Source organism: Myodes glareolus, chromosome 22, assembly GCF_982192425.1.
Source record: "Myodes glareolus chromosome 22, mMyoGla1.1, whole genome shotgun sequence".
Lineage (NCBI taxonomy): Eukaryota > Metazoa > Chordata > Mammalia > Rodentia > Cricetidae > Myodes > Myodes glareolus.
Window position 1 is genome coordinate 13,700,858 of NC_142047.1, and position 139,039 is coordinate 13,839,896.

Consider the following 139,039-nt stretch of genomic DNA (forward strand, 5'->3'; position numbering starts at 1 on the left):
GAGCATCCTGAAGACCTGAGTTCAGTCCCTAGGACCCATGTAGTGAAAACCAGCTGTGCAAGTTATCAAACAAGCCATTTGAACACAAACACATTTTTAAAAAGTATTAATCTCCATTCCATACTTGCTCCACATGGCCTCTACCTGGAGTCAATGCCCATGTTTGATCAAACATTTCACCCCCCACTCAAAAAAAAAAATGATGAAAAAAAATTTCCAAAAACTAATCCGGGATGGGGCCTTCCAACTCAGAACTGTGAGGGAGCAGCCCGGCACCGCGAGTAAACCGTGTTTGGCGTCCTGAACGCAAGGCACCTTGGGACTTGTAGTTTCAAGGGTCACGGATGTGTATAAGTAGTGGCGGGATGAGAGGAAGCTCTGCGCATGTGTATGCGGATTGCTGCACGTGTCTTTTAAGGAGGGTTTCTGTTTATAGTGGGAGTTTTCCATTAATTCTCTCACCCGAGCCTAGTAAAAGAGGCTCCAATTCTTGCTTTTCATTAGTGAACACTGTCGGGACTGATTGTGCTAAATTGTTTCTCTTTTCCAGTTGAGGCATACCTAGACCTGTCCCTCACCTGAAGGTCAATGAAAAGGACAGAGCTCGGTTGTCCTTTGAGATTAGAGTCCTGCTTGTTTTAGTAAATATTGGTTTAGGCTTTGTGCGAAGACAACGAAGGGCAGTTTCGAGCTGTGCTAAAAGCCAAAATTTCAAAGACTAATTTACGATCTGTCAGCTAAATTTATCTTGGATTATCTCTAATGTAACAAAGTATACACAATTCCCTGAAATGGAGGAGGCTAGTCGCAGGAGAACAAGCGCTTTAATCGGCGACAGGGCTAGGAGGGGAAGTTAGAGGAACCACCGGGGCCTCCAATTCTAGAGTACTATGTTCTGCTGTTGAAAAACTACTCTAATGGATTCTGTTGGCAGAAGCACTGATGATCCTGCCCTTGCCTAAATTCTCTGGGCAAGGGTTCTCATCTCACTTTTATCTTCAGGTAGGGAAAGGGATTAGGTCTTGTGTTCGAATTTACTAGACCATTTTATTTAAAAAGTCTCCAGCCAGGTGCTGGAGAGTTGACCCAGCGGTTAAGAGAATGTTTACTCTTCCATAGGACCATGGTTCAAGTGCTATCGCTGCTCCTAACTAAGTATCTGGTAGCTCTAGTTCCAGAAGATTCAACTCTTTTGACTTTTACTGCCACCAGACACACATGCAGACAAAACCTCCACGTGCATAAAATTCAAAAAGTTAAATAGCCTGTAGTATTTTCAGTTCCATGTAAAAGTATTGAACAATAACAAAGATCAGAGAATTGCTTGTGTCTCAGGTATAAAATCAACCCCAAACTGTGTGTCCTGCTTTTTATTCACATGTGGGTCAGATGTTGCTTAGGGGAGAAAGAGAAACAGCCATTTCAATGTTTATTTTTTCAAGACTTTGTTTTTTGATGAAAGGGTTTCATGATGTAGCCCAGGCTTTCCCGGTACCAGTGGATATACTGTTGTTGCCTTACTTCCTATTTCCGCCCTCCTCCTCCCCCAAATCCTGAGATTACAGTTTTATGGGTCGCCACACGGACTGAGAACAGTTTAATTCTTGAATGTAGTAAGAGCGAAGTTAGTTGTGGCTGAGGGATTCCTAGGTCCATTACATACCCGGAGCACCCATGCACTTGCAAATTTCAAGCTCCAGCAACAAGATGCAGTCAGGAGGTCTGGAGGGAAAGTCCAATGGTTAAGAGTACTGGCTACTCTTGCAGAGGACCCAGGTTTGATTTCAATATCCATATGGCGGCTCACAAATATCTGTAACTCCCGTTCCAGGGAGGAGCCCAATGCCTTCTGGTCCCCACGGTACTGCACGCACATGGTTCAGGTAAAACACCAATACACATTTAAAAAGAAAGGAAGAAGAAAGCGGCAGTGAGAAAAAGGAGACGAGATGCTGGGAGGACCAGACGGCTAGAGAGGCTTAGGGGGGGGGGGCGGTACTTATTCCGTCACGTGACCGAACATGGCCGAGCTTGCTCTTCCAGATCACGTGTGAGAGCTGCGCCTTCCGATTGGCTTGGCCAAGTCAGTTTGAACGGCCTACGGAAGCCGAAGCTATTCATTTCGGCCGCGTTTATTTTATTTTATTTTTTATTCCCAGCCTTTGGCTCCCTCCTTCCGCGCGAGCCTCTGGAGAAGCTGCAGCACTTAGGCGCCGCCGCTGCCTCCCGGGGCCTGGTAGGTGGGCCTCGCTCGACCGGGGCCCCTTGGCTTCAGCTCTCCTCGAACCTTTGTGGGTTCTGGGCCTGCGCCGCGCGCCGCCCAGTCGTCGGGGTCGCGCCCGGCTGAGAGGCGGGGAACCGGGTTGGGCCAGCTCGCGAGGCCGGCAGAACGGGCCGGGCGGGGGAGGGGGAGCTGAGCCGATCTCAGGGGGTGGGGCCTCGGCGCCCGGGCAGGTTTGGGTGCCACGAGATGCGGGCCAGTGGGGCGACTGGGGTCGGGCTGGAGGGGCCCTGATTGGGGGAAATCGTCGGGGGACGTCTCGAGGATCGGGTGTGTGTGGGGATCTGTTTCGGCGGGGTTTGGTTGGGTCTGATTGGGAGAGACAGCCTTGAAAGTTGGGGGGTGGGGGGACTTGTTAGGTCCTAATAGGGAGGGGCGTCAGACTTAAACCCAGAGGGCTTTGCTGGGTCTGACTGTGAAGCGGTGATGGGGATCCGTTGAGAGTAGAGCTCCGGGCGAGTGTTTGTGCGGGACTCTTTAGGGGAAGCTTAGGGATCGGACGGATGGGGTCTCCGACACGAAGTGGTCGGGGAGGGGGTGCTTAAGGGAACTTGACTGGGGGAGCTGCCAGAGATCCGTCAGCAGGAATTACTGCTGACTGGGGCGGAGGGTGAGAGCTAGAGAGGCTTGGCCAGACCTGATTGGGGCAGGCAGCGTGCACAGGTTCTGGGGGCTTGGGACGGGTTGCGTGGTTTTGACTGGCTCTCGTTCAGAGACCTGTCGGGCACTGCTGGTATTCTGGTTAAGGGGAGTCACTGGGTCGCGTCTAGACAAAAAATGGGGGGCCATGTACGTTTGCGGAGCTTGTAGGGCCGGTTTAGGGGAGGTAACAGGAATGAGAAGGATCTAGGCGCTTAGGGACCTAGAGGACCTCTGGAACCTAGGAGGCGGCTGGGATCTAGCGGAGCTTGAAGGTTGGATTTTGGGGGAAGGAATCCTCGTGGACTGAACCTTTACCTGGAAGACCGCTGGGGCAGGGCCCTCGCACTCGAGTGAGGCGGAAGCCGTAGGGCCCATAACCGGGGGCGGCGGCGGCGGCGCCATGGGAAGAGGGTTCCACGTTAGGCTCGCTGTGGATCCGACGCGCCCCCGCCACCGGCCCTGATGGCCCGCTTTTATATTATCCCCACTCGCACTCTCGAGCCCGCGAGTGCGTGGCCGAGGATGGCTTAGCTGGCGGGGACCCCGCACTTGGACAGGCGCGGAACCGAGGCCTCTGCTTCTCCGCGGAGAGCGCTTGCGTCTGCATGCAGCGGCCTCTGCCTTGGGGACTCAAGTTGGGTCTCACACAGAACCCCAGCGACCCAGCGCTGACCCAGGCCCCTACCCCTGCAGTTCGCCTTGCGCCATGGACTGGCAGCCAGACGAGCAGGGCCTGCAGCAGGTCTTGCAGCTTCTCAAAGACTCGCAGTCGCCCAACACAGCTACTCAGCGCATTGTGCAGGATGTATCCTTCTTTCCTTCCGGGGCTGATGGAACAGGGCTGATGTCTGCACCTCGTGTAGCTAGAGAGGGAGGGACCACTTCTTGATCCTCAGACTCGACTGCAAGAAAGAACATGATGTGAGAATGAGAATTAAAGGCTTAGATCCCTGGGTTCCATTTCCAGAGGTGCATAAAATGCTGGGAATGCCTAGTCAGTTCACTGAGCACTTAATCCTGTTAAAAATGATGCTGTTAACTCTCGTTTTATAGATGGGGACCTGGAGGCTTAGAAAGGAAAAATGCCTTGTCTAAGCTTCAGCTAGGAACCAGGGTGAGAAGCCCAGCCATTTCAGATTTAGTCCAATTTGCCTTGTCAGAATGAGGCTAGATGGGGAGGGACGCTGGAGTTGCAACATGAGTGTGGTTGAAAACTTTTTGTTTGCTGCTTGTTTAACTATATAAGTATCTTGGTTAGTTTTGTTGTCAATTTGATACACCTTATGAAGGGGGATCTTCGATTGAAGAATTAACTATCAGAAGGGTCTGTGGGAATGGATGTGGGGCACTTTCTTGATTGATGCAGGCGGACCTGCTGGTCTAGCCCAGCGCTTGTGGACCTGGGCTGTATAAGAAAGGATCGTGAGTTTGGGAAGGAGCCAGTAAGCAACTTTGCACAATGGTTTCTGCTTTGGGACTTCTCTCTCCATGATGAACTAAAACAAACCCTTTACTCCCTGCCTTGGCTCTTGGTCAGTGTTTTATTGCAGCATCAGAGAAGAAGATTAGAACAATGAGTTCAGAGTTAAATGAAATGGTCATGGGGGCATGCACCTTTAATCACAGTGTTCAGGAGCAGAGGCAAGCGAGTCTCAGAGTTTGAGGGCAGTCTGGTCTTATGTAGACCTGTGAACGAACGGTATCAAGTTTCACTTGAAAATGGGGCAAGTCCCCCATCTTTTTCTGCAGTGTTGAGGCTGGAACATAAGGGCCTGGGGCATGCTGGCCACTTGCTTTGTCTTAGCTGCATCCCTGAGTCTTGCTCCCTGGATTCCCAATCATTCTCTCCCAAGGCTAGAAACTGAATAGCCTCCCATGTGCAAGGCGTGTGCTTTGCTATTGAGATCTATCCCTGGACTACTTTTCTGAGTCAGTGTCTCTCTATATAACAGAATAAGAACTGAATATGTAGCTCAGGTTGGCCTTCAACTTAGGGTGATCTTCCTGTCTCAGCCCTAGTGCTAGGATTATAGGCATGCCCCACACCCAGGTAGCCTTCCATTCTGATTGAGAGAAACAGATCAGTGGAGTGCCGAAGTCAGAAATGAGTAGCAGCTCTCAGTTCAAGAGGAGTAGTCTTTTTGAACTCACTCCTGCTCTGGTAAGGACATGAGGGTGGTCAGGAAAGCTCAGACATGTGTCTAATCCATGTGTGAATTTGGTCTCCTGAAAAGGTCCTTTAGTGCTGTAGCGATGGTGTCATCCCAGGAGTTGGCTGCCTAATTGGCTGCCTAGTTGCATTGGTCACTCACATTCTGAACTATATAGCACTGAGGGAATATTGCCAAGGAAAGGTTCCTGTCTCTCAAGTTCTTTTTTTGTTTGTTTGTTAGTTGTTTTTATTTTTATTTTTTTTAATTTTTTTATTTTGAGTCAAGATCTTGGGCTATGGTCCAGGCTGGCCTGGAATTCAAGACCTTCCTCAGCTTCCTTAGTGTGGGATCACAGGGGTGCCTCAATACAAGTAGCTTTCCAAGTCCCTTAACAGCTTGGCAGAAACTTAAACAACTCAACCAGTTTCCCGACTTCAACAACTATCTGATCTTCGTTCTGACCAGACTCAAATCAGAAGGTATGTTCTCTGTCTCTCCATGCCATGCGTGTCTTGCTTCTACTCACTTCCACAGCCTTCTGACCTTAGCACTTTCCCACAGATGAGCCAACCCGCTCTCTCAGTGGCCTCATCCTCAAGAATAATGTGAAGGCGCATTACCAGAGCTTCCCGCCTCCTGTGGCTGACTTCATCAAACAAGAGTGTCTCAACAACATTGGCGATGCCTCCTCTCTCATCCGAGCCACCATTGGTGAGGGGGCTTTGGGGGTCGTCATCAAGGATACACTAAGGGCTTGCTCTGGGACAAGAAGCTATTCAGTGTGTTCAGGGTGTTGCTAACTGAATACTTCAGCACCCTCTGCGATAGCACTGTTACTACTGCCATCTGACTGGAGAGGAAACTGAGGCACAGAGATGCTAAAGAGACTTGCCTGGCAAGTAACAGCTTGGGAACAAGCCAGGCAGTGCAGGTCAGTCTTTTTTTTTTTTTTTCTCCTTTTTTACTTTTTGAGACAAGGTAGTCCAAGCTGGCCTCAAACTTTCTAGTCTTCATTCTCCTGAGTGCCTCAGTAACTCGGTGTCTACGGTTTTGTGACTTAGTCTCAAAGTATGTGCCTAAGACGCAGCAGTCGCAATGCTTGCTTCTCTGTCCACACAGTCAGTAGTAGCACCCCTCACATGACTCGTGCACTGTGGGAATTAGTTAATGGAGGCACCTTGCTGAATCCAGGAAGAAATACCTGAGGATATTGGAACAGGAGGACTAAGATTTACTTAGGCCATTTTTTTTCCCTTAAGGCTTTTCACTAAGAAGATCAATAGGTGATTTCTTAGCAGTGTTTTAAAGTTTTTAGTTATTTTGTGTGAGTGAGGACACACATTCGCCATTCTTGAATCTGGAGGTCAGAGAACACTGGAGAGTCACTTTCCCCTTCCACCTTATTGAGATGATCTCGTTTTTGCTGCACAGTGTATTGGAGGCTGTATTGGCCCAGTAGCTTCCTGTCCTTTCTTCCATCTCCTCCCGTCTCAGAGTAGAAATGATGGGATTACAGATGCGTACCACTGCATCCAGGTCATGTGGGTTCTGGGGATCAAGTCTGGGTCATCAGACTTGGATAGTGGGCGTTTTTTTTACCTGCCGAGTTGTTTTCCTGGCTTCCAATTTTTTCTTCTTTCTTCCTTCCTTCCTTTCTTTCTTTCTTTCTTTCTTCCTTTCTTTCTGCTATTATCTTTTTGAAATCTGTCTTCTTTCTTACTTGTTGTGTGATGTGCCTGGTGATGAGAGGACAACTTTGGAGGATGTTTTTCGGTTATGTGAACTTACGTTGTCAGGGTGGTAGCATGTGCCTTTAACTACTAAGCCAGCTTGTTGACTTCCTATAGACTGTTTTAAGGAAAAGACAGCTATTTATTTATATCTCAGGTAAGGAAGCCTTAAAAAAATAAAGGCTGGGCATGGTAGCACACGCCTGCAGTTTCAGCACTTACTGGGAGTTTTAGGCCAGCTGGAAGGTGAGATCCTGTCTCAAAAGAAGGAAGCAAACAAACAAAATAAATAAATAAAATGGCTAGGTATGGTGGCCCATGCCTTTAATTTCAGCACTTGGGAGGTAGTAGCAGATGGGTCTCTGAGTTTGCGGCAAGCCTGATCTGCATAGAGAGTTCCAGACCTGCAAAGTCTATACTTGTCAAGATTTTGTTTCTTGTTATTTTTTCTTTAGCAATACAGCCCTTCCTTCCTTCCTTCCTTCCTTCCTTCCTTCCTTCCTTCCTTCCTTCCTTCCTTCCTTTCTTCCTTCCTTCTTTGTGTGGAGGTTGGAGTGGGGTGTATAGTGCCACTGCCACTACTCATGTGTGAAGGTCTGAGGACAGCTTTGGAGAGTTGCTTTCTCTTACCATATGGGGCCCAGGGATCTCCAAGTCAGGTTGTCAGGCTTGGTGGCAAGCACCTTTATGTGCTCAGCTCTCTCTCTCTCTCTCTGGCCCTACAATGTATTTATATAACTATGTACTATTGACATTGTTACAGGAATTTAAGTCACGTAGAGGTAATCTAAAGTCAGTGAGAGGTTGGGACTTAACTCAGTTGATGGAATATGCCTGTTCTACAGGGGGATGTGCTTAAGTTCTATGTTAGTACTGTGCCAGTTCCTGTAATGCACTAGATTTTGGCATCTGACGACCTGGAACTGATCCCCCACGGAATAGCTGTACTTGGAAGAGCTTTAGGGTTCTGGTGCTTTTTTTGAAACAGGGTTTCTACTCAGCTTGAGGTTTCAAACTTGGCGTCTCCTTGCCTCAGCCTCCCAGGAGCTAGCATTACAGTTCTCCACTGTAGCACCTGACCAGCGCTGGTACTCTTACTGCTTCCATTGAAGGCTGGGATCCATGTGGAACAAGAGAGGCTTTAGGGTGTGGCCAACACAGTGGATGGGGCTGTTCCATTATGGGGTGGCATCCTCATAGTCTATCCAATTACTTCAGAGAGACCTTTCAATTTTAGGGGTTGGCATCCTTGAGAGTTGGCAGTGGCAATTTCTGCCCTTGTGAAACACTGCCATCTTGTGTTGATGAGTGGTGTGTGCGTTGGCCACTGTATCCACTGGTGGGTCCATTGCCCTCAGACCTCTGATGAAGCCATTTGCTTAGTACCCGTGAATTTCATTATTCTAAATCAGTTTATTGTAATGTGAGCATTAACAGGTCTGTGTGTGCGTACATGCTCACAAGCATGTGGACAGGAGGGGCCAGAGGACATCAGATACTTGTTTTTTTCACTCTGGAATCTGGAACTAGGCTGGTAGACCCTCTGTCTCCACTGATTACTGCATTTGGGATTACAGGTGTGTCACCACTCCTGGCTTTTTACCTGGCTGCTGAGAACTGAACTCAGGTCCTTTATGCTTGCCCGGCAAGCACTTTTGCCCCACTGAGCCATCTCCACAGTCCCCATGCGTGGATTTCTACTAGTCAGCAGAGCCCTTTCTTCAGATAAAAGAGCTTTCATGACTTGACTGTTTGGTCCCACCATCTTCCTGCCCACATTCTCTCTTTCTTCACCTTGGTCTTTCTTCTGTTACTACACCAGGCCTGCCATACTCTAGCCAAGACACCTTTGCCTCAGGTGACTGGAGGCTGCCTCCTGTTCATCTGTTTTAACTTCCTTCAGGTCTTTGCATATATGTCAAGATGTCACCTGACCACCATTTTAAAATGGCTACTCTCTAGCTGCACCTGTTGACACAGGCCTGTAACCAGCTACTCAAGTGGAGGCAAGGGGATTTGCAATTTCAGGTCTTGCCTTGGCAACTGGTAACCTTAACTCAAAAAGTTAAAATAAAAAATTAAAAAAGTAGGGTTGAGTATTTAATTCAACAACAAAATGCTTGCACAATGTTCACAGGGCCCTGGGTTCAGTCCTCAGAACTATGAAATAAAAATAATTGAAAAACAAGTTTGCACTCTTCTCAGCCCTTGGCTTGTGGCCACCTAGATCTTTGGCTTATGTACCTTCACCTCACACCTTCCCTCCATTTCTAAGAGTGGTAGTTTTGGGAAGATCCTCCAACCTAGAACAGAGCTGGCTCAGAGGATGTGTGCTGAATCATCAAGCACTGCCTGAAGGGCTGCCACTCTGCAGTAGAGTGCTTACTTGGTATTCATGGGGTACCCTAAAGGATCAGGCTGCTATGCAGGACTTGCATGGGAGAGAAGGGAGCTAGTGAGCCTGTTCCTTGGTGGGGAGGTTGGGGGGGACCGCTCGGCCCTTGCCCAGCCTGAGCAGCCTCCTTTCCCTGGCTGCCCCAGGCATTCTCATCACCACCATCGCTTCCAAGGGTGAGCTGCAGATGTGGCCCGAGCTGCTGCCCCAGCTGTGTAACCTGCTCAACTCAGAGGATTATAATACCTGTGAGGTAGGCTACAAGCAGGCCATGGCCTGGCCCAACCAGGGGCTGGAGCTTGGAGTAGGACCCACAGCCATCTCTGCCTCTCTGCCTAGGGAGCCTTTGGAGCCCTGCAGAAGATCTGTGAAGACTCCTCTGAGCTTTTGGATAGTGATGCTCTTAACAGGCCCCTGAATATTATGATCCCTAAGTTCCTGCAGTTTTTCAAGCACTGCAGCCCCAAGATCCGGTATGTGAAGTTCCCCAGGGCAAAGGGGTCTTAGAGTTGGCAGACAGGTGTAGTTTAGAAGTGATTCGTGCCTTTACTGACTACCAGGTCCCATGCTATTGCCTGTGTGAACCAGTTCATCATGGATCGGGCCCAGGCATTAATGGACAACATCGACACCTTCATCGAGGTGGGTCACTAGACTGGGGTGGATAGGGAGAGGCTGAGGGCCCTCTGGCAGCTGACCTTGTTCTTTCTCACAGCACCTGTTTGCCTTGGCTGTGGATGACGACCCTGAGGTGAGGAAGAATGTGTGCCGTGCCCTGGTGATGCTTCTGGAAGTGCGGATTGACAGGCTCATCCCTCACATGCACAGCATCATTCAGGTACGCATGGCTGCCACAGGGTGGGTGGGCGGCTGGAGGAGTCGGGGACGCCCCGCAGTCGGGCTGGGTCTCAGCCTCTCCCTATTGCCCCAGTACATGCTGCAGAGGACCCAAGACCATGATGAGAACGTGGCCCTGGAGGCCTGTGAGTTTTGGCTGACGCTGGCCGAGCAGCCCATCTGCAAGGAAGTCCTGGCCTCCCATCTGGTCCAGTGAGTGCTCTAGCCCCATGCCAGCAACTGCAGCCCTCCCCTAACTGCTCCCCTAACCTCCCCTAACTGCTTCTGCTTACCGTAGTTTACGCGGTCGGTGTCAGTTTACTTTGTTTGTTTTTGAGTTTTGATTTTTCGAGACTGGGTTTCTCTGTAGCTTTGGAGCCTGTCCTGGAACTAGCTCTTGTAGACCGGGCTGGCCTCAAACTCACCGGGATCTGCTTGCCTCTGCCTCCTGAGTTCTGGGATTAAAGGTGTGCGCTGCTACTGCCTGTCAGTTTACTTTGAATCTTGTGTATATTGATTTTTTTTTTTTGAGACTGTAACTTAAATGGCTTAAAAAATTAAGTAACAGAAACCACCAGCTCATACCCATCATTTGGGAGGCTAAGGTAGGATATTAGCACAAATTTTTGAGGCTGGATAGGGCTACATAATAAGTTTTAGACCAGTTCTGGGTTACATAATGAGACCTTCCCTCAAACAAAACAAAACAGAAAAAACCAAAACCAAAACCAAACCAAAACAAAAAACAACAAAGCTAGTAGGCAAAAAGATGAGAAGACAATTCTCCAGGAAATCAAGGCCTCAGCCTGGCCAGACCCACCCAGGTGCTCAGGATGAGAAAGGTGTCCACTTCTGCTGTCCTGGTTTCCCTTTCTGGCATGACCTTCCTGCATACGTAATGCTGTGGTGCTGTTATTTTTGTGTGTTGTTGTTTTTGGAGACAGTGTTCTCTGTGTATGTGTCCTGGAACTTGTTCTGTAGACCAGGCTGGCCTCAAACTTAGAGATCTGCCTGCCTTGTGCTGGAATTAAAGGTGTGTGCCACACCGCTTGGCAAGCTCTGGCGTTCTTCAATTTAGGAGTTCAGAGACTTGAGTGATATTTAAGTAACAGAGGAGCTTAATTACCTTTTTGGGGTTTTGAGACAAGTGGGCATGGGACTTGAGTTCTAACTCCCTCAGACTCTGAAGTCCTAGTGGTAGAGGCATGTGGAACCATGGCTGTTTTGAACCTTTTTTTTTTTTTGGTCAGTCTGGATCACTTGCCTATGAAATTATTGATAACAAGTAGGTGTTGTGGCTGGAGTGACAAGAGGACTTTCAGCAGAGAGGGGCAGGACAGCTGGATCTGTCTTTATGCCTAAGGTTATTGTGCTCCAGAGTGTGTAGCTATTTTCCTTGCTTGTTCCTGCCATGGGCCCAGCAGCTTCGTCTCTGCAGTGCCCAGATATTGGGTCAGATGTTTGTGCTTTGTGTAGTGCTGGGGTACAGCATTTTCAAGATTTTCAGGATTCTGGCATTCATTGTGTTTGGGTCAAGGGCTGTTTGGTGGTACTTGCCACTAAGATGGAGCAGCTGCATGTGGCTGTAAACACTTGTAATCTCAGTGTTTGGCGTTGAGGCAAAAAGTTCATGATGTCCTTTAATGCGTATTGGTGTTCTGCCTGCATGTTTGTCTGTGCATCTATGTGTGTGATGCTCATGGAAGCCAGAATGTTTGATTCCCTGGGGCTAGAGTTAGGAGAGCTGATGATCTTAGCAACTGAGCGCTCTCTAGTCCCAGTGGCTACATAGACCCTGTTTCAAAAGGAGAGGGGGGAAATTATGTCTCTTCATGATGGTGACTGAAAATATGTTGTTAATTCCCTGAAGGGGAATGAACAAATAGGACACAGGCATGGGGTGTGCTGAACAAAGTCTGTCCCCTGCTCAGCCCTCCACCCATCCCTCTGCTTCCTCTGCAGGATGGGCAACTCGGCCAGAGTCCCTGCATTCTTTTTAGTTTTTCGAGACAGGGTTTCACTGTAGCTTTGGAGCCTGTCCTGGAACTAACTCTTGTAGACCAAGCTGGCCTCAAGCTCACAGAGATTCACCTGCCTCTGCCTCCCAAGTGCTAGAATTAAAGGCGTGTGCTACCACTGCCTGGCCCTGGCATTCTTACCCACAGTCTCTCTCCCTGCAGGTTGATCCCTATCCTCGTGAATGGGATGAAGTACTCTGAAATTGACATCATCCTACTTAAGGTCAGCTGGGAGTGGCCACAGTTGACTGTGGGTGGCCAAGAGCATGGGTGTTGGGTTGGAGTCTCCAGCCAGTGCTGAGAAATCTTCCTGGGCTGGTCCCTAGGGGGACGTGGAGGAGGACGAGGCAGTACCTGACAGCGAGCAGGATATCAAGCCCCGTTTCCACAAGTCACGCACAGTGACACTGCCCCACGAGGCTGAGCGGCCTGATGGCTCTGAGGATGCGGAGGATGATGATGATGACGATGCTTTGTCGGACTGGAATCTGAGTAGGTAGTAGGCCAGCTCTGCAGGGAGAGGGTGAGAAGCTGGTGCAGAGCAGTTTGTGAAGAACTGGCGGTGACATTTGGTCCCAGGACTGAGATAAAAGGAATGAATACCTACTCCACAGGCCTTTCAACCTGAGTCCCATTGTCCCCCTTCAGGAAAATGCTCAGCAGCTGCGCTCGACGTCCTTGCTAACGTCTTCCGGGAGGAACTGCTGCCCCACTTACTTCCCCTGCTCAAGGGCCTCCTGTTCCACCCGGAGTGGGTGGTCAAGGAGTCAGGGATCCTGGTGCTGGGTGCCATTGCTGAGGGTGAGTCCCCAACACGTGATCGGCATCTACCTGGGCTGACCTGGTCAATGCTAATGATGAATGCAACTCCACAACACAGGCTGGGCCTCTTCATCATTTCCATTCTTAACATTTTATTTATTTATTGGTTTTCAGAGCAAGGTTTCTCTGTGTGGACCAATCTGGCCACCAGCTCAGAGATCTGTCTACTTCCTCGTTCTTTCCAAAGAGCACTGTTATTTGTCTTCTCCTTGCTTGACCTGAAAGACATACCCTCATCCCACCCACCACCACTGCCCATCCCCAGCAAATTCTCAACACAGCAGCCCTCTTCCTGGTTCTCACAAGCAAGTGATTGTGATGCTCCAAGCATTGGGCAGCAGCTGTAGTGCCCACTGGTTCTTCCTCGATACCCATACCACTGGGGTACCCTTTGCATCAGAGTCTGTGCAGGGGAACTTCATCCATGTAGTCAGGGCCAGGCCTAGGCTTCATACACGGGCAAATTGAGCTACACAAGCTGACGCTACTTTCCTTGTGTTCAGTTTATGTCTGGACTCAAACCTTACTCTTGCTGTGTGCTAGGCTGCCCCCTAGAATTAGAAGTGCCTCGTTTTGGAGACCCCTTAAATTTAACCCAGTGTAGACGAGCACAGTGGTGTGGCCACAGACTGGAGGAGCATGACTGCCAGTGTGGTCTACACAGGGAGTCGGGCAGGCTGGGGAGACATCCAAACAATGCATAGTGTGCCTGCGAGTTGGCCCAGCTCTGGACTTTCCTTCCACAAGACAGAAGGTGTGGACTGTGGCCATTTTTTTGGCACACGTGTGACCATCTCACCACCCAGAATTGTCACCCAAATTCCAGCCATTAGGCAGTAAGAGGTTTCAATCTGGAGATCCTTTAATACCTATGAGTGGGACCTGGGGTTGTAATGGGATGTAGTCTATCAGTACGACTTGTCTGGATTTTGAAAGACTCGAGGGTCCATCTAAAAATGGTTTCCTGACTTCTGCTTACTAGGTGACTAAGACATCTTAGATACTGTGCAACATGTGTGCATGGTTATTTTGTTTGTTTATCTTTTGGTTTTTTAAGACAGTGTTTCTCTGTGTGTATCTCTGGCTATCCTGAAACTCACTCTGTAGACTTTGTAGACCAGGTTGGCCTCAAACTCAGAGATCTGTCTCCCTCTGCTTCCCTGAGAGCTGGGGTTAAAAGTGTGGGTCACCACCACCTGGCTTATGTTTTGTTGTTTGAGATAGTCTTGTTATGCTATGATTGTCCTGCTTCAGACTTCCTAGTGTCGGGATTGCAGGTATGTTTCATCACACCTGACTGAAGCAGATCTCTTATACATGTCAAGCAAGTCTTGAACATGTGGCAGTCCTGCCTCAGCTTTCAGAGTACAGGGAGTATCACCTGTGACTATGTTGAGACAACCTTGTTAGGTGTATTGTGTTCTGTAGACCAGTGAGGGCAATCGAGAGAAGTTGATCCCAACACTCAAAGCTGGTCAGACAGACACCTGTAATCCCACTCAGAGGCAGGCAGATCTCTTGAGTTCAAGGCCAGCTGTTCTAAACATCGAGTTTCAGTAAAGTCAGGACAAAAAAGTGGGGGAAGGGAGACTAGTGCTTGAGGCCCAAGGTTTTTTTCTGTTTCTTTGTTTTGTTTTTGTGGGTTTTTTTGTTTTTCAGTTTTTTGGAACAGGGTTTCTCTGTAGCTTTGGAGCCTATCCTGGAACTAGCTCTTTTAGACTAGGCTGACCTCGAACTCACAGAGATCTGCCTGCCTCTGCCTCCCAAGTGCTGGGATTAAAGGCGTGTGCCACCACCGCCCAGTAGGGCAGGGTTTTTCTGAGTAGCTTTGGAGCCTGTCATGGAGAAAAAAGAATGAGGGCTGGAGAGATGGACGGCTCAATGGTTAAGAGTGCTTAAGACCTTCCAGAGGACCTGAGATTCATTCCTAGCACCCACCTGGCCTCTCACAGTTGCTTGTAACTCCAGCCCCTGAGCCACTGGCACACTCTTCTGACCTTGTGGGTGCCTCACACCAACACACCCCTCACACAAAAGTAAATTGAAAGAGAAAGGAGTAAGAGAAACACAAAGGAGGAAGGTTCCGAGTTGGGAATCACTGTCCATCTGGGTCTTTGCTGTCCCATGAAGATTAATTCACTAAATAATCCTGCACATTTTGATTAGTCTTGTGTTTTTTTGAATACTAGGATTGGGGGTGCTTTCTCCATGATGTACTAGTCTTGTGGCATGCCTCCTGCCTTGTTCTTAGTACTGGCATTATTGATTTGAGCTACTGCTTAGTTAGAATTTGAAACACCTTCAGCTCCGGTATATCTGCTATGTCTCCTCTAACTCCTATCTTTCATGGGGTCTGAAACACTACCAAGCCTCAGTTTTCCCACCTATTATGTTTTGTTAGTATGCCTAAACCCCAGCCTTCTCTTACTGCAGGCTGCATGCAGGGAATGGTGCCCTATCTACCTGAGCTGATCCCACACCTCATCCAGTGCCTGTCAGACAAGAAGGCCCTGGTACGCTCCATTGCCTGCTGGACACTGAGCCGCTATGCCCACTGGGTAGTCAGCCAGCCACCGGACATGCACCTTAAGCCTCTGATGACAGAACTGCTCAAGCGTATTCTGGATGGCAACAAGAGGGTGCAAGAGGCAGCCTGCAGGTAAGCCTTGACCCTTGACCCCTGTCCCTCCAGTGACTCTTCACCCTGGGAAATGATGAAGCCTGTGACTGCTGACAAGACTCTGATCTCTGTCGTATTCGTACTGGCTGATCCCATGAACATTCTCCCCGGCTGCCTGTGGTGCAGTTCTGTCTGCCAAGTCCATTAAGCTTTTTCCTTCCTCTTTCATTCACCAGTGCCTTTGCTACTTTGGAGGAGGAGGCATGCACGGAACTGGTCCCCTACCTCAGCTATATCCTAGACACTCTCGTTTTTGCCTTTGGCAAATACCAGCATAAGAACCTGCTCATCCTCTATGATGCCATTGGCACCCTGGCCGACTCTGTGGGCCACCACCTTAATCAGCCGGTGAGTCCCTAGAGACCCTCTGTGTCCTATCCTTGTGTCCCTTGGCATCTGGTGTCTTGTTTTTTTACCCTATGATATATGTCACATATCATGGACATGATCGTGACCTTGACAGACAGACTGGAGCACTTTAATTAACCCCACCCTTACCCTGCCTCTAGTCTAGTGTGAGAGATGGACAGTAATGAGGCAGCATGGCCAGTGCTGTGATCTGGGACTGCATGGGCTGTGGGAAACAGGAGACTCCACCCAAGTTTCTGGGAGTGGGAGGAAGGGAAGGATGTACTAGGGACAGATGAGAAACATCAGAGGGGCTTACAGATTTTAAACTATGGCCAGGAGCCTGGATGTCATCCTTTAAGGGACAGCATTGACTGAGTTAGACTGCCACACCTATCCAGAAAACCCAACTTCCTACTCCTTCTCCAGGAATATATTCAGAAGCTGATGCCTCCACTGATCCAGAAGTGGAATGAGCTCAAGGATGAAGACAAGGACCTTTTCCCCCTGCTGGAGGTGAGTGGGCTTAGGTCCTTCTGCAGAGCCCTTCCATCTGGCCAGAGCTCACCCTTGCCCTTTTCCCTGCCAGTGTCTGTCGTCTGTGGCCACTGCCCTGCAGAGTGGCTTCCTGCCCTACTGTGAGCCTGTCTACCAGCGCTGTGTTACTCTGGTGCAGAAGACACTGGCCCAGGCCATGGTGAGCACCCTGGGCCCCCTGCACACTTGCTCTACTGCCCAGGCTCTAGCCTACCTCTCTCACCTGCCCCGTTTGTATCCAGATGTACACACAACACCCTGAACAATACGAGGCCCCTGACAAGGACTTCATGATTGTTGCCTTGGACCTGCTTAGTGGTTTGGCTGAGGGCCTGGGCGGCCATGTGGAACAGCTGGTAGCCCGAAGTAACATCATGACATTGCTCTTCCAATGTATGCAGGTGAGTGGATACCCTACTTAGGCCACACCTAAAAGGCCAAGGGAACTTTTATAGGCCATAACAGCTTACATAACAGGTGCCTTAGTTGACCCTTGGGGGGCGGGGTCAGGATCCTGATTGTGCCCAGGGAACGTCAAAGAAAAGGAGCCCTTAAATAAAATGTCATGGGCTAGAGAAATGACTCCACAGTTGAAAACACTTGTTTCTCTTGCAGAGGTCCTGGGGTTGGTTCCTAGCACCTATATGGTGGCTCACAACCATGTTACCCTCTTCTAGTCTTTGTGGACACTAGGTGCACACATGGTGCACAGGCAAAACTAATCATCCACTTAAGATGAAAGTAAACACTTTTTCCTTTTAAAGACTAGGCATGGTATTACATGGTATTACTTGAAATCGAGTGCTTAGGAATCAGAGGCTTGTGGGTCTCTGAATTTTAGGCCAGTTAGGGCTACATAGTGAAACCTTGTCTCCAAAATAAAATAATCAGTTCTATGCTGTTGAAATAGCTCAGCAGGTAGGGATGTCTACCACCACGTCTTATGACAACCTGGCCAGAGAACTCCAGGACCCACATGAATTAAAGAGTGAACCAACTCCTGCAAGTTGACCTCTGACCTCCACATGTCTGTCATCTCACTTGTACCTACTCATGCATACACACAAAAATTAAATAAATACAAATTTTAAGACTGTGTAAATATGATGAGCTCCACGAACTCTCACAGAAAACAAAGTGGAAGGCTTGGGATAGTTGGTGGTAGAACTCTAGCCTACTATGTGTAAAGCTCTAGCAACCTCCAGCACTAACATAAATAAAAACAATAAATGTTGGGTGGTTCCTCAGGAATGACATCTGGTTTATGCCCATCCTTCCATGTATAGGTGCTCACTCGTACTCTGTTCACACAGAAATAGAATAAAATTCTTGTCAGGAAATGTAGTGCAGGCTGATCTCAAAAATAAAGTTTGACCATTGGGCAGTGATGGTGCACCCCTTTAATCCCAACACTTTAGAGGCAGAGGTAGATGGGTCTCTGCATTCAGGGCTAACCAGAGCTATGTAGTGAGACCATGTCTCCAAAATATGTATGTATGGGCTAGAGAAATGGCTTAGTCAGTAAAGTGCTTGTTAGACAAGAAGAGGAACCTGTGTTTGATTTCCATCACCCATGGGGGCAGGGGCTGAAGTGGTGGCTTAGGTTAAGGGTACTTGCTGCTCTTTCAGAGAACCTAAGTTTGGTTCCACCTCCCAAATCAGGTAGCTGACAATGACAAGTGCCTGTAACTCCAGCTCTTCAGGGATCTGGAGTCCCACGTTAGCCTCCAAGGACACTTGTTCAGCTCTCTTCCCCCAGTATACACACAAAGATAAAATAATGAGTGCAGCTGCACAGGGGACCTGTAATTCCATCTGGGAAAATGGAGACAGAAGGATCCCTGACGTTCTCTGGCCAGCTTGTCTACTTTAGTTTTAGTGAGCTTAGGTTTGGAAAGAAATTGTTTCGAAAATAAGGTTGGGTAGCAATGGAGGAAGATGACCCCATGTACGTGGACACTGGTGCCACATCCAGTAGTCAGCCTGGTTTGTGCAACAGACCCTGTCTCAAGAAAGGGTCTATTTAATATATCTGTTAATTTGTGATTTGAGAGCTGGGGATGGAACAGGGTTTTTGAGCATTTTAAGGAAGTGCTTACCAATGAACTTCACTGCCAGGTCCTGGCAACAGGCCATAGTAGGAGAGGGCTAACAGGGTAAGGGACAGACCTGCACCTCTGCCAGTGTTTATGGTCAGGATGTGCTCTAGGGACTGTGCCACCTCAGCTGGCTTGGATGGAAGGAGTGGGAGCCCTGTCATTTTGCCACCTCTCCCAACTCCAGGATTCCATGCCTGAGGTCCGGCAGAGCTCCTTCGCCCTTCTGGGAGACCTTACCAAAGCCTGCTTTATCCACGTCAAGCCCTGTATCGGTAGGCTACCCCCATTGCCCTATCCTATGGCCCCAGTCTTGGTGTCCAGTGATGGAGGTATGCCCTGGGACGCCAATGACTGGACTGGGATGTATTCATGCTGTCTCATGGGCTGCTCAGCCAGTTCTGGGAATGTGACCTCATTGGCCTTTCTGCTCAGTCTTTTATTTTCCTGCTCTTCTCTTCCGTTAGCTGAGTTCATGCCTATCCTGGGCACCAACCTGAACCCTGAGTTCATCTCTGTCTGCAACAATGCCACCTGGGCCATTGGAGAGATCTGCATGCAGATGGGTGAGTGCCCTGAAAGTAGCAGACTGCCTCTTCATTGCTCTGTTTCTATCTTGGGGGCCAGACCTTGATTCAGATAGGCCCCCTAAAGGAATGCCTCTGATTGGCCAGGGACAAGAACATATTTTGATTTCCCTGACAGGTGAAATCAAAGAACTAAAACACCATTTATGAGGTGGGGTAAATGGTCTGTTCCTGCTGGACCTTCTCATGTAATTGTCTCCTGAAAAGCCCAGTGGGATCAGTTAGGTGACTTGGGCCTCACCTGTGGGTAGTGACCTGAGAGAGTCCTTTGGGTGGGTCTGTTGTGGCTGTGGACTTGACTGGGAGCATCCCGAGGAGGTTCTTTGTGCTCTTGGGCTTTGTGGTACACCAGTCTGCATGGAACTGGGGACATGGGCTGAAGTCAGCAATACCCAGCTGACCTTCTGTGGGTGGAGTGGGCCATGCAGGGCTCTAAATGACTGGTCCCTAGGGGCAGAGATGCAGCCCTATGTGCAGATGGTCCTCAACAATCTGGTGGAGATCATTAACAGGCCCAACACGCCCAAGACACTACTGGAAAACACAGGTGAGTACCAGGCTTGTGCTGAGAGGGGAGAGTTCCAGGAAGGGTGTCGGCACCTGGAATGGGATTCTGGGAGGAACCCAAGAAAGAATACTGGCTTTAGACTATATGGGACTAGGCTGGGTGGGGAGGACACCCAAATGGGCCAAACTCAAAGGCCCAGGATAACCACAGGGTCGTTCATTTGGGGCCTGTGGGGCGGGGCTCGGTGCCTCCTGTCAGAGGCCCCGCCACGTACCGTCCCGGGGCCACTCGGGGTTGCAGGTCGCCTGACGAGTCCCTCTGCCATTCCAGCCATCACCATCGGCCGCCTGGGCTACGTGTGCCCACAGGAGGTGGCACCCATGCTGCAGCAGTTCATCCGGCCTTGGTGTGTGCCTGCCTGGGTGGGGCCTGCTGGGGGTGGGCAGAACAGCTGTGCTCCCCAGCGCCACCCCCATGGATGCATGTGGGAGACCTCTACCTACGGATACCCCCCTCCCTGTTCCCTCCAGCCATCCTTCATCTATGCTTGTCTAGCCCCAAGTCCATCCACTGACCTGCTGCCCTCCTCCATGGCCAGGTGCACGTCCCTTAGGAACATCCGGGACAACGAGGAGAAGGATTCTGCCTTCCGAGGCATCTGCATGATGATTGGTGTCAATCCTGGGGGTGTTGTGCAGGTCCGCGCAGCGGGGCACAGAGGGCAGGGCGGGGGCTGGCTTGGGCGGCCCCTCACATGGGATCCGTCATATTTCAGGACTTTATTTTCTTCTGCGATGCTGTAGCCTCCTGGGTGAGCCCGAAGGATGACCTTCGGGACATGTTTTATAAGGTAAGGCTCCTGCTGGTTCATGGGAGTCTTGGGGAGTAGACACCATCGGCTTGTTCCAGCCCATTGTCAACCTTGCCTCTGCAGATCCTCCATGGCTTCAAAGACCAAGTCGGGGAGGAGAACTGGCAACAGTTCTCAGAGCAGTTCCCACCACTGCTCAAGGAGAGGCTGGCAGCCTTCTATGGGGTCTAGGTGAACGTGGAGACCACCAGGTGAGTGGGTCTTTCAGTATTCAGGCTTATCACAAAATGAAGAGGATGAAGATCCTGACCCTCCCTCTCCCCTGCAGGTTTCTGTCTGCGTCATCGTCGGAGGGTGTGCTGGGGAATGTGCTGCTTCCAGAAGTCACTGTGCCCTGGTCCAGGGGGGTTAGGGAGGAGTGAGTGGGACCTAAATCCAGATGCTGCCTAGCTGTGCATCTGTCCATCTGTCGGTCCACTTGCCCCACCGGGCCTGACGAGTGGGCAGGTGGTGGGGTCTCCATGCTCATCCTACAAATAGGGAGGGGGGTGGGACTTCTTGGTGGGCAAGAGTTCTCTGGGCTCTAATCTGGGTCATCTCAGGCAGCCCGTTTGGGTCAGCCATGTGGGAGGGAGGAATCCTAAGGCCTACCGAATCCGGTGTCAGATAAGGCAAGGGAATTACAGGTGGGGAGGGGGGTTCCTTGTAGAGAAGCATACACTCACATGTACACATGTGGACACTCGCATGTGCGGGCACCGCAGCCAGCTAGGCTGGGCCAGCCGCCCCACCATTTCCTCGACTGCATGGAGACAGTAGAATTAGTGAACCCCCAAATTATGCCTATGGCCTTCTGTGTACCTTGCATCTAGAGTATAAGAAGCTTCTGCTGTTTTGCCGGAATTGGCGGTGATTGGGAGGGCTGGGAGGTTTGGGGGACCTCAGCTGGGCCCCCAGGGCCAAGGGAGGAGGGCGGTCACTTTGGGACTGACCTCTCAGCACTTGCACACTTTGAACCTGCTCCATACACTTCCTGCCAGCTTCACGGCAGCCTCAGTTAGTGTGTCCCCATCTTTGTGACATCCTAGCCAGCAGTAGAGTGGGGACCATTGGAGCAGCTGGGACTGGCTTGAGGCTACCCTATACACTTTTCCTGTGCTCCAAAGGTGTTGAAAGCACGCATGGGCCTGGACTAGTTTTCCTTAAGAGAGCTTAAGGGCAGCCAGAGCTGCCAGCATGATTACCTGGGTCTCCTTTGAAACAGCTTCAAGGATAGTCCAGTTCCCTGCTCCTGAGAACTCCCTTCTCAAGAGCTGGGGCAACAGCGTGTGATTGGTGAGGACAAAGGACAAAGGTTTACTGGGTCCAGGGAGATTTGAAGGCTTGGGGGAGCAGGGTATACCCAGGGCCTCCAACTTTGTCCCTTTTGGGACTTAATGCTCATCACAGTGTCCACTGGACTCAGAATTCCCCCCACTAGATTGGTATACTGACTCCAAAAATCCTTGAAGAAATTGGTGGGGGAATGCCTTCAAGATGGGAGGGGCTTTCTGAGAGGAGGGGGGCATGAATATTTCCAAATTGGCGGTGGAAATCAGCCTTGCAAGATCCCTGAATGTTTTTCCTCCACCCCCTTCCTTGCTTCATACTACTTTGGGAGCCCATTATATTTTGGGCCTTGACCAGAGTTCCGCATCTTAGGGCCTGCTCCATCATCCCGCTAAGGATCTGTTATCCATCCAGGCCATGTGTCTTCTCTTAAGCAGGGTCAGGCCCTGCCTCTATTCCCAGGGACACTCAGTGCACATTCCATAACTCAGCTAGTGGTCCCCCTCCCCTCCAGCCTCAAACTTGAGCAGGTCTCTGGAAGCCATTTGTAGGGAAAAAATTTTTTTAAAGAAAAATACCATTAGCTTTCTGGTAATTCCACTTCTTTGGAGCATCCTCTGCTGGGTCTTGGGGTGTATTGATGGATTGACTATCTGATGGAGTTGTGACCCCTCTGCCCAAGGTGGGAGTTCCAACTATTTTCAGGAGAGGGGAGCCCAATTCTTGTATTTTCATTTTTTTTAATTTTATTATTTTTTTAAAAAATTATTTAATTTTTTAATTTATTTTTTAGTTGGTTTTTGCACAATGAATTTTCAGTTTCTTAACCTTCCTTGCCCAGGGCTGCAGACACAGACTGACCTTGATCTGCAGCTCCTTCCCCCACCCCCCATTTTCCTGAGTCTTTCATTATTACCATTACCCTGTGGGCTCCCAGGTCTATCCATCTGCCATCTGTTACTGTGCTGTGCTGGGGACTGGCGCCTAGGTGGCGTGAGATTCCACTTGTGTAGAACTTTGTTGAGTAAAGGTCAGTTTCTTGTGAAAGCCTTGGTGTCTGGTTTCCTGGTCCTTGACTTTGGTGGTAGAGTGGTGTGGAGGTGGGCTTTTCTGTGGCTCCAGTGCTGTGGGAGTGCTGACAGAATCCCCCAGCTCTGAGGAGTGAGGCAGAGAAGAATAGAGCAGGAGCAGGACATCTGGTGTTCTCTCCAGCAGGGTGAGCTGAGATGCACAGCTGCTCCTGATGGGCTGCCTGATTGAGGCAGGAGGATAGCAAATTTGAAATCAATCTGGGTTGATTGAGACCTTGTTTCAAAAAAAGGGAGCTAGAATTCCATTCATGAAATCAATGAATGAGAGGGCTAGTAGCTAGCTTAAATAGATACATAAAGTTTTACCTTTAATTCTCAGGACTTGAAAAGTAAAATTGACGGTCCAAGGAAACCTATTTTCATCTTTGTTGTGTGGGAAGGTGAGTGTGAAAGAGGTGTGCACAGAAATCGTGCAAGCTGTTTTCCATGATTAATGTATGGCAGCCTTTCATTGGTTTGTTGAACATAATTGTAATGCCTTATAACAGACACAACGTTAAGTCACTGGGCAGGCTAGAAATTCTTGGAGGTATTAAATAGAAATAGCTGTCTGGGTGGTTGTGGAGCATGCTTTTAATGCCAGCACTTGGGATGCAGAGGCAGAAGGATCTCTGAGTTCAAGGCCAACCTGGTCTATAGGGTGAGTTTCAGGACAGCCAGAGCTGCTTAGAGAGACCCTGTCTCAAACAAAGAGCTGATGTGACAGTGTACACTTGTCATCAGCTACTTGGAAGACTGAAGCAGGACTGTAAATGGAGACCAGTGTGAAGTTCTCAGAAGAAAAACCTTTTATGCAGATATGTTGGCTCACATCTTAAATGCCAGCGTTTGGAAGTCAGAAGCAGACAGATCTCTTGAGTTGGAGGCTAGCCTGGTCTATATAATGTGAGACCAGATGGGGATCCATAAGTGAGGTCCTTAAAATTTAAAGAAAAAAAAAAACCCATATGTGTTAGGTTCTACGTGGCCAATTAGGAATTGTGTTTGTGGGGAACTATATACTGTAGATGCAAAATTATTCTGGCCTACCATTAGACCTTAATAACCATTTATTGCTCCACCTGTGTCTGACCTCATGCTATTTGGAGCAACCTGAGTTCCTGGGCCATGGTCATTCAACCCAAAATAAACTCTATCTCTTGTAGCTTAATTGATGAAGTGCTTGCTGTGCATGGTTGGGAACCTAAGCTAGGATTCCCAACACCCACATAGATGTTGGGGGCAGGAGGAACGGAGGAGCAGAAACTGATGGGTTCCTAAAGTTCATTGGTTGGCCAAGGCAGCTTAGCTGAAATGATCAGCAGTGAAAGACCTGTTTCAAGATACATGATGGGGCTGAGAGAATCGACTCAGCACATAAAGGCATTTGCTGCCTGGTGGCTAAGTTTGATTCCCTCCAGACCCACCTACAGGTGAAGGGGAACTGATTCCACAGAGTTGCTGTCTGACCAGTTTATGTATGCTGTGGCACATAGAAACACACACCTTCCACAATAAAATTCAGGATAATAAAATTAAGAGGTAGATCATCGAAGAAGTGACACCCCCCCCCACACCATCTCGACCTCAGATGGATACAAAGCATCTCCTGTGCTGGGCTGGAGTGGTTAAGAGCACTTTAGGCTAGGTGTGGCGTACGCCTTTAACCGCAGCACTCGGGAAGCAGAGACAGACGGATCACCGAATTCGAGGCCATCCTGGGTTACATGAGACCATGTCTAAAACAAAGTGGGTGTTTTCAGCACCTGCACCACACGATTGCTGTCCTTAACTCTAGCTTCAAGGGATCCCGAAAACATAAAAGTAAAAATAAATCCTTAAAAACAACAAATGAAATGACAGTCGCGATTGGTTAAAAAAAGAAGTGACCAGCTTGCGGTTTAGACATCAGGTTTATTCGCTAGTAACTCGCTTCCAGTGGTTTTGACGTCATCTAAAAACGCCGGAAATGATCTCGCGCTGCCTAGGAAACAGGACGCGGCCCAGTAGTAGCTAAACCTGGGGCAGCCGCACCCACCCGGTCGCCATGGAGCTCCCCTCGGGGCAGTGTGGGGATCCTCGCTCCTGTGACGATGAGTCGGACCCCGAGCCAGACCCGGACCCTGACGCTCAGGCTGAGGCCTACGTAGCCCGCGTGCTCACCCCACCCAAACCTGGCCTGACCCCGCGGCGCTCGTCGCTGAAGTCCACGCTCTCCGCGTCCCTGGGAGCGCCGGAGCGAAAGGCTGCCCCCAGAGTCCCGGCCGTGCGCCTGCCGGGCCTACTGAGCCTTCCCCCGGAGCTGCTACTGGAGATCTGTGCCTACCTGGATGCACGGGTCGTGCTCCACGTCCTGCCGTGCGTGTGCCAAGCACTCAACGACCTTGTGCGTGATCATGTCACCTGGAGGCTACGCGCTCAGCGCCGCGTACGCGCACCCTACCCAGTGGTGGAAGGTACGCACACCCGGGGGAACAGAAACTTCTGCCCAGGTCAGGCTTGAGTGAAAGAAAGAGGGTGGTACCTGGTCTGCGGGTGCATACTGCTTCTGGGGCAGCCATCCAGGTTGTCCCGGCTCTGACTGGAGGCAAAGGAAATTTCTAGGTGTTGTCTAATCCTTAATCGACCACAAGGCAGATACTTGACTTCCTCAGGCAGAGCTCTGAACCTGGGATCTCTAAACTTAGAATTCAGAGATTTCCCGGTTTGGGCTTTTTTAAGGCCCTAGCCCTGATGTGGATAACTCTAAGACTTTTTAGATTGTACCTGGAGTGAAAATAGGTTCCCCCCCAAACAAACAAACAAACAAACAAACAAAAAACAAAACAAAAAAAAACTCAGGCTCTGGATACAGTCAGAAGCAATCGGCACTGCCTTAACAAAGCTCCTGACCCCTGGAGTGTTGATCCAGGATAGGTGAAACAGAGGTTCTGAATCTCTAGTCTCCTAAACCTGAACTGGCCTTGGGACTTAGGAGCTGGGATCATTGATACCAGCAATGGTTGATACCTGAGTCTAGCCTGTCATCTTTTCTGTTTTATTTTTTTTTTATTTTGAGACAGGCTTTTAAGTAGCCCAGGGTTGCCTCGTCCTCCCTTCTTTCTTTGGTCTTAGATGGGCCGAGCCAGCCTGTCACCTTTGCAGAGCAGGTGTTATTCATTCTGACCTTGAGTTCATTGGTCTGTGGAGGAAAAGAAAACTTGAAATTGATGGTTTTGAGTTTTTGTTGTTTTGTTTTTTTAAGGTTGTACGTATGGATCCAAGAACTTTGGGTGTGCTAGGCAAATGCTTTCTTTTTACCACGTTACATCCTCAGCACGACTTTGAGAGACTGTTAATCCTTCTGTTCCTGGATCCTTAGGCTCTTGAGTTAAGACATGGAAAGCTGACTAGTTGATTCCCCTTACCTGAAAGAGTTTGATTCTGGGTTAGGGAATTGACCTCCTACCCCCAGGAATTGAACTCCAACCTCCAGTCAAATTTCCAGACAGCTTTGATAAAAACATGTGCTTGAACCTCATCCAAACAATTGAATGGGTGACCTGGGGTTTAGATTTTGTCTTGGGAGGGAGGGGAAGTGACTAGGGATAAAGCCAAGGCCCCGTGCTTTCTAGGTAAGTTCTTGACTACCAAGCCACACTTTCCACTCCTTGGCTTCTGTGTCTTGATGTGACTTCCTGATTTACAGTTAGAAATTTAAGAACTGTGACCTTAGGTCTGGGTTAGGGGCTAAGGCCAGAATGCTTGGTTAGTCGTGAGGCCCTAGAGAGGACTGAGGGTGAGACTATTGTCACCTGGGTTGTGAGATGAAGGGTGGAAAGTATAGTTTCAGTTTCTTAGAGTTGGGAGTATTCCTGGTCCTGCATGGGAGATGGGTGGTCAGATATCCTGAAGCAAGGCCAGAGTCTGTGCCTGCTTAGGGTGGGGGGTGACGTTTTATCCAGGTCTGTCTGGTGAAGGTTGGGCTCCCTGGCAGCCAGGGCTGGACTCTCTCAGCTGATGCCCACTGACTATCCCGCTCATGGTACCCCATAGAGGAGGACTTTGACTGGCCAGCTGCCTGCATCGAGCTGGAACAGCACCTGTCCCGCTGGGCAGAGGATGGACAGAGAGCTGAGTACTTCTGCCTAGCTGATGGTCACTTTGCTTCCATTGATGCAGTGTTGCTGCTCCAGGTGAGGGGGGCTAGATGGGAGGCTAGGCAAGGGAAAGGTTGGGGAACCTCAACACCAGCTCCATGCTCTCCTTCCAGGGTGGGGCACTGTGTCTGTCAGGCTCCCGAGATCGCAATGTCAACCTGTGGGACCTACGACATCTAGGGAAGGAGCCTAGCCGAGTTCTGGTGAAGGCCTTGGGCACTCAGGGCAATAGCACACACAAGGTGAGCAGTCTTGGGGGGCATGAAAGAAGCTGGGAGGGCGCTGCGACTCAGGGCCTGGGCTTTGTTAACAGGCTGCACAGACTTGACTCTACCTCTGCTGCTGGTGAGTTCGGTTTTCACTGTCCAGTGGGCGGTAAGATGAAGGTTTGAGGCCTCAAACCTCCATTAGTGCAGGCTTCTGAAGGCCTTGATGTAGACCTTGACGGCTCAGGCCTGTATTAGCAACACTCTCAGGGAGCTAAAGGCAGAGGATTCTGATTTTGAAGCTAGCCTGAGCTACATAATGAGTTCCAGGCCAGCCTGAACTATAGAGTCAGACTGTTTCAAAGAGCAGAACGAAAATGAGCTATTGGAAACTGTGAGTGTCGCTCAGTGATAGAGACCATGCTTAGATTGTGTTGAGGCTCTGGGTTCTAGTCTAGCACAAAAAGAGGAAGTGGTCTCCTGGATACCGCTGGGCTGTGTTCTTGCCCCCAGGCTCTGACAGGCTGCAGAGCAGACCCTACTCCCACACGTTGGGATTACTGTGTTTTTCAGTTGTCCCTCCTCCTTCTGACCCTCGTTTGTCGTCTGTGGGAAGAGTGGGAGTTATGTGTGTTACTGAAGTGTCTGTGGAAGTGGGCATGAGAGAGGAAAAGCTGTTTGGCTTTGAGTGGATCTGTTCATCTCTTGGATCCTTCTCTGCAAAAGCAGGAAGGTCCAGACTTCTTCTTGGGTTTTGGGGAGGGGAGAGACCTGAGCTGTTGTACAGCTCCTGAAGTAAGTTGTCTTATGTGACTGTTGTGCCTGCTCCCACAGGGCTGGGTGTGGTCGCTAGCAGCACAGGACCACCGTGTGTGCTCCGGCTCTTGGGACAGCACTGTGAAGCTGTGGGACATGGCGGCTGATGGGCAGCAGTTTGGCGAGATCAAGTGTGAGGGGGCCTGGGCAGGGGGCCTGGGTGGGTAGGGCCCTGCCCAAGCCATCACCCAGCCTTGTGTGCCGTGTGTCCCCAGGGGCAAGGCGGCAGTGCTGTGCCTCTCCTACCAACCTGACATCCTCGTGACTGGTACCTATGACAAGAAGGTGACCACCTATGATCCCAGAGGTGAGATTCCAATTCTGATGCTTAGAAGGCAAAGGGAAGCAGATCTCTGTGAGTTCAAGACCATTGTGGTCCACACAGTAAATTCCAGGCCAACTAGGGCTACATAGTGAGACCCTGGCTCAGAAACAAATAAAAGAAACACAAAACAACAGGAAAGAACACTGAGGTTGAGGGGGGGCAGGGGCTGGAGAGATGACTCAGCAATTAAGAGCACGGGCTGCTCTTCCAGAGAACTTGGATTGGGTTGGGAGGCACCCACATGGTAGCTAGCAACCACCTGTAATTCCAACTTAAGAGGATCCATTGCCGCCTTCTGGCCTCCATGGGCAATGTGTGCATGCCATGCACAGATGTATGTATGCAAAACACCTATATACGTAAGATAAAAAAAGGAATCTCGAAAATTAAAACAAACAGACATTGAATCACGTGAACAGAGAACAGTGGTGGATGACACAAGCCTGTCTCACTGCGAGTCTTTCCTGTGCTTCTGTCTACGCTGTTGTCGTGGAGACTGAACCTAGTGCCTCTCTCCCGCTGGACAGATGCTTTGTCCCTGAACTGTGTTCCCTCTTACTTTGCTCATTTTGAGATAGACTCTCACTATGTTGCCCAGGCTACTCTCAAACTCACTCTATATCTTAGGCTGGCCTCCACCTAGATTCAGCTTCCTGCCTCAGCCTGTGGGCTCCTGAGTAGTTGGAATTACAGGATTGCACCATGAGGCCTGGCTGATGATTAATCTGCCCCTTCCCCCATCCTGGAATGGAAGCCATTGCCTTGTGCTTAGGCTATTGCTTAGCCGCTGAGCTCTAGCCCCACCCCAGCCGTGACTGAGTCATCTTACTCCATTAAACTGAAGGGATCCTGAGGTGGACTTAGGTTTGGGTGGAATGAAGTGCTTGCCTATGTGTTGGGAGATACTGGTGGGGTAGGAAGAGAAGGTGGCGTGGAGGTAGGGACCAGGAAAGGACAAAAGCCTGTGGGTCCTGGATCCAGATGGGGTAGGAGGGGAGGGGAGTAGTCAAGTGAGAAGCTGAGCTGTTGGAAGTTTTCCTAGGTGAGACAGTAGCCCCGACCCTCAGGTGGGCCTGGGTCTCTGCAGGGCTCTGATACCCTCCGTCCTCCCTGGCCCGTTATCCCACTCCAGCTGGCTTGGCTCTGGTGAAGAGCCGGAGGCTGCATTCGAGTGCTGTGTTAGCGGTGCTGGCAGATGACAGGCATATCATCTCAGGCAGTGAGGACCATAGTCTTGTGGTATTTGATCGCCGAGCCAATAGAGTCCTGCAGCGGCTGCAGGTGGGTTGCCCTTCCCAGTGACTCTGAGGAGGGCGGTAGCCCAGCTTACCATTCCTGAGCTGCTCTATGCCTTGTCCTTCCCACAGCTGGACTCCTATCTGCTCTGCATGTCCTACCAGGAGCCCCAGCTCTGGGCGGGTGACAACCAGGGCCTGCTGCACGTCTTCGCCAACCGAGATGGTTGCTTCCAGCTTGTCCGGGTCTGCTAGGACTCCTGTCTGTACCTCCCCTGTGACTTCTTGGGTGTGGAGGGCTAATCACGGGGAAACTCTGCCTGAGTGTCACCCATCCTTTCTTCCCTAGTCCTTTGATGTGGGTCACCAATCTCAGATCACAGGGATCAAGCACTCACTGGGGACTTTGTATACAACATCTACTGACAAGACCATTCGGGTGAGGACACTGACCCATGCAGACCCCAGTACTCGCCAGGGCACATATCCTGACCTCTGCCCCTTACCCTTCTCAGGTTCACGTGCCCACAGACCCACCTAGGACCATCTGTACCAGAAGCCACCACAATGTGTTGAATGGGGTAAGGTCCTGCCCCATATAGCCTGTTGGCCTGCCAAGAGCCCACACCATCCCCTAATTCCACTATCACTGCTCCCCAGATCTGTGCTGAGGGCAACGTGGTGGTGGCTGCCTCTGGTGGCCTGTCACTGGAGGTCTGGAGGCTGCTGGCCTAAACAGCTGGACGTGGCTGTGGATGGATGTTGGAATACACTGCCTGCTGAGGCTGCCCTAGGCCTCAGCTCTGGAGGACCTTCCTGCAATTGGTGCTGCTTCTGCCCTGCTCCACAGGCCTTGGGCACAGGAAGCCTTAGGGCTGGGCCCACACCTATGCCTGTGGAAGTGACATTCTAATTTTAGCCATTCCCTACCTTCCACCCTTGATTGTTTTGTTTGTTGAGGCGGTCTCCATGGAATCCAGGCTGGCCTCACATTTACTATGTATTTGAGGCAAGCTTTGAATGCCTGGTCCTCCTGCTCCAGTCTCTAAGTGTTGGGACAATGGATGCACCGTTACCCTGGGTGATCCCTGTTTTGCTAGGATTGGGTGCCTCTTTCCCACGGGAGAGTGAAGAAGGAATAAACGACCTACTGTGCAATTGTTGGGAACTGGAGTGTGAGCTTTCTGTGACCACATGTCTGTGACTGTTTGCGTTGTACATGTGACTGAGGGGGAAGGGTAGCATGCGAGGGCTGGGGCGCCTACTGCTCTGTGTATGCACTCGAGGACCACGGACACTTGGTCTGACATAGCTTAGTGAGGTGATTGTGGGCTGTGTGGCATGTAGACTCTGACTCAGATTCCCAGTATAGGTCTGTGTGGAGGAAGCAGACAGACGCCTGCCACAGACGCCTGCCGCAGTCATCCTGTAGGTATGTGGTACAGGGCCACAGTGCAGGTCTCTTCATGCAGCGCTGTAGGCGTGAGGTATGTGTGGCTGTGACTGTGGAAATGGGCATAGAAGAAAGCCTGAGAGGTGTGCACCGATCCCCAAAAGCTGTGGCACCCCTCAGCCTCCCACAGCAGCGCACACAAGTTGTAACACAGGAGCAGTCATGTTTATTGAGGCCTTCCCGTGGTATCCAGGCTCATAGGGGTAGCATTATTGTGGGTTCATAGGATAGCACAAGGCTTCTTTTCCTTGAAGGGGTTGGTGGCAGCGGGGATGCCCACAAGGAAGGGGTCGCTCTTGGCCTGCTCCGTGCAGAACTGCAGCAGATCTGTGGCTGCCTTAGACACCTGCAAACCAACCACGTCAGCCACATCTGGGTGTCCTCTTGCTCCCTTGCCCAGCTGTGCCCACTGCATGCCTGCCCGACCCTCACCTTTATGCGGTTGATGCCTGCCTCCATCCGTAGCTGCTCCACTGCCCGGCGGGCCTGTCCGATGTCACTGCCAGTGGCCACCTTGCTGGACATCTGGGAGAAGGTGAGCAGTGCTCTGCAAGCCTGAGTTTCCAAGCTTCTGCAGCTCCTCCTGGGTCTCCCACGTTCAGCTACCTCAGCTGAAGACTCCCGAACAGGCTTGGCTGCCTGCTCCAGCCTCAGCTACCCCACTCTGGCTCTCTCAATACTGGCCTCAATACTTCAACCCCCCACCTTCCCAGTCCCCGCAGAGACTTTGAAGCCAGGACCCAGTGAAATGTCACCAGCAACAGCAGCAGCTGCTGCTGTGACAGAAGGGGTCCCTTCCCCAGGAGGCCCAGTGGCTGCTTTGGTGTCATATGTTTCTTGGATCCCCTGGGGGACTAGGCAGCTTGGCTGCAGGCCCGAAGGATGTGGGACTCCGGTTTGCTGAATATCTGTGTGCTGTTCCCAGCAGACCTCCCTCCCTGCTTCTGCCACCTCCTGCAGGCTCTGTGTACCTGAACTCCAAATTGTCTTTTTAATAACTCCCCCACCCCGTTTTAATTTTTTTTTTTTTATTATTTTGATGGGATTTTGAGCCTAGGCTGACTTCAAATTGACTGTGGTAGCCCAGGCTGACCTTGCCTTCACGCATGACATCACTCTGTGTTATACCTCTTAACATGTTCATCCCCAGACCTGCATCCCAGCTGCTCAGGCACACATCTCCAAGGCTTTCATCCCTCTCCTTCAGGCGCCTCCATATCTAACTGCCTCAGGTACTATCAGATAAGCCTTTTGTTTTTGTTTGTATTTTCATTCTTTTGTTTTTTGAGACAGGACTTCTCTGTGTAGTCCTGGCCACCCTGGAACCCACTCTCTAGCCCAGGCTGGCCTTGAACTCAGAGATCCACTTGCCCTACCTCCCTGGGCTTAAAAGGTGTGCACCACCACCTCCTAGCCATATCAGCTAGGACAGTGAAGTTCTGTCTGGTTCCTGCTCTTATTGTTCACGCCACCTGTCTTCCTCCCCCTGACCCACTGCCTGAGCCAAATAGTCTCCCATGTCATTTGCCAGTTCTTCTCTACCCTGCCCGGGCTGTTTTGGGCATGGTGATGCACACCTGTGATCCTGCCACTGAGCTTGGCTACATAGTAAGACCCCATCTCAAACAAAACCAATTGGGGGTGAGGGTCGGGGTGGCTGGCACCACGTATATTCCAAGCTACTCTAGGGCTGAGGTGGGAAGATTGCTTACTCGGAGCCAGGAGCTAGAAAGCAGCCTGGGCCATTGAAGGACCCTGCCAAGAAGATCAAGAAACTGCTCTCCACCTGCTTTGCAGCTCTTGCAGTAACCGTCCTCCGCACGGTCCACAGGGTGCTGCTGTCCGCCTTCTCTTGCTGTTTATGTGACTGACACCATCATTGTCATTCAGACGGGGGCTGGCTATGTATCATTTTTCTCTCCTAGGCTGAGGCTCCCTTTGCCTCATCCCCTTGAGTAACTGGGACTCTAAACACTCCCACCACACCCAGCCTCGTATTCTTGCCCCTTATCCCTCAGGGATCACCCTGACATTGCTGTGTTGATTCCTTTGTTGCCTTAGCCTTGAGCTGCTATAACAAATGTCATAGACTGAACTGGATAAACAACGGCAATTGCTAACTGGGTAGCTGGAGGTCAGATGCTGCTTCTGGTGTCTCTAGAGACTGTTTCATCAACATCTCTTTAAAAATTATTTTCAAATTGCATTCATTGTCCCAGCCCTCAGGAGGTAGAAGCAGGCTGGTCTGAGTTGAGGCCAGCGAGGTCTACATGGTAAGTTCCAGGCCCGTCAGAGTTACATGGTGAGACTGTCACAGAAGTATTTATTTTGTGTGTGTTGGGGGAAGGGGAGGTGCATGTGGAGTTCACAGGACAGCTTTCTGGAGTTCATTTTCTTCTACCATGTCGGTCCTGTCTGGGTCAGCTTCTTGCTGCGTCCTCACCTGCTCTTTCCTCTGCATGCGAATCACTGGGGCCTCTGTTTATCTGAGCATTAACATCTGAGGTTGTGTGTGTGCGCGCGCTGTCGGCTAGAGGACAACCTCAGCTATCATTCTTCAGGACACATCCACCCGGCCCCTAACCTTTTATTTTGTGCATGTATGAGCATGTGCATATATGAGCATGTGCATGTATGAGGTGTGCATGCATGGCATGCTTGTGGATGGAGGTCAGAAGATAATTTACTGGAGTCTGAGGCTCATTCCTTTTACCCTGTGCCTTTGGTCACTGAGCCCGAACCATCCTGCAAGCCCAGGGATCTGCCTGTCTACTTCTCCAGAGCTGGAATTACTGCTACTGACCTCTCAGACATTTTATCTGTCTTTTTAAATTTGGATTCTAGGAATTGAACACATACTAATCCATACTCTTGCAAAGCAAGGGCTTCAAAGACAGTGATTTCCCTAGCCACACCATCCCTTTTGTTGAGACAGGGTCTCTACAGTTCAGGCTGGCCTGAAACTTGAGATTCTCCTGCTTCCACCTCCTATCTGCAGGCTGGTGTGTACCCTGAGCCTGGCTTAATCACAGTTTTCTGTTTCTTCGTTCAGACTACGAACATCAGGAGGGCAGAGGTCTTGTTCAGTGCTGAATCTCAGTGCCCAGCAGAGAGCACTATTTAGTGTAGATTACACAAATTGTAGAATTAATAATAGGTGCTTCTGTTGCTTCTTGGAGTAAAAAGATGGCAGTCATCCTTGCCTCCCATAGAGTGGAGGGTGACAACTGTGCTGGGAGGGAAGAAGAGGCAAGGAAGTTTGTGGAGACTGTGGGAGGCACCAAAAGGAATCACTGTTCTATTTGACATGAGGCTGCAACTAACTCATTTTGCCTGATGCCCTAAATCCTGTCCAAGGGCTCCATCCATCTTAGGAACAATCATCTCGCTCACAGAGGGCAGGAATATTTAGACAGACAACTTTCAAACTAGGCACTTTCATCCGCTTGAAGCTGAGTCCAACGACAGGAAAAACTGCTCCCGGAGCCGGTGTACGGAACACATGAGTAAAATGGCCTCTACCAGGACTGCAGGCGCTATCCTGGGTCATGTGACCAAATAGCTTCCGGTTCCAACCCCGCCCGCCCCCACCCGGGCTCTCTAGTCCCATTTCCTGGGCTCAGGCCGACCACGCGGAGAGTTTCTGCGCTTCCTAGCACTCAGAGAGGCTGTGTGATCTGAGGGCAGCCGCGGGCGCATGGAGGGGACCTCGCAGGGGGTGGCGCCCGCCGCGGCGCTGGCCGCCGTGCTCAAGCACAGCTCGGCCTTGCCTCCCGAGAGCGCCAAGGTGCAAGGTTACGACTTCAACCGCGGCGTAGATTACCAGGCACTTCTGGAGGCCTTCGGCACCACCGGCTTCCAGGCTACCAACTTTGGACGCGCGGTGCAGCAAGTCAACGCCATGGTGAGGTGCAGGGGCGGCCCCGAAGCGGGACGGGAGGGCGGGACCGCGCCACGCGGATGCGCTTGTGAGTGGCTGGGCGGGGCGGAGTCCTAGTAAATTCGACGTTCTGGGATGGGGGGAATTTGGGGTTAAAAGAAAGACATTGTAGGAGAAGCTTAAGGTCGGGAGAGCCTTGGAGTCTCTTCTCCCAGTGGAAGGGGATTTGAAAAGAAGATGTTGTATGATTCCTAAAAGGGGACAAACCCTAAGTGACAGACCTGGACCAGGAAAGCGGGGAGTAGGGTCTGCGCAGGGGTTGTGTTTTGTTTTCGAAATAGTCCAGTATCCCCGAGTACAATCAAACTCCGGAGTCCAGTCAACCTGGGTTTCCTCGACTGAGGGTTGGAGTCAGTGCAACTTTCCGGTGCCCTCATGCGCAGATTGAGAAGAAGCTGGAGCCGCTACCAGAAGATGAAGACCATCACGAAGATCTGACGCAGAGCCGCCGCCCACTCACTGGCTGCACCATTTTCTTAGGCTACACATCCAATCTCATCAGTTCGGGCATCCGGGAGACCATTCGCTACCTCGTGCAGCACAACATGGTATGGGTCGATGTTAGGTCTGTGGCCTCAACCTCCCTGGGCAAGTGGATAATAAAACTGCTGTTCATTTAAGAGACGTGAAGAGGGTTCTGAAGAGGCTCAGAAGTTAAGAGTATTTGCTGCTCTTGTGGAAGACCTGGGTTTGGTTCCCAGCACCCATGTGGTGGTTCACAGATGTCTGTAACTCCATTTCCAGGGATGCATGCAAAACACTGGTACACATAAAAAATAATAATTTTAAAAAAGGATGCGAGGAGATGGATTTTGTTTTTGAACATGCTGGCAGTTCTTATTCCTTAGCCTCTTGAGTGCTGGGATCACAGGAGTGTGCCACATTTTCTGGCTACAGGTCTGCTTTAAGCAGAGGAACAGACTTGTTTTGTTGCATGCTTGTGTCTGAATGAGCACAGGCTGAAGTCAGGAGTGCGGCTTAGAAGGAGGTGAGCCTTGTTTTCTGTGCCTGTAGGTGGATGTGTTGGTGACGACTGCTGGAGGCGTGGAAGAAGATATCATCAAGTGCCTGGCACCCACTTACCTTGGCGAGTTCAGCCTCAGTGGGAAGGAGCTCCGGGAGAATGGTATCAACAGGTGGGGCCCTGAGTAGCCGTGGGGCAGGGGACCTGGGCCGAGGGTCTTGGTGACTGATGCCCATGTGCTTCCCATCCCCAGGATTGGGAACCTGCTGGTGCCCAACGATAATTATTGCAAGTTTGAGGACTGGCTCATGCCCATTCTGGACCAGATGGTGCTGGAACAGAACACAGAGGTAGGGCTGGAAGGGTTCAGGAGGACCTGGTTAGTGGAGTCAGAAGACGTCTGGGGCTAATACTGATGTTCTTCCTTTAGGGTGTGAAGTGGACACCGTCCAAGATGATCTCCCGACTTGGAAAGGAGATCAACAACCCAGAGTCTGTGTATTATTGGGCTTATAAGGTGGGTTGCTGGGGACGAATTTCCTAGGCTTTGGCATGCGCTGACTTGTTTTGTCTTTGCAGCTACCTGGGAGTCTCTATAATTATTATTCTTAGTCTTCCCAGACTTAGATGAGGCATGTCAAACCCCGAGAGGCTAGGTAATCTGTTGAATGAAGGGCTCTAGTTCCTAGCCATGCCCTACACTATTGGGGCTACTTAGCTGTAGTGCCTAAGAACTCAGTGGGGCCGGACCCAGGGTACTATGATGCTCCTAGAGACAGTGGCACTTACGAGTCCGGAAAATGATGAACCACTGCTCGGTGTGCCAGACACCTACTTAGAGATGTGTATGGTTTCCCTCTCATCTGCTTCATGTTCGCCAGAGAAATAAGCAGCCTGTTCAGGGAGGGAGGGAGGATGCCACTGGCTTGGGGACCAGAGTTTTTCTGGGCTCTGAGCTGTAGCTGCTAACTGGACCTGTCTCCACACCAGAACCACATTCCTGTGCTGAGCCCTGCGCTCACAGATGGCTCATTGGGTGACATGATCTTCTTCCATTCCTACAAAAACCCAGGCTTAGTTTTGGACATCGTTGAAGGTGAGGTGCACAGGCCCTGGGAGAAGAGGGAGGAGGGCGCACTGAGGCCAGTGCCTGACCTCAGCCCTCCCTCTCAGACCTACGACTCATCAACATGCAGGCCATTTTCGCCAAGCGCTCCGGAATGATCATCCTGGGTGGAGGTATGGTCAAGCACCACATCGCCAATGCTAACCTCATGGTGAGTGGGGTGGCCCTTGACAGGTGTCTCTGTTGTAGACATAAATGTGCCAGGTGTGGACTACAGCAGTGGACTGCATGGATTGGAATCCCTTCCTCTGTGGAGTTAGGTTGGAGTGAAACAGTCAGACAGCAAGAAGTGACGTGCATCTTATGTGTGGCAATAAGTAACGTCAGTCAGGCAAGGTGACTGTAGTCCCAGCTACTTGGTAGACTGAGGCAGGGAGATGGCTTGTACACAGTTGAGGGCTAACCTGGAATACTATAATGTGAAAGGAATGCTGTTTAATAAAGGGAGGGTTGGAAGAGGCTTCTGGGAAATGTGACCGTGAGCAGATATTTTCTAGAGGTGCTTCCCACAGGCCTTATGGTTATGCTATGGGAAGAACATTCCCATTGGGTGACTAGCCAGTGCAAAGGCCCTGAGGCACCTGAAGTAGCCAAGTAACAATTGATAGTGGAGCGGCAAAGACCTGGAGGTTACACCGCAGAACTAGCAGGGCCTGTGAACCGTGTTATGTGAGGCTGGTGACACCAGGACTCAGGAGTGTGCAGAGACCTCTGGTGGTTCTGAGGCAGAGCAGTGCTGTGGGAACAGGTTTGCTTTTCTGTAGATGGTTGGTTGCAGCAGTAGCTACTGCTGAGCGTAGTGTGTTGACTACAACTTGGCGGTCCTCTGTGTTTTTTCTTTGAGACTGGCCTCCTTGTTGCCTAGGCGGTCTTGACTCCCTTGGATCAAGGATCCTCTTGCCTTGCCCTGCCTAGTAGCTGGAACCACAAGCCCATGTCAGTACAGCTGGCTTGAATGTCCTTAACCAAAATGCTTGGTAACACCAGTGTATTGGATTAGTGTTTTGTTTTTTATATTTAAAATTTGAGATATTTACATTCATATTGTGGAGCAGAAACCTAGAAAGAAATCATGTCCAGAATTTAAATGTGAATGAATATAACTTGAAGGTAATTTCATACTCTATTTTTAAAAATGGTGTTATTTTTAATTATGTGTATACATGTGTGCCTATGTGCACCTATGAGTAAAGTGTAGGTGCCCATGAGAGTCCACAGGAGGGACTGGATCATCTGGAGCTGAGTTACTTATGGTTGTGAGCCACCAGGCATGAATATGGGAATTGAATTCAGGTCCTGTCAGAGCATGAAATGCCCTACTTGCTGAGCCATCTCTCCAGCCCTGTACAGACAGTATTCTTACTTTGCCTGTAGCTAACTGACACATGGGTCTCAGAAGTGGTACATTTTGGCTTTGGGGGAAGAGCTTGTATGCATGCAGAGGTGGTTGTGTTGTGAACATGGACCATCTCACCTGCACAGTCACTTCAGGCACTGATGATGGCCCTTCCTAGAAGCTCTCAAGGCCTTCCTGTGTCATACCCCAGCCTTCTCCCTGGCTCTGCCTTCTGACCAGGCTCTCCTCTGCCCACAGCGGAATGGGGCTGACTATGCTGTCTATATCAACACAGCCCAGGAGTTTGATGGTTCAGACTCAGGAGCCCGGCCAGACGAGGCTGTCTCTTGGGGCAAGATCCGGATGGATGCTCAGCCAGTAAAGGTAGAAGCTGGCTGCCTAGGGGGGGTCCATGGGCTGTGGCCATGGATCCGATGGCTCACACAGGTTCTCTGCAGGTCTATGCTGATGCTTCTCTGGTCTTCCCCCTGCTGGTCGCTAAGACATTTGCCCAAAAGGCAGATGCCTTCATAACTGAGAAGAATGAGGACTAAGAAGATTGGTGAAGATTGGGGGTATTTGCTATTCCTTTATTTATTAACTTTATAAACCAGCCCCTCCCTGAGCCCACCCACTCCTTGATCAGCAGCATCTCCAGAATAAACAGTCTTTGTTAGGTCTTGTGACTTGGTCTGGGTCCTTTGGCTTGGTGTCAGATCCCCAAGCCTCAGCCTGCTCCACCCTCTGCCTCAAAGGTCTCTTCTCGCCAGTATTGGATGCTGCCCCCCATGGCTGTCAGCAGGCAGGGTTCCGTGGGATGGTAAGCCAATGATTGTACCACACTAGAACCCACGGGCAGGGCCAGTGCCAGGGCACCCTAAGGAATGAATGTTGGGGAGCAATTACTAGTGATCAGGCTGTCTCCTTGAGATCTAGCCTGAAGTCTTCAGTCACCTTTTCCCTGACTTCTTTTGGTGGTGCTGAGAATGCTAGGCAAATCTTGCCACTGAGCCACACTCTTAGTCTGGAGGCTCCTAACCTTGGACATAGAAAGGCCCTGGCCTTGTGACCCCCACTTTACTGTTTGTTCCTAGTCTGAGTGTTCCTGGTACCTTGGGGGGTGCTAGAGATTTGAGGCTTGCACATGCTAGGCAAGTGCTTAACATTGTTCCACCACCGGCCTATAATGGCTTCTCAAACACTGTAGATGTCAGCTGGACGGTGGTGGCGCACGCCTTTTAATACCAGCACTCAGGAAGCATAGGCAGGTGGATCTCCTGAGTTTGAGGCCAGCCTGGTCTACAGAGCTAGTTCCAGGACAGCTAGGGCTGTTACACAGAGAAACCTTGTCTCAAAAAACAAAAACAAAACAGTACAGATGTCGGGCCAAAGTGTACCATTCTGGAGCTCCACTCCAAGTGCTAAGTATCTTGGAAGTCTCTTTTACCACGCTCACTTACCTTCCTTTAAATTTTTTTCTTTTTTTTTCTTTTCTTTTTTTTTTTTTTGCTGGGCAATGGTGGCACACACCTTTAATTCCAGCCCTTGGGAGGCAGAGGCAGGCAGATCTTTGTGAGTTCGAGGCCAGCCTGATCTACAGAGTGAGCTCCAGGACTGGCTCTATAGCTCCTGAGAAACCCTGTCTTGAAAACCAAGACAAAATTGTTATTATTTTTACAAAAGGCTCTATAATCCAGGCTGACCTCAAACTTTCAGCAACCCCCCCCCCCCCCCAGGGTTTCTCTGTATAACAGTTTTGGCTATACTTTGTAGACCAGGCTGACCTTGAACTCAGAGATCCCTCTGCCTCTGGCTCCTGAGTGCAGGAATTAAAGGCATGTGCCACCACCGCCTGGCTCAGCAAACTCCTTCTTTATTTGCAATACAGTGCTGAGATAATAGGCTTGGAACTCAGTGTCTTCCTGCCATAGCTGCCCCACTGACTGGGATAACACACGTACTACATGCCCAACCTTCACTTTCCTTTCAGGGGACGCTCGGCACATGTTCTACTCTCATAGCCACCACTTGCTTCAGGCACGTCTTGTTCTGAGTTTCACTGTTCCCTGACATTCTGGGTACTAACAGGCCTACTTGGCAGACCCAGCGATTGTCGTTTCTCTTGCCACCCCGTAGTTATGATACTATAGCTTGTAACCTAGTACTTTGTACCTTAACAATATTCTTTTGTGTGCCTTTCAAGGTGAATTTTCATCAAGAGAAGTTGACAGACCATCCTTAGTTCCCAAAGCAAGAGCTGGTCCCAAGGATCCCCTAGTTTATCCAGTCCTTTTACCGAGCTTAATTCTGTTGGCTGGCCCCAGCACTGACACCTCCTTTCTGAAGGCCCTAGAAGCTTGACCTCATTAAGCCAGTGGTCCATCTCCCACCTGGGACATGCCAGGATCTGGGGTTTAAAGCCTTATGGAACCCACATGCAGACAAGGGTTTCTGGGTGATGTAAGCCCAGGTTCGGTGGCTGGCACTGGCTCCTCGCACTTGGGTTTGCTTTAGTAGCTCAGCCTGGCGTTTACAGCCCTGTCTGACCTGGAACCAGCTACTGCCACCACCTTCTCCAGGTCCTTTAGCATATGCTGTTTCCCTTCTTAAAATATGCTTCCTGCTTTTCCTTCCTTCCAGTTCCAGCTTGGGAAGCTGAGGCAGGATGAATCAGAATCAGTCACACTCCCACGTCTACCCCCCTCCCACAGGTCCCAGCTCAAATACCCAACATTATTGCTCTTTTTAGGCCTGGAAGTGGTTGAGGTAAACACACAGCTGATACCCTGGCAAGGAGTGAAAGGGAAGGCTTACCTCTACCAGGTCCCAGAAGAACACCTTCCCATCCTCAGAGCAGCTGACCACGTGTGTGTCACGCTCACTCAGGCAGCAGTCCAGCTTGTACTGCTGGTTCTTATGGCCAACATACCTAGCAGTGAGGGTGGGTAGAATCAGGCTTGTTCCTCTTAGCCTCAGAAGGAGGGGGAGGGGAGGCCAACCGTGGAGACTCACTCGCCCAGCAGCTCCCCTGTGTCTTTATCTAGAAGCCGCAAAGTAGAGTCCAGACTGGACATCAGAGTGCACTGCCCATCGCGGCTGAAGCAGGTGCAGGTGATGGGGCCTGGGAGAGAGCGTGACAGGCAGGTGAATCCGGGTACTCTTGCCTGCCCCATCATCTGCCTTGACTGTCCCACTGGGACCCAGGGCCACACTCACTGCCCACGTAGTCTGAGAAGAGCTGCCCCATTCTTAGGTCATAGCGCCTCACTCGGCCATCCACGGAGCTGCAAGAAAAGGTAGATCCAGCCTGAAGCATTGCAGTCTTCTACTCCAGGGCAGCCCGTGCCCCTATGCATTCCTGGGCATCTAGAAAAGTTTGAGTAAGGAAAAGATGCTCTTTTGCTTTGTGACTCAGGTCCAGGGGACAACTTGGTCCCACTCAAAAACCAAGCCCTCTTTTCCAAATCCCCAGAACTCTCCAGATCCTGATTGGCACAACAGTCAACCATACCTGTCTCTGGGTTCTACATCTACACATTTGACCAACTGCAGAACTGTATTTTATAAGGTTATCATTTTCTCAAGACAGAGTTTCTCTGTCTAGCCCTGGATGTCCTGGAACTCGCTCTGTAGGCCAGGCTGGCCTTGTGTCACACACAAGACCCTGAGTTCCATCCTAGCACAGCAAACAAACAAACCAGAATCCTGTATCAGAATGTGCAGACTCTGCACGCTATTTTATAGAGGGCCGGAACAGCAATCAGCCTACTACAGTTACCAAAGCAACTGTGTTCTCGGGGTGTAACTCCTTACCCCTCCTGCTCCACTGCCATCCTATTACATGGATGAAGGTTTTGCCGGTAATCTTACATTCTTAATGCTGAAACCCACCAAGCAGCTTTCATCCCTTTTTTGAGACAGGAACTCAGTCCTGGATGGTCTCCTTTCACTGTGCTAAGGCTGTCCTTGAACTAAAGGATTACAGGTGTCCTACCACACTTGGCTCACTGGGAAACTTTGAGAGCACAGCCACTTCCATACCAGTATTTCCCTCAAAGAAACATGGCTTTTCACTACTCTCAGAAAAATAAATGTTCAAATGCCTCCTGCAGCCCTTTGGACCCAGTTCTTTCCATTCCTTCAGCCTCTCCTGCCTGGCCTGTTGCACAGATTCATCATCTTGGGACATGTGCTTGCCACTGGCTTGCCACTAGGTGGCTCTTACCCACCCATGGTTGCTCACTCCAGGCCTTTACTATGAACAATCTTACCACTTCTGCCATCTAAAGATGCTGTCTCATAACTTCTTGCCCTTGCTGCAATTAGATTAGTCACATTTCTGCTTTCATGCATTCATTCATTCATTCAGTTATTTGGTTTTTGAGGAAGGGTTTCTCTGTGTAGGCCTGACTGTCCTGGAATTTGTTCTGTAGACCAGGCTGGTGTCAGGTCTACCTGCCTCTTCCTCCTAGTACTGGGATCAAAGGTGTGTGCCACCACTGCTCAGCTCTAAAAAGGCTGGCATTTAACTCTTGGTCCCCTGCCCTCACCTTTTCACTGCTGAGGAGATGGATGTCCCCACACCTGCCACAGCTGGCACTTTGTAACTTTTGTTTTTTTGAGACAGGGTCTTTGTGAAGCCCTTGCTGGCCTAGAACTTGTTATATAGAACAGATTGAGCTGGAACTCAGAAATCCACCTGTCTCTACCTCCTAAGTACTGGGATTAAAGGCATGTGTCACCATGCCTGGCTCATGGTTGCATTTATATATATTTTTATGAAATTTTTTGAATTATTTTTATCTCATATGTATGAATGTTGTCTGCATGTATGTATGTATGTATGTACATCATGTGTGTTGGTTTGCTGTTGAGGGCAAAATAGGCTGTCAGATTGCCTTAGAACTGGAGTTTCAGCTGGATGTGTGCCACTATGTAGATGTGGGAAATCAAACTGGTTTTCTGCAAAAGCAACAAGTACCCTAAAGCACTGAACAATCCTTCCAGCCCCCACGGCTACATTTATCGACTGTCCTAGGCAGCAGTACTGGGAGCTGTAGCTCTTTCACTGGAAGAGCCTGCACAGTTCTCCCAGTAAGCAGCCTGTGCCGAACAAGGGAGGTAAGAAAGTAGGTAACAGCAGCAGCGGAACAGGAAGATGAAAGTAGCCAACCAGGCGTAGCCCAGCGGAGATACAAAGTGTGCACTGGAACAACGTGGAGCCAACCACAACAAAGTTCTATATCGCCAAACTGAAGCTAAATGATCTCTTTAAGCTGGGGAGAGGGCCCACCCGGGAAAAAGCAAGACTGATGATCTAAGTTTGATCTCTGGAACCCACATAATAGCTGGACAAGGTAGCGGGCATCTAAAATTCTAGCACTCTTATTGGGGAAATGGGAGGTGAGACAGAAGAATCTTCTTGTAAAGTCAAGGGCCAGCTAGCTTGGAGTACACAGTATGGCAGAAACAGCAAGAAAGATCCCTGTCTCAACACACTGAAGGAGAGAACTGACTCCTTGTCCTCTGACCTCCACACATGGCTGCGCGCATGTGCAAACACACTCACACACTCAACTTTTTTCTTTTGTTTTTTTGAGACGGTTTCTCTGTAGCTTTGGAGCCTGTCCTGGAGCTAGCTCTTGTAGACCAGGCTGACCTCGAACTCACAGAGATCCGCCTGCCTCTGCCTCCCAAGTGCTGGGATTAAAGGCGTGTGTCACCACCACCCGGCTCAACTTTTTTTTTTTAAAAAAGCCAAGGCAATGGTGGCACATGCCTGTAACTCCAGCTCTAGAGGACCTTAATGCCTCTGACCTGCTGATACCCCCCAGTATTACTACCCCATACAGATGTGCAAACACTATTGTTTAAGTTTCTTGTGTGTGTTTGTATTTTGTCTGCATATATGTTTGTGTGTCATGTGCATGCTGGTGCCTATACAGACTAGAAAAGGGTAGCAGATCCTTTGGAACCTAAGTCATCATATAGGTGCTGGGAACTGAACCTAGGTTTTTTTTTGGAAGAGCAGCCAGTGCTTTTAACTATGGATCCATCTTTCCATACCCCATGGTTTTTGGGCTACTTATTTTGACTTACAGAACGAAATATCAGAGCTGGACCAGGCTTTGAGGTGCAGCGCTCAGGAGGCATAGCTGGGAACATTGCCACAAGGCCAGCCTGGTCTATATAGCGAGTTCCAGGACAGAATGACCCTGTCTCAAAAACAAAACAGATCTAGGCTGGGGTTCAGCATGGTGTTTTTTTTTTTTTTAAAGGATTTTTTTTCCACATAGCCTTGGCCATCCTGGAACTCAACTATGTGAACTAAGCTGGCCTCAAACTCAGAGATCCAAATGCCTCTGCGTCCTGAGTGCTGGGATTAAAGGGCTTTGCCACCATGTGTCATGGCTCACTCTCATCAGTTCAACACTTGGGAGGTGAAGGCAAGAGGGTTAGGAACTGAAGGCCACCCTGGGTTACATAAGATCCTGTCTCAAAAACACAGTGTCCACTATGATCTCCAGTGGCACCAGGGCAGGAGTAAGCTCCTGGACCGACTCACCCTGCCAGGATTTCATGGTCTGACACCTTTACACTGGATATGCCATCTCTGGCTTCATCTAGCGTCTGCACTGGCTCAGGCTTCCGAGAACGGCAGTCCCAGCATCGGATACTGGAATCGATAGAACCTATAAGGCCAACATGAAAGTGAGGTCAGGTTTGAGTCTCTGGGCAGCAACTGGTTTCTTGCTGTCTAGGCCCTAGACTCACCAGACAGGATGACTGTGGCCTCTTCGTTAAACTGAACGGTGTTCACCTTCTGGGAAACAGGAATTACTACTTTAGAGGAGGGGTGTTTGGAAGATTGGGATAAAGGAGAGACTCCAGGTGCATGTTAGAGCAAGGACACACGCTATTGGTAGGGAGGGTGAAAAGACCTTGGAGAAACTGCATGGGTGTAGGTGATGGGCACGTGGGGAAGACTGTCGTGGAAGGATCTTCCTCGTACCACCTAGGCGCTAATATGGATCTCCACATGTTAATGAGGGTCTTCTGGCTTGTACTCACTCCAGCGTGGCCCCGAAATTTGCGCACGACCTGCCCAGTTGCCACATCCCACAGCACCACCGTCTTGTCTCCGCCACCAGAGCAGAGATGGCTGTTGTCAAAGGAACTGGTGGGCAGGAAAGGGAAGGTCAATATCCACTTAGGATCCTAGCCTCTGCACTCCTTATCCCAGGCTGGCCCCGGACTCACCCGGCCGCATCCAGCACTTCGTAGCCGTGGCCGCTGTACGTCCGCAGCAGCGTCCCACGCAGCGGGTTCCACAGCTTTAGGGTTTTATCGCTGCCACACGTCAGGCAGTAGTTGCCATCCACTGGAGAACAGCAGGAGGGGGTTACGGGACCTCCGGGCCTCAGGAGGCGGGAGGCCCAGGATGAAGGCGAGGACGCTTACCATTAAATCGCACGGCTCGCACCGCGCCCTGGCCACAGTCCAGGGTCTTCAACCGTTTCTGCGGCAGCTCCGGGGCCCGTGGCTTTGGTTCAGGAAAAGCCATATTTCAAGCACATTAGACTGTTACCCGCATTGCTGCTGTCTGTATTGAGACTGCCTTGCTTCCAGGCTTTCAAAAGCCCTTGATTGGGTGTAACCTTATTATTGTCCCCCAGGATCTATTTCCTGCCTGGCACTTCCGTGTTCAGATTTTCATCGCGTTAATGATAGTGTTGGGAATACTGAAGCTTCCTTTCAGTTTTTTTCCATACTGCCTACGTTTCAGGAACGATCCTGGCCTTTTTTTATTCTCCATTCTCGGGCTAAGAGCTGTCCTGGGAGCACAAGCGCTAGGCTACTGGTGTTACTCTAAAAGCCACCCTTCATTCTCACGCCGGAAGCTGCTGGTCTAGCAGTGAAAGAGGCACGACGTGGTCTTCAGTTCGCTATGTCCACCAACAATATGTCCGACCCACGGAGACCCAACAAAGTGCTGAGGTGAGCAGTTCAGCAAGTCATGGCAAGGCATCTTTGGTTGTGGCCGTGGGTCCAGGCCAAGTTGTCAGCCCAGTTGGGACTTGATCGCTCCTGACCCTTGAACATGTCGCAGGTATAAGCCTCCGCCGAGCGAGTGCAACCCAGCTTTGGACGACCCGACGCCGGACTACATGAATCTCCTCGGCATGATCTTTAGCATGTGCGGCCTCATGCTTAAGGTGGGCGGGGTTGAATTTCCCTGGGTGTCGCTCCTCCAGAGAATGAGGCCGGGGGGGCGGGTTCAGAAAGAGGCGAGTCCTCTGGCGGGTGCTGGAGGTGGGGGTGGGGGTTGTGGTCTGCGGGGAGCGGAGCTATGGTGACGCCTCCAACAAAGGGGAAGTTGGGATTGAGTCCGTAACTGAGCGGGTTTGAGGGTGGGCCTTACTTTGAGGCAATTTGCAGACGACTATGGAAAAAGGGCAGGGTCCTTAACATGTGGGAATGTGTTGGGGTCAGAGATACAACACACACACACACACACACACACACACGGGTCAGCAAGCAGCTCTGAAGGGTAGGTATTGAGGTACTTCCTGGGGACAAGGTCCAAGCTGCAGGTGGCTCCTACTTTCTGAGAATCTGGGTTGTGGGGGCTTCTTGACATACTTCTCACTGATCCAATGTCCCCACCCACCTTTCTTCAGCTGAAATGGTGTGCTTGGGTTGCCGTCTACTGTTCCTTTATCAGCTTTGCCAACTCCCGGAGCTCGGAGGACACCAAGCAGATGATGAGTAGCTTCATGTAAGGACCCTGAGCGAGGGGATGGGGCCCCATGCCTGCTCTGGAGCTGACACCTCTTTTCTGTCTCAGGCTCTCGATCTCTGCCGTGGTGATGTCCTATCTGCAGAATCCTCAGCCCATGACGCCCCCATGGTGATGTCCTGCCCACCTTCTGGCCTAGCCTTTGGCTGCTTCCAACCTACCCTTAGCTACTGTCCTTCAACTTGCCTGAGTGTTGTCTCTGGACTCCCAGCTTAATGAAGGGAAGTTGGCCCTTTCTTTGGGTCCTGCTTCTGCTTTGACAAAGGGGTAAACCCACAGACTTCCCTTTTCCCTTCCCTTCCCTGACCACTGTTATGGGAAACCCTGTTCATGTTTCTAAAAGTATTCACTTGTTTTCTTGTTGAAACCGGTTGATATAAAATTTTCCACTCTGGCTGACTTGTATTACGTCTCTTTTGTTCCTGGGGTGCTCTGCCCAGTGAAGACTGGCCTGTGTGTCACTGCCCCCCACCGCCGAGATTTTTTTTTTAAATGAATTAACGTTCATATTTCACAAGTCTCATGTCTTAGGTTAGGCACTGGGGGCAAGACAGTTATTTCTACACTTGGGTGACTGTTGGCTCTGCCAAGCTAACTAATCTTGGCTTTGGTTTTCTTTTTCGTTTGATTATTTATTTATTTATCGACTTGTTTATTTGAGGTGCCGGACATGAACTTCATGGTGTTATACATTCTACACAGGTGCAGTACTACAGAGCTATATTTGTGTGTTTGGTATAGCCCTGGCAGATTTGGTAATCATGTAGCTGGGATGGCAATATTCCTGTCCCAGCCTTCAAGCATGCTAAGATTACAGCTATATACCAACACACCAAACTCTGGCCTGGGGTTTTCTTATTAGAGCAACAGAATAATGAATAGACTGTAGGAGTTGGAAAGGGTACGAAAGACTCAGGGTTCTCCCTCCCCTCCAAGGCACTTCCAGCTCACAGGAGGATCAGCCTCTGTTCAGACCCGGCTGAGTGCCTTATCTCTGACAGTGGCCGTTTGTCCCAAGCCCCACAAGGCAGACTAGAACTGTTTTCCCAGCTTCTAGCTACGCTAGGCCCCTCCAGGACCTCAGCCCTAAAGAGAGTGTGGTACCCTAGAATCCCTTCTACACTTTCCACTCCTTAGGAAACACTGACGTCCACTGGAACGTTGAACCCTTTGCTCACACACACTCAGACCAAAACAAAGCCTTACAGCTAAGGTCTGTTGTCAAAAGAGCCCCGGGTGTAATGGGGGTGGGGACAGACTCAGTACTTCCCTAGCATCTAAATTCCTCAGTACCCAAGTCCACAGCCACAGCTCGTAGACGGCCTAGGCCCTGCCCCCTTCCGCGCCGATTGGCTAGTTCGGGTTCTGGGGGCGGAGCGTCCGCGGGAACTTAGCTGGGTTAGGGAAACCCGCGGAAGCGGCCTCTCCGGAACCATGGGCACCCCACCGCTGGCCTCTGGTGTCTGTGCTGGTGGCGGGAGTGTTGGTTGGATCTGGATGAACTCCTGCACTCTAGGTTCGCCTGTCCTGCCTATTTCTTTTCTTTTTTGGTTGTTCCTGGTCACACCTGGCGCTTGGGCCGCGGGCTACGAGGTGAGCTGGGGTCCGAGGGAGGAAATCTATTTGGACTGGAGTTGAACCAGAGGTGTGGGTGACACTGATTTTTATGGTAACTGCTGCTGATCTGGCAGTGTGATCTAAATGCGTGCATTGGGTTTCTGAAAAGGTCTGGTGTGCGCCTGAGAACAGGGCTGGTCATGATTGTATCCACCTCCCCTCTTGAACTTTGCATGCACTTAACTGTGATTGGTGCGGCTAAGGATGAGTGCTACTTGAGAACAGGACTCTAAGCTTGAACGGGTTGTTCTCTCTATGGTTCCACTTGCATGAATTCACTGTTTGGTGACAGTGCATTTCCCAGATCCCCATTTGGCGCGGCTCTGTTGAAAAGCCAGCCTTGCAGATCTGACCACATCACGTGGAAGGGCTCCCCACTTTCACTTCCAGAGTAGGAGTATGTGAGCTGGGCTGCTCATCCCTAGTCATCTCCCTTCAGGTTGCCTGGAGTCCCAGTTTGACTCCTCAGCTTCTTGACTCCTTCCTTGTGCAAGTCACCTCAACACCATGCCTCACTGTACAACTAGAGCTAGATTGCGCCACAACGCAGGCGCTTGCCTACTGTCTGTGAATACGTAGCTAACCCCAGCTACTATTAAAGTTGTTACTCTAGAGGATGAAATCTGCTCTGTGGGGTTCGTGCAAACTAGGACTTGTGTCTATGAGTACAGTACTTGGTGTGTCCTACTTGAGACAGCCTGGGACAGATGATGATAGCTTTTGTTTGTTTTTTTCGAAACAGGGTTTCTCTGTAGCTTTGGAGCCTTTCCTGGTAGCACTTGTAGACCAGGCTGGCCTTGAACTCACAGAGATCCGCCCGGCCTCCGAGTGCTGGGATTAAAGGCGTGCATCCCCACCACCCAACTGATGATAGCGTTTGACCTCTCTGTCACTCCAGAGTCAAGACTTGTGTTTTACCACCTCCCTACCTGTTTTGTGATGGTTGAGGCCAAGCCTATGGTCTTGGACATGCTAGGCAAAGATTCTACTTCAGAGCCCCCAACCTGTCGATCTCTCAACTCTCGGTTACTGACAGCGAATGTGTATGTTTTGGCGTCTCTGTGCAGACATGTCCTACAGTGAAGCCAGGCATGCTCAACGTGCACCTGTTGCCTCATACACATGATGACGTCGGCTGGCTGAAGACAGTGGACCAGTACTATTATGGCAGTGAGTAGAGAGTGTGTGTGTGGGGGAGGTGCCCGCTAACTTTTTCAGGGACGTGGACATTGGGGTGAGAACAATGAGTCATCTGGACCCTTGTATCAAGGCATGTCTCCTAGTGGTCTCTCACTGCCTGACCTTCATGTCCGCAGTCCTAAATGATATCCAGCATGCATCTGTTCAGTACATCCTAGACTCGGTAATCTCCTCTCTCCTGGAGGATCCCACCCGTCGCTTCATCTACGTGGAGATGGCTTTCTTTTCACGTTGGTGGAAGGAGCAGACAAATGCAACAAAGGACACCGTACGGGAACTGGTGCGCCAGGGTGAGCCTGCCCAAAGGAGCGAAAGGAGGAAGTCCAGCCCAGCTTGATTTCAGAGATTATTTATTTATTTATTACTATTATCTATTGGGTCAGTATCTTATTACATAGCCCTTCCTGACCTGGAACTTGATACTTCCAGTAGGCTGGCCTTGAACTTGTGGAAACCCTCCTGCTTCCCTAGTGGAATTTGTATCATATCACTACACACTGTACCTATAGTTCTACCTGCTTAGAATCTCCCTTCATGTGGAGACTTGTGTCCCACAAGGCCCTGTCTCCAGTGGCTTCCCGGGAAGCCTGTCATGCAGATCTAAGCATATTTGCTTGGAAATTCCCCTCCTCTCCAGCTTCAGTAACAGAACGGTCAGTTTTCCTAGTGTCGTTCATGATAGCCCTGCTCCTAACACACACCCTTCTCCCCTTGCGCCCCTTGCACAGGGCGCCTGGAGTTTGTCAACGGCGGCTGGGTGATGAATGACGAGGCAGCTACCCACTATGGTGCTATTGTGGACCAGATGACACTTGGGCTACGCTTCCTGCAAGACACATTCGGTGACAATGGGCGTCCCCGTGTAGCCTGGCATATTGACCCTTTTGGCCACTCTCGAGAACAGGCCTCTCTGTTTGCCCAGGTGCCAGCTTCCCTATTTTCTTTTTGGACCTGCTCCTTAACTTTGACTCTTCCTTTAGCTGCTCAAACACTGCCCTTCTCTAGCAGTTCCTGGGACTGGACCCTGGTTTGCTGGGACCCCAACTCCTGGGTGAACTTAACTCTAGGGAATTGAGTTCAAGCCTTGGCCTATGTCCTAGGGCTCTGCAGTTCTAAACTGCTTTGTCTTTCTCCAGCTGGTTTGGTCTCTTCCCTTGACCAGGCCGTACTAGAATTTGGACTTCACTAGCCTGCTAAGGTTGAGGCTCCTCTCTGAGCAGTGGCGCTACCCTGCTTTAGAACCAACTTCTTGTCTGTGCTTACGTATCCCCACTTTGGATCGTAGAGCGTGGAAAAGCCTCCTTTTGGCTTTGACATACCCAGCGACGTGGAAGGGGTTTTGTCTTTAGAGCTTCCTCTATTTTGCTGACCCTTCTCAAAATTAGAAGTACACAGGCTTTGTGTGGCCCATGTCTGTAATATCAGTACTTGGGAGGCTGGTGCAGGAGGGCTGTGAGCTTGAGGTCAGCATGGCCTCGGACGGAGACCCTGTCTCAAAAAAAAAATCTAGCTATATTTTTCTTTAGTTTTATTATTTAATATGAATGTTTGTTTTGTTATGCCATGTATTGTTTAATATATAAGTGTTTTGCCTGCATGAGTGTCTGTGCACCAGGTGTGTGCAGAGCCTATAGAGGAGGGTTGTAGGATCTCCTGGAACTGGAACAATGGATGGTTGTGAGCCACCATATAGACGCTGGGTATTGAATCCTGGTCTTCTGGAAGAGCACATAGGGCTCTTAGTCACCGAGCCATCTTTCCAACCCCTCCCCACGGAAACCTAGTTTTAGTTGTGCGTACTTTTCCTGTGCTGTCTTTCCCAACTGGGCAAGAAGCACCTGCACCCCTTCACTCCACCCCTTCTGCACTCCAGATGGGTTTTGATGGCTTCTTCCTTGGGCGCATTGACTATCAAGATAAAGTTGTTCGGCAGAAGAAACGGAAGATGGAGGAAGTGTGGCGGGCCAGTGCCAGCTTGAAGCCCCCAGCTGCTGACCTCTTTACAGGTGAGGAGGTAGAAGGGTAGGGCAGTCACACAAGACCTCAAGCTCTGAAGGGTCCGGGTATGATTTTGTGATATGCTGTGATTATCTTAGAATTTTTAATGATTTTTGAGCTGGGCTCTGTGTGTTCTTTTTGTCCCACCAGCCCTTTCTAATTCAGAAGTCTATTCTGGGTAGGCCATGGCAGACTCTGACCCCAGGGCAGGTCTGGGGTGCTGAGTCCAATTTGGTTTACAGGTGTGCTCCCCAATAATTACAACCCTCCGAAGGACCTATGTTGGGATGTGCTGTGTGCAGACAAACCCATGGTGGAGGATCCCAAAAGCCCTGAGTTCAATGCAGTTACTTTGGTCAATTACTTCCTGAAGCTGGCTTTTTCCCAGGTAACATGGATGTCTGGACCATGGTCCATACCATGTAGGTCCAGTACCACCAGGGGATTTTCCTTTGGGATTGATTCTTCATTAGACAGATACACAAGGAGCTGGAGAAATAGCTCAGCACTTCAGATCACTTGCTGTTCAATTATGAGGACCAGAGTTCAGATCCCGGCACCCACATAATAAACTAGTCATCCTGACTGCAAACTCCTGTATGAGAGTTATCTGGAGTCCTAGCTCCAAGGAGTGTACAGATAGGAGGATCACTGGAGCTTCTAAATTTCAGCCTAGTGAAGAAAATGCAAGTTCCATGTTGAGGGAGAGACTCCGCCTCAAAGGCATAGGTAGAGAATGGCAAGGGGACACCTGACACTCTTCTGATTTGTGCATGTGTGTAGAGGCAAATGCAGGCCTCACAAACACATGTAAATACACAGAAAACACACACACACACTTATTTATACCCCTTAGTTAAAAAAAAAAAAAAAAGATGTGGGCCAGCTATGGTGGTGCACACCTTAATCCCAGCACTGGGGGTGGGCAGAGGCAATCAGATCTCTGGAAGTTCTGTCTCAAAACAAAAGAAGTAGACCGGTGAGAAGGCTCAGTGGATAAAGGTGTTTGCTGTCCAAACACTTGAGTTCAGTTTCCAGAACCCACTTGGTGGAAGGAGAGCAGTGGCTCCTGGAAACTGTCCTCCGGCCTCCAAGCTGGTGCTGTAAGTGCACACCATAGCATGCGTTCCCTCCCCCTCTAAATAAACAGGAAGGAGGAGGAGAATGCATGAGAGTATGGTTCAGTCCCTTGGTGTGGGAAGTCCTGCTGTTTATGTGCTGCTTTTATTGGTTAATGAATAAAGAAACTGTCTTGGCCTGTGAGGGCAAAAGAACAGAGCTAGGTGGGGAAAACTAAAGTGAATGCTGGGAGAAAAGAGGCAGGGTCAGAGAGAAGCCATGTAGCCCCGCTGGAGCCAGACAGCCATGTGGCAGTACACAGATTACTAGAAATGGGTTAAATTCAGATGTAAGAGTTAGCCAATAAGAAGCTAGAGCTAATGGACCGAGCAGTGGTTTAATTAATACAGTATCTGTGTGGTTATTTCGGGACTAAGCAGCCAGGAACCAGCAAGCGGCCTCCTCCAGTCCTTGTCGCCTCATCTGAGTAGTCAACCCTAGAGTACTTCAGCAGCTACTGGTTGTTTTTGTTCTTTATAGGTGAGGTCTCATGTAGTCCATGCTGGCCTTGAACTTGCTATGTAGGAGAGGCTGGCTTTGAGCTTTTGACCCTCCTGCCACCATTTCCTGAGTCCTGAGAACATAGATGTGCACCCCCATGCCTGATTTCTGCAGTGCTGGAGATCAAGCCCAAGACTTGGCGCATGCTAGTCAGACACTCTGCTGACTGAGTCACACCCCCAGTCCCTCACTTGTTATTTTTGTGTTCACCGCTGTTTCTATGTGCCCTAGTCATTTTTTCTCAAGTGCAGGATTATTATTATTTTTTTTGTACTGGGGATCCAATCGGGTTTCAAACATGCTAGGCTAGTACTCTCACATGGAACTACATCCCAAGACCCCCACGTGTACTTAGGAGTAGGTATAGGGATAGTCCAGGACACCCTGGCCTGATGATTGCCTTCTCATCTATAGCAACAGTATTACCGAACCAACCATACTGTGATGACCATGGGTTCAGACTTCCAATATGAGAATGCCAACATGTGGTTCAAAAACATGGACAAGCTTATCCGCCTGGTCAACGAACAGGTCAGTGTGCCTCTGTGTGTGTGTCAGTCAGCTTTCTATCAGTACAGTCAGATGCCTGAGATAAGTGATAAAGGGAAGAGAGCCATGCAGAGTGGTGCACCCCAGTACTGGGGACGCTGAAGATTGCTTTGAGTTGGAGGCCAGCCTGGGACACACATGCATACACACACACACACGAGACCCTGTCTCAAAACCAAAATCATACACAAAACCAAAATACAGAAAAGTTATTTTTAGTTTTAGTTTCCTTTTGATTTTTCTTTGAGACAGGGTTTCCGGTGTAGCCCCAGCTGTCCTGGAACTCACTCTGTAGACCAGGCTGGCCTCAGCTCACAGAGATCCCCCTGCCTCTGCCTCTTGGGTGTTGGGACTGAAGGCATGTGCTTCCACATGTAGCATACTTTCAGTTTTCTAAAATAGTAAATTGTGTATTGTGTGTGTGTTCCTGTGTGTATGTATGTGTGCGTGTGTGTAGGTGCACATGACCACGTTTGTTCTTGGAGGCCAGGGCAGGATGTTTGGTGCCCTGCTTTATCGGTCTCTGTCTCAGTCCTCTGAGAACTGAACCTGAAGCCAGCGAGGCTGGTAGTCAACAGAGCTGCACTGTCCTCTTGTCTGGGCCCTCCGCAGTACTGGAATACAGGCTCATAGGTGGCTACTCCGAGTATTTTATGTGTGTTCTGCAGATTGAACTCAGGCCATTACACCTGTATAGCAAGCATTCTTACCTGCTGAGTCATTTCCACAGCCACTTTAGGTTTTTTGAGACCAACTTTCCAGTAGATTAGGTTGGCCTCAAACTCAATGTGCAGTTGAGGATAACTGTGAATTCCTACTCTTCCTGCCTCGACTTCCCAAGTGCTGGGATTAGAGGTGCATGACTCCGTGAACAGCCTCATGAACTCTGTTGCTCTCTTCCTAGTTTGTTCCCTTTCTCTTCTCTTCTACATGCTCCTCTTCCTGTTCCCCTTGTTTCTCCTTTAAAAAGCGCTATTTATTTTTTGTATATGGGTATTTTATGTGCATATGTATCTGTGCACCATGCATATGTTTGGTACAGAGGCCGGAAGAGGGCATTGGATTCCCTGGAACTGGACTTTCAGATAACTGTCAGCTGCCATGTGCTGTTGAGAGTTGAATCTGGGTTCTCTGAAACAACAACTGGTGGTCTTAACCACTGAGCCATTTCTCTGTCTCTGTTTGTTAAAAAACAGGATATCGCTATATATCCTTGGTTGGTCTTGAGATCACAGAGATCTGCCTGTTTGTACCTCTTGAGTGCTGGAATGACCTTGAACTTTTGCTAGGCTTGTACCTCTTGAGATGTGCTGGGGGCTAAACTCGGCTTTGTGCAAGCTACGCAACCCCATACCAACTGAACTACACGTGCCCAATCTCTCCCTGTTTTAAATAATAAAGTTGGAATTATTTAGAAAGTTTTGTAAACCAGGTAGGTGCCCCTGTCCATGCTTGTGTCCCAGCTACCAGGGAGGCAGAGGCAGGCGGATCTTTGTGAGTTTGAGGCCAGCCTGGTCTACAAGAGCTAGTTCCAGGACAGGCTCCAAAGCTGCAGAGAAACCCTGTCTCAAAAAACAAAAAACAAAAACAAAAAAAAAAGGAAAAGTTGTGTAAAATTATAGAATTATCCCTGAAGTCCTTTTAAGAGTAACAGTGTTTGGTCTTGACCAAGACATACTCTCATATTTGACCACTGCTGTGTACTCAGAAAGGGTGACTAGGAGCTGGAGAGATGGCTCAGGGGCTGAGCATTGGCTGCCCTTCCAGAGGACCCACATGGTGGCTCACAGCCATCTGTAATTCCAGTTCCAGGGGTTCTGTCACCCTTGTCTGACCTTCATGGGCACCAGGAATACAGGGGGTGCATGGACACACATGCATGCAAAACATTAAATTTAAAAGAAATAAACCTTAAAAAAACAACAACAAAAAATGTCGAGAACGACTATTGAATGCCTGTGGGCCTCCAGGAAGGTGCAGGTCCCGAGGCTCACACATGCCTTCCCCCAGCAGCAGGCAAACGGAAGCCGGGTCCACGTTCTCTACTCCACTCCTACGTGTTACCTCTGGGAGCTGAACAAGGCCAATCTAACCTGGTATTTGGGGCAGGGGACTGGGGAGCTTGGGGTGGGGTTGGCCTGCTCTGTGGGTTGATAGCTCTAAATGCCCCTGTGCAGGTCTGTGAAGGAGGACGACTTCTTTCCTTATGCCGACGGCCCCCACATGTTCTGGACGGGCTATTTTTCTAGCAGGCCAGCCCTCAAACGCTATGAGCGCCTCAGCTACAACTTCCTGCAGGTGAGTGAGCATGTGGGGAGCCGGGAGGCCCAGGGGAGCAGGGGCCTAACATACCTCTTTCTCCTCAGGTGTGCAACCAGCTGGAGGCACAAGCCGGTCTGGCAGCCAACTTAGGACCCTATGGTACAGGAGACAGTGCACCCCTGAGTGAGTGTCTGTCGACCATGGGATTGAATGCGGTGGGAGGGAGAAGGATTGAGGCCAGAAGCCAAAACCATCCCTAGGGCACACTTTACTTTCGGTGGTCCTGGGGACCCAACCCTAGACATCTTGAATGCTAGACAGCATTCAAACGTACCACTCAGTGTTCCACTGGGCACTGAGCTACATCCCTAGACTTTGAGATTCTTTCTTCTAAATTCATTTATTTTTATGTGTGTGAGTGTTTTGTATGTATATTAGTGTACCACAAGCATATCTGGTGACTTTGGCAGCCAAAGGAAGTGTCACATTCCTAGAGTTAAAGTTCTAGACAACTTCTATAGACTTATAGACGCATGTGATATCGGGAGTCAGACACCGGTCCTTTGAAAGGTCAGCCAGTGCTCTTAGCCCGTGGGCCATCAATGGCTCCAGCCTTCCAGAGCCATTTTTAATTCGCCTAAGAACCCTGTTATCCTGCACCCGACCCTTTGTGTGTGCTTACTTGGTGATGGGGTTCAGAGTTCTGTGGGAGATGGTGTCTGATTGGTGTTCTGTTGGCAGACGAGGCAATGGCGGTCCTCCAGCACCACGATGCAGTCACTGGTACCGCACGGCAGAACGTTGCAGATGACTATGCACGGCAGCTGGCAGCAGGCTGGGGACCCTGTGAGGTGTGAGGGGCAGAACCATGAAGTAACTAGGAAGGGGCGTGGTCCATGGTTGTGGGTGGGGCCGCAAAGTACTGTTTGGGGCGTGGTTTGGGGGGGAGAATGAGAGGACCATTCTTGGGAGAGAAGGGGTGGAGCTTACAGGAAATGGGGCAGGGTCTAGGTAGGAGAGACTGGGCCTTGGTGGGGGTACGGCCAGGCATCCTGGGGTGCACACCTTTGGTGCAGGTCTTTTGGTGATCTTCACCAGGTTCTGGTGAGCAATGCTCTGTCGCAGCTCAGCTACTACAAACAGAACTTCTCATTCTGCCGAGAACTCAATATCAGCATCTGCCCAGTCAGCCAGGAGTCAGAGCACGTGAGTAGGGGCTAGGAGGCAGGCGAGACAGAACCCCAGAAGGTGAAGCCTGCGCTAACGGGGATGGAGTGGTTGCTTACTTTCTTTTTGGAGGGCCATTTTGGGTCCAGGGACACTGGGATAGGATAGTTCATCACAAGGGGCGTGGCTTGTGAAAAGATGGGTTTGGCGGCCTGCTGTGACTCTGCCCTTCCTGCTGTAGTTCCAGATAACTATTTACAACCCCCTGGGCCGGAAGGTGAAACATATGGTCCGGCTGCCGGTCGGCGAAGGCATCTTCTTTGTGAAGGACCCTGATGGAAAGGCTGTACCCAATAATGTGAGCCTGCCCAATGTCTCTTCCCTTCCCCAGTGCATCTCCCAGATCTTGTGGATATCTCCATGAGCTTCTTTCTCTTCTTGTGTCTCCCACAAGGAGAACATCGCCCTTCCGTAAGTGACAGCCCTTCTAAATGTCCCACCTGGAATTCCCCTTCCTTCCTTCCGTCCTTTGTTCTAACCCCCTCCTCTTTCTTTCTTCTGACAGGCTTTCACTGTGTAGCCCAGGCTAGCCTCCAACTTGTGGTCTTCGTGCCTTAACCTCCCGAGTGTTAGGATTGCAGATCCGGGTGGCCTCACCGTTTTCCCAGCAGACTCTCTGTTTATGGTCAACCTCTTCACCCCAGGAGGCTCCTTTCCTGAACCTCTTAACCCCTGTCCCATCTCTTGCTCTGTTTCCTATTTTCTCAGAGACCCCTAGTTTCTCTCTGTATACCTTCACCTTCCTCCCCTTCTGTCTTTTTCTCCTTCCTATTTTTTTCTTCCTTGAACTAGGTAGAGATGTGCTAGGTGAATGTCTTCTTCCCCATTCCTTACCCTCTGAGGTTGATGCTTGCACCCGGGCCTGTCTTCTTGACTAGCACCCTCTTTCACTCAGGTGGTGATGCTCCCCAGCTCCTCTGGTAAGGAGGACCAGTGGGAATTGCTGTTCTCAGCCTCGGTGCCTGCCCTGGGTTTCAGCATCTACACTGTGGACAAGGTGTCTGTCCAAAACAACCTTCAGGCCATCTCCAGGAAACACAGGTCCCATGCCAGGTCCCGTGTCTTGGCCATTGAAAATGAGGTGAGACTCTCCTTGAATCCCCTTCCTTGCCTATGTAACTTTTTTTTTTTTTTTTTCCCAAGACAGGGTTTCTGTTTAGCTTTGGAGCCTGTCCTGGAACTTGCTCTGTAGACCCAGCTGGCCTTGAACTCACAGAGATCCGCCTGCCTCTGCCTCCTGAGTGCTGGGATTAAAGGCGTGTGCCACCACCACCTGGCCTGCCTTGGTGTTATATTATAAACTGCTTGGATTCTGGATCAGTGGGTTCTGGTTCTTGGTTTTCACTCATCTCACTGTGTGTTCTTCAGTGAGGAGGGTGACCTTGGAGCCTCAGTTTCTTTTCTGGAACGTTGTAAAAATCTAGTGTGACCTTGAGGTTGATAGAGCTGTGTCAGGGCCCACGGCAAGTAGCTGTTGAGGGGTCAAGGAAGACTTCTTTGATAAGGAGACAGTTGAAGGCTCGAATTGGACTTCAGTGATAGATACTTGCTTAGTGTCTGTGAAGCCCTGGGCTCCACCCCCAGTACCTCAGAAACAGATAGAGGAGGGGTTAGTGTCTTCATTAGGGTTTTCACTGTTGTGATGAAACATGTGACCAAAACAAGTTGGGAGGAAGGGGTTTAGGGTTCATTTTGCTTACACTTCCAGGAAACAGTCCACCACTGAAGGAAATCAGGGCAGGAACGCAAGCGTGGCAGGAACCTGGAGGCAGGAGCTGATGCAGAGGCCGTGGAAGAGTGCTGCTTACTGGCTTGCTCTTCATGGTTTGCTCAGTCTACTTTCTTATAGCATCTAGGACCACCAGCTCAGGGGGTGTCTCCACCTACAATGGGCTGGGTCTTCTCCCATCAATCACTGACTTAGAAAATGTTCTACAAGTTGCCTATAGCCTTTATATCATATAGAGGCATTTTATCAGTTGAGGCTCCCTTCTCCTTGATGACTCTAACTCTGTCAAGGTGACATAAAATGACCCAGCACAGCTGGAGAAATGGCTCAGCAAGGAAAGAGCTTGCACTGCTCTTGCAAAGAAACCAAGTTTGGTTCCCAGTGCCCAGGCAGCTCATAATCAACTGCCTGTAACTCCAGGTCTAGGGGGACACAATGCCTCTGGCCTTGCAGACACATACTTACCCACCCTTATACATAATTAAAAATAATAAAAATTCATCTTAAAAGAAATCCTGACCAGGTATAGTGTTGTGTGCCTTTAATCCCAGCACTTGAGAGGCAGAGGCAGGTGGATCTCTGTGAGTTCAAGGTCAGCCTGGTCGTCAGAGTGAGTTCTAGGACAGACAGAGCTACATAGTGTCTCAAAACCAAAAGCCATAAACAAAAGAACCAAAACCAAAATAACCCAAAACAAAAAACTACCACCATCAACAAAAACCCCAAAACCCAGGTAAGTGAAAGAAAGAATACCAGTCTGTCCTGAGACCTGGCATATTTGCTTTGTGGGCTCCTTCTTTTATAAATATATTAAAACTGTATCAGGATGATGTGGACTTCAGTGTGGTGCGTTTGTTTATAGCCCTGATACTTTGTGGGCACAGTTAGGATTGGTGGGGCTTCTTGGTCAGACAGTGTTGTTGAGTTGGTGAACTCCAGGTTCAGTGAGAAACTCTCTCTCAAAAAACACGGTACACATCCCGGTCTCGCCAGAGGTACGTAGTGCAAACCCGGCTCAAAAAATAAAAATAAGAGGGGCTGGAGAGATGGCTCAGTGGTAGAGTGCTCTGGCTGCTCTTCCAGAGGACCCAGGTTCATTTCCCAGCACCCACATGGCAGCTCACAATTGCCTGTGACTCCTGTTCCAGGAGATCTGACACCCTTAGACATACGTGTAGACAAAACACCAGTGCACATAAAGTAAAAATAAATTATTAAAAAAAGATTAAAAAAATAAAAAATTATGGTAGAAGCATTGACACCCAGCCAGCTTCAGCCCCTGGCTTCCATATGCATTACATGAATGTAAATATACAAACATGTTTACATGCAGACATACCACATACATCACATGAATGTACACAGAAACATGTACACATGTAGATATAACACACAAAACATTTTATGATATTTCTGTAAAGATTAGCAATATCCATGCAAGTCTCATTATGACATGTTCATTGCTACTGTTCAACTTTTCTTTAGATTTTTAAAGGAAATGAAATATTCTTCAATTTTTTTGAGACTGGTTTTCATAGAGCCCAGAGTGACCTTGAACTTGATATGTAGCTCAAAATGACATTGAACTCCTAATCTTCCTGCCTCCACCTCCTGAGGGCTGGATTATAGGCATGTGGTACTGAGGGCTTTATACATACTAAGCAAGCACTCTGCTAACCGAGATATGATCACTATTACGCATGAAAATACCTCTCTCTGTGGGGCCCTGGAAGCCATATGGGTTTTGGCATTCAGCTCCCAGGTCAGATGATATATTGATCTAGCTCTGAAGCAGATGAGGACTGGGATCAATTTAGGGTATCGTAGTTGGCTCTGCTGCTGTGGATAAGTATAGAAGTGAGTTTCTGCAAAGAACCGAGTTAGCCCTCGAGGGCCATGCGTAGAGAGGTGGCCAGAGGCCGTTGCTGACAGAGCAGGGTTTGCAGAAGTGTTTGCTTGCCGGATCAGGCGCAGCAATGCGTGAGATGCGGAAAGCGGTTCACTGCTGAGGAGACGCTTGCGGAGACGCTTGCTTAGACGTGTTCTCCATTTTCCCACCCAGTACATCCGGGCTACATTTGACTCCAGCACAGGGTTATTGATGAAGATTGAAAACATGGAGCAGAAGCTCTCACTCCCTGTGAGCCAAGGCTTCTTTTGGTGAGGAAGGGCTGCTCTGTCAGGGTGGCTGCTGAGTTGAGGCCCCTCCCTGATGCTCGTTTGCTCTGGGCCCAGGTACAATGCCAGCACCGGGGATAAGAAGAGTCCTCAGGCCTCCGGCGCCTACATCTTCAGACCCAGCCGTCTCAAGCCACTGCCTGTGAGCCGTTGGGCTAAGATCCACCTGGTGAAGGTCTGTAGCCCGAAATCAGGAGTGGGTTTGGGGTAGGGGGAGGGGTGGGAATGTGGAATCTGGGAACAGGATGTGCTACATGTGGGGTGGGGTAGGAACTAGTTTATCTTTATTTTATTATTTTAAATATTATTTGTATGTGTATGCGCGCACGCGTGTGTTTCGGTGTGCATATGTGTGGAGGTTAGAGGACAGTTTGTGGGAGTCTCCCACATGGGTCCCTAGGGAGAATACAGGTCATCAGACTTGGCAGCAAGCACCTTTACCCACCGAACCATTGCTCTGCTCCCCAAGGAAGGTTTTACTGTGTAGCCCAGCCTGGCCTCAGAGCTCTCGACACTGCCTCAGCCTCTGGGGTGCTGAGACTGCGGGAGTGCAGCAGCAAGTCTGCCTTTTCTCCTCCTGTGTGTGTGGAGTAAGACCCAGGCTCCCTCTGCTGACAGAGAAAACCTGCTGGTATAACCATCTCTGTCAACATGCTCACATCCATTCCTCACTTTGGAAATTAGAGGCGAAGGTGTTGTTAAAGTATAATTGCTTAGAGTCCACCAAGGTCTAAGAAATGAGCTTATGTCTTGGAGTGTAATTCAGATGACTTGCATATGAGAAAAGGCCTGAGTTCTAGCTTTACACCACCACAGGGGTGTGTGTGTGTGTGTGTGTGTGCGCGCGTGTGTGCATAATAGCAGCACTGGGTGACTGAGGCAGGAGTATCTCAGGTTCAAGGCCAGCCTGGGCTATGTAGTGGGTCTCTCTCTCTCTCTCTCTCTCTCTCTCTCTCTCTCTCTCACACGCACTCCCCATGCGCGCACACAGGCACAGAAACAGCAACAAAAATGTGGGTATATATTTGATAATTCACTCTTAATTTTTCTTGAAGAAGCAGTGAGAACACTGTTCTTGGTCTGTGAAGTGAGTGTCAGTGGGATCCTTTTCGGGATTCTTAGCATTTTCAACGTGGCTGACTCCAGCCTTCCTGTGTGTCTGTAGACAGACTTGGTGCAGGAGGTATACCAGAATTTTTCAGCCTGGTGTTCTCAAGTAATTCGTCTGTACCCAGGACAGCGTCACTTGGAGCTGGAGTGGACGGTGGGACCAATCCCAGTGGAGTAAGTGGCACACTTTCTGGAGTGGGGAGCAGGCACAGTGGTGTTTAGGAGATTCACACGGGTGCTTTTCCACTGAGCACAGAGAATACTGGGGAAAAGAGGTGATCAGCCGCTTTGACACTCCAATGAAAACGAATGGAGAATTCTACACCGACAGCAACGGCAGGGAAATCCTGAAGAGGAGGTGGGACAAGGGTACCGTGGGGAGTCTGTGGTGTGTTGAATTTTAGGGCCACGGGGATTTGGTGATGATATGAGTGTGGAGGGACAAAGAGGAAGCAGGACCCCAAATCTGACCACATCACACCTCTTCCCAGGCGTGATCATCGACCCACTTGGAAATTAAGTCAGACTGAACCCGTGGCTGGGAATTACTATCCTGTCAGCACGCGAATCTACATCACGGTACCTGCCCTGCCACTGCCTCAGACTGGAAGCGCCTCCCAGTTACCTGGGACCCGCATTCTCAGTCACCCTTCTACCTAGGACGGGCACATGCAGCTGACTGTGGTGACCGACCGCTCCCAGGGGGGCAGCAGTCTGAAGGATGGCTCACTAGAGCTCATGGTGAGAGGGGAGCCCTACCCACGCGGGGTTTCTCCGGAAGGCCCACCCAGACCCAGCCAAACTTGAAGGCTGTTGTTGATACCCACGTCCTACCTGTGGCCTTGGTTCCATCCTCTTCCCTTTCTTCCCTTTCTTGTGCTGGGATTCCAGGTCTGCGTCACCATGCCTGGCTTTGGAATTATATTTCTATATTCCCTTTCCTTTCTCGTATCCAGTCCCTCTTGAGGCCTTGACTTGTCCTGTGACGATCCTCTTGCCTTTCTTTGTCCTGGGCTCCTATTAGTTGGGCCTCACTTCTGCTGAGGTCCTCTACCAGCCCCTGACCTTAGTCTTCATTGTTTACTCTGGCTTTAGTTTCTTTTGGAATTCCTGAAAGCCTGTACCCGATTCTTGAACGCTAGTTCCTCACTCTTTCCTGGCCGCTCCTCCCAGGTGCACCGACGGCTGATGGTAGATGATGAGCGCGGAGTGGCGGAGCCCCTGATGGAATCAGAGGCCGGGAGTACGGTGCGAGGGCGCCACCTTGTGCTTTTGAGTTCTGTTAGTGATGCAGCTGCAAGGCACCGACTGCTGGCGGAGGAGGTGGTCCTGGCCCCTCAGGTGGTGCTGGCTCAGGCTGGTAGCAGTCTGTATTACTCCTGGGCGGCACCAAGGATGCAGGTGAGGGACGGCGAATTGGACAGAAAGGCAGAACCAAGGACGCAGGTGAGGGACGGCGAGTCGGGCAGAAAGGACACCTCCCGAGTCCCTCTTTTCAGGGCTGAGTTTATCCTCAGTTTAAGTCTTTCCACTGAGGAATGAGTTCCACCCTGTTGTAAGCTACATGCTTCCATATCGAGTCCATCCTCATCAATGCTCCTTTCCTTTCAACTTCATTTCCCGCAAGTCAGTGCTGATTGCCAGCCAGGCTCCGGCTACTTAGTTTTTCTTTCCACAGTTCTCCGGACTTCGCAGGGAGCTACCTCCCCAGGTGCATCTGCTTACCCTGGCCCGCTGGGGACCAAAGACGATGCTGCTGCGTTTGGAGCATCAGTTCGCTGTGACAGAAGATTCAGGCCGCAACCTGAGCTCCCCTGTAACCTTGAACTTGCAGGTGAGGAGGGTTAAGCTGAGAAAGAGACGGAGGAGAGAGACGGGCCAAAGCTGGGCTTTGCATCTCAGCTGGATCCATCCATTCCCTGCAGAACCTGTTCCAGACCTTCACTATCACACACCTGCAGGAGACCACCCTGGCAGCCAATCAGCCCCTGTCCACGGCTTCCAGGCTGAAGTGGCTAACAAATACTGGTGAAGACCTGGCAGGAATCCTGCCTGTTACTGGCAGTTGAGGGTGGAGTATGAGGATTGTTGGCTAGGAGCCAATGTAGACCCTGCGGACAGGAGCTTAAGCGTGAGCGGTGGGTCCAGCCAACCAGCAATGCACTGGCGTTTGGGACCATGAAATTTTGACCCGAGGCTGGATTGTTGTCCATCAGTGTCGAGTTCTGGGACGGTGTCTGTCACCTATGGGATATGAGTACAATGTCTAGGAGTTAGAGAGGGGGTTTGGGGAATCTCGAGGTGTGTTCAGGCGTAGGGAAGTGGTTTAAAGGTCTGGATATGAGGCCCCGGGACAGAGTTGAGAGGTGGGTGTGTGTGGCTGTGTCCAGACCTCAGTTCTCTTCTGCCGATCAATAGGTCCCGTCTCCTATCCTCCTCCCTCCAAGTTGGACCCTACCTCAGTCACACTGCAGCCTATGGAAATACGAACCTTCGTGGCCAGCGTTCAATGACAAGAAGTCAGCTAGACCTGCTGGGAGGAGGGGCAGACCTCTCTCTCCTTCTTTTGCTGTAACCACAAAAATCATTAAAAGGCTACTAAGACGCAGGTTACCCAGTGACTGCGTTATTTTTGAGGCGGGGACATGAGTGTGAGATCCAGGGAGGTTAGTGGCCCCAGCTCAGTCCAGACCCCAGGTCCTCTCTGGAGGTTACCTCCCCACTGGACTTGGCACTCAGCATGTTCTACCTTCCTCCCACTCATGGCTTCCTCCCTCTCCGATCCCGTGTCCACACAGGCCCTCACCCAGCCATGTCAACAAGCACTGAGGATAGGCCTGTGCCGGACACAGCACCAGAACCAGCTGCACCCTGGGTCTTTCTAACCCGGCCTTTGGGTCAAATGTAGGCAAGGAATCTGGGAGGTTCTGGAGGAGATGCTGGGACAGAAGCAGCTTCCAGCCATAGGCTCCTCACTGGTGGAGGCCATCACCCCTCCCGCATGAGATTCTTCCTCTTCTCAACTTGTGGAGTCTTAATGCTCCCTGGGATTTTAGTGTGTTCTGGTGTCTTGTTAACTAGATGTTGGTGCTGGAGAGATGGTTCTGATTAGAAGCACAAACTGTTCTTCCAGAGGATTCGAGGTCAGCTTCCAGCACCCACATCAAGCAGCTCAGCAGCTGTAACACCAGCCCTAGAGGGATGCAGTGCCTCTGGCCTTTGCTGGTCATGGTTACCTGCACTCATGTGCACACACCCACACAAAATGAAAAATAAAAAGTCTTTTTAAAAAGTCTTTATTTTAATTAAAAAGCGTTCCCCCCCCCAATATATCCCAACCACAGTTTCCCCTCCCTCCACTCCCTGTTATTACCCTCATCTCCAACCCTTCTCCCCCAAATCCACTCCTCCTCCATTTTCCTTCAGAAAAGAGCAGGGCCTCCCAGGAACAGCAACTGAACGTGGCCTAACAAGTTACAATAAGATGAGGCACAAACCCTCATATCAAGGCTGAATGAGGCAGCCCAGTAGGAAGAAGAAGGTCCCAAAGGCAGGTGAAAGAGTCAGACACCCCACTCCCACTGTTAGCAGTCCCATAAGACACCAAGCTAACAACCTTAACATGTATGTAGACTAGCACAAACCCATGTAGAGGAGGTGCTGTAGCTGGTGTTTAATCCAGTGCCAAGGAGAGTGAAGCAGGAGGTTCAAGTTCTAGGTCATAGTGATATCCTCTCTCAAATAAATAAATAGACAGACAGACAGACAGATAAATAGATAAAGGTTTGGTGTTGTGGCTCATGTCTGTAATCCCAATGTGAAGGATGCTGAGTAGGATCACTGTATTAGGGTTCTCTGGAAGAACAGAATTTAGAGAATGAGTGATATATATATATCATATATATGATATATATATACACATATATACATATATGCATACACACACACACACACACACATATATATATATATATATATGTATTTTTAGGTGGGAAAGATGAGAACTTTTAATCCCAGCACTTGTGAGGCAGAGGCAGGCAATATCTGAGTTTGAGGCCAGCCTGGGCTATAGAGCAAGTTCTAGGATAGCCAGGGCTATACAGAGAAACTTTTAAAAAAACATAGACAAAGCAGTGGTTCTCAACCTTCCTAATGCTTCAATCCTTTAATACAATTCCTCATATTGAGGTGTCCCCAACCATAATATTATTTTCACTGCCATTTCATAACTCTAGTTTTACTACTGTTGTGAATCATTGTGGGGCCTCCCTTTTCCTCGAGGTCCGTTAGTCACCAGTTAGAGAGGACCAAGGGAGCAGAGGCAGCGTGCAGGGTTTTGTACGGCCTGTGAGAATGGTGGAAATAGCCTTCTGGGAGTTAGCCTCAGTGAGACAGCTCAGCTTTATTTCAGGGAGTGGGGAATATGTAGGACGGGGACAGCAGCTGGGGCATCACCTAATCTGTATGATCCTAGCATACAGGTGGAACACAACACCTAGTTAGCATATGGGTGGCATGCGGAGAGCATTTGCGGGGAACTGTGTCAAAGGTTACACTTGGGTCAGGCGTCCACGCTCAGGGACAGCTTCCGAATAAGGTCAGGCATCAGGCATGGGGCCTAGAGACACTATCCAAATAAGGTAGAGAGGGATTCCTGCCAAGAAAGGGAGTTCTCCATATAACACCGAGCTCAGAGACATGGTGAACTGCAACCTTAAATGCAGGATACTCTCTGGGCTGGAGAGATGGCTCAGAGTTTAAGAGCACTGACTGCTCTTCTCTAGAAGAGAAGGTTATGGGTTCAATTCCCAGCAACCACATGGTGGTTCACAACCATCTACAAAGAGATCCGATGCCCTCTTGTGTGCAGGCAAACATACAGGCAGAACACTGTATATATGATAAATAATAATAAATAAATGATACATAAATAAATCTTTAAAAATGCAGGATACTCCAGCAAATCATTATACATGTTATCTGATATGAGAACCCTATGAAAAGGTTGTTCAATCCCTCAAAGGGATTGTGACCCACAGGTTGAGAACCAGTGCCTTATAGGCTTATGGAAGGTGAGGCATCTACCTGTAGTCCAGCAATTGGCAGTCACCCACCAAGAGTGGGCTTGACGGGGATCTGGACCGGGGCCAAGGAGGGGGAGCTTGTGGGGTGCTGTTGTTGGGTGTGCCTTTTGAACAGAAAGGCCACCTGGGTGTAAGCCTGCCTAGGGGCCATTCCTCATCTTTCTGATGACAGGGACTGGCCTTGGGTGGTTGCTCTGCACAGCCCTGATCCAGACTCCTATGGTAGGAAAGAAAGGCCAGCAGGAACAGCAGACATGCTAACACATCAACACTGCCCACGATGCCAGCCACCTCATCAGGGACCACACTGCTCCTGGAGACACAGGGAGCCCGCTGCTCTTGGGTTCTGGTGCAATGGTGAATGGCAACCTCCCCTAGGATATCTGTGTGGGACGCGCTGCTTTCTGCTGTCACGGTGGGGGTGGGCGTGCTGAGAGGAGGGCTGGGTGTTCGCTGGCTGCTGTGGGCTGTGCTGACAGATCACCCAGTTGCTCAATTTGTCCTGCTTGTGGGAGGGGAAGAAGAGGTCCTAAACCAAGCATACTCCAAACACGGTCATGCCTGCCTCCTTCACCAGCATGGCACAGGTTCCCAGAAACAAACTGGGCAGCAGGAAGGAGGGAGAAGTTGTGGGGGAAAGTGGGACAATGGTCTTGTACTTTGTAAAGATTGGTCACTTGTTTTAATAAAACGCTGATTGGTCAGGCAGGAAGTATAGGCAGGGCGATGAGAACAGGAGAATTCTGGGAAGAGGAAAGACTCAGTATGCAGTTGTCACCCAGAGGCAGAGGAAGCAAGGTGAGAATGCTTTGCTGATAAAAGGTACCAAGCCACGTGGCTGACACAGACAAGAATTATGGGTTAATGTAGGATATAAGAGTTAATAAGCCTGAGCTAATAGGCCAACCAGTTTATGATTAATGTAGACCTCTGTGTGTTTCTTTGAGACTGAACAGCTGCGGGACCAGGCAGAATAGAAACCTCTGTCAACATTGGGTGAACAGGGAACCCATGTTTGCCTTGTAATATTTCCAACACTGGCATGGGCAGTTTGATACTAGAGTAAGGAAGAAGGAAACACTGGATTCTGCTATGAGCTGTGACACACAATATGCCTCTATTTTTCTCAGTCTCCCTCTTGAAGGAATAGGCCAGATCTGTTAAGGAGACCCAAGTGGGGCTCCCTGTACTCACCCATCAGATCAGACCTGACATCCCTAGGGGTGGCATGGGGTAAACAATGTCCACTCCCTTTTTATAAGGTTCCCATGACAAACTAAAGTTCCATTCCTCCAAAGTTCACCCTGACAAATTGTAACAGGCTCCGAGACCTCAGCACAACTGATCCATGGTGGAAGTACCATTCAGCTGTAAAATTCAGAATTTAGACAGCACCTCCTAAATCCATCAAAGTCTATAGTTCTGGGAAAGTCTGTAAATGGACTAACCTTGCTTTTTGGCTTCTGTAGTTCTGGTTCTAGCTAACGGTCTTGCTAGCTGAAGTATGTCAGCCCAGGCTGCGGTTTTTGTGTTTGAAAGCTCACCCTGAGAAAGGCTTAGGGCTACCTACTGGGAAAACTTTCTGTTGACTTAAATCCATGTCTGAGTAATTTTCTCTGGTGGATATTTCAGAAGAGCCATTAGTGAGTTTATTGGTTACTGAAAGGAGCATGGGTGACCCTTATAGCAACCTCATGAGAAAGTCTTTACCCCCAGAGCCACAGTGGGGCCCCATCTCAAAAAACCAAACCAAACCAAATAAAAACAAAAAGAAAAGTCTTTGCCCAGCAAGGCCGATGTCTTCCCTAATGCCAAAGAAGTGGAGCCCTTTCAAAAAAGTTAAAAAAGATATAGCCACAATAATAATTGTATAATAAAAAGCCAATATTTATTACAAAGCAACCAACACAAAATATAGCAATTTGGGGATATTAAATTGTTTAATAGATTATGGAAAATAAATATTCACTAAAAGGATGAAACAAAGGCTCCTGAAAGAAAAAAAAGGAAATGTAACACTCCATTTAAATAAACTTAAGACAAGAAACCGTGGTGTTCAATTGATTGCTGAAAAGATATTTGACAGAGTTTAACATGTTTCATAAAGTGTTGGAGACTTTAATTATAGACATATCTCTAAATAATGAAGGATATATATGTATATGTGTATATACACATACATACATACATATATATGTGTGTGTGTGTGTGTGAATGACACCATCAGGTAACAATTATTAAACAGAAACAAGCAGCATGACCTCTGAAATCAGGAGTGAAGCATGGGTGCCCACTGATCCCTCTCTGGTTCACTATAGCGGTAGAAGTCATAGCTACGGTAAGACGTGGTAAGACGTGAGAAAGACACAACAAGGATAGAAACAGGATAGGAAGAAGCCAAACCGTCCCCCAGCCTTCTTTACTTCAGGACCCTATAAAGTCTATTAGAAAATCCTTGGACCTAATAAACATAAGAAAGCTGCAGAATACAAAATCAATATTAAAGAAGAAAACAGACTTCAAATATATTCTCAGATAAAGAAGTTGAGAAAAATATCCAATTCAAATTAACTTCAAAAAATTTATTTATGAATTTATCTACCCAAAGAAGAGAAAGTCTCTACAATGAAAATGTTAAGACATTGAACAGGGAAGTCATAGAAGATACAGTGTGATGAAAAGCCCTTCCCTGCTCTAGGGTTGGCAGAACTAAGGTTGTGAAAATGGCTATATTACCAAAATTAATTTACAGTTCCAGGAAATTACTATCAAAATTCTGACATTGCTGAACAGTGTTGGTGCATACCTTTAATCCTAGCACTTCAGAGGAAGAGGCAAGTGCATCTCTGAGTTCTGGTTCACAGAGCAAGTTCCAGGACAGCCAGGACAGTTACACAGAGAAACCCTGTCTCAAGAAACAAAAAACAAAGCAAAACAAAATTCTGATCCTTATTTTACAGGCTTATAAAGGAAAAAAAAAAAGAAGAACTTGGGAGTCCATAAGGAGCCACAGAAGGCAAATAACCGCCAAGGTGATCCAGGGAAGAGAGCTCTGCTAGAGGTCTCACGGTGCCAAACCTCAAATGACGCCACAGAGATGTAACGATAGACAACCTTCTACTGACGTCCAAGTAGACGTCCAGTGAAACAACATACAGGACCCCAAATAAGATGACACAGTCCTGCTAGTTTAATTTTAGATAAAAAAACATAATCTGCATTCAAACAGTATGGCCTATTCAATACATGATGCTGGCAAAACTAGGTATTGACCTGTGTAATAATGGAATAGAATTCTTATATTTTTATCTTGTACAAAAATCAATTCAAGATGGATCAAAGACTAAATGAAAACTCCAAATTCTGAAACTTGTAGAAGAGCACGTGGGGAGTCCTCTGCAAAGCACAGCTACAGGCGTGCACCCCAAAAGCACAAAACCTGACCCCAGTGTCATCATTTGGGACTACGGGAAAGCAGGAGGTTGCTGCACAGCACAGGAGACAGTCGGTAGAGCACCCAGACCACAGGACAGGAGAGAACGAGCAGCTACACCGCAGACCATGGAATGCAGTATCTATAAAGAACAGCAGAAATTAAATATCAAGGAAACAAAACTGCTGATCAACCAAATGTGCCAACTTTAAGGTGTTGTGTATCCTCGCCCCCAGGGAAATGCCAGCACAAACTACTTTGAGATACTGCCTTAGCGCAGTCAGAATGGCTATCATCAGGAGGGCTGGCAGCAGCAGGAGGAGGGCGTGGGTTTGATTCCCAGCACCCACACAGCAGCTTCTAATTGTCTGAAACTACAGTCCCAGCGGATCTGACACCTCCTTCTGGCTTTGCCGGACACCAAGCACACACTTGGTGGACGTTCATACATCCAGGCAAAATACCTCCACACATAAAATATACGGATCTAAGTTCAGACACCGGGGGAATGTAGAGTTTGGACTGGAGTCTGCTTCAGAGAATATCATCAGTGATAGGAGGGGAGGAGGGTGACAGGAGACAAGGAGGACGTGTCCTTGTCCGGAGTACGCTCAGGCTCTGACACTGGCTCTAGGCCTCTCGGAGAAGCATTTTCACATGGTGAGAAACTGTGTGAATTCCTGGATAAATCTCAGGTAAATGGATGCTTATGAAATTATCTTATGCCATGATACAGATTGAATAGAAGGAAACAAGCGTAAGAGAACAGGTAATTAGACTGAGGAGACGGAAGGCCAGGGAGCAGGTGCTTGTGCCCAGCGAGTCTTGAGACAGCAGCTCTTGTTACTGCATCTCCAGTCAGCAAGGCATCCTCCAGCTGCTGCACCCATGGGCTAGAAGGGTCATCAGGAAGCTTAGGGTACCAGGAGAGATTTTCTGGGATTGCAGTGTCCTGATGTCCCATATAGAGGTCAATTCCAGTGCTGTCCAAGATTTGCTTCCTACTGTGCTGTGAGTCTGCTGTGAATAAAGTCTCGGTTCCGGGTTCACCCGCCACAGGATCTGACAATGGAAGAGCACTCGGGTGTCCCTGTTAGGTTGTGTGACTGGCCGGATGGTTCACATGTACAGCAAGCACTGTCGTGTACCTGTCCTGACTACATGGGTGGAGGTATACTTGCGAACCCTTGGGTCTATCAGTGTTGTGACTTTTAGACTCTGCATACGAGATCAATCCTGTGGGACTTGAGGGCGTGGTGTTTGGTGCATATCCTAAGTTCTACAATGGGCCAGGAAGTAGGGCTGACTATAGGGCCTAGCTTGGATAGGGAGAGGGGACGGACCATTTGGCGTGTGGCCTCCAGCAGGCTGTGGATGTGAAGCTGGAGTGGTCAGAGCAGGTTATCTGTGGGCTCCTTGGCTCCCACAGTGATCCTGCCTGGAACCAGGGTGACAGCATCCTTAGTGCTGAGACTGGTCCAGATGTCTCCAAAGATACGAAGTCTTCAGAAAACTCTAAGGCTGCCGCCAAGGGAGATGTCACCAGAGTGCAGGGATAGCTTCCTCTCTGGAGCCTCTGTGTGACTGACAGCACGGAGAGCAGGTCCAGAGCCCTGGGAGCGAGGGGAGCTGTGCTCTCGGAGGAGAATGGCTGCCGTCCACAGTGGCCCTAGGTCAAGAAAGGGCAGAGAGTTCTGATTCTGCCTTCACCCAGGATGATTGTTCTTGGGCATGCGGAGCCTCCGCAGGTGGGTGGGCAACTTGTCCAAAGACTGTGGTGAGCAGTAACACACAGCCAGAACATCAGAAAAGGAACATCAGGAAAACCTTCCTTTTAATTCTCCTTTGAGAATACGTTTGTCACTGTGCAAAAAGAGGGTTTTTTTTTGTTTGTTTTGTTTTTATTTCAAGGATCATAACATAGCTCTGGCCCATGTCACTCAAGTGCTCTGCTCCAGAGCTCAACAGGCAGTTTTCCTAGGGAATTATGGGACAGTTATGGGAAAAGAGGCCCAGTGTCTTGCCGGGAATGAATCTGGGGAATCTGACCTCTTTTTTCTTAATTATTATTTTTTATTTACTGTTGGTCACCGCACTTTTCCGTGAATACCCAGACCCCGAATCAGCTCCGTCTGGAACTTTTCCAGGGGCAGAAAATAATTATCTGATCCAGTACGTGAGCACTTACACAACTGGATAGAATTATAAAAATTGTTACCTTTATGGGGGCACAATTTACTTCTTTATTTTGGTTTGTTTTCGAGGCAGGGTTTCTTTGTCCAGCACTGGCTGTCCTGGACACTAGCTCTTATAGACCAGGCTAGCCTTGAACTCACAGAAATCTGCCTGCCTCTGCCTCCAGAGTGCTGGGTTTAAAGGTTTGTGCTACCACCGCCTGGCATATACTAAATGTGTTTGAGATTAATGTTACACATTTCTGCAGTAATTATACAATGTTTCAGAATGTTTATAGGTAATATTTTAACTTTAGTATGAGGCCTTATAGCCCTCAGTGTTTATTCTTGCATTATACTGCTAAACATCTCACTTCAAATTGTTTCTAAATATGCTTGTTTGACCATGCTCCAGGATTTACTGAAGGCTGAGCACTCCCCTTCACACAACTCTGAAGATATAAATTGACAATATGTCACTTACTACATTGAAACAAACATCCCTTCATGGGTATCTTCAATTCTGACTTCATAAAGCCTTTAAAAAAGAAACATTCATCATACTAGATACCTATACCTCTAAATTCCAGGATAGTGAAGAACCAACCTCATCAATACCATAATCCCTTTATGCTGAATTATATTCCTCCTTGTATGTATCAAAACTCATATTGAGCAATGAGTTCTGAGTTGCAAAAGAGGATTTATTTTTGCACCTGTCTAACCTGCCTTTGTCCACCAGCTGAACAAAAACATATACAAGTGCTGCCTGACCTCTTTTTTTTCCTTCAGATTTATGGGAGAATCTGTCCTCTTAATAACTAACTTGTCAACTCCTGAAGCAGGTCTGCAGGTTTCCATTTCCTCAACAGTATTTTGTACTGTTTAGATATTTTATCAGATATTTTAGGTATTTTTGAGGAAGTTTTTAACGTTCATTTGAAGTCATTTTCATGTTTGAATTATATGTAGTACTTGTGCCTATTTGTGGGACATGCTGTGTCATTTCGATTTACCTGGTGAAATCTAGCCTCAGATGTTCTTATTCTTTTTTTTTTTTTTTTTTTTTTTTTTTTAGTAATTTTATTAAATTATAAAAAGTTTCCATTTACGCCCCTCCTCCCAACGCCCTCCCACTCCCCCCCTCCCTCTCCTCCTCCCTCTTTGTCCCCAAGGGAAGTCAGGGTCTCCTGCCCTGTGGGAAGTCCAAGTTCCTCCCCCCTCACTCCAGGTCCAGGAAGGTGAGCATCCAAACAGACTGGATCCCAAAAATCCAGTATATGCAGAGGAAACCAGTCAGAAGCTAAATAAGAAGACGAACCTGATGAAGATTATTTACCTATCCGCCAGGAGGTAGGAAATAGTCAAGAGTCCCAGGTAACCTTGGGTGCATGGGGGGGGGTGGTGGGAGGGTTGTTGGAAGGGGAGAGGGTTAGAGAGAAGGGAGTAGGGGAGGAATGGAGAAAGCTCGGTTGACCGGGATGGGGGGAAGGGAGGAAGGATGAATGTGGGATCAGGGAAGAATATATTTCAACTAAGGGAGTCATATTAGAGTTTACAGGAAACTTGATTATATATGAGATGTTCTTATTCTTAAAGTAATCCCACTGCACTGAAGGTGGCTTTTCTACTGGTGTTCTCACCTGCTGTGTCATTTTCTTCCACACGGGGGCAGTAGCGCGGCTCAGCAGCTAATGGGAAAGATGGGAAGTGGGGAGGAGCTGCTAAAGGCTCCAGGCCTCCTGTCTGGATCTTTCCCTGGTGTCTTTCCCTGCACTGTTTCCCTTGCTGGCAAACTTTCAGAATAAAAGAGGCAACATCAGTGATGTCTAGGTGCAGAGAGCTGAGGGAGTCTGTAAAACAAAAAACTAAACAAAACAAACAAACAAACAAACAAAAAACCATAGCAAAGAGTAAAGGAGAATGAACACAAATTTTAGTTAGCTATACAGATGCCCCACTCTGGGCCCTTCGTTCCCAGTACTCAAGAAGCAGAAGCAGGTGGATATCTGTGAGTTCAAGGCCAGTCCGGTTTACAGAGTGAGTTCCAGGACAGCCAGGGCTATTCCAAAAAATCCTGTCTCAAAACAAGATGAAATAAAACAAATTTTGATAAAAAAGCCCCACTCTGTAGTTCCTCATGAAATCTCAACACACACACACACACACACACACACACACACACACACACACACACACGATTTGTGCTTATAGTTCACACAGAACACACACAAAGTAGCCTAGAAGCAAGGCAACATGGCAAGGGTTTATGATGTGCTGGGGAAATCAGGGTTGAGTTTAGAATTAAGTTAACAGATGCAGGTCAATAGTAGCAGCTCAGATTGCAAAGCCGAGGTGCTGCCTGTACCCAGACATCTTTAGGAGCAGTGGGATGGGAAGCACCTAGGTAACTATGTCAAGTAGTGCACCTGGGAAAGAGGGAGGGGACCTAGGAGACTTTTAGGAAAGCCCTGGGTGAGGAGAAGACTCAGGCAAGGGGACCCTGGGAGTGACCTTATTTTATTAACAACAACATCACAGTGCAGAACCCAGCAAGCAGGCAGCCAGTGGCTTAGAGGCAGCCCAGTGGGCTCACTTGTCTTGAGACAGTAGAGAAAGCAGGATGCTGTCATGTTGTTTTGGGATTACTGGAGGCTCAGACCTCAAGAAAGACAAAAGTGGAGGCCTTGGTGGTGCCCGGAGACACCGGGTTTACTCCTGGCTCCAGCCCCTCTGGCCGTTTGGCCGGAAAGAAACAAACTTGAGTCAGGGCAGCCAGGGCCAGGACCACACCGACCAGGTAACCACTCTGAAATGTCAGCTTTCCCAAATTTCTCTCTTGGTGTTTGGCACTATCATGATAGGTTCAGGAAAACTTGGATTGATAATAGCCAATCATAACATTGCCGTCCTGTGCCTGTTTGAACCATCCACCTGGCTCTCTCCTCAGCTTGAGAAGGAGTCGGCCCCAAAGGACCTGAAGGAGTCTGGCAGAACACCCCCCTACAACGCCTGGGAGAAGTGGTATATCACTCGGTGACTTCTGTGCAGGATGGGGACCGCTCCCTTCTCATTGCCTTCCTGTGCATATACCAAGGTATACCACCATCCACCAGGTGCTCAGCCTGCTCTTCTAGCGAGTGCCCACCTCCAGGCTCAGAGGCCTCAGATCCTCTTGTTGTATATAGAAAGCATTCTGCCTTTCTCTGAACCTACTTACTTTAGAGTCTTGTCAGAAGCTAACAGCATGAAGTCAGACATTGCTTCCTCTGGGTTGTGCCCTAGGGACTGCCGTGCCCACAGCTGAGACCCTAATGAGTGTGGGTGTCCTCTATCCTTGGCCCAGTTTTTTTTTTGAAGCCTTGGACAAAGCACTTCTCCCATTGTAAAGGAGATTCTAGAATTCATATTGGGGTACCAGATAGAGCTGGGTCTTGGGTGAAGAGCCGTGGAGGGTAATCTGAGGGACCCATGTCCACTGAGATGTCTGGGTAGACATACTTGTGATCACCCACCACACGAACATGTTTGAAACACCTCCTGTGTGCAGGTGAACTAATAATCCAAGAGCAGACAGAACTTCCAGGCTCTGGACTTTGATTCTGCTCCAGGAATCAGCAGGCCGCCTAGATGTCTTTTAGGTGGGGACCTGGGACTCTACAGGTGACATCCCTCCTGGTCTCCTCCAGGTATGGAAACTTCTGCCCTGACTGCGAAGAGGATGAGGAAGTGAGGAAGGAAGTGGGCTTGACAAGGAAGTGGCTCTGCAGAGTGGGCAAGTGGGCTCATTTGGGTTCTAAGGGTAAGGGGTGACCGAGGCTTGGGTCTCACACTCCTAGTTTCTATACATACCGAGGTCTAAGCATCTTCTGGAAGGTAACAAGAACTGCATGGGCAGGGTCCTTAGAAGTGGGGATATGAGGAAAGTCCTGTGGCCTCTGGTGCCCCTATGAGACCCTACCCTCATCTGAGTGCATGTCATGAAGGTTTGGTCAGTTGTGCTTCATTAGAGCCGAGCAAGGGGTGTGTGGATCTCCCTGCTCCCATGGAACTCACAGCCCTGCACATTGAACTCATATGCGTAAGGGCTGGATGTCTTCTACCTGCAGTCTCACATGAACGGGGTCTGGAAAGGGTGGCAAAGGAAAGTCCAGGCCATTGACTGTGCTGTCTGTCCCTTCAGGACGCATGGATTGACGAGTTCCCTGAGGATTCTTTCAAGACCTCAGACCTGTCTGTTCTGAAGAAGATGAAGGCCTACGTGATTTTGAACATGTCCTACTCAGATCTTCTTGTTCATGTCCATGAGTTTCATTTCAAGTTGCAGGCAGAAGTGGCTGGTGATCCAGAGGAAAGTGGATGAGGAAATCCCAGGTAGGTACCTGACACCCTGTTAGGAGGATTCAGGACCTGAAGTGATCCCCCTTGCAGGAGCAGTCACTGGACCCTAGCCTGGGCACATGTCCTGTTGTACGATGGGATCTGGGAACCCAGGCAGACATGATGTCCCCTGTGTTTGGAAAGTCTGAGAAAGAGGCCTCATCCTGGGCATGTGGTCCCCTCCTGTCCTCCACTGCCACTTCCCCTCCTAGAGATGCTTGCATCAGCACATCTGTCTCCAACCTTAGATCTGGAGAGCTGCAGGCAGGGTTGTACATCGGCAGATCTAGAGCTCCAAGTCTGTTAAGCAGCAAGATGGCTACGCTCGAACCAGAATCAGCTTGTGCACTAAGCCGGAGAGCAGAGGTGTGTGCAACTGGAGCAGCAGTCAGGATCCCAGATGCAGTGCAACTTCGTCTGGGGGTGTGTGTCTAACTCCCCAGAGAATGGCCTGGCCCCCTTGCTTCTCTCAGTGTCCCCTGTATTTCCGTTCTACAGAGGCCCCCTTGCTTCTCTCAGTGTCCCCTGTATTTCCGTTCTACAGACAGCACCAGTTCTGTTGTTCCCCACAGAATCACCCCCGAATTCAACCCATCAGCGTTCCCAGATCCACAGCCAGCTTCCCCTCCCCGGAGTAACAGCCTTTTTATTCTTCTGGATGTTTTGATGTTGTGTTAGTTTAAATACTGGTTTTAATAAATGGTTCTTGTTTGTTTCCATTGTGTAAGTTGTGGCTGTGGTGTTCAATCAGCATGCATGTACAGGGCCTAGCAGCCTCCCCAAGCAGATCACACTGGTTCTGGGAGAGGCTGCCTGGAGGCAGACCATCCTGGAGAAAGGGAGGCAAAAGCCACTGCTTTGACAGAGACCAGGTGAATGCCTGAGAGTGGTGCTAGACATACTGATGGTCGTATCTGGCTGCCGTTTGCTGCAGAGCTAAAGGCCAGGGTCATGTGCTTAGAGGTCAGTCTGACCAGTTGTCCTTCCAAGGGGTTTCTGCTTTAGTTGCAGGCTCCTGTATCTGGTAGCAGTACTATTTGTGCAGCAAATTTGAACAAATTGTAATCTCATGAGATCCCTGCTTCCCATGAGCACAAGGCCAGGCACACACTCAGTGTTGCCCATAGTAAGTACACTATTTGAAGAGACGAGTGGCCATAGCTTCCAGGAGTGATCGTTCGTGCTGTTGACAATGTTTAAACCATGCTGAACTTCTTGAAGTAATACTTAGCTTTTCTTCAATGTTGGGGACAGTCTATGAGTAACAGCATCAAGTTTTTATTCATAGTTCCTCCAGTGTCCATGGATATGGCTTGTAGCCACCCAACACCCTTCCACCATGCTTTTGTGGCTCCCCTCATGACAATTCCATTGAAGACGATCACCAATTGTCTTGCATATGTGATCTTGGGCAGCTAAGGTGTTCATGTCCCCAGTGAGACCATCTGAGTGTACAGGACTTATACGGGCCACAGATCTGCTTGTTATAGCTTCCTAGGGATGAAGGGAACTCACCCATCTGCTACGGACCGGCTCAGGGGAGCCACTCAGACCGTGAGGGAATCAGGGCGAAGGACGGAAGATTTCAGGATACGGCGGAGGAATTTGACAGACAGCCACTCTCAATGTATTTTGAAAATGCTGCTGTGTTTTACTTATTCAGTGTGAGGTTTTTATATTATTACAAACAAAGAACTTGGCAAACATAGTTGATGATGAAAGCATACATCATCAGATCGTAAAAAAAAAGCATAGAATAGTTTACAAAAAGAATCTTTGAAAATGCTTTGACTTGGGCACAAAGACTTTTTGCCCAGTCTGTACCAGGCGGCTGGCAGGGCTAAGTGACCTTGTGCTCAGAATATCTTGGGGTGTGAGAGGAGAAGGCCACTATCTTCCTGGGAAAACTTTCTGCTAGGAAATTTTAGACATGATCTCAAACTTGTCTGAATCTGGTTTCATACCATAAATCTCAACTTTCTTCCCTCCCCGACTCTCAGGGTCAGAAGTTGTAATTAGCCTAGGTTTGTTCTGGCCATAATGAAGGCTGCATAGGCCTCCCGCACGTAATTCTCAGGCAAACATCTAGTGTTGCTGCAGCTGTTTTCCTACAGAAGGCTTCTAAGGTTTCTCCTGATAAGAGCAACTCCTTTTGCTCCACATCATTAAGGAATTATTTTAACGATGACTTCCCTATTTCCAGAACTGGCTATTTCTTTAAAGGCTTTAATGAATAGGGGTGCAAAACTCAAAAATGTCCTCAGCAGTCTTGTTTGTATCCACAACTGCCTGGAATAGTCTGATCTGTTAGCAATATGCAAGGATCACAAAGAACACACAGACAAGGGAAAAGACAGACATATAGCACCAAGTACAGTCAGGTCGAGTCAGTACAAATGGCAACTCAGGTAGCATTACACCACAACTGGTTGCCAAGGGACAGCCCAGGACTCAACTCCGAGAAGCGCGGATCCTGATCCTTCCGGCAATATTTGCCCATCCAGTCAGCATTTCTGCTACACTGGCGAGACAGCCGTGGATGTAGCACCCATCAGTCACCATGATGGTTTTCAAAGGAAAAAAACCACTAGCGGTCAGTGTCCAGCCATCAGAGAGTCCACATCAAAGCATGGGGCTTGAGCTTCAGTAAGGTATCCTCAGGGTGAGGGGGCACCGGTTGTGCAGAAGTCTCCTGGGCAGCCCCCATCTTAACTGGGCCAGAATCAGGCTTCCTGGTGAAAGATGGAGCCAGAGTGTGCTAGTCCAACACAGTAGGGGCGGTGGACTGGCTGTGACAAGATAGTACAGGAAATTCAAGATGGTGAAAGTATTTGGTGAAATTTAGAGATTTACTTCCAACACCTTTGAAAGACTGAAGGTCATAGTGTTCCTGGGGAGAGCAGAGGTCCTGGCCATACATGCTCACCTCTTTCAGTGCACAAATCATGCTATGAACATGCAGGGCCCAGAGTTTCCTGCTGAAAGATTACTCCTGCTGGTCTGGTCCTGAAGCAGGTAAGACCAGCAGCCCTCCCCTCCCCTCCTCCCCTTCCCTCCCCTCCCCTCCCCTCTGGTTTAGGAGGTTCTTTTGTTTGTGTGTTGTTTTTATTGGTTGAATAAAGATACTGTCTTGGCCTTCTGATAGGGCAGCCCCACATTGGGTGCCATTCAGCTAATGAGCCAGACAGTTTTACAACTTATGGAGATCTCTGTGTGTTACACCCCTCCCCTCCTTTTCTTTCCCCTCCCCTCCCCTCCCCTCCTCTCCTCTCCTTTCCTGGTGTGTGGTCCCACTCACCATCACAGGTCCTCAGGCAGCAAGGCTTTACCTTTTCTCCCCCAGGGTAACTGAATCCAGTCCAGCTGCTCATTCGTAAGGTCCTGTATGTTATAAGCACAAGAGGGCAACTTGGCCATGCCTTTTCCTTTGCCAGAAACCTTGAGTGTTTGCCTCTCTTGATTGACTAGGAGGAAAAGATGATGTGTGGGCACTTCTGCTTTTAAGTGGTTCTGCTGAGACTCTGCAGTCTTCCTGCAGCCGCTTCTTAATATGGGAACACAAACATGCTCACCTTCCTGATGGTGCAACATCTATCTAGTGTCATCCCTAATAGTTCATAGTGTTTGCAAGAGGACCTCAAGTCCCCCAAGGACAGAGACTTGGTTTAATGCTATGCGCTAATTCCTGGAATCTTGATTGTTTGTAGACACTGTTAGAGGTAACCCTGAAGCTGGGCATAGCAGTGCACTGTGTCATCCTAAAACTTGGGAGGCTACAACAGGAGGATCAAGGCCAGCCTGGACTGCATGAGACCCTCTCTCCAAATAAGTGAACTTGAGGTATAGTTGTGAAGCCACATCATCCCCGCAAACAAGGAAACAAGTGTCCCTGTTTTGTTCCAGCAGGTTTTGTCTCAGAGTTTCCCCATCCTCGCAGATCCTGGTTTAGGAAATGCTTCTCCTGCTCCGCTCTGACATTTGAACTGGACAACCCCAGCCTGCATGTATTTCTTTTTCTGTCTGAATAAACAGAGAAAGTTTTGACACTACAAGTATACATACTTGGCCTTCAAAATCTGAGAGAGCTCACTATTTCTAGGAGCTACACGGATTAGGGCGAGACTCGATATGCCTCGAAGGGTTAAGGTTTTTCTTCTCATATTTTTTCAGATAGAATCTCACACTGCAGATCAGGTTGACTTGGCTTAGAACTCCCGTGTCATTTGGGCTGGCATGAACTTCAGCCAGCCTGCTTCAGCCTCCTGAGTGCTGGGATTACAGGCATGGGCAATGTGATTGATACTCTTGGTTGTCAACTTGAGTACACCTGAAATCAACTCACACCAAATGGCTTGGCACACCTGTGAGGGATGGATTTTCTTTCTTTCTTTTTTTTTATTATTTAATTTATTTATTACGTATACAATATTCTGTCTGTGTCTATGCCTGCAGGCCAGAAGAGGGCACCAGACCTCATTACAGATGGTTGTGAGCCAGCATGTGGTTGCCGGGAATTGAACTCAGGACCTTCGGAAGAGCGGGCAATGCTCTTAACCTCTGAGCCATCTCTCCAGCCCCTGGATTTTCTTAATAAAATCATTTGGGATGGGAAACCTACTTCTAACCCAGATCTTTGGGGCTGGAAGAGCCACTTCTACTATAGACAACACCTTTGCTGCCAGCCTCCTCTAAAGGACACAGAGGAGGACACTTGCTCTCTTTGCTGTTTCTCCAGGAATCCAGCATGTACTGAAGAGCAGCTGGCACATCTTGGCACCAGGATCTTGGACTTTCCAGACATAGGCAGTTACTGTCCTTTTCCTTTGCCTCCTTTGTCCAGTGGTCTTCAGATTCCTTAGTTGGATGCCTTCATTTTCCTGGAAAGACAAACACAAAACCCTGCCCAAACCCTGACTTTGGGGAGTTTCCATGTTTGATGGAGATCCAGTCTCAGGTCCTCCTGCTTTCATAGTAGGCCCTTAACCAACTGACCCATCTTCCCAGACTCTGAAACAACTTTTCAAAGTAGTAAATATCTCATTCATTTTTGGATATAAATTTGCTTCAATGCTTTTCATATCTGATGTAGATCATTCTGGGAGTCCCATTAGATGAAAGGATATGTTTTTGTCCCCACCAGGGAGTATTAAAAATGAAGCAGGTAAAGCCCCACTTGTATGCTAGGTTATATTCATGGATCAGGCCAGAGTGTCACAGTAGACTTCTCTTACCTTGCATCCTCTACTATCTGGACTTCCCAAGATTCATGACTTCTCAAACTGTTTCCACTCTGGATTTCAGTGGGTGCATTTCAGGAATCGAGTCCTGGGACATTTTAAATTGTGTGGCCTCACTATTGATCATCAACAGAATCAATTTAGATGATACGGTCTTAATCTGTCATTCTTGACACTTGGGGGGCAATGAACGACTCTTTTACAGGTGGTCACATATCAGATATCCTATATACCAGGTATTTACATTACAGTTAACGACACAGGGAAAATTACAATTACGAAAGTGCAATGATTTAATTTTATGGTTGGGGTCACCACAGCCTGAGGAACTGAATTAATGGATCACAGCATTAGGTTGAAAACCACTGTGTTAGAATCTGCTTAAATTCAGACACACTACACTAAAGATGGCATTTCTAAACACTAATGCCCACTTGAGCCACCCGGATCTTGTCCTAATGAATGTCTGATGCCTGTGGATGGAGGTCTGAGACTCTGAATTTCTAATAAGCTCTAGCAGGTCAGGTCAGGAAGCCTGGCATAAAAGACATTTGAGGAGCAGGGAAACCTTCAGATCTGATATTGACTAGGAAGAAATTCTCCAGGCAGATCTCTTCCTGCTCACAACTGAAGGACATTAAAATATCATACTGATGAATTTTATTACGCCGGTGACAGTGAACATGTCAAGCCTGTTTTTGTTTAATGAGTCTCTAAGAAACTAATTGTTCTTTCAGTAAAGTCTTTATTTTCATCTATTCATTTGTAAGACTCAAACACTCATCCTCATGGATTTATGATTGGGATTAAATGCAATGCTGTCTGAAGAACTTAGCACCGAGTCTGCCACATACGAAATGCCGGAGACTACTTTCTGTAGTCAGTGTCTTTATGACTATGTCCATCCAGTAGGTCACGGCCTGAACTTACACAGCAGCCACTGCTGAGGTCAGAGGCGCCAGAGCCTGCTTCACTGTTCTATTTATCTTTATCTTGGAGTTTCCTGTGTTGATTGGGAACTGACTTCATATAATGTGCTTGTTTTATAGGCTTTTCTGCCTTTTCTGTATGCATTTTCAATTGTTCTACAGAACAAAATCTATTGATGGCTGTGGGCTAGGGAGTTCATTTTTGTTCTTGTTCTTGCTTTGTTGTTGATGGGGTGTGAGACAGGGTGTAGCTATGCAGCCCTGACTAGTCATGTGCTTCCTATATGACCCAGAGTGTCCTCGGATTTGCAGCAATCCTCCTGCCTGAGCCTGCCAAGTACAACAATGACAGATATTTCTCACTATGCCCAGCTTCTTCAATTCAAATAAGCAATATTTATAGGTAGTTATGAGGCTAAACCACGTGACACTCCTGATGTTTGATTATTTCTGCACATAGAAATGGTAGTATCATGTAGTCTGGCTTAGTGAACTATAAACCTGGCACCCCATTGTCTGTTATAAACAAAATGAAGTGTTCAAGATCCTCGTTGGAGTAGACAGATGAAAGTTGTTTTCACCCCGTCCAGATTTAGAGCAAACCCACTCTCTCAGGCTGAATTAGTCCAGTGCGCTTATCTAACCAGTTGGTAGGTTGGTGGCCAACCAAGAAGTGTAGGTCTCTGTTTTAAAGGTGCTTAGGTCACAGTAACAGAAGCTTGGTGAAATGAGCCATATAAATACTCAGGCTCTTTGGTTTGGGACAAAGGGATGGTGGGATAGACAAGCTCTGAAAAGGTATTTCCAGCAGCACCGTGATGCCCTTCCATGGCAGACAGGAGCCCAGGATGAAATGATAGAGGGGAATTAGCATGAACTTCTGCATGGGTGGAGCAGGAGACTTGATGCCAGACGGGAGGAAAGGGCAGAAAGAAAAGATGGGGACCATACTGAGGGAAGGAGAAAAACGAACAAACATGTGAATAGTTATTTGAGAATGTTCAACTGGACGATTAAACTCTGCTCTCCTGCCAAAACCTTGAATCTGATATTAAAGAAAAGTATGTGTGCAAGGAAGTCAGGACCGTGAGGGGTGCATCCACCCACTGAGACGGTGGGGCTGATCTAATGGGAGCTCACCAAGGCCAGCTGGACTGGGACTGATGGAGCATGTGATCAAACCGGACTCTCTGAACGTGGCTGACAATGAGGGCTGACTGAGAAGACAAGGACAAGGGCACTGGGTTTTGATTCTACTGCATGGACTGGCTTTGTGGGAGCCTAGTCTGTTTGGATGCTCACCTTCCTAGACCTGGATGGAGGGGAGAGGACCTTGGACTTCCCATTGCTTACTTTTAAACCATGGTATTAGCACTGAAAGAAAAACAGCCAAAGTTAGACCAGACCAGAAGGGTCAGCTGCAATTCAACGGTCAGAATGAAAGGTGGCATAGTAAGTACCAGAGTAAAGTCAGGCAAAAAGATGTCTTAGCAAATGAGGATAACTTCTGCCCATATTTTCAGAAGCAGAGGGCAGCTTTGGCTCTCTTTTGCCTTGTATTTTGGTGGAAGATTCTTAGAGGCGACCTTCTTTTCACATCATTTCGGAGAGACACAGGTATGTGCCCAGTGAATATGGTGTGAGGTTGGTAAATAGGGCATGGACTCTTCCTCCTGAACCCCACAAAAGGAAACTCAACTACAACTGGGGTGCTTGAGGACCCTCACTCCTATAGACTGATGCCACTCTTAACAAGTTTCCTTCTGATCAGTGCTATCACTTGGCTTTTGAGTGAAGGATCTCCGCTATTTTGCAATCTCTGTGTGCCTTTATTTCATTTTTGAAGAACCTGAAAACAGCAGTATAGATTCCTGACCACTGGCAGCACTAATATTGTCTGAGGCTCATGGTTTACGTTGATTACACTTGGTGTCATTTATTCCACAGGTTTGCACAAGTGTTTAGTGGCGGTCTCTCGCAGAATTCTTCCAATGGTCTAATTCCTCCTTTTTATCATAGTCTGAGAAATCTCATAATACCTTGCTTACTATGCTTTGTAATGGATGTGCAGGGGTGCTAAACGGAAAATTCAGTGTAAACTAACAAGAAGGTGGAGGTGCCCGTGGCTCACACCTCTAATCTCCTTACCTGGGAGGCATGATGTGGGGGGATCACCTGGGTTGGAGGCCACCCTAGGCTACTGTGTTAGTCACTGTTCTCTAAAAAAACAGAGCTGATATAATGAATAGATCCATACAAGTATACAAGGGATTGGTTAGAGCGGCTTATAGGCTGTGGTCTGATTATCCCAACAACGGTTATCTCCCAATAAATCTGAGAATATAATATCTGGTTTACAAGGCTGACTAGCCTAGCTGCTCTTCAGTGTATTCTGGAATCCTGCAGAAGCAGGCTCTAATACCAGTGAAACAATGAACTGGCCAGTGAGAGCGAGAGTAAACAGGCAAGGAGCAAAAGCCTCCTTCTTCCTACCCTTTGTATCGGCAAAGGAAGGGGTGGCCTTGTCTTAGGGAAGTCTTCACACTTCAAGTGACCCAATCAAGAAAAATCATGTTCAGGGGTGCACATACCTTTGGTTTTAGACTTTCCAGATGAAGTCATCTTGACAACCAAGAGTAGCCATGGGAGCTACTCAGTGAAACTGTCTCAAAAGGCAGGAACTGGAAGAAGCAGTAGTTTTATGTTGACTGTGGTTTTCAGACTTTGGACCTTTAGAGAAAGTCCTTAGCAGCAGCACCGCTGCTTGAACCTCGAGGTTTTGTGCTTTGTTCTTGTCTCTTTGAATAATGGAAGTTAAAATGAAATAGGCGGAGGCAGCTGTCTACTTTAACATCTCTAATGTATTTTTTGTATGTATGGGTGCTTTGCCTGTATGTGTGTCTGTGTACCACATGCACGCCTGTTGTCCATGGAAGCCAGAAGAGGGCTCAGGTCCCCTGGGATTTGTGAACCATCAGGTGAGTTTGAAGAATCAAACTTGGGACTTCCAAAAGAGCAGCAAGTACTCTCAATCACTGAACCATGTATTTAGTCCCCGCCTGTCTTTTTATAATGAACGTATTTAGATATAAGAGAAGGGTCTGGGCCAGAAGACCTTTCACGCAAATGATACACGACAGGGATGACAGGAAAACTGTAATTACAAGTTCGACCATGCTGATCTTGAAGGTGTGTCTTATCCCTGCCGTGTTTCTTCGTAACTTTATGTTTTCTAGCTAATGTTCCGCACTCTGTTCAGGGATCACATCACTCTATATTTTACTAGAGAAAAGGGGTGTGTGAAGCAGGACTGACAGGGTGAAAGTGTTAGCCAGATAAGCCAGTGAAGCTGCGCTCTACCCCGGTGCCCATCATGGATGGAGAGATTCAGCTCCTAGAAGCTGAGTCTTGATTCCACAAACACATGCTGTGACACGTGCATGCACACACACACACCCTCTCACACACCTATACACGATAACTTCACATATAAAAACTTGAATTGAATGTAGACTGTATTGTTATGATGTATCTGCCAGAGAAGACTACTTAGACACAGGCTCAAGTCTATAGGACGTCTTTATTAGCTGGCTGGCGACCACACTGGGTAGTCAGGATCATTCACAATCCCAGTGCAGCCCCCAGTCTTTCTCAGGGTTAGTTTTTGAGCATAAAACACATATCGTGGGTTGAGACCTTTCAGGTACAAGAACAGTTAGCCAGATGTGAAACTACAGAATCCAAATAGCAAGTTAGGACATTTAGAGACTTTTCCAGAATTATGGACTTTGATGGATTAAACCTTTGCGTTTTATTGTGGCAGGTGATGAATACTGTGTATGTACTAAGATTCTGGCCTGAATTGTACTTCTGTCATGGAGTCAACTGTGCTGAGGTCTGGGGCCCTGTTACAGTGTTAGATGATTTTGCCCCACTCTAGTCTAATGAAAGTGTCCTGCAGCTATTGAAGGCAGGACAGATTTAGAGACAGTGCCCATGAGATTAGGTGGATTCAATGCTATTTCGACTTACACTATTTCACTTTGTGATGGATTTATCATGATGCAGTTTTCTCCAATGTCAAATAACAGTTTTACTCTGATATTTTGTCAAATCCGTGACATTGCAGTGGGTACCTGCTCATATCGTGACCAAACAACCCTCAGGGTAATGGCTCCTAAGTATGAATTTTTATATCTAGTTATAGCATTAAAGGTGCAGGGCCAATGTAATCATAAGGAATGGAGGTCCAGAGGTCCTGCAACAGCTAACAGTACAGATTCCAGCCAAGAGAAAACTGATTATGAAAACGGAATCCCTGGACTACCTCTATGCAGTCTTTCCCTCTTCTATGAGTTGTTCATGCGGTACCCTCCATGTTCTGTATGGAGTAGGTTATGAGTCCTGCCATGTTCCAAGACGACCTCGGCTGAAGAGCCCACCTGTTCCTCTGACTTTGCAGTACACTTTTCCAATGCAAGTAAATCCTGGGTTTCCTGGCACCCTAAGATCCTGGAGTTAGAGTGAGCCATGCTGTGCTGGTTGCACCAAGAGAGTCTACAGATGTTCCTAACCCTAAACTACTGTGAGGGGTATAGGCGTTTGAGGGAGAAGAAGGGTTTTCCACATTGGATCCCAAAACACTAAAGGAGACAACATAATCAGACTTAATTACATATAACATAATCATACATAAGTACATATAACGTAATCATACATAAGTACATACAGCATAATTATACATAAGTATATACAGCATAATCATACATAAGTACATACAGCATAATCATACCTAGGTACATATAATGTAATCATACATAAGTACATACAGCATAATCATACCTAGGTACATATAATGTAATCATACATAAGTACATACAGCATAATCAGACACAAGTACACATAGCGTAAGCGTTAACATATAATGGAATGAAAGCTGAGTCCGTCTTCTCTTTAGTCGCCCTTTCTGTGTCCGCTGATGGTCCACCTCTCTGGAGCTGGATTGAAGGCTTTCCCCGCAACTGGGCCTTCTTGTCCCTCTGTGATGCCCTTGATTAAATCAGGGAAGTGGTGTATCTAGGTGTGGATACCATCTACCTTGACAGCAGTTGAGGTAGTAAGCATGATCAGGTAGGATCCTTCCAGCAACGTCCTAAATCCTCACTTCCATGTCTCTGGATCCACACCTCATCTCCTGTCTACAAGGGGTGTAGATGAAGTATTGGCCTCGGGAGGGTAGCATTAACTGAGGAGACCACAACCTGAGATTGCTGCAAAGCCTGCACACATTGAAGTAATTGATGATTAATAATTTCAACAACTAGTTCCAATTCTATCTGCTGGTGGATAAGAGGAAGCCTCTCAGAAAAGGAGTTCAAATAGAGTCAGTCCTTTTACATGAGGAGTCAGGGATGCCTAAGGAGGGCAATGGGAAGAAGCCCCACCCAACTTTCACCAGTCTCTAAGGTTAATTTATTTAAGGTCTCCTTTAGGGTCCAATTTATCCTCTTTACTGTCCTGCACTTTGGGGATGAGATGCACAATGTAATTTCCAATTGATCCCCACAACAGCAAAAATACTTTCACTGACCTTAGGTAGAAAGACTGACCTGTTAATCTGACCCTATGGACAAGGGTAGTCCAGACCTAGACATTAGCTCACTTAAATGTTTCTTAGCTGTATTCTAAGCAGTCTTGGTGGGAAATCTCTCTACCCACAAGAGGTAGCCACAAGAACAAGCAAATATGTGTATGCATATTATTATTGCCTGACTGTAAATCTACTACCTAGAATCTGCCTGCTCTTGAATGTTATCTAACCCCTGGAGGTGGCACCATTCCTGAGGAAGCATTTGTTTGTTGACAGGCTTGTCATCTGGAAACAACTTCTATCATCTGGTCCATTCTTGTGAAAATGAATCTTATCCTCCTAAGTTCAGTTAACCTGGCTTTTCCCAGGTGAGTCCCCTCATGGAGTTGATCAGCCAAGTGTCTTCCAACACAATGGAACAATTTTGTTTCACCAGTGTGTTTAAGCCAACCTTGAGGGGCCATGTTCTTTTGTCTCCAGGTTGTCTTCTTTTGGGCGACGTGGCTTCTCAGGCAGTCTGGGTTCTGGGATATAAGGAGGCATTCTACCACTTTTAAGGCAGTCTCTCCTGCTGACTTGTCGACCATTCTGTTTCCAATTTCCTCTATGAATCTCCTTCATGTTGACCAGGACGGTATATGTTGGCAACTTGTCTTGTGGTTGAAATTGTAGATCCCAGGTCCAATATCACCGTCTTATTTGTGATACCATTTTCCTCTGTTCCTAAGAGGCCCTTCTGCAGGTAGACGGCCCATGCGCATGCACAGTGGCAAAGGCATATCTACTGTTAGCACATGTATTTATATTATTTCCTCTTCTCAATTGAGAGCCTTGGTGAGCACACCAAATTCCCCGTTCTGAGATGAAGTCCCTGGGGAAAGGATCTCTGTCCAAACGGTGTGACCCATCACTTCACCTGCCCCAGGATACCTTACTTCCCTAGATGAAACTGTTACCACCTGAGAACATTACCCAGGGTGACCGATGAGATGGGACATTTGTCAGGTCGTCCTCAGTTTCTGAATTGTGGGGATGACCTCTAAGCAGTCACATTGGATGACAGCATCTTCAGTTCTGGAAGTAAAGTGGCTGGACTCAGGGTAGTTGTTGTATCAAATTTGATTCTTGGCTGGGCTAGGATAAGGACCGATAAAGGGTTATAGGAGAGTTAGTCATACATTTGTGTGGAGTCTTCCTCAAGTGACCTTCCCACTCATGTGGGGACATGATCAAGACAGCTTGCCCCAGAGTCAGGTTGTTCACTTCCTGTGTTAGGAGAGCCATGGTGGCTACAGCCCACAGACATCCTGGTCATCCTGCTGCTACTGGATCCAGTTTCTTAGAGAACTCACCAACAGGACATTGCCACAGTCTTAGTTTTTGCGTTCAGATCTGGGACAATGCATTTCCTCTCATTCACAAACAGCTGAAAATCCTCAGCAATGTCAGGCAGGGCTGATGTTGAAACCAAAGCCAGAGGCTTCTCGAATTCTCCAAGGCCTGTTTCTCTGTTGGAGACCAGACTAAGCTTCTTCAGTGCCCCAAGCGGAACGTATAATAGCTTGGCTAACTCAGCAAACCTGAGTATCCAGAGCCAGGAATATCCTCCAGCCCAAGGAAGTCCCAGATTGTCTCTGTGTCTCAGTGTCTCAGGGGCTGGGATCTGAGTAATTGCCTGGATTCTGTGAGGGGGAAGCAATCTCTTCCCTTCCTGCAGTTCATCCCCAGGTATGCTGCCTTAGGGGAACAGAGCTGAGCCCTCTCTGCAAAGACCCGATATCCCTGGAGTTGCTGTTTCCAGTACTTGCTTTGCGTTGTGGAGACAGTCCTTCTCAGACTCTGCTGACAGCAGGAGGTCATCCATGGATTGCAGGAGTGGGACATTTTCAGTGGTGGACCGGAGTGTTTGCAAGTCTCTGTGGCAGGTTCATCAAACAAAGTTGAAAAAGTTTTTAAACCCGGAGGTAATCTAGTTCATTTTGATTGGCCCTTGATCTCTTTTAACTATCCGTTCAGAGGCAAATATCAGTTAGCTTGATTCAGCCAGAGGAAAACGGAAGTCGTCATCCTTCAGATCTAGCAGAGCTGACCCGCCTCTCAGGGTGGAGGAGGTGAGAAGGGAGTGAACAGAAGACTGTACGTGCAGTTAGGAGTCGTCGGATGAATGTCCTGTGCTCTCTTGTTCGTCACCTGAAGACCTTAGACTAGCCTAGAATTCTGTATTCCTAGTTTTCTGACATGCGGGAAAGGAGTTTCCAAGAGAAGTGGCAAGGGACCAGTGTGCCAGTTTCACACCCCTGTTATTGAGGACTTTGATTCCACGATTATCTTCCCAAGTCACAGGGTATTGCTTTACCCTGAGAGGACTAGCGCTGCTTCCCAGTTCTACTTTCAGGGCTTTGGTGGCATGCTAGTCCTGGTGGGTTTGCTTCTGCCCAGAAAGAAGGGATTTTTTAAAAAAAAGTTTTACTGTAAGACTTTTAATAGTTCTGATCCTTAATCTAGAGGGGGTTGTTTAAAAGGATGTATTTGTCCACCAGTGGCTTGGTTAGCAGAACTCTATCTGTTAATTAAGGATCCTTTCAGACAATTAGAACCTCATTCTTTTCGCAATTTGTTTCTGCCCTTAGTTTATGACGCAGATCACTTCTCGGAGAGTGTATGGACATTTAGACATTACCAGGAAAGTCTGAGTGGCTGTCTTCTTTTGTAAATCTATAGATTTTTGGTGATCCAGGGGGCAGCTCTTTGAACTGGTAGCTGCTCATATTATTGTTTTTTTTCTGTTATTGGCTTGCCTGTCCATTTTAGAGCTGAGCAGGTGACTCCCATGTCTTCAAGAAATTTAACAGGAGCACATACACACACACACACACACACACACACACACACACACACCCCATCAGACTAATACTGGGATCCAGGAGTGGCAGTGTCTGGACACCATCAGTCTGTCCTTAGCTGGAACCCAGATGCAGACCTGTGCTCTCAGGTCAGACAACCATTTTTCCAATTGTCCATTTCCCGGCAGGATGCACATGAGCAGTATCGTGGGCATTCATCTTCCCAACAGTTTGTTTCCTTGCACTATGCACGATGTTTTCCCTAAAAATGTTTATTTCTTTCATGTCTGTTTCCCTCAGTCTTTGCCTTTCCCTTGCAGATCCTCAAAGTCAAGATACTTGTACTTGGTAGGTGGCCACCATGATCTTAGATAGTTTCCTAGTCTGTCTGCCCTGTGCGCTATTTTTTTATTGTATACCCTCAGCTAACTCTGACAATACTTTTCCTTCAAACTCTTCTATTGTCTGAATTTACTCTCTAATTTCTGTCTGGTGCTGACTAGGAAACAAAAGCCATACCAATAATCCTCTGGTTTCCTGGGGCCTCCAGGTCAATTGGATTTAAGCCTGAAAGCTCTCTAGGAGGCACTCCAGAAAAGCAAATGGGACTCATCTGAGGCCCGAGTTATCTGGCTTCCCTTAGTTAAATTTGTGGGCTTCTGCGCGTTGCCCAGAGACCCCCTTACAGAGTCTGGCGAAAGTGGTTGAGAGACTTCCTACCTTCACCAGAACTTAGGTACCAATCCAGCTGTATGACAGGGAAAACTTCTTCAATAAACATAGGGTCATTGTTGTTTTTCTGACATTTCCAAAGACATATTTCTCGGTTTCTAAATTATTTTCCTCTCCTTGGCTGTGAAGAGGGCATGAAGCAGCTGCTGACATGATGCTCAGCTGACTGTGTCTGAAAAACATCATTTCTTGTAGGGTATTCAAGCTTTGGGGATTTTACTGGGGAAGGGAGTATTTTGAGATCTCCAATTATATAGATCTCTAGTAGACAAAGGATCGTGTAAAATAAATGACTGGTGACTTTTCTCATCTGGTCCCCCTCCCTCTGGGTCCCATCCATGAGAAGGCTTCTCTCAAGGGGAGAATGGCTGGAGCAAGGAACCAAGGAGAAGTCTGCTGGGGAAAAGCAAGGGAATCATATCCTGCTGCAACCAACCTGGGGGCAGTGGATCATGTCTCTCAAGGAGGAGCACTGGGGAAATTTGTTACTACTACGAGTGTGGGTGGGGATGGGTCTCTGACAGAAAACTGGAGGGAAACTGGGAACCAGAGCCAGATGGAAGTGAGTGACCAGGACACTGGGGCTTATAGTGGAATCTGTCCAGGTGTGCATAGGACACGATATTGCCTCTGATTGTAAATCTCTCCACCAGTTCAGCCCTGGGGACTAGGATAACTTAACACGTGACTGGGGAAGTGAGAAGGGCCTGGGGGCCTCTCCATTGGTTGGCTTCACTTTATGACCTGTACTTAAGGGACATAGGGTGATAGCACTTCTTTCTCTTCTGACTGTACTGACCAGAATATGGGCAAGACTTTGTCCTATACTCTGAGTATATTTCTTCTGAAACTAAAGAGTGGCAATGGGAATACTTTGGCTTCTCCTTCTTTATCAAGGATAGGGAGTTCTCTGCAGGAACATCCAGGCCAGAGTGTAGGGCGCTTTGATCAAATGCCCCAGTTAACTAAAATTTGCATGTTGTACCCTGTAAATAAGAAAAGGCTAAAGGAGCCTTCAGCTGGATAGCCCACATACAATGAAGGACAATCGGAGGAACAAAAGCCAACTGGTTTCTTACAAAAACATGTTCTCCAGACTCCTGAGCTTTTCTCTGGAAGTCCTTCAAGTGGGATTTCATCAAGTTCAGAGGGATCTCCTGAGCGAGCTCTTTTGACCCATCGCTTCAGACTTTTTTTCAAAAATAAACAACATACAAAAAAGCAGAGTAAGACACAAAACAAGGCAAGGAACTGAAATGTGGAGGCTGCTGCCTCTTCCAAAATTGACCCTCTGGACTCCCAAGAGTCCCCAGAGTTCTCTGAGTCCCTCTGGTTATGGAAATAATGCTGCTTTCAGCTTTCCTATAAGTATCAGGATTGTGTGCTACAGCAGACCGGTTCATTACCTAGAACTTCAGAGACTTTAAGGTGCCTCCTTTTTCCTTTTCTGTTGTTGGAAAATTGCTGATGCCCCCTGCAAACACATGGCCTCTCATATTCCTCTGCCACCACGCCTGGAACTCACCAGTGACATCCACAACACTGGGCCTCTCTCATCTATGTTTTGGCCTGAGACTGTCAGCCCTCAAGAACTGAATACTCCTCTTTGAAGTTTAGGCATTGGGTACTTGCCTGAGTCCCCCAGTGACTAAGCCTTTCTGATTCACCAGTCACCAGGCTGAGAGTACCCCGACAACAAGGCCAGTCAGAAAAAGCTGGCAGCTACTACCTGAATGCACAGATCTTGCTGGGTCCTCTAAATGTTTTAGATCTTGGGTCATTCGGAGATTCACCAGTGTGGCTGAAATTTTGATTTTTGTAAATTAGAGGCTTTTAATAAAAATGAGACTGGATAGGACAAAACCAGGAAGAATTTGCTAGATAAGGCCTAACTACTCTTAGTCAGACTAGAAAGGTAAAACCTGGGCTGGAGAGCTGACTCAGCAGTTGACAGCACTGTTTGTTCTTCCAATGAACCCAGACTCAATTCCTTGCACCCACGTGGCTGCTCACATCTGTCTGCAACTCCAGTTTCAGGGTATCCTCTTACCCCCCACAGATAAACACGCAGAAAAAAAAATCAATGCTTGTAAAGTAAAAATAAGATTATTTAAAAACAGAAAAACCCTCAAAGACATAATTTTGTGGAGCCATATTAAATCGTATGCTTTCAGGGTATGGGCAAAGATTGACTTTGGAACAGATGCCCAGCAGAGGACTCAGTCATCCAAGCAAGCAAGCAAGCAAGCAAGCAAGCAAGCAAGCAAGCAAGCACTTCACACAAAAGCAGTACTAGGCAGTTAGCCGCTTTAATCGTGTGACCTTTTAGGAATGGCTGAGGCAATTAAATCATTTGTAACAGTTAGCAATTTTGTTTGTTTGTTTTTTTGTTTTTGCTTTTTGAGACAGGGAAGTCAGCAATTTTTAAGACCACAAGAAAAGTATCTATTTTCTATAAAAGACAACAACAAAAGGAAAAGAAAGAAAGAAAAATGTATCTCTGAGTATAATTCTCTGTTCAGCAGAGGGGAAGGGACATGTGTATAAATCCTTCCAAGGATACACACCTCTTTCCTAGATTACATGTCAGAAAAATTAACTGAAGTGTATTAGCTTCTCTTCCAACATTTTCTCCCTTTCTGGAGGCAGAGCTCCACCTTTGCCCCCTTGAGTTTGGGTTTTCTTCAGTCTTTGGGACAGGCACAGACCAACAGAAATTCCAGGGCTGGAAAAAAGTTTTAAGACCCTTGACCTGGATGATGGTGACAGTGCCTCACTTACCATTAAATTTTATCACGAATTAGGAAACTACACCAAACCCAGCTATGAAACCTGCAAGCCTATAGCCAGGGCAAGAACTGGGGCACAGAGCAGCCTTGCCTCCTAGCACGGCTGGAAGCCAAGGTCTGGGGTCCTTGGGGGTCCTGGCTCAGTGTGATTCGACAATAATGGGGTCTACAAAGACTCACTGTACCCTGGAGTCCCACTTCTCCAAAAACAGAAAAGGCAGTGCCTGACCTCCATGGAGCATTCTACAATGGGCCTGCTCAGCTGCCGCTTTTCAGGCAAGGTCAAATGGATAGATACACCAACTGAGAAGTACTCATTGATGTAGTCAAGAAATGCAAACTCCACTGATAAAGAGGAAATCTGAGCTCTTCACCCAGTGGTTCCTGACACTGAGCTAACACGTCCAGAAAGGATAAGACATCTCCTATTGGATTAAGCGATGCTTCAGCCATCTAGAGGACAACACAGGCACACCCATCCAAGAGTCCTGCTGGCTGGTACATTGACTTGGAAATCAGAAAGCTGTAGTACAGCCAACAGCTAGCACCTGAGCAGAGCAATCCAAGTACCGCAGGGCAACCTCACCAGCAGCGTGGAGTCATGAGCCCTGAAAAGCCAGGGAAAGTTCAAAAGAGGAAATGGCAGGAAGAGAGAGTTGTCTATGTGTAGTCTGAGGAGCCAGCCAAGCTTTGGAAGAGGCCGAAACAGAGACACGATGAAAAAAAGATTGGGTATGAAGACCCTAGTAGCGGTCAGATATGGAATCCCCAGGGAAAGTGTTGATGGCTGTTCAGGAGGCAAGAGTGTGCCAAAGATTCTCAGGAAGAAGCTGTAATGAGCTGACATTTGAGCATGGTCTCAGTGGGCACAAGCTCACCGACTGAAACACGGGGGAAGGTGTTCAGAAACACCACAAGGAAAAGTAACTACTGTCTCGGAAGATCTCCTAACCGGTGAGCATGTAGATTCTGACCCTCACAGAGCACACACAAGACCTGTGGACACCTGGAAGAAGACTGAGTGGCCTTTCCCATTTAAGTCAAAAGAATCTCCCTGCACCGTCAGAACAACACTAGTGAGTCAAAAGTGAAAAGAGGTGTTCAGAGGACAAAACTCTGGATACATGGAAGAGCACTGGAATAATCCTAGACAATGACCAGAAGGGAAAACCACTCCATGCCTGAATTTCTGGGAGGAACCTATTGCCCAATCTGCATAGACAGTGTCAGCAATGGCATCTTCAACTGCAGCATCTCAATACCAGTTGCCGCAATAAAAAAGGCTTCTGAGAACCAACCAAACACCAAAGCCCTGAGGTAACAGCAAACGTGGAAAAGAAAATTAGAGGTGCACTAGGCCCAGGGGAGGGCCATAAAATGAGATTTTAGGCCACGACTTGGACCTGTGAATTATTAGAGGAGTCCTGTAGACACTACAGCCAATGTCTCAAAGTGAAGTCATCAATTTTTATGTGAATTTTCAGATGTCAAGCAATCAAAACGAAGGGTACCCAATTCATGTATTTAGAGCCTTCCTTTATACCAGCTTATAGTCAGTCAGAGATGAGCCCAGGAAGTAAACCTCTTTGCAAAGGAACTTACGCTAATTCATCTAGATGTAAACTGGAGACTGGTAGTAAAAGACACCCCCCGCCATGAGTATTGTCTGCCTGGATTCATAGGTACAGAAAATACCTGATACTGTTTAGGTGAGCCTGAACGTTCCACTGAAACACTGCGAGACAAGGTGGAGGTAAAAGGTTATTTAACAGCAGATAGGAAGCCAATAGGATGAACTTGCTGTGATGAACCACCTTTTTCTAAAGACGGACAGATATCTAGAGGTTTTGGTGAACTGGGTCTCTGGTAACTGTCCAAACCCCAGGCATCCACTCTGACCTTGATGGTAACAGGCACCATGGACATCAACTCAGACCCTGGCTGATGCAGGGCTTTGGACCTAATCATGACCCCTGGGAGCAGTTTGGACCAGATGTCACCGTGTCCCATAGTAGCAGCACATTCTACCCAGACCAACATGATCCCAATAGCGGCAATGAAGTCTGACACCAAAATGACCACAGTTTGCGAAACAGACCTCAGGCCTCCCCATGGCCTTAGTGGCAATGTGGGTCACGGACATCAACAGAGACCCCAGTGGCCGTGGACCGTGGACCCAGACATAGCCTTGGGCAGCATGTGAGTGAATGGGAAAGGTTATAGCGAGGAGAGGATGAGGATTTAAGTATATGTTAATTGAAACTAAATTAATTTTTCAAAAGAAGAGAGTACCACCTGAGCAAGTGCTGTTCCACAACCCATTCTTGTTCCGCTCTGTTGTAGAGCAAGGCAGCAAGCAGCAGTCCGTCAGAGGCCCTGGTTCAGCTCCTGCTCTCGGGTCCTCACTTGGTTTCGCTGGATGATTGAATGCCACCTGTAACCCAAATAAAAGCTCTCCTTCTAGGTGCATTTGCTTAAGTATATTTTATAATATCGCATTCTCCTACAGTAAAAATATAGGCCACTATGCATTGAGTATGAACAGATTGTATGAACAAAGACATCCACAGTGACAGATAGGGATAAAGGATGGGATTGTGTAAAGTAACCAGAAGCTATGAGACTGATGAAGAAAGGAACACAGAGGTGAGCAAGTACTGTCTTCTAATGCAGACCAACCTCTTAGGAAGTCCTCAGAAGACCAGATGAAAGGTCTGCATGGGTGCCTGAGAGGACAGCTGTTCACTTTCTGTCTGCAAAGCCAGTCTTGCCTGGCTAAGGGGTGTCCATCATAATTACTCCAGGGAAGGAATTTTCTCTCAGTAAAAAGGCCTTTCTCTGTACTTGGAAAAGGAAGATACCAGAATCCAAAGTAGCTACTCTGTGGTGCTTGGGATATCATTATGACCCCCAGTGAAATGGCAGACTGACAGAACAGCCAGACATAAGGTCAATAAGTCAGCGTTGACTCCCTTCCTTTTCTTTTTCTCCTTGGTGTGAGTGGTATTGCAATGTGGCCCAGGATGGCTTTACACTAAAAAAAAAAAAATCTGACTTAGCCTCCCAAGGCTGACATTACAGCTATGCACCTCATCTGGTTAGAATTCAAATCTCTGGGACAGAAACAACCTTCAAAGAAATCAGATAAACACTAGTGAGAAAGACTGGGTCAAGAAGTCATTTTAACACAAGCATATGGAGTGAGTGTTCAAATGCACAGTGAAATCTTTTAAATAACTGTCACATTCCTAACCTCAGCACCACAGAGACCTCGGGAAGAAGACAGTTGGGATTTCAAGACCAACATGGGCTATGACATGACCTCTAGACCCTCCTGAGCAACAGTGAGACTGTCTCAAAATAATAATAATAATAACAGTTATAATGATAATAATCATAACAGAAAACTGTATTTTAGGTCACTTTTTATTATTGCTATTACTATTAGTACTACCAATATTACTTATAATATTGTTATTTAGGTTTGTGGATATTTGTGGGGTTTTTTTGTTTAGATTTTTTACACAGGGTCCCTCATGCACACTTGGCTATCCTGGAACTTGCTATGTAGACTAATTTTTAAAATGAAAACAGTTATAAACTGTGAGACTAGTTAGATGTGGCTGTACATGCTGTAGCTCTAACCTAGGGAGATAGAGATGTGAAGATCCAGGTTCCACTCCACGCTTGGTACAGAGAAAGTTCTGCCTATGCTGCTGAGTGAGGTCCTTTCTCAAATACTATGGAATTAACATGGTGACTTGATTGGCATTGTAAGAAAGCTTTAACCCCAGGTGAACTCAGGGAGTGGTCTATGGTTTTATTTTCCATGTGGCACTATTAAATGGAAATAAAGAAAATCTAAAACAGAGTCACAAGCAAACATGATCACCGAGTCTCAGAAAAATCATTTTTCAAGTTAGTACTTCTCATGAGAATGAAATAATAATCATGAGAATAAAGTCTACCGTACAGAGAACTTAGAGAGGCAGAGATGCCACAGTGGTTAAGAGCACTCATTTTCTTGCAGAGGACCTGAGTTAGGTTCCAAACCCACATGGCCTCATCTGTAACTCAAGTTCCAGAGGATCCAATGGCCTCTTCTGGCAACTGCAGGCACTGCAAGGCCAGAGAGCTAACAGCAGTGCCTGTGCTTAAACACTGCGCCCCATCCCTGCCCACGAGATGTCAACAGGGCAGCACATATAATGTCAATAAATTGGTCAATAAATTAGAAAATAACTCTGGATACAGAAATAACAATGTTGTCACCTAATTATCTATCAAGAATAACAGACAACAAACGCTATTTTTAATTTATAAACTAGGCAGCGTGAGCAACATTAGACGAGGTAGGTATATAATGTCACACATGATGCTGCACACCTGTAATCTCAGTACCTGGGAGGTGAAGGAAGGATGGTCAGGAGTTGAAAGTAATTCTGAGCTACAGAAAGTTCCAGACCTGCCTGGCTCCAAGAAGACCAATAGAGGAGCAGGAAAAGAAGAAAGAGAAGGAAGTCTGGAAAAAGATTAAAAGAAAAAAACAAGGGTGTGATAAAACCACGTCTGAATCTACCATGGGGCTGAAGCAGTGTGGCTCCTGCTGGTTAACCTAGGAGTCAGCAAAGCAATGCAGATGTTTGGAGCTGGGGTTTCCCAGCCTGCAATGCCCCCTAAATGTCACCGTCTTTCAGAAGGACATGATCTGTTCAAAACCATCCCCAAACTCTCCCTCAATATATTTGTAGTCAGGGAAGGTAGTTGAAATAGGGGTTCATTGCAGTGACTAAATTATTTTTCAAAAAATGACAAGAAAAATGTGCGTACACATTGACAACATTGTTTTTCTTGATAGTAAAGGCCACCACCTGAAGTTGTTCTCTGACCATTGAGGTCCCTTGAAACATATTGACAAGGAAGAAAAGAATAAAAACCCCAGGGGCTGAAGAGATGGCTCAGAGGTTAAGAGCATTGCTTGCTCTTCCAAAGGTCCTGAGTTCAATTCCCAGCAACCACATGGTGGCTCACAACCATCTGTAATGAGGTCTGGTGCCCTCTTCTGGCCTGCAGGCAAACACACAGACAGAATATTGTATACATAATAAATAAATAAATATTAAAAAAATAAAAACCCCAGTATAGATAATTCGATGACTTCAAGTTTTTGTTCTGCTGAGTCCATCATGGAGTGAATTATCAGTGGGTGAATTCTGCCCCCGTCTACTTTGACCTGCAAACACCATCACTCATCAAAGGAGATGGACCCTGCTTCTAGTCTCAGTGATGTTATAGTTAGTTATACAATTATGTATCTGTCACAAGGACTCCCTACATCATATAAAGGACTGTGTAGGTCAAAAACAAATGTTTGTTGTCCCTACCAACTGTAAACTTTTATCTCCTAATGGAAACTGTTGTCCTTTTCCATTCCAGGCTATGTGGGAACAGTAAAGCAGATTCCCTGACCATGTTAGTAACACAAGGAATTTTTAACTATGCTTTAAATCTGTAGCATGACATGGAGTCATATCATCTTAAATTGGTGTTCCCGTACATGCTGTCTGGTACTGAAATGTACTTTCTTTTTATTTATTTATTTATTTATTTATTTATTTATTTATTATGTATACAATATTCTGCAGGCCAGAAGAAGGCACCTCATTACAGATGGTTGTGAGCCACCATGTGGTTGCCTGAAATGTACTTTCTGAACCTCAAATAGCAGAGTGGCCATGGAAAAACAGACTTTTCTGATCTTTCCTGTACATATCCCATGGAGTGGAGAGTGGGGATTAGGGTGGGATTTCCCTCCTAGGAGGGATTCAAATAATAGCTGTCCATTCTGAACAACTGATGTGTGTTGTTAAATCAGTATGTCTCACTAATGCCACCACATAAAAGACATCTCTTACTGCGTCTTCATAGATAAGAAAAAAACACCCCAGAGACAAACAAGAGTCTCTACATCATGAATCAATGAACTTAATGAACTCAATGCACTTAAGGCCGCACACATGAAATCACACTTTATAACCAGAGACTGATGAAAGCTGCAGGGAATTTTGTTCTCAAAACCTTTGCAAGCAGCCAAGAGATAAAATCTGAGATCTTGAGTTATTTTGTCAGAACAAAATATTGTATTCTGAGGTAAATGCAAATGTTATCAGGAAAATGGATGTAGAAAGAAAGACCAAAACCCCTAGCCTGTTGGGCTCTAAGTTCAAATGTAAGGGGGAAAATCAGCTATAATGGAAATCATTCAGAATCATCCATCCCCCTTCCCAAGCGTCCTGGAGTTCACACATATGACTTTATTCATTGGGAACAAACCTAAGGAGTCCTAGGAAGCCAGGTTTTTCCTTCAGCAGCTGAAGGGGTGGTCTTCTTTTGTTTAGTAGCAGATCAAATAGTTATCTTGAATTAAAGGAGCAGGATACTCCAAAATCACACATCTAAATCCAGGTCATGTACCCTCCAAGGAGACTCCTGCACACTGCTCTGAGAGGCTGGAGATTCCAGAACTGGTGTCCCCGGGGCTACTCCATAAGGGAGCTGCTCTACAGGGCAGCTGAATTTACGCGCTATGAACGGTCAGTTATCTTTCTAGCTCATGCTCGGGAGGAAGGGTGAATTTGTAAGTTTATCTGGGCTGGGATTGGCCTTACTGAATTAAAACAGCCAATTCCCACGTTTGCATACGAGCAGAGTGATCCTGGTTCCTCACAGGCTGTCTTAGTTAGGGTTTCTATTGCTGAGATGAAACACCATGACCAAAAAGCAAGTTGGGGAGGAAAGGGATTATTTGGCTTACACATCATGGACGACATTCAGGACAGGAACACAAACAGGGCAGGAACCTGGAGGCAGCAGCTGATACAGAGGCCATGGAGGGGTGCTGCTTATTGGCTGTCTTCCCATGACTAGTTCATCCTGCTTTCTTATAGAACCCAAGAATCAGCCCAGGGATGGGACCACCCACAACGGGCTGTGTCCTCCCTTAGCCATCACTAATTAAGAAAATGTCTTACAGCTGGATCTTATGGAGGACTCTTCTCTATTGAGGTTCCCTCTTCATATAACTTTACCGTGTGTTGACTCGGACTAGTCTGCACACAGGCTGTGGTCAGTACATGGGGTGGTGGGTGAAGTCTGGCCTCAGAACAGGGCAAGGCAGGGTCACTGAATTCCTAAGGCTCAGAACTGGGTGTGGACAGAGGAAGAGACTAAGAAAAATGTGACAAACTCCAACCAGATGCCTCAATGTTGGAGATAGAAAGACTTTGGAAGCTACCTGGTATCCTGACCCAGCGGGTCTGAGCAGGTTAGGACTGGTTTGGAGGAAGCCCTGGGACCTCAAGCAGGAACCTAGCCTTCCCCTGGTCACCTCCAGTCAGGCTCACAAAAGAGCAAGACAGCTGTTTGCAATCTTACCTTTGCCTTCACGTTCATGCTTGACTTTGATCTCTTTGTGGTGTTTGTTTCTGCTCATGGTGGACATTCTCTGGCTGCTCTGTGCTTGCTTTCAAAGGAAAAATTCCTTCAGATGGTCACCAACAAGTCTTGGAGAGGCTGAGGTTGTACTCTGTCTGGCCCAGAAGGCAGAGCATTAGCCCCTGGAGGGACTGGAGCCACTCAAAGGAAGAGATGGGTGGGAGGAATCAGGGGAGTAGAGAGAGGAGCAAAAAGACAATCAAGCTCTGGCCCCAAGGTCGGGCTTGCACTACCGTGGGAGTCTCCAGGCTCTTTTCTCTTCACCCTTGGGATGGACACAGGATCGTGCTAATACTGCACACCGCTGTTGAGTTCCACACAGGGATCGCACCAAGCCCTTGTCCATTGTCTCCCGTCCTGCCTATGCCCTGGCTGGGATCTACTGCCGCTGGCTGTGTCCGTTAGTCCGAAGGGATGACAGTTATCCCACGAGTCCCTCTGGAGAGACTTGAAATGCATCTGCGGCTGCGCTCTGAGGGGTCTAGTTCAATCCCGTTATTCTCTTCTCAAGGATAGTTCTCTGTTGTCATGACCTCTGAGCCCCTAAATTCTTTCCCAACCGCCTAATCCCGCTGCTGTCCCCTGGCGACCATGAGAGCAAGCGCACCAGGAGTTTTGCCCTCCACCCGTTCAGTGTTGGGCATGCGCACAGCTTCTCTGGCAAATGGAAAACTGCTATAGCTGTCCAAAAGGAGTTAGGAGAGGCAGGGTCCTGTAGGCTTAGAGAAAAGTGCTCTGTGGCTGAATTCTTCTCTATACAGTTCCTGGTCCTAGCTCCTAGCTCCTCCAGAATTATGGATGCCCGTTGAGGTCAACAAGAGACGGAACCTGTCAACCCAGTGTTAGGTGTCCTGGGCTGCATCCCCGTGCTATACTCTGCTTGGAGTCTACATGGTGGCCCACATCAGGAGACCCTCTGACAATGCAGGGAGACCTCCTTGCCAACTTCCGTGTGGGCTATGGTCAGGCTCTCTTCCGTCCAGAATTGGGTGTCACCCTGATCTCTGTCGAGATGCTGGGCCCGAGGAGGAAAAAATCGAAGGAGGATGAACCTCTTCTTTTATTTTATTGCTTTATAAATAATACCATTCAAAATTTCCACCTTCTCCCCTTTTTCCATTTTCCTCCCGCTTCCCCCCTCCCTTCCCCCTCCAGTCCTAAGAGAGGGCAGGATACCCTACCCTGTGTGAAGTCCAAGGTCCTCCCCCCTCCATCCAGGCCTAGGAAGGTGTGCATCCAAGCAGACCAGGCTCCCAAAAAAGCCAGTACATGCAGTAAAATCAAATCCCAGTGCCATTATCATTGGCTTCTCAGTCCGCCCTCATTGTCAGCCACACTCAGAGAGTCCGGTTTGATCACATGCTCGTTCAGTCCCAGTCCAGCTGGTCTTGGTGAGCTCCCATTAGATCAGTTACACCATCTCAGTGGGTGGACGAATCCCTCATGGTCCTGACTTCCTTGCTCATATTCTCCCTCCTTCTGCTCTTCAATTAGACCTTGGGAGCTCAGTACAGAGCTCCAATGTGGGTCTCTGTCTCTTATCTCCATCCATTGCCGGATGAAGGTTCTATGGTGATATTCAAGATATTCATCAGTGTGGCTATGCCAGTTTAGGCACCCTCTCCTTTACTGCCCAAGGACCTAGCTGGGAACATCCCCTTGGACACCTGGGAACCCTTCTAGAGCTAAGTCTCTTGCCAACCCTAAAATGGCTCCCTTAATTAAGATATCTTCTTCCCTGTTCCCATATCTGTCCTTGGGAGGAAAACTTTTTTTTTAAAATATTCATTTATTTATTATGTATACAGCATTCCTTCCATGTATGCCTGCAGACCAGAAGAGGGCACCAGACCTCATTACAGATGGTTGTGAGCCACCATATGGTTGCTGGGAATTGAACTCAGGATCTTTGGAAGAACAGGCAATGCTCTTAACCTCTGAGCCATCTCTCCAACCCCGGGAGCAAAACTTTTTGAACACCATCAAACTCTCTATGCTAGACCCGGCTCACGTACTTGGATAACAGGGAAAGCGTGGTATACTAGGAGAAAATCACAAAAGGATGTTGCTAGCATTCTCCCAGTCTGTGTGAAATGTTAGGGACCTTTCTGGGATCCTCTCAAATAATTGCTCAAATGCTGTGGTCCTGATTTATCAAAGTGATATGACCAGGCTGTATCTGATGCCAAAGTATTTATGTTGCAAGGGATCTGTAAAGATTTTTAACTCTGAGCATTCATGCCCATGGTCAGTGATGAATATTAGTTCTTAGTGCTGACAAAATACAGGATGAGGGCAAGGGAATCGGCATTAGGAACCTATCTCAAGGGATCTCACCATATATTGCTTACATAAGTAGTTATAGGCAGTGGGGTAATTCTCTAGAGGAAATTTGCTCTTGCAAGTATGGGGATTGGGGAGGTGGAGGGAAGGAAAAGTGCACAACTAAGTGCATGAGTCAGTTCGTGAGTGATAAGTCACAGAAAAATAGGATTTCAACAATTGATTGTTCATTTTCAGCGATGGGCAATTAACATATGGTCTCACAGGTACAATATTGTACCCAGCCACACCCCCGCTCCTGTGTTTAAGTGTTGAAGAGTAAGTGGTTGGGGATCTTCATTAGGAGAAAAGATGCATTTCAGAGAAAACTATCTTAGTCTGGGAAACTGCAAATAAGGTTTCCACAGACCCACTCAAATGCTAGGTAGGTATAAGGTAAAAAGCACTTCAAAAATGTGAACATGTGCAGGGGTCATATCTGTGCAACGAATTGTCATTTTTAAATTGTTCATTGCTTCAATTTAATTTTTGCCTTTTTGATTTTTATTGAGCGCTACATTTTTCTCTTCTCCCCTCCCTGCCTCTCCCCTTCCCCTTCAATCCTCCCCCAAAGTCCCCATGCTCTCAATTTACTCAGGAGATCTTGTCTTTTTCTACTTCCCATGTAGATTATATCTATGTAAGTCTCTCTTAGTGTCCACATTGTTGTCTAGGTTCTCTGGGATTGTGATTTGTAGGCTGGCTTTCTTTGCTTTATGTTTAAAAAACACCTATGAGTGAGTACATGTGATAACTGTCTTTCTGTGTCTGGGTTACCTCACTCAAAATAATGTTTTCTAGCTCCATCCATTTGCCTGCAAAGTTCAAGATGTTATTTTTTTCTGCTGTGTATACTCCATTGTGTAAATGTACCACATTTTCCTTATGCATTCTTCAGTAGAGGGTCATTTAGGTTACTTCCAGGTTCTGGCTATGACAAACAATGCTGCTATGAACTTAGTTGAGCACATGTCCTTGTGGCATGATTGAGCAACCTTTGGATATATACCCAAAAGTGGTATTTCTGGGTCTTGAGAAAGGTTGTTTCCTAATTTTCTGAGAAATCACCACACTGACATCCACTGGGGTTGTACCAGCTTGCATTCCCACTAGCAATACAGAAGTGTTCCCTTTTCCCCACAACCTCTCCAGAATAAGATGTCATCAGTGTTTTTGATCTTGGCCATTCTTACAGGTGTAAGATGGAATCTCAGAGTTGATCTGATTTGCATTTCTCTGATGACTAAGGATGTTGAACATTTCCTTAAGTGTCTTTCAGCCATTTTAGATTCGTCTGTTTAGAGTTCTCTATTTAGGTCTGTACTCCATTTTTTATTGGATTATTTGTTCTTTTGGTGACCAATTTCTTGATTTCTTTGTATATTTTGGAGATCAGACCTCTGTCTAATGCGGGGTTAGTGAAGATCTTTTCCCATTCCGTAGGCTGTCATTTTGTCTTGTTGACCATGTCCTTTGCTTTACAGAAGCTTTTCAGTTTCAGGAGGTCCCATTTATTGTTTCTCTTAGTGTCTGTGTTGCTGGGGTTATATTTAGGAAGTGGTCTCCTGTGCCCATGCATTCAAGTGTACTTCCCACTTTCTCTTCTATAAGGTTCAGTGTGGCTGGCTTTATGTTGAGATCTTTGATCCATTTGGACTTGAGTTTTGTGCATGGTGATAGATATGGGTCTATTTTCATTTTTCTACATGTTGATATACAATTATGACAGCACCATTTGTTAAATATGCTTTCTTTCTTCCATTGTATAATTTTAGCTCCTTTGTCAAAAATCAGGTGTTCATAGGTTTGTGGGTTAATATCCGGGTCTTCGATTCGATTCCATTGGTCAACGTCTCTGTTTTTATGCCTATACTTGGCTGTTTTCAATACTGTAGCTCTGTAGTAGAGTTTGAAGTCAGGGATGGTGATGCCTCCAGAAGTTCTTTTATTGTACAGGATTGTTTTGGCTATCCTGGTTTTTTCCTTTTCCGTATGAAGTTGAGTACTGTTCTTTCGAGGTCTGTGAAGAATTTTGCTGGGATTTTGATGGGCATTGCATTGAATCTGTAGACTGTCTTTGGTAGGATTGTCATTTTTACTATGTTGATTCTACCCATCCAAGAGCATTGGGAGATCCATTTTCTGGTGTCCTCTTCAATTTCTTTCTTCAAAACCTTAAAGTTCTTGTCAAATAGATCTTTTACTTCCTTGGTTAATGTTACTCCAAGATGCTTTATGCTATTTGTGGCTACTGTGAAAGGTGAAGTTTTCTTTGATTTCCCTCTCTGCTTCTCTATCTTTTGTGTATAGAAGGGCAACTGATTTTTTGGAGTTGATCTTGTATCCTGCCACATCACTGAAGGTATTTATCAGCTGTAGGAGTTCTTTGGTGGAGTTTTTGGGGTCACTGATGTACACTATCATATCATCTGCAAATAACGAAAGTTTAACTTTTTCCTTTCCAATTCGAACCCCTTTGATCCCCTTATGTTGTCTTATTGCTATTGCTAGAACTTCAAGCACTATGTTGAAGAGATATGATGAGAGTGGACAGCCTTGTCTTGTTCCTGCTTTTAGTGGAATAGCTTTGAGTTTCTTTCCATTTAATTTGATGTTGGTTGTCGGCTGGATGTTTATTGCCTTTATTGTATTTAGATACGATTCTTGTATTCCTGATCTCTCCAACACTTTTATCATAAAGGGGTGTTGGATTTTGTCAAATGCTTTTTCAGCAGCTAATGAAATGATCATAAGGCTTTTTTTCAGTTTGTTTATGTGATGGATTACATTGATAGATTTTCGTATGTTGAACCAGTCCTGCATCTCTGGGATGAAGCCTACTTGATCATATTGGATGATTTTTTTGCTGTGTTCTTGGATTCGGTTTGCCAGTATTTTATTGAGAATTTTTGCGCCCATGTTCATGAGTGAGCGTGGTCTGTAATTCTCTTTCTTGGTTGAGTCTTTGTGTAGTTTTGGTATCAGGATAACTGTAGCTTCATAAAAAGAGTTTGGCAATGACTCTTCTGTTTCTATTATGTGAAATACATTAAGAAGTATAGGTATCAGATCTTCTTGGAAGTTCTGGTAGAATTGTGCATTAAAACCAGCTGGTCCTGGGCTTTTTTTGGTTGGGAGGGTTTTTTATGACACCTTCTATTTCCTCACAACTTATAGGTCTATTTAGATTGTTCACCTGGTCTTGATTCAATTTTGCTATATGGTATTTATCTAAAAACAAGTCCATTTCTTTTACATTTTTCAACTTTGTGGCATACAGGCTTTTGTAGTAAGACCTAATGATTCTCTGAATTTCCTCAGTGTCTGTTATGTCCCCCTTTTCATTTCTGATCTTGTTAATTTGTGTGTTCTCTCTCTGCCTTTTGATTAGTTTGGATAGGGGTTTGTCAATCTTGTTGATTTTCTCAAAGAACCAGTTCTTAGTTTCATTAACTTTTTGGATTGTTTTCTGTGTTTCTATTTTGTTGATTTCAACCCTCAGTTTGATTATTTCCAGTCTTCTACTCCTCCTGGGTGAGTCTTCTTTTTTCTAGAGCTTTCAGCTGTGTTGTTAAGTCTTTGATGTGAACTTTCTCCGTTTTTTTTTTAATGTGGGCACTTAGTGCTATGCAGTTTCCTCTTTGCACTGCTTTCATGGTGTCCCATAGGTTTGGGTATGTTTTATCTTTATTTTTGTTGAGTTCAAAGAAGATTTTAATTTCTTTATTTCTTCTCTTAGCCAGGGGTGGTTCAGTAGTTGTTCAGTTTCCATGAGTTTGTAGGCTTTCTGGGGGTAGAATTGTTAAATTCTAACTTTATTCCATGGTGATCCGATATTTTAGTAACAGGTGGTTACTAAAATTTTTTTGTATCTGTGGAAGTTTGCTTTGTTACTGAGTATGTGATCAATTTTTGAGAAGGTTCCATGAGATGCTGAGAAGAAGGTATATTCTTTCCTATTTGGGTGGAATGCTCTATAGATGTCTGTTAAGTCCATTTGATTCATTACCTTCATTAGTTCTATTATTTCTCTGTTAGGTTTCTGTCTGGTTTACCTGTCCACTGTTGAGAGAGGAGCGTTGAAGTCTCCTACTATTAGTGTGTAGGGTTTGATGTGTGCTTTGAGTTCTAGTAATGTTTCTTTTACATATGTGGGTGTTTTTACAATAGGGGCATAGATATTCAGGATTGAGACTTCATCCTGATGAATTGTTCCTGTTATGAGTATAAAGTGTCCATCTCCATCTCTTCTTAGTGATTTTAGTTTGAAGTCAATTTTGTTAGATATTAGTATAGCCACATCTGCTTGTTTCTTAGTTCCATTTGATAGAAAAACCTTTTCCCAACCTTTTATTCTGAGGTGATGTCTGTCTTTGTGGTTGAGGTGTGTTTCTTGTAAACAGCAGAACGTTGGATCCTGTTTTCGTATCCATTCTCTTAACCTGTGTCTTTTTATAGATGAATTGATATTAAGTGTTATTAATGACCAGCGGTTGTTAACTCTGGTTATTTTTTTTTGGTGGTAGAGTTTGTGTGTTTCCCTTCTTTGAGTTGTTCTGGTGGAGGGCTGTTAGATGTCTGAGTTATTGTGGGTGTTGTTGGCTTCCTTGGGTTGTGATTTTCCTTCTAGTACTTTCTGTAAGGCTGGGTTTGTGGATACGTATTGTTTTAATTTGTTTTTATCCTGGAACATCTTGCTTTCTCCATTGATGGTGAAAGAAAGCTTGGCTGGGTATAGTAGTCTGGGCTTGCATCCACGGTTTCTTAGTGTCTTCAGCACATATATCCAAAACCTTCTGGCTTTCATGGTTTCCATAGAGAAGTCAGGTGTAATTCTGATAGGTTTACCTTTATATATTACTTGACCTTTTTCCTTTGCTGCTCTTAATATTCTTTCTTTAGTCTGTATGTTTTGTGTTTTGATTATTATATGGCGAGGGGATGTTTTCTTTTGATCCAGTCTATTTGGTGTTCTGTATGCTTCTTGTACCTTTATAGGAATATCCTTCTTTAGGTTGGAAAAGTTTTCTTCTATAATTTTGTTGAATATATTTTCTGGGTCTTTGAGCTGTAATTCTTCTCCTTCTTCTACCCCTACTATTTTTAGGTTTTGTCTTTTCATGGTGTCCCAGATTTCCTGGGTGTTTTGTGTTAAGAATTTGTTGAATTTGCTGTTTTCTTTGATCAGTGCGTTTACTTCCTCTGTAGTATCTTCAGTGTCTGAGATTCTTTTTCTGTCTCTTGTATTCTGTTGGTTATACTTGTCTCTAGTTTCTCTTCATTTACCCAGATTTTCCTTATCTTGCCATCTCTGGGTTTGTGTTTTCTTCATTGCCTCCGTTTCAGTTTTCAAGTCTTGAGCTGTTTCCATTACCTGTTTGATTGCTTTTTCTTGGTTTTCTTGGGTATCTTTGAAGGGTTTATTCATTTCTTCAAACTTTTTGTTAGTCTTCTCATCCATTTCATTAAAGGAGTTTTCACATCCTATTTAATGGTCTCTATCACTTTCATAGTGTTATGTTTAAAGTCTATTTTTCTACTTCTTCTGGATTAGGGTGTTCAAGTCTTCCTGTTGTATGTTCACTGGATTCCGGTGTTCTCATGTTGCTTTTCAGGTTGTTGGAAAAATTCTTGGATTGGCACCTGCCTATTTCTTCCTTCAAACGCTGTTAGAAGAGTCTTGGAGGCTTGGTCCTATCTTTGCTGTGGTTAACTGTGTACTTGGAGGGGGTTTCTTGGTCTGCCCTCTCTTTGGTCCTCTCATCACTGGAGTTGGCTCTCAGATCCTCTCCATCGTGAAGTAGACTGAGGTGGTGGATCCCTCTGGATGGATCTACTGGTACTGGATCAGGGCCACTTGCTGACAAAGGACCTCTCAGACAGAAGGGCGGGCTTGGTAGATGCCGGCTTGGTGGAACAAAGAAACCCCTGCAGCCTTGCACTCACCACTGTGTCCCCAGACCCTCAGCCCGAAGCAGGCTGAGTTGGGGGATCCTAGGACCCTGCAGATGGAAAAGGGTGCTTGGGGGTAAACTGGGGTGGGATATGTAGAGAAAGCCAGTAGCCAGGGAGAAGCCCCAGCGAATGGTCAGAAAGTTTAGGGGAATGGAGAGTGCCTGTGCTCCCTTCCAGGGGAGTCTGGCTGGTTGGGTGGGGACACACTCACCCCTCTGGATGGCTCGACTGTATTTTATTTCTTTAAAAAAAGAAAATAAACTATCCTTTTTCATTATACATACCAATCCAAGTTCCTACTCCCTTCCCTCCTCCCATTCCCTCCACTTAACGCCCCCCACCAATTCACTCCACAGAGAGGGTAAGGCATATTGCTTTGGGGAAGGTCCAAGGTTTTCCCTACTATATCTAGGCTGAGAAAGGTATCCATCCAAGGAGAATAGGTTCTGAAAAAGCCAGAACAAGCAGCCTGGATAAATCCTGCTCCCAAGTCTGCCCCAGCCTTGCAGCTGTCAAACACAATCAGAGGGACTAGTTTGGACCTATGCTTGTCCCTTCCCAGTCTGGCTGGAGTTGATGAGCTCCCATTAACTCAGGTAAACTGTTTCAGTGGGTGAACCCATCATGGTCTTGACCTCTTTGCTCATATTCTCACTCCTACTACTCTTCAACTGAACTTTGGTAGCTCAGTCTAGTACTCTGATACGGGTTTCTGCCTCTGTTTCCATCAGGTGCTGGATGAAGGTTCTATGGTGATATTTAAGATATTCATTAATCTGACTACAGGGCAAGTCCTATTTGGATACCCTCTCCTCTATTGCTTAAGGTCTTAGCTGGGGTCATCCTTGTGGATTCCTGGGAATTTCTCTAGAGCTAGGTTTCTTGCTAACCCCATAATGGCTCCCTCAATCAAGATATCTCTTTCCTTTCATATCTGTCCTTCCTCCATCTTGACTATCCCGTTCCCCCAAGTTCTCCTTGCCCCTTCCCTTCTCCCCTCCTCTCCTCCTCCCACCCTTCTTTCTCCCTCCACCCCCATGTTTCCAGTTTTGTCAGGTGGCCTTGTCTAGTTCAACTTTCCCAGTGGATCTATATGTTTTTCTTAGGGTTCACCTTGTTACTTAGCTTCTATAGGATCATGAGCTATAGACTCAATATCCTTTGTTTTTGGCTTGTATCCACTTATGAATGAGTACATATCATATTAATCTTTTTGGGTCTGGGTTACCTCAATCAGGTTAGTGTTTGTTTTAGGTCCATTCATTTGCATGCAAATTTCAAGATGTCATTAGTTTTTTTTTTTTTTTACCAATGAGTAATATTCCATTGTGTAAATGGACCACATTTTCTTTACCCATTCTTCAGCTGAGGGGCATCTAGGTTGTTTCCAGGTTCTGGCTATTACAAATAATGCTGTTATGACCATAGCTGAACAAATGTCTTTGTAGTATGATTGAGTATCTTCTTTTGGGTATATGTCCAAGAGTGGAATTTCTGGATCCTGAAGTAGGTTGATTCCCAGTTTTCTGAGAAACTGCCACACTGATTTTCAAAGTGGTAGTACAAGTTTGCATTCCCATCAGCAATGGATGAGTGTTTCCCTTACTCCACATCCTCTCCAGCATAAGCTATCATTGTTATTTTTGATCTTAGCTATTCTGACAGGTGTAAAATGGTAAGATGTTTTGATTTGCATTTCCCTGATGACTAAGGATGTTGAACATTAATTTGTCTTTCAGCCATTTGAAATTCTTCTTTTGAGAAGTCTCTATTTAGTTCTGTTCCCTATATTTAAATTTAGTTATTTGGAATTTTGATGCCTAATTTCTTGAGTTCTTTATGTATTTTGGAGACCAGTCCTTTGTCTGATGTGGGATTGGCGAAGATCTTTTCCCATTCTGTAGTCTGTTGTTTTGCCTTATTGACTGTGTCCTTTGTTTTACAGAAGTTTCTTAGTTTCAGGAGGTCCCAGTTATTCATTGTTTCTCTCAGTATCTATGCTACTGGGGTTATATTTAGTAAGTGGTCTCCTTTGTCCATGCATTGAAGGCTACTTCCCATTTTCTCTTATATAAGGTTCAGTGTGGTCAGATTTATATTGAGGTCTTTAATCTGTTTGGACTTGAGTTTTGTACATGGTGTTAGATATGGATTTTCATTCTGCTAAATGTTAACATCCGGTTATGACAGACTATTTGTTGAAGATTCTTTCTTTTTTCTAAGTATAATTTTAACTTCTTTGTCAAAAATCAGGCGTTCATAGGTGTGTGGATTAATATCCGGATCTTTGATTCGATTCCATTTGTCAGCGTCTCTGTTTTTATGCCTGTACCAAGCTGTTTTCATTACTGTAGCTCTGTAATAGAGCTTGATCTCAGGGATGGTAATGCCTCCGGAAGTTCCTTTACTATATAGGATTGTTTTGGCTATCCTGGGTTTTTTGTTTTTCCATATGAAGTTAATTATTGTTCTTTTAAGGTCTGTGAAAAATTGTGTTGGAATTTTGTTGGGGATTTTATTGAATCGATAGATTCCTTTTGGTAGGATTGTCATTTTTATTATGTTGATCCAACATTTCCAAGAACATGGGAGATCTTTCCATTTTCTTGTGTCTTCTTCAATTTCTTTCTTCAAAGAATTAAAGTTCTTGTTGAATAGGTCTTTAATTTCTTTGGTTAGTGTTGCCCCAAGATATTTTATGTTTTTTGTGGCTATTGTGAAAGGTGGTGCTTCTCTGGTTTCTTTCTCTGCTTTTTTTTCATCATTTATATATAGGATGTTTACTGATTATTTTGAGTTGATCTTGTATCCTGCTATATTACTGAAGTTATTTATCAGTAGTAGGAGTTCCCTGGGAGAGTTTTTGGGATCACTTATATATACTTTCATATTATCTGCAAATAATGAAAGTTTGATTTCTTCCTTTCCAATTTGAATCACCTTAATCCCCCTTTGTTGTCTTATTACTATAGCCAGAACTTCAAGAACTATGTTGAATAGATATGGAGAGAGTAGACAGCCTTGTCTTGTTCTTGATTTTCGTGGAATTGCTTTGAGTTTCTTTCCATTTAATTTGATGTTGGTTGTTGGCTGGATGTTTATTGCCTTTATTATATTTAGATATGATTCTTGTATCCCTGATCTCTCCAACACTTTTATCATAAAGAGGTGTTGGATTTTGTCAAATACTTTTTTGGCATCTAATGAAATGATCATATGGTTTTTTTTCAGTTTATTTATATGATGGATTACATTGATAGATTTTCGTATATTGAACCTGCCCTGCATCTCTGGGATGAAGCCTACTTGATCATAATGGATGATTTTTTTTTGCTGTGTTCTTGGATTCGGTTTGCTAATATTTTATTGAGAATTTTTGCACCCATGTTCATGAGTGAGCTTGGTCTGTAATTATCTTTCTTGGTTGAGTCTTTGTATGATTTTGGTATCAGGATAACTGTAGCTTCCTAAAAAGAGTTTGTCAATGATTCTATTATGTGGAACACTTTGAGGAGTATAGGTATTAACTCTTCTTGACAGTTCTGGTAGAATTGTGCACTAAAACCAGCTGGTCCTGGGCTTTTTTTGTTTGGAAGGTTTTTGATGACAGCTTCTATCTCCTTGCGGCTCATAGGTCTATTTAGATTGTTCACCTGGTCTTGATTTAGTTTTTGTATATGGTATCTATCTAAAAAATTGTCCATTTCTTTTACATTTTCCAATTTTGTGGAGTACAGGTTATTGTAGTTTGGATAAGGGTTTGTCACTCTTGTTGATTTTGTCAAAGAACCAGCTCTTAGTTTCATCGATTCTTTGTATTGTTTTCTTTATTTCTATTTTGTTGATTTCAGCCCTCAATTTATTTCTTGTCTTCTACTCCTCCTGGGTGCATCTCCTTTTTTTTCTAGAGCTTTCAGATGTGCTGTTAAGTTACTAATGTGAGCTTTCTCTGTTTTCTTTATGTGGGCACTTTCCTCTTAGCACTGCTTTCATAGTGTCCTATAGATGTGCCTTCATTTTCATTGATTTCAAGGAAGACTTTAGTTTCTTTATTTCTTTCTTGAACCAGGGGTGGTTCAGTAGTTGACTGTTCAATTTCTATGAGTTTGTAGGCTTTCTGAGAGTAGTATTGTTGTTAAATTCTAACTTTAATACCTGGTAATCTGATAAGACACAGGGGGTTACTCCAATTTTTAGTATTTATGGCGGTTTGCTTTGTTACCAAGTATGTGATCAATTTTAGAGAAGGTTCTATGAAGTACTGAGAAGAAGGTATATTCTTTTGTGTTTGGGTGGAATGTTCTATAGACGTCTGTTAAGTCCATTTGATTCATTACATCTGTTAATTCTCTTATTTCTCTGTTAAGTTTCTGTCTGGTTGAACTGTCCATTGGCAAGAGTTGAGTGTTGAAATCTACTATTAGTATGTGGGATTTGATGTGTGATTTAAGTTTTAGTAATGTTTCTTTTACATATGTGGATGCTCTTATATTTGGGGCATAGGTGTTCAGGATTGAGACTTCATCTTGATGAATTGTTCCTGTTATGAGTATAAAGTGTCCTTTATCTCTTCTGATGGGTTTTAGTTTGAAATCAATTTTTTTAGATATTAGGATAGCTACACCACTTGTTTCTTGGGTTAATTTGATTGGAAAACCTTATCCCAACTCTTTACTATGAGGTAGTGTCTGTCTTTGAGGTTGAGGTGTGTTTCTTGCAAACAGTGTAAGGGTGGATCCTGTTTCTATATCCATTCTCTTAGCCTGTTTCTTTTTATAGGTGAATTGAGTCCATTGATATTAAGCGATATTAATGACCAGTGGTTGTTAACTCTGATTAATTTTTGGTAGTAGTATTTGTGAGTTTCCCTTCTTTGGGTTATGCTGGTGGTGGGTTATCAGAAGTCTTTGTTTTTGGGGGTGCAGTTAGCTTTCTTGGGGTGGGGTTTTCCTTCTAGTACTTTCTGTAAGGCTGGGTTTGTGTTATTGTCATGGAATATCTTGTTTTCTCCATCAATGGTGAATGAAAGCTTTACTTGGTATAGTAGTCTGGGCTTGCATTTGTGATCTCTTAGTGTCTGCAGCACATCTATCCAAGACCTTCTGGCTTTCATGGCTTCCATTGGGAAGTCAGGTGTAATTCTGATAGGTTTACCTTTATATGTTACTTGACCTTTTTCCTTTGCAGCTCTCAATATTCTTTCTTTATTCTGTATGTTTTGTGTTTTGATTATTATATGGCAATGGGATTTTTTTTTGATCCAGTCTATTTGGTGTTCTGTATGCTTCTTGTACCTTCATAGGGATATCCTTCTTTGGGTTTGGAAAGTTTTCTTTTGTAATTTTGTTGAATGTATTTTCTGTGCCTTTGAGCTGGAGTTCTCCTTCTACTCCTACTATTCTTAGGTTTGGTCTTTCCATGGTGTCCCAGATTTCCTGGATGTTTTATGTTAAGAATTTGTTGGACTTAATGTTTTCTTTGACAAATGAGTCTATTTTCTCTATAGCAGCTTCAGCTCCTGAGATTCTTTCTTCTATCTCTTGTATTGTTGGTTATTACTTGTCTGTATTTCCTGTTCATTTACCCAGATTTTCCATATCCAGTATTTCCTCAGTTTGTGTTTTCTTTATTAGTCTATTTCAGTATTCAAGTTTGAACTGCTCCTTCACTTGTTTGACTGTTTTTTCTTGGTTTTCTTGGGTATCTTTGAGGGACTTATTAATTTCTTCTAACTTTTTGTTTGTCTTCTCTTCCATTTCTTTAAGGGAATTTCTCACTTCCTGTTTAAAGATCTCCATTGGCCTTTTTGTCTGCAAGGTCCTTGGAGCCAGGCAAGAGGCCCTGCTCCTGTGCTGAGAGGATCCAGACACGTGAGTGAGTGGCTGCATGGCTGGACAGTTCAGGTTCGGTGAACTGAGTACAGGCTCCCTCCAACTCCCTAAGCTTTTCTGGCCATCCAGCGGGGTGTTTCTGGCTTCTGGCTTTCTTTGGCACATTCCAGCTTGCCCTCAAACATTCCTTTTCATCTGCAAGGTCCTTGGATTCCCCCAACTCAGCCTGCTTCAGGGCAGAGAGGATCTGAGAGAGGGCAGACCAAGAAACACTCCCAAGTACACAGTCAGTCACAGCAAACAACAACAAAAAAAGATGCTAAGACTCTGCTGTCCTCATTTGAAGGAAGAGATGGGCAAGCGCCAATGCAAGAATTTCTCCAACAACCTGAAAAGCAACATGAGAACACCAGAATCCAGCGAACATGCAACCAGAAGACTTGAACACCCTAACCAAGAAGTAGAAGAAATCAACTTTAAACGTAACCTTATGAAAATGATGGAAACCCTTAAACAGGAAGTGAAAAACTCCCTTAAAGATATGGAAGAGAAGACAAACAGAAAGAAGAAATGAATAAATCCCTCAAAGATACCCAAGAAAACCAAGAAAAAGCAAACAGGTAAAGGAAATCGTTCAAGACCTGAAAACTGGAATGGAGGTAATGAAGAAAACACTAACTGAGAGATGGCTGGATATGGAAAATCTGGGTAAACAAACAGGAACTACAGAGACAAGTATAACCAACAGAATACAAGAGATAGAAGAAAGAATCTCAGGTGCTGAGGATACTATAGAGGAAATAGACTCCTTGATCAAAGAAAACAGCAAATCCAACAAATTCTTAACACAAAACATCCAGGAAATCTGGAACACCATGAAAAGACAAAACCTAAGAATAGTAGGGGTAGAAGAAGGAGAAGAATTACAGCTCAAAGGCCCAGACAATATATTCAACAAAATTATAGAAGAAAACTTTCCCAACCTAAAGAAGGATATTCCTATGAAGGTACAAGCAACTTACAGAACACCAAATAGACTGGATCAAAAAGAAAGCCATCGTCATATAATAATCAAAACACAAAACATACAGAATAAAGAAAGAATATTGAGTGTTGCAAAGGAAAAAGGTCAAGTAACATATAAAGGTAAACCTATTAGAATTACACCTGACTTCTCAATGGAAGCCAAGAAAGCCAGAAGGTCTTGGATAGATGTGCTGCAGACACTAAGAGACCATGAATGCAAGCCCAGACTACCATACCCAGCAAAGCTTTCATTCATCATCGATGGAGAAAACAAGGTATTACATGAAAAACACAGATTTAAACAATACATATCCACAAACCCAGCCTTACAGAAAGTACTAGAAGGAAAACCTCAACCCAAGGAAGCAACAACACTCATAATAGCACAGACATCTGATATCATAATTCCAAACTGGTGTGGGATTGTTTGGTGACTTACACCTTCACCTATCTTCTCCTATCTTAGCTATTTCCCATTTGGCTCTTCGTTAAACCAATTAGAAAGTACCTTAGGAGTGTGAGGTACAACCTAGACATCTTCACACAGTGTGATCAAATATCCCACAACACAGTTAGATGAGCAAGAACAGATTTCTGTTGAGACACGCAATGGGACTTTTGTAATCTCACCACTGCAGAGGCTGAGGGAGGAAGAGAGCTGCAAGTCCAAGACCAGCATGGGCTACCATGTGAGTTCTAAGCCATCCCAAGCTACAATGAGAGTGTTCAAAACAGCAATGTAAATGACATTGAAAGTGGTAATAATAATTAATAATAATATAAACATCTTAATTAAGATATCTTCTTCCCTGCTCCCATGTCTGCCCTTTTTAGGGTTGGCAAGAGGCTTGGATCTAGAGGGGTTCCCAGGTGTCCACGGGGATGTCCCTAGTGTGGGACCCTCACCCCTTATTCTCAAAGGGGCAAGAAAAAATTTCATAACAGAACGTTTTCCCAGGAAGATAGTGGCCTTCCCCTCTCCCACCCAGGATATTCTGAGCACAAGGTCACTTAGCTCAGCCCAGCCAGCCACCTGGTACAGGCTGATAAAGATGGCCTAACTCAGGAACAGTGGCCTTGCTCTAAAAACAAGGAAAAAGCTGACTTAACAGTATGTGAGGGAGCAAAAGTCCTTGTACCCATGCCAAAGCATCTTTAAAGATTTTCTTTGTAATTATGCCTTTAAAAGCCTACCCCACAGAGGAGATACAATTCCTCTCTACCTTGTTGTAATGGGGATGGAGATGAGTTCCAAACATGTTTGTATTATGCTGATTAAACCTTGCTTATTACAATCTGGGCCTCTCTGGTGGTCTTTCTCTGGGAGTCGTGATCTGGGCACAACACCCAGCTAGGTCCATGGGCAAGTTCTTGGTCCCTTCAGTATTATAGCCAGCTCTCAGCTCTTAGGCGGGATGTGGTTAGAAGCTTGGGCGGGGTCCAGTGGATGGGCTTGCTCTTTGAGGGACCTAGCTGCAGAAAACTCTTTGCTGGCTGGCTAGAAAAGCCATGAGAATTGAGGAAGGGCTCCTGGGTTTTGTCCCACTGGGAGGACCTAGAGAGTGGGGAGTCCAGCGGTGTGGCTGTTCACTCACCTCTTAAGTCCCCTCAGTATTGGAGTAAGCAGAATTTCAAAGTTCCACAGAGATTGCAGGAGAGCAGGTGGGTTTGGGGGTGTGGTGTAGGTAGTAGTTTGAATGGGCTGGATGGGTTGGGGGGAGAGCCAGCCAGCAGAGATTTTCCAGCCAAGGGAGTTGGGGAAGGTGTCCAGGTTTTGTCCTACTGGGGAGGTTCTAGAGAGTGGGGCGTCCCGCCTTGTGACTGTTCACTCACATCTGAGGTCCCCTCAATACTGGAGCCTCTGAAATTTTTTTTCTCAGTCCCCTAAGGAATGTCCCAGCAAGCTTCTTCTATTCTGTGCTGACAAAAGAAACATTTCACCCAAGACTCTTCTACTTTTTATTTTATTGTATTTTATTACTTTAAAAAAATACGACATTTTAAAGTAACAAAATATTTTCCAGTACAGTCAGTAATTGTATTGATGATCAAGTCCCTGCTTTTCTTATTCTCTTGGGTCCATAAAAATCATTATATTTTCCCTGCCCTTTTATTTATTCCCATGTGTTATATATAATCATATATAGGCCTATAGGAATTTTTCTTCAGAATGTATAAAGATTTCTTATAACTCAACACTAAAATGACAGCCCAGTGACACAGAGGGCAATGGATCTCATCATGGATCTCAGCAGATATTTTGTTAGTATTCAGGCACACCCTGGCACAGCATGTCACACCCTGTGCCTGCCTGCATAGCAAATGGTACCCTGTCCCTTTTAGAGACGCTCTGCCCATTCCCAGACTCTCTAGTGCGCTCTCTCTCTCTCTCTCTCTCTCTCTCTCTCCCTCCCTCCCTTCCTCCCCCTCTCTTTTTTGTTTTCCACACTGAGGCAATCTTGTCTTGGCTCTTTTCTTCCCCACCCTTCTTTCCCTTCTTCCAATCTCTTCCTCTTCTCTACACCTCCCCCTTTAATAAAACTTTGTACTCAATCTTCATCTGCATGGCATATTTGTCTGTTCCTTACCAGCCACGGTTTGAACCTCACCCACATGCCATGGGACCTGGAGAGATTTCCAAATGTCCTACTGACACCGGAAGATGTTCAACACCATCAACCCTCAAGTATTACAAATCAAAGTTCAATGAGATGATACTTGATATTGCTAAGATGGTAAAAATACAAAAGATAAGTCAATCCTGGTGGCACAGCTCTGCAATTCCAGCACTTGGTAGAGGTGTGTGTGTGTGTGTGTGTGTGTGTGTGTGTGTGTGTGTATCACGTGTATGAGGTTGAATTTGGACAACAAAATCTGGTATAAAAATTGAAAAGTACATGTTGCATGCTGAGGATATAGGTCACAGGTAGAACACTTGTCTGGCATGCACAGGTGCTGAGAAGAGTGTAAAGATACTGGAGAACAGAAACCTGCCACATTACTGCTGGAATTGTCGGTTAAGATAGTGCAGCCACGAGTACTTGAGCATTTATAAAAGAAAAAAAGGAAGAAACCCCAATTACCTACTGCTTGGTGAGTGGGTAAACAAAGGGTGGTATGTTAGTACGGTGGTCTAGTTTCTAGCCATTGAAAAGGGTAGAGAACTGATACATCCTATAACATGAATAAATATCACAAATATTAAGCTCAGTTGAAAGTAGCCAAAGGGCTGAAGAATGAGACACTTCTTTATTATATGATTTAATTTCTACTAAATGCCAGAATGAGACACTTGAAGCAGAAAGTTAGATTAGTAACTGATAGGGGATGGGGTCTGGAGGAATGAATAGTAATGAATACTACTAATGAATAAAGGCTTTTTTCTCGAATGACAAAAATATTTAAAAAATAAATAGGGTGATGGTTGCATAATTTTAAGAACATACTAAAAACCTACTAGGTTGTATACTTTAAAAGAGTGAACTTACTACATAAATGTATGACTTCTCAATATTTATAGATCACATTTATTTCACGTCTATGTATGTTTTGTTTGCATGTATGTATGTTTACTGTGTGCATGTCTGGTGACTGCAAAGACACAAGAGAGTTCTAGAGCCCCTAGAAATGAATTTACAGATGTCTGTGAGCTTCCTTCCATGTGGGTGTGGTTGTAGGTTGAAGGGTTTGTTCTGAGGTATTGAGGACTACCTTTCTCCTCCAGGATCATGCAGAGTACCTTCCAGTACCCTGGACTCTGGTTAGTAGGTGAATAATCTAGTTAGACGCCAGCTCAACTTCTCCATATTCAATGACAGAAGTGTTACCTTCAGAAACAAGACTTTTTAAAAAAAGATTTATTTATTTATTATATATACAATATTCTGTGTGTGCCTGCATGCCAGAAGAGGGAACCAGATCTCATTATAGATGGCTGTGAGCCACCATGTGGTTGCTAGGAATTGAACTCAGTACCTTTGGAAGAGCAGTCAGTGCTCTTAACCTCATCTTTAAAAGAGAAAACATACAATCTTTGTCCACATGTGCTAAGCACTGTAGGCTTTTGTTGCTGGAGTCTGACCTGGGCGTGCGCAGAGCACACAGGGTGCACAGTCGCTGAGAACCATTGTGTGCTCACAGCGCGTCACTGTGCCCGTGGAACTGGGTTGCTAAGGATGAAGCAGAGTTCAGCACACACCGAACCAAGGACCTGCCCTGGCAGGACGTTTTTTTGGATTAGTGGGGAGACTTAAGGAATGTTTCTCCAGCCCCAGAAACAAGACTTTAACATCAGGTTGTGTGAGGAACCAAGAGCCTTGGCAATAGCCTGTGCTATTTGGTGGTTTCCATGGGTCCCTTTTGTTAATAACTCAACAGGCTGTAACCTGTTCCTGGCACTGGAGGTTTAATTTTGTGGCACAAGATGTCTACTTGAAGCCTTCTCTCCCCTGTAATTTTTTGTCTCCCTGTGGGTTTCTTTCACATATGTATAGGAAGCTCCTAGGGTAGTCGGTTCCCATATAGTTTTTCAAAGGACCTTTAGTATTGGTTGTCCCTCTCCGTTTTCCCTCCTTTACCTTTCTGTCCCATCCCCCTTTTATTAAATCTCCCAACTCTAGTTTTCCTTTGTAGCTTCATAACACTATAGGCTATTTCCTTTCCTTGAGAGATACTCTTCTGGTCCCTTAGTAGGTACCAAACCTCTATGGTTATTCAGATTATAGTTCCCATATCAGAACCTTAAAAGGTAACATCCTTAAAAGAGAAAACATACAATCTTTGTCCACATGTGCTAAGCACTGTAGGCTTTTGTTGCTGGAGTCTGACCTGGGCATGCGCAGAACACACAGGGTGCACAGTCACTGAGGACCATTGTGTGCTCACAGCGCATCACTATGCCCGTGGAACTGGGTTGCTAAGGATGAAGCAGAGTTCAGCTCACACTGAACCAAGGACATGCCCTGGCAGGACGTTTTTTTTGGATTAGTGGGGAGACTTAGCGAGTGTTTTGAACATTTACTGTTGGGTTTGGGAGGGTGGAGGGTGCGGGTGGCTAAAGTGGAAGGCAGGGAGGGCCGGGAGGGCCTGTGGAGACTTGAGGTTCAACATGCAGTAAATCCTTGATTATGATGCCCATACTGTTAGAGTCCATCAGCGGGCTCGCTGGTACACCTGCCTGTGGCCCACATGCCTGGGTCGTGGGTACTTGGGTCGTAAAAAGCAGGAATTTCCCCTGTACTTAATCAGGTATGACACTGTGGGGCAGCTCCACAGGGCAGCCAGTGTAGGTGATGTGGTTTCAGTTGAGAGCCTCATCAACTTTAATGAATACCATATAAACGAATATGACAGGAGTGGCAGGTAATGGGGCCTGGGGAGGTGCAGGAGGTGCAGGAGGGGCAGGAGGGGCAGGAAGTGCAGGAGGGGCAGGAGGGGCAGGAGGAGCAGAAACTATTTGGCACAGTCAGGGTCTACCAGGGAGAAACACACCTTCCAGAGCTGCCAGAGGGAGGGCAGGTGTCATGCTTAAGGCTCTTCTTTCATGGAAACCACTGGGTTTTGTGCTTGTTTTAGGCTTCTAGGCATCTAAAACCTGCACACCTTGGAAGGGCTTTCTTTAAGAGAAGCAAAACAAAGAACTTCAGTTAGTTTACAAATCCTTTTACACTGTCTCCTTTAGAGCACTTTATTGGGCGCTTTAAAGGGATTTAGCTAATAAAACCACATACTTTTTTATGTGTACACTTAATTTTTTTTTTTTAGATTTGAGTGTTTTGCCTGCGTGTATTTTCATTGTACCACACACACATCAGAAGAGGACATTGGCTCTCCTGGAACAGGAGTTATGAACAGTTGTGATCTGCTATGTGGGTGCTAGGAACCAAACCCAGGTCCCCTACAGGAAAAACTAGAACTCGTAAATGCCAAACCATCTCTCCAGCCCTTAATGCATATGTTTTTAATGCTATGTTATATGCAACACAGAAATTTTTTTAATCATGAGTTAGTTTTTCACATAAAATGACAACTTGAAGGCAAAAAAAGAATCACCAAGAAATCTTACGTCTAAGTGTTTCATGTATGCTGAGGAATCTCATAAGGAAATTTTCAACATGAACTATAACTCAGTCCCCTGGCCCCTTATATACATGTTGTATGTGCTTTGGTACCTACGTGAAGGTTAGAGGTTGACATTTTCTTCGTCAATTTCTTTTCCTATAGTTAAAAAAATCATATGTGTGTGTGCACATATGCCCCACACATGCCAAGTAAGTGTGTGGAGGTCAGAAGCAAATTATATTTGACAGTTGTGTTCTGTCATGCCATGGGTACTGGGGATTGAACTCAGGTCATTGGGTCTGCCAGTGGGTGCCCTCACGAGGTGAACCACCCTATGGTCCCTACACCTCAGCTTTTGAGACAGATTCTCTCACCCAAATCCCCACTGTGTTTGACTGATTGTCTTGGAGTATACGGATTCACCTAGACTTGCAGGCAAGCAAGCTTTGGGGATCCTCCTGTATCCACATCTCCAAGTTTCTCAGGTGCTGGGGGTTCTGACCTCAGCTTCTCAGGCTTGCAGGGCGAGGGCTTAGCAACTGAGTTTTAACAATCACTGCAGCCCTCTTTCCTAGTCCTTGTTTCTTATTTCTCTCTAGGTTATAGGCAGGAAACCATGACCCTCAACAGTAGATTCTCCATAGCCCACATGCTTCTTTATCATGTCTGTAGTTCTGAGGTTATTTAGTCTATAGTTATTCAGGCTTCCAAATTAGAGCTTCATCCAAATAACAGAACAGTAAATAATTGTTTCAAAGCATTCTTTTGCTTAATAAATGTATTCTTTAGAAACCCTGAATTTTCCAGCTCTATTTTTCTTTCCTGCCAACACATTTATTCCCTGTGTGTAACTTAGATATCTCCTGTACAGCGTACAAATTTACTAGCCCTCAAGATCTTTTCATTCTTAATATATTCATGTTTCTTTGCCCAGTCAGCTTTCCTTACATTCTATAAATTTGAATATTAAATACAATGAAAATGCACAATTGAGTCCCTAGTGTTTGGCTTAAAACTTTTTGAAAATCAAAGCATGGGAGCTATGATACCATTGGTTATCTCCTTCTGGAGAGATTTGCTCAAGTTTGGTGCTAGGAGATGGACACTTGGAGAGGTATAAGAGAAAGCCATTTGCTACTATCTGGTGTCTGTATCAACATGGACACTCTGTCTATTGTCTGAGGACTATGTTGTGTCCCTGTTGGCAGCAAATATAAAAACATTACTTCTGGACATTGAGAAATGAGAAAAAAATCAAAGTATTGATGACTGAGGATTTAGATTTTTGTTTGTTGTTATTGCTATTCTAAATCTGTTTACATTTCATAGTCTTAGGAGCTGATGTTTACATAGATATGAGTGACCTGTAGAATCGTCATGGGCCTGTGGATTGTGTCATGTTTCATTTGATGTAAGGCACAATGGACTGCATGGTGACCTTTTATTTTGTATGTTATCAAAGTAAAAAACATTGCCAATCATAGTCATAAAATATCACGGATTATAAGTGGCAGACGTCAGCGATGCTAAAGTGTGAAATAAAGAGGAAGGAAGATGCTAAAGAGGAAGGTGGGTGCAGTGGAACTGCCTGCACTCCTACCTACTGGGAGGATTAGCAAGTTCAAGGCCAGCTTAGGGAATAGAGTTTTAAAACATTGTAAAGTTATTTGAAAAAAAATATTCGTATCTGCAGTAGGTATAATTCTGTTATTTCTCTTCACTGAAATATTGTGCTTGTTAACATTAGGAAGACCAATCATAATTGTATCCAGCAAACACTGAGCTGTCAGTGCTGGAAGCATTTGTACGTGCTCTTGGGGATGTGAGTTGAAGCATCACAGCAGCATTGTGTAAGATAGCTACAGTGTTGAATCCCGATTCTACAGACGGAGAGATTGATTTATGGGCTCATAGGAAGTCTAAGTAGTAACTACTAACTAACAGTGATTGGGGTAGAACTCAAATGCAAGCTGAGTTCAATCTATTAGGTGTTCTGTTTCCAGAGAGTCCTCTGAGGAAGGATGGAGCCTGATACAGAGCACTCGCCTTGAATGGGACAGCCATGCACTGTAGGCCTAGCACAGAAATGAACACCTGAGTAGAGAAATAAGTAAAAGAGAAAATTTTAGTTTCTTCTCTTATATCAAAAGGAAATGCACTTTGCTGTCTAGTTTTTACACATTCAATTTACACTTGAATATGCCTTTACATAGCAATCTGTAATTTCCTAAAATGTCCTCTCAATTTGTAGGACATCACTGCATTAGACATGCGCGCATAACCATCCAGCTGTGGTAACATTATTGGTATCCAACTGTACAAACATCAACATTCAAGATGATGAAGGCTGCACACCCTTAATTAAGGAAGCTATTGAACAACTGTTTTGGAATGGAATGACTTATCCTTGTTTGGTTTTTGTTGTTGTGATAAAACACTGGCTAAAACCAGCTCAGGAAAGGAAATGTTTATTTGGCCTACAATTTCACATCACAGTCCGTCATGAAGGGAAACCAGGGCAGGAGCTCAATCAGGACCAGAGGCAGGAAATGAAGCAGAGGTTATGGGGGAATACTGCTTTTTCATGGCTTTCTCCAAGGCTTGCTCAGATTTCTTATACTACTCAGGACCACCTGCCCAGTCGTGCCACCACCCCTAGGAAGCTGTGCCCTCCCATATCAACCTCAGTCAAGAAAATGCTCTACAGACTTCCCAGAGTCCAGTCTGGTGGAGGCAACATTTCAAGTGAGGTTCCTTCTTTCCCAGTGTCTTCAGCCTGTATCAAAACAAGCAAATGAACAAGCAATCTCTCCCACTACAGCAATAGCCAAACAGTGCTGGTGAAATGCTTTACTATCTAGGTGTGGTGGCACACCCCTGAAATTCTACCACTTGGAAAGCTTTGGTGGGGAGGTTATGAATTTAGGCAAGCCTGGGGTCCTTACGAGGACCCTGTCTCAGAGAGAGAGGGATAATGTGTATAACCTAAACAACTGGTCTGATCCAAGGGTAACTATTCAAAGCGATAGTCAGAATGCTTATCTCGATTTTCTTGAATTCAGTATCTCTTTCTTTATACCACACCCACAGGCCACCCAGTGAGACGCTGTGGGGTGTGTTTCTATATTACTGTTGCAGAGTTCTGATCCCCACATCATAGATTTCAGAGGGGATGCAACCCCACACCATGCCATTGTCAGAGGAAACACAACAATTGCCAGCAACCTGCTTGAATACAATGCAATTATTGAAGCCAAAACAAGGTAAAAGTCATTCAAGTTCATTCCCAATGTACTTCCAGCAATGACACTCAGATCACTTGCCACATTCTGAAGCTCAAGCAGTCTCACTGAATCTGTTCAGAGTCAAACATTTTTCCAAATCTGTTTTTCATAGATTTTATAGGTAACTTAAAGGAACGCAGCACAGCACATTTTGTTTCAGACGTGGCCTTGAACAAGCAAAGGATTTGGGCACACACATACTTCACATACTCAGAAGCAACAAAAAAATTTTAAGGTAAATGTCTGTAGAAAAAACCAGAAATCTGTGCAATTAATAAGCCATTGATGTGGTTTGTCTCTCAGAGATGAGGCTAGAGTGGAAAGGTCACAGGCACACAGGCAAATGTGGAAATTTGATCATTGAAGAAAACATACTGAGAAGACATTTTTTTATTTTACTTTTTTATATTTTCTATGTACATAGTGAAGGGACCAAAATGTGACTCCATCTTAGAGAAGGAGCAACTCCATTGTAATTAATGACCTAAGCCTGAACCCAGTAGATTCCCCAATTGGCTAAATAGTTCCAAACCTGTTCCTATAAGGCTGGAAGACCCAGAGTTGCTGGATCTGGCTGCTACTGACCATGTGACAGAAAAATCCCACAATGGATAAAACTGTTACTAGCCCCGTCCAATCAACATACACCCCATGTAACTGCTTCCTGACTGCCAGATTATAACAAAGATACTAAGAATTCCCCAAATCCTCTTTAATAGGGCACAAATGTCATTGTCCTTGGTCTTCATTAACATTTTATATGGGTGATGGAATGTTGCATGCTGGCATTTCTGAAGAATAAGCACTCTTTGTGTTACATACCATTTGAGACTGGGGTCTACCTCCAGCATTTCTGGACCACTACAATAGGAAATGATGTTTGGTTTGGGAGATAATTTTTAGTTTAGGGGAAAATAGTTTTGAAAAACAGATGGAGAAACTGCTTCAGAGATGCCACTTGAGTTCAGTCATTCAACAGAGGCACACCAAACCTAACTCCATGTTTTAGGGTTGGGGCAATGGAGGCACATCGCCATGGAGCTAAGAAGCTTGGAACCAGCGAGCGTTTGTGGAAAGTTCTGAAGATGAATGGGCATTGTTGGACAGGGAAAGGTATGCCAAAGGGAAGAGAACCCCTGTGTATGTGAATCTGCAGCAAGGGCTGAAGGAAAATCTACCATTTTGTGACTCTTTTTGTTCATGAAATCTGTTATAAATTTTCAGTTGAGAAGCATGTCAATTTATAAAATGAAATTTTTTTCTTTACAGTCTGGGTTGACACCATATAAACTTGCCTTATATGAAAACCATCATGAGATGGCAGAGTTTTTAATACAGAATAGTGAGTATGAACATTCAGAGCTTAAGCCAAATAGGTACTGTCTCTTTTTTACAGTCTTAGTGCTGTTCTTGAGGGTGACATTGCTTAAGTAATGAATACTAAAATGGTAGGAGGAATATGGCTTCAACTCAGAAGCTCATATTGAGAAAGCCTAGCACACAGGGAGTGTGAGCTGGGAAAGAGACTGTTGTAAGATAAACAAAAGAACAGTGTGTTCCAGGTCTCAGCTTCCCATTTTAAAACAACAGTTTGCCATTCCTAATCTGATTGATTGGCAACTTTCTATGAGTTAAGGCAACTTCACATTAATGTTGTTTCCTTTGAAAAGTGTCAGCTTTATTTTCAACAGTGAAATTTATAATACTTTTAGTATTTTTGTTCTGCTTCTTATGTATTTTCTTCCATATACTATGTTCAACATAAACAGTTTTTAAAAATCATGTTGTCTCTTTGATCACTCATTCTGCTTTAAGTGATTTTTGAACAATCAAATACATTAGGTTGTCCATTATGACAATTAAAATATATTGCCAGATGCTATTTTTTTTTTGTTCTGCCTGAAATGTCTTGACACTGTGTTGTTCAGATGTGAATCTGTGCACCCAAAGTCCTGAAACAGCTAATCTGGCTAAGGTCAGTTGTCCACAATGAGTACAAAGAACTAAGACTCCACTGAGAAAATGCCTCCATAAGATCTAGTTGTAAGGCATTTTCTTAATTAGTGCCTGAAGGAAGCAAGCCAGTAAGCAGCTCCCCTCTGTGGCCTCTGTATCAGCCCCTGCCTCCAGGTTCCTTCCCTGTTTGGGTTCCTGCTCTGACGTCCATTAATGATGGATTATTATGTGGACACATAAGCCAAATGAATCCTTTGTCCCCAAGTTGATTTTGGTTATGGAGTTTTTTCACAACAAGAGCAACTCTACATAGGACACTTGGTATTCAAGATGAGTTCAGCATTAAAAATCAAATGATTCCTTTCTTTTTGTTCATTCATGTAAGTTAAAAGTCAGATGAATTAAAAAGTAACACCGGTGTGTGCGTGTACTTTATTTTTATTGAAAATACACTTTTGTACATACCATATATTCTAAACATGGTCTAGCATCCCTCACTTTCATGTACTTGTTTTTGTGTCAGGGGACATGCACCCCATGATATTCCCATCCAAGACACAGTACAACCCTGTGTGATGGCTTTGCCTTCCATCTTATCTGAGGCAAGTTACCTATTTTTACTTGGCACTTGACCTCTTACTCTGGGTAAGCAGGCTGGGAAACCTCTTTGGGATTTTACTATCTCCACCTCCCATGTCGTATAAAAGTGCTGTGATTATAGACACTGACAATGTCTGCCTTTTTCCAGGTATTCAAATTCTGGGCTAGAGTGACAAGTATGTATACCCGCTGAGCCATCTATCTGGTCCTAAAACACACAATTTTTAAAGAAGACTTTGAGCCTGAATTAAAGAAGTTGTTATGAGCAGATTGCTGTTAATTATGGAACTAAGGCTTCTGAGTGCAGAGCACTTTCAATTAGACGTGTAATCCAGTTAGAGGGCCTGTGTTTCCCTCTAATGAGAACCAGTTAACGTCACTTATTCCTCCTTTAATACAAGATAAACAGAAATTTGTAAAGCTGACACTTTTGAAGCATACAGAGAAAATATGCTTGTGACTTTGACACGGTATAGCACAGTCTTAGGAAATCACAACTAGGAACATGTCTCAGGAGTAAAGCACTTATCACACAAGCCCAAGAATTCAGAGTTTAACTCCTCAGAACACAGAAAGGGCCTCGTGAGCTAGTGTGCATCTTTAATCTCAGGGCACCTAGAGGGACGTGGGAGATGGAGACAGGGAACTGTCTAGAATGTTAGACTTTAGTTAGTCTGGCCTTTACAGCTGTTAATGACAAGAAACTCCGCCTCAAAACTAAGTTAGGAGGCAAGGACTGACCGTCAAGGATGTCCTCTGACCTAAAAACATGCACTGGGACCAACAGACAAATGCATACACACATGTGAACAGGAGCGCATATCAAATATGAAGATTAAAAAATAAGTTTAGATCCTTGATCTAATAAGACTGGGGATCACTATCTGCTAAAAAGACAGTGAAAACAGTGGTCAAGGTTGAAGGTTTTCCTATAATTTGTTGGAGATCACTTCAGCAGTGGTGGTGTTTTGGACAAGGTTCACACCACAGATAAAAGTCCCCAGGACAAGTTCCAAGACCGTGATGACAGCCAAAGCAGAAACTAGGAAAATAAAGCTGCTGGTCTAGAGTGTCTTAGATGTGACCCATGCCAAAGCATCTTCAAAGATTTTCTTTGTAATTATGCCTTTAAAAGCTTACCCCACAGAGGAGATACAATTCCTCTCTGCCTTGTTGTAATGGGGATGGAGATGAGCTCCAAACATGTTTATTATGCTGATTAAACCTTGCTTATTACAATCTGGGCTTCTCTGGTGGTCTTTCTCTGGGGGACGTGATCTGGGCACAACACCCAGTTAGGTCCTTGGGCAAGTTCTTGGTCCCTTCAGTATTATAGCCAGCTCTCAGCTCTTAGGCGGGATGTGGTTAGTAGCTTGGACAGGGTCCAGTGGATGGGCTTGCTCTTTGTGGGACTTAGCTGCAGAAAACTCCTTGCTGGCTGGCTAGAAAAGCCATGAGAATTGAGGAAGGGCTCCTGGGTTTTGTCTCACTGGGAGGACCTAGAGAGTGGGGAGTCCAGCGGTGTGGCTGTTCACTCACCTCTTAAGTCCCCTCAGTATTGGAGTAAGCAGAATTTCAGAGTTCCACAGAGATTGCAGGAGAGCAGGTGGGTTTGGGGGTGTGGTGTAGGTAGTAGTTTGAATGGGCTGGATGGGTTGGGGGGAGAGCCAGCCAGCAGAGATTTTCCAGCCAAGGGAGTTGGAGAAGGTGTCCAGGTTTTGTCCTACTGGGGAGGTTCTAGAGAGTGGGGCGTCCCGCCTAGTGACTGTTCACTCACATCTGAGGTCCCCTCAATATTGGAGCCTCTGAAATTTTTTTTCTCAGTCCCCTAAGGAATGTCCCAGCAAGCTTCTTCTATTCTGTGCTGACAAAAGAAACATTTCACCCAAGACTCTTCTACTTTTTATTTTATTGTATTTTATTACTTTAAAAAAATACGACATTTTAAAGTAACAAAATATTTTCCAGTACAGTCAGTAATTGTATCGATGATCAAGTCCCTGCTTTTCTTATTCTCTTGGGTCCATAAAAATCATTATATTTTCCCTGCCCTTTTATTTATTCCCATGTGTTATATATAATCATATATAGGCCTATAGGAATTTTTCTTCAGAATGTATAAAGATTTCTTATAACTCAACACTAAAATGACAGCCCAGTGACACAGAGGGCAATGGATCTCATCATGGATCTCAGCAGATATTTTGTTAGTATTCAGGCACACCCTGGCACAGCATGTCACACCCTGTGCCTGCCTGCATAGCAAATGGTACCCTGTCCCTTTTAGAGACGCTCTGCCCATTCCCAGACTCTCTAGTGCGCTCTCTCTCTCTCTCTCTCTCTCTCTCTCTCTCTCTCTCTCTCTCCCTCCCTTCCTCCCCCTCTCTTTTTTGTTTTCCACACTGAGGCAATCTTGTCTTGGCTCTTTTCTTCCCCACCCTTCTTTCCCTTCTTCCAATCTCTTCCTCTTCTCTACACCTCCCCCTTTAATAAAACTTTGTACTCAATCTTCATCTGCATGGCATATTTGTCTGTTCCTTACCAGCCACGGTTTGAACCTCACCCACATGCCATGGGACCTGGAGAGATTTCCAAATGTCCTACTGACACCGGAAGATGTTCAACACCATCAACCCTCAAGTATTACAAATCAAAGTTCAATGAGATGATACTTGATATTGCTAAGATGGTAAAAATACAAAAGATAAGTCAATCCTGGTGGCACAGCTCTGCAATTCCAGCACTTGGTAGAGGAATGTGTGTGTGTGTGTTTGTGTGTGTGTGTGTGTGTGTGTGTGTGTGTGTGTGTGTGTGTGTGTATCACGTGTATGAGGTTGAATTTGGACAACAAAATCTGGTATAAAAATTGAAAAGTACATGTTGCATGCTGAGGATATAGGTCACAGGTAGAACACTTGTCTGGCATGCACAGGTGCTGAGAAGAGTGTAAAGATACTGGAGAACAGAAACCTGCCACATTACTGCTGGAATTGTCGGTTAAGATAGTGCAGCCACGAGTACTTGAGCATTTATAAAAGAAAAAAAGGAAGAAACCCCAATTACCTACTGCTTGGTGAGTGGGTAAACAAAGGGTGGTATGTTAGTACGGTGGTCTAGTTTCTAGCCATTGAAAAGGGTAGAGAACTGATACATCCTATAACATGAATAAATATCACAAATATTAAGCTCAGTTGAAAGTAGCCAAAGGGCTGAAGAATGAGACACTTCTTTATTATATGATTTAATTTCTACTAAATGCCAGAATGAGACACTTGAAGCAGAAAGTTAGATTAGTAACTGATAGGGGATGGGGTCTGGAGGAATGAATAGTAATGAATACTACTAATGAATAAAGGCTTTTTTCTCGAATGACAAAAATATTTAAAAAATAAATAGGGTGATGGTTGCATAATTTTAAGAACATACTAAAAACCTACTAGGTTGTATACTTTAAAAGAGTGAACTTACTACATAAATGTATGACTTCTCAATATTTATAGATCACATTTATTTCACGTCTATGTATGTTTTGTTTGCATGTATGTATGTTTACTGTGTGCATGTCTGGTGACTGCAAAGACACAAGAGAGTTCTAGAGCCCCTAGAAATGAATTTACAGATGTCTGTGAGCTTCCTTCCATGTGGGTGTGGTTGTAGGTTGAAGGGTTTGTTCTGAGGTATTGAGGACTACCTTTCTCCTCCAGGATCATGCAGAGTACCTTCCAGTACCCTGGACTCTGGTTAATAATAATCTGGTGAATAATCTAGTTAGACGCCAGCTCAACTTCTCCATATTCAGTGACAGAAGTGTTACCTTCAGAAACAAGACTTTTTAAAAAAAGATTTATTTATTTATTATATATACAATATTCTGTGTGTGCCTGCATGCCAGAAGAGGGAACCAGATCTCATTATAGATGGCTGTGAGCCACCATGTGGTTGCTAGGAATTGAACTCAGTACCTCTGGAAGAGCAGTCAGTGCTCTTAACCTCATCTTTAAAAGAGAAAACATACAATCTTTGTCCACATGTGCTAAGCACTGTAGGCTTTTGTTGCTGGAGTCTGACCTGGGCGTGCGCAGAGCACACAGGGTGCACAGTCGCTGAGAACCATTGTGTGCTCACAGCGCGTCACTATGCCCGTGGAACTGGGTTGCTAAGGATGAAGCAGAGTTCAGCACACACCGAACCAAGGACCTGCCCTGGCAGGACGTTCTTTTGGATTAGTGGGGAGACTTAAGGAATGTTTCTCCAGCCCCAGAAACAAGACTTTAACATCAGGTTGTGTGAGGAACCAAGAGCCTTGACAATAGCCTGTCCTATTTGGTGGTTTCCATGGGTCCCTTTTGTTAATAACTCAACAGGCTGTAACCTGTTCCTGGCACTGGAGGTTTAATTTTGTGGCACAAGATGTCTACTTGAAGCCTTCTCTCCCCTGTTATTTTTTGTCTCCCTGTGGGTTTCTTTCACATATGTATAGGAAGCTCCTAGGGTAGTCAGTTCCCATATAGTTTTTCAAAGGACCTTTAGTATTGGTTGTCCCTCTCCGTTTTCCCTCCTTTACCTTTCTGTCCCATCCCCCTTTTATTAAATCTCCCAACTCTAGTTTTCCTTTGTAGCTTCATAACACTATAGGCTATTTCCTTTCCTTGAGAGATACTCTTCTGGTCCCTTAGTAGGTACCAAACCTCTATGGTTATTCAGATTATAGTTCCCATGTCAGAACCTTAAAAGGTAACATCCTTAAAAGAGAAAACATACAATCTTTGTCCACATGTGCTAAGCACTGTAGGCTTTTGTTGCTGGAGTCTGACCTGGGCATGCGCAGAACACACAGGGTGCACAGTCACTGAGGACCATTGTGTGCTCACAGCGCATCACTATGCCCGTGGAACTGGGTTGCTAAGGATGAAGCAGAGTTCAGCTCACACTGAACCAAGGACATGCCCTGGCAGGACGTTTTTTTGGATTAGTGGGGAGACTTAGCGAGTGTTTTGAACATTTACTGCTGGGTTTGGGAGGGTGGAGGGTGCGGGTGGCTAAAGTGGAAGGCAGGGAGGGCCGGGAGGGCCTGTGGAGACTTGAGGTTCAACATGCAGTAAATCCTTGATTATGATGCCCATACTGTTAGAGTCCATCAGCGGGCTCGCTGGTACACCTGCCTGTGGCCCACATGCCTGGGTCGTGGGTACTTGGGTCGTAAAAAGCAGGAATTTCCCCTGTACTTAATCAGGTATGACACTGTGGGGCAGCTCCACAGGGCAGCCAGTGTAGGTGATGTGGTTTCAGTTGAGAGACTCATCAACTTCAATGAATACCATATAAACGAATATGACAGGAGTGGCAGGTAATGGGGCCTGGGGAGGTGCAGGAGGTGCAGGAGGGGCAGGAGGGGCAGGAGGTGCAGGAGGGGCAGGAGGGGCAGGAGGAGCAGAAACTATTTGGCACAGTCAGGGTCTACCAGGGAGAAACACACCTTCCAGAGCTGCCAGAGGGAGGGCAGGTGTCATGCTTAAGGCTCTTCTTTCATGGAAACCACTGGGTTTTGTGCTTGTTTTAGGCTTCTAGGCATCTAAAACCTGCACACCTTGGAAGGGCTTTCTTTAAGAGAAGCAAAACAAAGAACTTCAGTTAGTTTACAAATCCTTTTACACTGTCTCCTTTAGAGCACTTTATTGGGCGCTTTAAAGGGATTTAGCTAATAAAACCACATACTTTTTTATGTGTACACTTAATTTTTTTTTTTTAGATTTGAGTGTTTTGCCTGCGTGTATTTTCATTGTACCACACACGCATCAGAAGAGGACATTGGCTCTCCTGGAACAGGAGTTATGAACAGTTGTGATCTGCTATGTGGGTGCTAGGAACCAAACCCAGGTCCCCTACAGGAAAAACTAGAACTCGTAAATGCCAAACCATCTCTCCAGCCCTTAATGCATATGTTTTTAATGCTATGTTATATGCAACACAGAAATTTTTTTTATCATGAGTTAGTTTTTCACAAAAAATGACAACTTGAAGGCAAAAAAAGAATCACCAAGAAATCTTACGTCTAAGTGTTTCATGTATGCTGAGGAATCTCATAAGGAAATTTTCAACATGAACTATAACTCAGTCCCCTGGCCCCTTATATACATGTTGTATGTGCTTTGGTACCTACGTGAAGGTTAGAGGTTGACATTTTCTTCGTCAATTTCTTTTCCTATAGTTAAAAAAATCATATGTGTGTGTGCACATATGCCCCACACATGCCAAGTAAGTGTGTGGAGGTCAGAAGCAAATTATATTTGACAGTTGTGTTCTGTCATGTCATGGGTACTGGGGATTGAACTCAGGTCATTGGGTCTGCCAGTGGGTGCCCTCACGAGGTGAACCACCCTATGGTCCCTACACCTCAGCTTTTGAGACAGATTCTCTCACCCAAATCCCCACTGTGTTTGACTGATTGTCTTGGAGTATACGGATTCACCTAGACTTGCAGGCAAGCAAGCCTTGGGGATCCTCCTGTATCCACATCTCCAAGTTTCTCAGGTGCTGGGGGTTCTGACCTCAGCTTCTCAGACTTGCAGGGCGAGGGCTTAGCAACTGAGTTTTAACAATCACTGCAGCCCTCTTTCCTAGTCCTTGTTTCTTATTTCTCTCTAGGTTATAGGCAGGAAACCATGACCCTCAACAGTAGATTCTCCATAGCCCACATGCTTCTTTATCATGTCTGTAGTTCTGAGGTTATTTAGTCTATAGTTATTCAGGCTTCCAAATTAGAGCTTCATCCAAATAACAGAACAGTAAATAATTGTTTCAAAGCATTCTTTTGCTTAATAAATGTATTCTTTAGAAACCCTGAATTTTCCAGCTCTATTTTTCTTTCCTGCCAATACATTTATTCCCTGTGTGTAACTTAGATATCTCCTGTACAGCGTACAAATTTACTAGCCCTCAAGATCTTTTCATTCTTAATATATTCATGTTTCTTTGCCCAGTCAGCTTTCCTTACATTCTATAAATTTGAATATTAAATACAATGAAAATGCACAATTGAGTCCCTAGTGTTTGGCTTAAAACTTTTTGAAAATCAAAGCATGGGAGCTATGATACCATTGGTTATCTCCTTCTGGAGAGATTTGCTCAAGTTTGGTGCTAGGAGATGGACACTTGGAGAGGTATAAGAGAAAGCCATTTGCTACTATCTGGTGTCTGTATCAACATGGACACTCTGTCTATTGTCTGAGGACTATGTTGTGTCCCTGTTGGCAGCAAATATAAAAACATTACTTCTGGACATTGAGAAATGAGAAAAAAATCAAAGTATTGATGACTGAGGATTTAGATTTTTGTTTGTTGTTATTGCTATTCTAAATCTGTTTACATTTCATAGTCTTAGGAGCTGATGTTTACATAGATATGAGTGACCTGTAGAATCGTCATGGGCCTGTGGATTGTGTCATGTTTCATTTGATGTAAGGCACAATGGACTGCATGGTGACCTTTTATTTTGTATGTTATCAAAGTAAAAAACATTGCCAATCATAGTCATAAAATATCACGGATTATAAGTGGCAGACGTCAGCGATGCTAAAGTGTGAAATAAAGAGGAAGGAAGATGCTAAAGAGGAAGGTGGGTGCAGTGGAACTGCCTGCACTCCTACCTACTGGGAGGATTAGCAAGTTCAAGGCCAGCTTAGGGAATAGAGTTTTAAAACATTGTAAAGTTATTTGAAAAAAAATATTCGTATCTGCAGTAGGTATAATTCTGTTATTTCTCTTCACTGAAATATTGTGCTTGTTAACATTAGGAAGACCAATCATAATTGTATCCAGCAAACACTGAGCTGTCAGTGCTGGAAGCATTTGTACGTGCTCTTGGGGATGTGAGTTGAAGCATCACAGCAGCATTGTGTAAGATAGCTACAGTGTTGAATCCCGATTCTACAGACGGAGAGATTGATTTATGGGCTCATAGGAAGTCTAAGTAGTAACTACTAACTAACAGTGATTGGGGTAGAACTCAAATGCAAGCTGAGTTCAATCTATTAGGTGTTCTGTTTCCAGAGAGTCCTCTGAGGAAGGATGGAGCCTGATACAGAGCACTCGCCTTGAATGGGACAGCCATGCACTGTAGGCCTAGCACAGAAATGAACACCTGAGTAGAGAAATAAGTAAAAGAGAAAATTTTAGTTTCTTCTCTTATATCAAAAGGAAATGCACTTTGCTGTCTAGTTTTTACACATTCAATTTACACTTGAATATGCCTTTACATAGCAATCTGTAATTTCCTAAAATGTCCTCTCAATTTGTAGGACATCACTGCATTAGACATGCGCGCATAACCATCCAGCTGTGGTAACATTATTGGTATCCAACTGTACAAACATCAACATTCAAGATGATGAAGGCTGCACACCCTTAATTAAGGAAGCTATTGAACAACTGTTTTGGAATGGAATGACTTATCCTTGTTTGGTTTTTGTTGTTGTGATAAAACACTGGCTAAAACCAGCTCAGGAAAGGAAATGTTTATTTGGCCTACAATTTCACATCACAGTCCGTCATGAAGGGAAACCAGGGCAGGAGCTCAATCAGGACCAGAGGCAGGAAATGAAGCAGAGGTTATGGGGGAATACTGCTTTTTCATGGCTTTCTCCAAGG

General features: G+C 46.4%; 7 protein-coding genes, 1 long non-coding RNA gene and 3 other non-coding genes across 17 annotated transcripts; 7 read left to right on the plus strand and 4 right to left on the minus strand.

Annotated features, from left to right (window-relative positions):
• The first annotated feature begins 2,080 nt into the window (after positions 1-2,080).
• On the plus strand, positions 2,081-22,821 carry Tnpo2 (transportin 2). 5 transcript variants are annotated; one of them, XM_048434661.3, is made up of 25 exons: positions 2,081-2,236; positions 3,617-3,728; positions 5,480-5,555; positions 5,638-5,787; positions 9,348-9,454; positions 9,541-9,674; positions 9,762-9,843; positions 9,917-10,039; positions 10,133-10,251; positions 12,219-12,279; positions 12,383-12,548; positions 12,705-12,857; positions 15,312-15,537; positions 15,735-15,906; positions 16,336-16,422; positions 16,496-16,603; positions 16,686-16,844; positions 18,727-18,814; positions 19,007-19,105; positions 19,578-19,673; positions 19,935-20,040; positions 20,233-20,332; positions 20,410-20,484; positions 20,569-20,696; positions 20,774-22,821. In XM_048434661.3, the coding sequence occupies exons 2-24, from the start codon at positions 3,630-3,632 to the stop codon at positions 20,674-20,676; spliced, it is 2,694 nt and encodes an 897-aa protein (XP_048290618.1). In that variant the 5' UTR covers positions 2,081-2,236; positions 3,617-3,629; the 3' UTR covers positions 20,677-20,696; positions 20,774-22,821. The 5 variants fall into 5 exon arrangements, with proteins under 5 accessions (XP_048290618.1, XP_048290620.1, XP_048290624.1 ...); XM_048434663.3 differs by lacking the exon at positions 2,081-2,236 and adding an exon at positions 2,444-2,551; XM_048434667.3 differs by lacking the exon at positions 2,081-2,236 and adding an exon at positions 2,465-2,551 and having other exon boundaries at positions 3,574-3,728.
• LOC125400631 (small nucleolar RNA SNORD41) lies at positions 15,584-15,653 on the plus strand. Its single transcript, XR_007232020.1, has one exon. It is a non-coding gene; the product is annotated as a small nucleolar RNA SNORD41 (small nucleolar RNA).
• LOC146890363 (small nucleolar RNA ZL2) lies at positions 18,858-18,927 on the plus strand. Its single transcript, XR_014999233.1, has one exon. It is a non-coding gene; the product is annotated as a small nucleolar RNA ZL2 (small nucleolar RNA).
• A 154-nt stretch (positions 22,822-22,975) lies between the features above and the next one.
• Positions 22,976-30,733, plus strand: Fbxw9 (F-box and WD repeat domain containing 9). Of its 2 annotated transcripts, XM_048434672.3 has the most exons (10): positions 22,976-25,300; positions 26,880-27,019; positions 27,097-27,225; positions 28,024-28,136; positions 28,221-28,312; positions 29,463-29,611; positions 29,698-29,811; positions 29,915-30,004; positions 30,081-30,146; positions 30,226-30,733. In XM_048434672.3, exons 1-10 carry the CDS (start codon positions 24,892-24,894, stop codon positions 30,298-30,300), a joined length of 1,377 nt encoding a protein of 458 aa, XP_048290629.1. In that variant the 5' UTR covers positions 22,976-24,891; the 3' UTR covers positions 30,301-30,733. The 2 variants fall into 2 exon arrangements, 1 of the variants encoding a protein (XP_048290629.1); XR_014999224.2 differs by lacking the exon at positions 30,226-30,733 and having other exon boundaries at positions 29,698-29,827; positions 30,081-30,103.
• A 428-nt stretch (positions 30,734-31,161) lies between these two features.
• Gng14 (G protein subunit gamma 14) lies at positions 31,162-32,608 on the minus strand. The gene is made up of 2 exons (XM_048434678.3): positions 31,451-32,608; positions 31,162-31,364 (listed from the first exon to the last, which is right to left on the minus strand). The coding sequence occupies exons 1-2, from the start codon at positions 31,541-31,543 to the stop codon at positions 31,239-31,241; spliced, it is 219 nt and encodes a 72-aa protein (XP_048290635.1). The 5' UTR covers positions 31,544-32,608; the 3' UTR covers positions 31,162-31,238.
• Positions 32,609-34,494: 1,886 nt separating this feature from the next.
• On the plus strand, positions 34,495-39,063 carry Dhps (deoxyhypusine synthase). Its single transcript, XM_048434674.3, has 9 exons — positions 34,495-34,922; positions 35,342-35,506; positions 35,973-36,094; positions 36,176-36,272; positions 36,353-36,439; positions 36,913-37,018; positions 37,096-37,199; positions 38,643-38,768; positions 38,843-39,063. Exons 1-9 carry the CDS (start codon positions 34,716-34,718, stop codon positions 38,936-38,938), a joined length of 1,110 nt encoding a protein of 369 aa, XP_048290631.1. The 5' UTR covers positions 34,495-34,715; the 3' UTR covers positions 38,939-39,063.
• Positions 38,961-46,083, minus strand: Wdr83 (WD repeat domain 83). Its single transcript, XM_048434676.3, has 9 exons — positions 45,846-46,083; positions 45,645-45,765; positions 45,456-45,561; positions 45,159-45,207; positions 44,950-45,076; positions 41,601-41,668; positions 41,397-41,505; positions 41,199-41,313; positions 38,961-39,261 (listed from the first exon to the last, which is right to left on the minus strand). The coding sequence occupies exons 1-9, from the start codon at positions 45,946-45,948 to the stop codon at positions 39,112-39,114; spliced, it is 948 nt and encodes a 315-aa protein (XP_048290633.1). The 5' UTR covers positions 45,949-46,083; the 3' UTR covers positions 38,961-39,111.
• A 55-nt stretch (positions 46,084-46,138) lies between these two features.
• Positions 46,139-47,578, plus strand: Wdr83os (WD repeat domain 83 opposite strand). Its single transcript, XM_048434677.3, has 4 exons — positions 46,139-46,382; positions 46,495-46,600; positions 47,066-47,163; positions 47,233-47,578. Exons 1-4 carry the CDS (start codon positions 46,333-46,335, stop codon positions 47,297-47,299), a joined length of 321 nt encoding a protein of 106 aa, XP_048290634.1. The 5' UTR covers positions 46,139-46,332; the 3' UTR covers positions 47,300-47,578.
• A 988-nt stretch (positions 47,579-48,566) lies between these two features.
• Positions 48,567-65,287, plus strand: Man2b1 (mannosidase alpha class 2B member 1). Of its 2 annotated transcripts, none has more exons than XM_048434659.3 (24): positions 48,567-48,777; positions 49,869-49,971; positions 50,118-50,291; positions 50,730-50,923; positions 51,875-52,007; positions 52,242-52,387; positions 54,034-54,150; positions 56,182-56,264; positions 56,346-56,466; positions 56,535-56,613; positions 57,172-57,281; positions 57,529-57,636; positions 57,839-57,955; positions 58,553-58,738; positions 61,449-61,546; positions 61,622-61,739; positions 62,730-62,848; positions 62,931-63,032; positions 63,166-63,253; positions 63,335-63,415; positions 63,848-64,120; positions 64,353-64,508; positions 64,600-64,702; positions 65,093-65,287. In XM_048434659.3, exons 1-24 carry the CDS (start codon positions 48,619-48,621, stop codon positions 65,185-65,187), a joined length of 3,063 nt encoding a protein of 1,020 aa, XP_048290616.2. In that variant the 5' UTR covers positions 48,567-48,618; the 3' UTR covers positions 65,188-65,287. The 2 variants fall into 2 exon arrangements, with proteins under 2 accessions (XP_048290616.2, XP_048290617.2); XM_048434660.3 differs by having other exon boundaries at positions 63,848-64,075.
• An 8,717-nt stretch (positions 65,288-74,004) lies between these two features.
• LOC125400630 (small nucleolar RNA SNORA40) lies at positions 74,005-74,132 on the minus strand. Its single transcript, XR_007232019.1, has one exon. It is a non-coding gene; the product is annotated as a small nucleolar RNA SNORA40 (small nucleolar RNA).
• A 13,340-nt stretch (positions 74,133-87,472) lies between these two features.
• LOC125400580 (uncharacterized) lies at positions 87,473-104,035 on the minus strand. Its single transcript, XR_015735939.1, has 2 exons — positions 103,300-104,035; positions 87,473-98,299 (listed from the first exon to the last, which is right to left on the minus strand). It is a non-coding gene; the product is annotated as an uncharacterized LOC125400580 (long non-coding RNA).
• Positions 104,036-139,039: the final 35,004 nt, after the last annotated feature.

Coding starts and splice junctions, on each gene's coding strand:
- Gng14 (XM_048434678.3), bottom strand. CDS start 31,543: ATGTCCAGCAAGGTGGCCACTGGCAGTGACATCGGACAGGCCCGCCGG. Junction 31,365..31,450: donor CAGGCATCAACCGCATAAAG/GTGAGGGTCGGG, acceptor GTTGGTTTGCAG/GTGTCTAAGGCAGCCACAGA.
- Dhps (XM_048434674.3), top strand. CDS start 34,716: ATGGAGGGGACCTCGCAGGGGGTGGCGCCCGCCGCGGCGCTGGCCGCC. Junction 36,440..36,912: donor TGTATTATTGGGCTTATAAG/GTGGGTTGCTGG, acceptor TCTCCACACCAG/AACCACATTCCTGTGCTGAG. Junction 37,200..38,642: donor TCGCCAATGCTAACCTCATG/GTGAGTGGGGTG, acceptor CTCTGCCCACAG/CGGAATGGGGCTGACTATGC.
- Tnpo2 (XM_087900325.1), top strand. CDS start 3,630: ATGGACTGGCAGCCAGACGAGCAGGGCCTGCAGCAGGTCTTGCAGCTT. Junction 5,788..9,347: donor TCTCATCCGAGCCACCATTG/GTGAGGGGGCTT, acceptor TGGCTGCCCCAG/GCATTCTCATCACCACCATC. Junction 9,455..9,540: donor AGGATTATAATACCTGTGAG/GTAGGCTACAAG, acceptor CTCTCTGCCTAG/GGAGCCTTTGGAGCCCTGCA.
- Wdr83os (XM_048434677.3), top strand. CDS start 46,333: ATGTCCACCAACAATATGTCCGACCCACGGAGACCCAACAAAGTGCTG. Junction 46,601..47,065: donor TGTGCGGCCTCATGCTTAAG/GTGGGCGGGGTT, acceptor ACCTTTCTTCAG/CTGAAATGGTGTGCTTGGGT. Junction 47,164..47,232: donor CAGATGATGAGTAGCTTCAT/GTAAGGACCCTG, acceptor TTTCTGTCTCAG/GCTCTCGATCTCTGCCGTGG.
- Man2b1 (XM_048434659.3), top strand. CDS start 48,619: ATGGGCACCCCACCGCTGGCCTCTGGTGTCTGTGCTGGTGGCGGGAGT. Junction 48,778..49,868: donor CTTGGGCCGCGGGCTACGAG/GTGAGCTGGGGT, acceptor GTCTCTGTGCAG/ACATGTCCTACAGTGAAGCC. Junction 56,265..56,345: donor AACAAGGCCAATCTAACCTG/GTATTTGGGGCA, acceptor GCCCCTGTGCAG/GTCTGTGAAGGAGGACGACT.
- Wdr83 (XM_048434676.3), bottom strand. CDS start 45,948: ATGGCTTTTCCTGAACCAAAGCCACGGGCCCCGGAGCTGCCGCAGAAA. Junction 41,669..44,949: donor GACCATGAAATCCTGGCAGG/GTGAGTCGGTCC, acceptor CTTTTCTTGCAG/CTCCGTGGATGGCCGAGTGA. Junction 41,506..41,600: donor CTTCTCAGACTACGTGGGCA/GTGAGTGTGGCC, acceptor GCTCTCTCCCAG/GCCCCATCACCTGCACCTGC.
- Fbxw9 (XM_048434672.3), top strand. CDS start 24,892: ATGGAGCTCCCCTCGGGGCAGTGTGGGGATCCTCGCTCCTGTGACGAT. Junction 29,612..29,697: donor GAGTCCTGCAGCGGCTGCAG/GTGGGTTGCCCT, acceptor TCCTTCCCACAG/CTGGACTCCTATCTGCTCTG. Junction 30,147..30,225: donor ACCACAATGTGTTGAATGGG/GTAAGGTCCTGC, acceptor ACTGCTCCCCAG/ATCTGTGCTGAGGGCAACGT.